The 128,311-nt window shown below is 32.5% G+C and overlaps 11 protein-coding genes across 33 annotated transcripts; 4 read left to right on the top strand and 7 right to left on the bottom strand.

Moving 5' to 3' along the window:
* Positions 1–2,422: 2,422 nt before the first annotated feature.
* On the top strand, positions 2,423–18,705 carry LOC113515960 (dyslexia-associated protein KIAA0319). 2 transcript variants are annotated; one of them, XR_008253575.1, is made up of 15 exons: positions 2,423–2,863; positions 3,122–3,355; positions 3,645–4,183; positions 4,270–4,390; positions 4,486–4,715; positions 5,485–5,707; positions 6,181–6,338; positions 6,666–6,806; positions 8,133–8,373; positions 9,251–9,441; positions 9,897–10,187; positions 11,413–11,632; positions 12,404–12,568; positions 13,259–15,256; positions 16,157–18,705. XR_008253575.1 is itself a non-coding variant. In XM_026900270.3 (14 exons), the coding sequence occupies exons 1-14, from the start codon at positions 2,701–2,703 to the stop codon at positions 13,423–13,425; spliced, it is 3,084 nt and encodes a 1,027-aa protein (XP_026756071.2). In that variant the 5' UTR covers positions 2,423–2,700; the 3' UTR covers positions 13,426–18,705. The 2 variants fall into 2 exon arrangements, 1 of the variants encoding a protein (XP_026756071.2); XM_026900270.3 differs by having other exon boundaries at positions 13,259–18,705.
* Positions 18,706–19,322: 617 nt separating this feature from the next.
* On the bottom strand, positions 19,323–23,285 carry LOC113516088 (androgen-induced gene 1 protein-like). The gene is made up of 3 exons (XM_026900444.3): positions 23,130–23,285; positions 22,630–22,796; positions 19,323–22,173 (listed from the first exon to the last, which is right to left on the bottom strand). The coding sequence occupies exons 2-3, from the start codon at positions 22,771–22,773 to the stop codon at positions 21,616–21,618; spliced, it is 702 nt and encodes a 233-aa protein (XP_026756245.1). The 5' UTR covers positions 22,774–22,796; positions 23,130–23,285; the 3' UTR covers positions 19,323–21,615.
* A 932-nt stretch (positions 23,286–24,217) lies between these two features.
* On the bottom strand, positions 24,218–35,677 carry LOC113516079 (dynein regulatory complex protein 1). 2 transcript variants are annotated; one of them, XM_052900947.1, is made up of 16 exons: positions 34,720–35,677; positions 34,444–34,633; positions 32,039–32,226; positions 31,439–31,674; positions 31,135–31,341; positions 30,866–31,033; positions 30,323–30,701; positions 30,057–30,154; positions 29,841–29,966; positions 28,910–29,090; positions 28,614–28,698; positions 27,977–28,056; positions 27,137–27,274; positions 26,065–26,167; positions 24,893–25,056; positions 24,218–24,612 (listed from the first exon to the last, which is right to left on the bottom strand). In XM_052900947.1, the coding sequence occupies exons 2-16, from the start codon at positions 34,584–34,586 to the stop codon at positions 24,422–24,424; spliced, it is 2,487 nt and encodes an 828-aa protein (XP_052756907.1). In that variant the 5' UTR covers positions 34,587–34,633; positions 34,720–35,677; the 3' UTR covers positions 24,218–24,421. The 2 variants fall into 2 exon arrangements, with proteins under 2 accessions (XP_052756907.1, XP_026756235.3); XM_026900434.3 differs by having other exon boundaries at positions 34,444–35,677.
* Positions 35,678–35,812: 135 nt separating this feature from the next.
* On the bottom strand, positions 35,813–38,789 carry LOC113515970 (60S ribosomal protein L11). Its single transcript, XM_026900280.3, has 5 exons — positions 38,640–38,789; positions 38,247–38,399; positions 37,622–37,771; positions 36,737–36,884; positions 35,813–35,965 (listed from the first exon to the last, which is right to left on the bottom strand). The coding sequence occupies exons 1-5, from the start codon at positions 38,643–38,645 to the stop codon at positions 35,838–35,840; spliced, it is 585 nt and encodes a 194-aa protein (XP_026756081.1). The 5' UTR covers positions 38,646–38,789; the 3' UTR covers positions 35,813–35,837.
* Positions 38,790–47,992: 9,203 nt separating this feature from the next.
* LOC113516237 (zinc finger protein ZFP2-like) lies at positions 47,993–69,839 on the top strand. Of its 18 annotated transcripts, none has more exons than XM_031908855.2 (22): positions 47,993–48,187; positions 51,397–51,571; positions 52,148–52,355; positions 53,380–53,445; positions 53,657–53,746; positions 54,002–54,085; positions 55,708–55,852; positions 57,431–57,541; positions 57,705–57,815; positions 58,032–58,142; positions 58,279–58,389; positions 58,899–58,982; positions 59,582–59,752; positions 60,049–60,219; positions 60,368–60,538; positions 60,821–60,991; positions 62,649–62,718; positions 63,688–63,849; positions 64,608–64,742; positions 64,930–65,042; positions 65,124–65,206; positions 65,425–69,839. In XM_031908855.2, the coding sequence occupies exons 2-21, from the start codon at positions 51,537–51,539 to the stop codon at positions 65,192–65,194; spliced, it is 2,391 nt and encodes a 796-aa protein (XP_031764715.1). In that variant the 5' UTR covers positions 47,993–48,187; positions 51,397–51,536; the 3' UTR covers positions 65,195–65,206; positions 65,425–69,839. The 18 variants fall into 18 exon arrangements, with proteins under 18 accessions (XP_031764715.1, XP_031764719.1, XP_026756418.1 ...); XM_026900617.3 differs by having other exon boundaries at positions 47,998–48,187; positions 59,669–59,752; XM_031908857.2 differs by lacking the exon at positions 47,993–48,187 and adding an exon at positions 48,390–48,630.
* Positions 69,840–70,221: 382 nt separating this feature from the next.
* LOC113515998 (actin-related protein 5) lies at positions 70,222–77,732 on the bottom strand. Its single transcript, XM_026900325.3, has 12 exons — positions 77,512–77,732; positions 76,812–76,977; positions 76,132–76,298; positions 75,864–76,055; positions 75,050–75,280; positions 74,628–74,749; positions 74,234–74,314; positions 73,699–73,863; positions 72,975–73,138; positions 72,389–72,526; positions 71,649–71,803; positions 70,222–71,050 (listed from the first exon to the last, which is right to left on the bottom strand). The coding sequence occupies exons 1-12, from the start codon at positions 77,615–77,617 to the stop codon at positions 70,746–70,748; spliced, it is 1,992 nt and encodes a 663-aa protein (XP_026756126.1). The 5' UTR covers positions 77,618–77,732; the 3' UTR covers positions 70,222–70,745.
* Positions 77,733–79,124: 1,392 nt separating this feature from the next.
* On the bottom strand, positions 79,125–87,155 carry LOC113516280 (V-type proton ATPase subunit H). Of its 2 annotated transcripts, XM_026900676.3 has the most exons (11): positions 86,959–87,155; positions 86,792–86,873; positions 86,515–86,695; positions 85,611–85,826; positions 84,464–84,664; positions 83,330–83,464; positions 82,752–82,937; positions 81,970–82,157; positions 80,642–80,830; positions 80,248–80,361; positions 79,125–79,846 (listed from the first exon to the last, which is right to left on the bottom strand). In XM_026900676.3, the coding sequence occupies exons 1-11, from the start codon at positions 87,020–87,022 to the stop codon at positions 79,771–79,773; spliced, it is 1,632 nt and encodes a 543-aa protein (XP_026756477.1). In that variant the 5' UTR covers positions 87,023–87,155; the 3' UTR covers positions 79,125–79,770. The 2 variants fall into 2 exon arrangements, with proteins under 2 accessions (XP_026756477.1, XP_026756478.1); XM_026900677.3 differs by lacking the exon at positions 84,464–84,664 and having other exon boundaries at positions 86,959–87,151.
* A 297-nt stretch (positions 87,156–87,452) lies between these two features.
* Positions 87,453–89,664, top strand: LOC113516281 (tRNA-splicing endonuclease subunit Sen2). Of its 3 annotated transcripts, none has more exons than XM_031908995.2 (4): positions 87,453–87,652; positions 87,872–88,757; positions 88,844–88,977; positions 89,481–89,664. In XM_031908995.2, the coding sequence occupies exons 2-4, from the start codon at positions 87,950–87,952 to the stop codon at positions 89,610–89,612; spliced, it is 1,074 nt and encodes a 357-aa protein (XP_031764855.2). In that variant the 5' UTR covers positions 87,453–87,652; positions 87,872–87,949; the 3' UTR covers positions 89,613–89,664. The 3 variants fall into 3 exon arrangements, with proteins under 3 accessions (XP_031764855.2, XP_052756999.1, XP_026756479.2); XM_026900678.3 differs by having other exon boundaries at positions 87,454–87,799; XM_052901039.1 differs by having other exon boundaries at positions 87,453–88,757.
* On the bottom strand, positions 89,587–90,225 carry LOC113516282 (COX assembly mitochondrial protein homolog). The gene is made up of 2 exons (XM_026900679.3): positions 90,022–90,225; positions 89,587–89,949 (listed from the first exon to the last, which is right to left on the bottom strand). The coding sequence occupies exons 1-2, from the start codon at positions 90,077–90,079 to the stop codon at positions 89,651–89,653; spliced, it is 357 nt and encodes a 118-aa protein (XP_026756480.1). The 5' UTR covers positions 90,080–90,225; the 3' UTR covers positions 89,587–89,650.
* A 519-nt stretch (positions 90,226–90,744) lies between these two features.
* LOC113516034 (26S proteasome non-ATPase regulatory subunit 14) lies at positions 90,745–94,687 on the top strand. The gene is made up of 4 exons (XM_026900375.3): positions 90,745–90,894; positions 91,008–91,209; positions 93,309–93,465; positions 93,950–94,687. The coding sequence occupies exons 2-4, from the start codon at positions 91,032–91,034 to the stop codon at positions 94,548–94,550; spliced, it is 936 nt and encodes a 311-aa protein (XP_026756176.1). The 5' UTR covers positions 90,745–90,894; positions 91,008–91,031; the 3' UTR covers positions 94,551–94,687.
* LOC113516207 (uncharacterized) lies at positions 94,455–109,254 on the bottom strand. The gene is made up of 19 exons (XM_031908996.2): positions 109,059–109,254; positions 108,332–108,444; positions 106,585–106,824; positions 106,247–106,409; positions 105,544–105,682; positions 105,257–105,469; positions 104,899–105,100; positions 104,073–104,247; positions 102,036–102,221; positions 101,332–101,491; positions 99,546–99,666; positions 99,072–99,203; positions 98,607–98,767; positions 98,413–98,516; positions 97,721–97,843; positions 97,404–97,568; positions 96,574–96,650; positions 95,490–95,573; positions 94,455–94,892 (listed from the first exon to the last, which is right to left on the bottom strand). The coding sequence occupies exons 1-19, from the start codon at positions 109,252–109,254 to the stop codon at positions 94,704–94,706; spliced, it is 2,943 nt and encodes a 980-aa protein (XP_031764856.2). The 3' UTR covers positions 94,455–94,703.
* Positions 109,255–128,311: the final 19,057 nt, after the last annotated feature.

The following is a 128,311-nucleotide window of genomic DNA, read 5'->3' as shown; positions in this document are numbered from 1 at the left end:
AGGACTAAAGTGTTATGTCTCTGTTGTTCGGATTGATACCTGCTGCTGATTTTCACCATCGTACTACCCGCCATAAACTAAAATTTCATCCCAACTATCTGGATAAGTGGCGGTCCTCCACCGTGCGTTTTTCAAGGCACTTTCTCCCACGCACAATCACTCTTTGGAATCAACTTCCAGCAGCAGTATTTCCGAACCGATACGACAACATAACCTTCAAGAAAAGAGCATATTCCTTTTTAAAAGGCCGGCAGCACACCTGCAATGCCGTAGGTGTTGTGGGTAACCATGGGCGGCGGTAGTCACTTACCATCAGGTGAGCCGCATGCTCGTTTGCCCCCTGTGTTGTAAAAAAAAATCCTGTAATTTCATTGCCATCTCCTGCCCTTAAAACTAAAACACAGCCATGCGAACACAACTGCTTTACGGCAGAAACGTAAACGGGACAGAGATACCCAAGCAGATGATTTTTGTACAAAGTTTCCCTCTGGTAGATTAGTTCGATCTCCACACTGTCGCCCCTGGAAATTATCAAGATTAATTCCTGACAAAGTCATCACAATTCATTTTATCCTTATAATTTAGGTAGGTTTGCATTTAAATACGTTATATTCAAATATATTCTGTAAGATGTGGACATATTAATGGTCAACAAATATTTTTTTCAAACCTATTTAGGATTACAGTTATGAGGATATGTAATATATTATACATATTACTCTTTACGCGCAAATTTTTAGGTAATATTGTTATTATTATATCAGCAACTAACTGTCCACTACTGCATTTTTCTTATTGTTAGCATACTTATCGTAAGTTTAAATAAAAAATCCGATTCCAATAATTTGAAAAAAAAATTTGCATGTTTTTACCTACATAATAATTTATTGCATCATACATAAATAGTTTCATAATCAAGGTTCAATACATAATCAACATATTTAATTAGATAATTTTTTAATATTCATCATCATCATCATAAGTATTACTCGTAATATTATAATACGAATATCTATTGATAATAGTGCCCCTATTTTGACTGATTAATTTGAACAAAAAACGTTTATTGTGACTTAACTATATATAATTTAGCTTTTGATACCTTGGATTATATTACTGTAATATTCGTAGAGATCACAAATTTTTTGATAATAATGTATAGTTTATGTTACTCATCGATAATATAGCATTTTTTTTTTAATTCTCTAACCTATGTGAAAGAATTTAAAAAATCCGTTAAGTAGTTTTTAATTTATCCATTACAAACATACATAGAAATAAATCAAATCCTTCCTTTTTATATTATTAGATTAGATAATGATATCGCGGTATTGTCACAAACTGGCGAATACCGCTTTTTATTTTATATTTATTTGTACCTATACTGTGAAAATTTTCGTTAATATTCAGTTCAATAATTAATTTTCGAGCACTTTTGCTTGACAAAATCACTCTACACAATGAAGTGCTTTGCGTCTTCGCAATAATTATACGAATTATGACACCCCTGCACAAGAGATAAATTATGGTTTTATACTTCTGAACACTCGGTGAACCTTTGGTGAAGACCAACTAATATTTGATCACTTTTTTCTTTTTTTACTACACTCTCTAACTTAAATATAGTTTATATGTTGCCTATATATAAGTGATTAAATCATAGTAACCTTTATATTAATAGATCGTCAGAATTATTAATCTTCGTCATCATCATCATAACAGTTTTTAACTATCTACTGTTGAACATAAGCCTCCCTTCTGGGGGTTTTGCCAGTAGTCACGATTGGCAGCCGAATTGGCAACCGCAGTTTTTTTTTAATGAATGATAATGGAATAATAACTCCGCCTGCGCTATCGGTATACACTGGCGGGGCATTAATGAGAGATGATCGGTGAGAATGAAAAGGCATGTCAATTAGCCCATCGTGACGAATTTAACCATAAATTAGTCATAATGGTTTCCAGGGGGAACCGCATGGAGGTCGACCTGATATTGATAGCAATGGGGATTAACTTCCTATTTGATAACAGTTCGTTTCCCCCCGACAACCACAGTTAGGCTTAAAAGATATTTTAACAGGAATGCTGCAATCCATCCCTCGCCCTCCTTCAGTCGCCCTTTACGGCACCCACGGGACAGGAAGGGATAGTCTATTATATGCCGAGACCACACGATCACCATTAATAGATTAACCAAATATAAATTATATCCAGAAATAAATTATATCAAGAAAGTATATCCAGAAAACTCCGAGAGTAATATTCGATATGATGTAATCTTAAAGTCTATTGATTTTGAGGTTCTACAACACTATTCTTTGCAGTAGGGACGCTCAAGCCTGTTGAAACTGTCATTTGACAAACTCTCAATGTCTTTAGTTGACAATTAATGTCAATTGTCAGTGTCAGTCTGTTGTCATTATTTCATTACTGCTTACTTATTATTCGTTGTGCTATTGAATAAATTCGATTACTTCTGTTGTGATTGTTATCTGTTTCAATATGGAACAAATATAATACATATTTTTATCGTAAATAATGTAAAATATTCACCGAAGTTAACATCAACACCCACGTAAAAGTTAGACTAATGCACCAGGTTTTTGCAGACTGATAACAGTAACGGAACTGGCTGAACTCTATGTGCCATCCGCTCTAATTAATAATTTCGTCGAACATTTTTAATTTATTAATTCTAATATGACTAATTACAGTTGGAATCATTTTTGTTTTATAATATTATTATGTGTTATGAATGTAACAATATCTTTATCACAATACAACAAGCCATGGAGTGATAAGTATGAAAACAATAAGTGTCCCAAATTATATCCAAAGAATTTTGTAAATTATGGTCCAGTTGGTAAGTAGTATATATTATAGGTATTAGAAATCAATTGAAAATATTGTTTTTTATTTTATTGAAAACATTTCTTAGTGATATTAATTCTATATTTTAATGTTTTTCATACCTAATTAATCACTTTAAGATAAGCCTACTTATTTATGCTTTTATTTCGAATATAATCAATTATCATTATATTATAATCATACTGTAAACATATTTATTAAATGCACATTATATTAAGATTTTTTTGTGATATTATCATATTTTCCTTAGGAAACCTTACTGCTGGTAACTACACAGAGCAAGCAGGACTAAAAGGTCTACGACAATGTGTAATGGCATGTTGTCTCAGTGAGATATGCAATATTGTGTTCATTGTTGACTCAAGGTGTTTCCATTTGCAATGTGTTAGTGATGAGCTGTGCTTGCCTCTGCAAAGGACTCCGGGCAACCACAAGTGGGATGCACATATTTCAATGATACTAGTTAAGCCTGTTCTACCTAATGGTAATTATTATATGCTATACCTATATACTATGACATTGTTCACTTTAGTATGATATAAAGAGTCCTATATATTAATCTAGGATGTTGGAATATGATAGTCTATCTATGTACTAAAATTCTTTTAAATTAATTTTGGCTTTTAAAATATTATGATTAATGAACAAACATTCAAACATCTACACAAAAATGTCACACACAAGAAAATTTGTTTTTATTCAACTCACAACTTACAACAACACTCTTATTTGCATTATAGACATATTATTTAAAAATGTTTTTTGCTTCACAGAAAATTGGTCAGACATATTAGATCAATCTAGTTATACAGAAGTTAGCAACAATTTCTCACCAGAAGAGGAACCACTATATGCCCCTTATTCAAGTCGTCATAATGATTTATTATCAGAAGATGAAGACTCTAATTTTTTGTCACACTTCATCAACAACTTGCCAAATATGGAAGAGGGTGAAGGAAGGAATTTTGATAAATTTCGGGATGCCAGTGATAGTGATGTGTTAATGGACTCAACAAATTTTCTAGAAAATGTACCATGTGAAATGGGTGTTGGTGATTGTCCATTCAATTCAGAATGTATTCCACTTGGACTAAAAGGAGCTCATGGTATTTGTAAATGTCTACCGGGTACTGAGCTCGCACAAGGCACATGTGTTCCTATACGACCATATTCAAAGGGACCTACTATACCTATTGACTCAATTAAGAAAAATGATGAACTAATTACAGACTCTAAAAATGATAACATAAAAATAGACACTTCAACTCCGAAAATCGTTCAAAACTTAACTGTTTCTGTATCTGACAAAGAGGTAGTAATATATGTTATTTTGATGTAATAATATGCAATTACATTGTAACTTATGATATTTTTTTTCATAAATTAAAAATCTTATAGGTTCAACTGCCTGATAATGAAGTGACTTTAGCAGCTTACACAATACCGAATGAAAAAACAACTAATAGACATTACAATTATGTATGGACCTTAGTAGATCAATCCAAGGGTGGTTTTACAGGTAACTGACTTAATTATTTGTTACTTTACAACACTTAATCAAATATATACATCTCTAGAAAAGATATTTATAAATTTCAATCTATCTTTGTCTAGGAAATATGCACCAAGATGGTGCCACTGTGAAGCTTACTGATCTCACGGAAGGACAATACAGATTTAAAGTGACTGTAAATGGCACTGATTCATATGGCGAAGGTTATGCTACAGTAACAGTACTACCTAAAGTACGAAAAAATACCCCACCAATAGTAGTTATTACGCCACAATCACAAACAGTAAAACTACCAAATTCTGGTGCTGTATTAGATGGGAGTGCCAGTAAGGTGAATTATTTATTAATACTATAATTAGTCCATTATTGACTTATTAGCTTATATGTTTATATATATAGTATACATATATTTGTATGAGACTGTAATAAATGTTTACAATTCCGATCCTAATGTGGTAGTCAAAAGCATTTCCTACACTGTTCTCATTGTAGTGAATGTAATATATGGGATATCATAAACCAAATTACACCAAACAAAAGGTGTCCGACATAGCAACTTAATTGAAATACTATTACGCAGATAAATGATGTTGAGGTTTAGGAATAAAGATCCCTTAGGTCATTGGTTCACATCCGGCTCGAAGGACTAAATCTTTAGTAAATCTAAGGTTGTATAGAAACATATTAGGATTAAAATGGAAAAGTCTACCGACATGTTTATGTTTGGTTAATTTTTTAATACCTGCATTTATGACTTTGTTCTATAAAAAACTAATATAACATCTCCATTTAAAAGAAAAAATGCGAAATTTCTTTTTAGTTTCATTGTAAAGTTGAAAGCGAGTGTAAGGTGCTGTAATATAAAAAAAATACCAGAAATTTATACATTTAATTAATAAATTTGACAATTGATTGACCCTGTGATTATAAGATATATTATAAGATCCCTGTGATGAATTTGGCTGACACTAACAGCCAAATTCATCACAGGGATCTTATAAATAAGTCTTAATATTAAACTCTCAGGTAACGACGCTTTCTAGCGCTTAACTTGGGGCTCGAAAATTGCATATGAAATAATACATAATTTTTTTACACAGGATGATGTACAAATAATATCATGGCATTGGGAATTGACCTCTGGACCCATAGGATACCAACCACCGCTGGAGGATATTCCCACTTTAGTGCTTAAAGATCTTAAACAGCCTGGGAACTATACATTTAAATTGACAGTTGAGGACTCTGACCATGTTAAGAACTCAACCACAGCTAATATTACTGTACTGAACCATACAGACTATCCCCCTGAAGCCAACGCAGGTAGAAAATTTTGATCATTAAGATTATGATATTTGACATAGCTACGTACTCTATACTTAAGTATTTAAATAAAATATGTTTAATAATCAATTTTTATAGTAACAATAGTATATTGTTCATACAGGAGAAAGAGGAACCTTAGATCAATAAATCGTGACATTTTATGCCAGAGCCAAAAGCAATGGCTGCAGATTACATGAGTAGTTTCACCCAAATAATATATGCTTAAACCATATTGACTGGGAAATTACAACACAACTTGTTTACTTATATAATTGTTTCTAATAAAGTTTGTTACAAATAATGAAAGACTTAATTATTTTTTTTAAATCTAGGTGTTTTTATGAACTTAATTTGTAAATACACAGATTAAATCACAAGTGGAGTCTACATATGATTTAATACAGCTATGTATAACTATTTCTAAATCAAATTAGAAATTGACTCTTTTGTTTTATTTATGTGTATTTTAGGACAAGATGTAATAATATATTTGCCGAATAACAATCTCACATTGAATGGTAGCTTGTCCACGGATGACCATGAGATCACCTCATGGGAGTGGACTAAATCAGCCGAAGATGAAAACAAAGCTGTTGATATGCAAAACACACATTCACCTTACTTACAGGTAAAGCAATCCTAAGTAGTCATGTGTATGTATATAAAAATAAAAAAAAAGCCTCACTATTAGGATTTCGTTTAAAGAATAATGATATAAACAATATTCAAGTAGTGACAGAGTAAGAATGCACTAGATCACCATTCTTTTTTATCTCCAAGTTGTCATAAGAGGTGTCTAAGAAATTCAATCACAATACAGTTTACTACATATGAATATAATATTTGAAGTTTGATCAAGCCAAAGGCATATTTAAGTTTAATTTTCTAAATGAGAAGCATTGAAAATTATTTGCTTTTGATAGATTGAAAAGGCTCTTAATATTATTATTTTCAGTTGTCCAATCTATCTGAAGGCGTATATACATTTGTACTGAAAGTAACAGACTCATCAGGCCAATTTTCTACTGCTGAGGTGCACGTTTTCGTAAAACCACCAACAAATACTCCGCCAATTGCTGATGCTGGCCCTGATTCGGTGAGTGTTATCTTCTGTTACAGTCCATGATACGTAAGGATTATTAAGAATATATTAGGAGGTAATAACGTGTAATAATTAGTAGTAAAGTAATAGACGTATCACGGGTAACTAAGTAAAAAAATATTGGATACTATATTTTTATCTGCGACTACACACTACACATAGACCACGGGAATATAACGAACATACTGTGTTTGTCGTAAATTGACGGAATGTAACGTGATGTTAGATGCTAACCGTTGCTTATAGACAAGAATAACATTATTCACATTACAGAAGTGTAATTTACTAGACAGTATTTTTAGGTAATATTGTTATTAAAACTTTCAGAGCAGGTAGTAGTATATTATTATAATGCTGTACGTTATTTGACAAATAAATTTAACTTTTCTAGGAGATAGTAATTAAAATTAAAGATAACATGAAAATAACATTATTTCTGCATTACACCAGATAAATTATTCTTCTAACAAGGTTAATAAAAATAAACTTATCTAAACCTTATTTATCTTATTTATTCTAAATAAGTTACGATAACAATATGAATATTGGCTATCTAAATTCCACTAATGAATTTGGTGCGCGCAAATACATTGAAGCTGATAACTGTATCCTCACACATGTAGGGTGCCCATGGATGTATTATTATATTATCGTATTGATACTATAGTTTTTGTTTTTACTTTTATCAACTACTATATATGTAACAATGTGCAACAATATTTAATATCCCAATAAAATATATTTAAAGAATATATAATACATACATACACATTTGTCACGCCTGTTTCCCATTACGGTAGGCAGAAACTATAGGGCATATAAATAATGCAAATAATTTTTTTTATTATAATTTCAATATACATATGAGTTGTGATATTTGATGAAGTTAGGTAAATATGTAATTTAGAATAGTGGTCTTTATGCTTACTCCATATAGGATCTGAAATGAATATAGATTAAGAAGAATTATGTTACATAAATAACGACAAATATCTGTACGTACTGAAATACGGTTATTATTGTAATTAAAGTTTTTATCTACTTATTTATTTAGTTAGACATAAAATTAATTTGTAAATAAACTATATTTTCCCTGTTATTTTATACGCGTGAGTTTCAAAAGTAGGAAAACCAATTACATAGACCACTTCTAGATAGCATATTAAAATAAAACACACCAGATTGTAATACCAAAAAAAAAAATTATTTTGTCATCTGTTGATCTAATTAAGACCCCATATCTTAAATATCTCCCATGCGCAGGCATCGTCTAGTTATTTTTAAATTAGATACTATTTGACTAGTTTTCTATAATTACAGTTCATATCTCTGCCTCAAACATGGATAACATTGAACGGTTCCGGTTCGCACGACGACCACCAGATCGTAGCGTACACGTGGCGTTACGTGTCGGGCCCCACTAACTCGACCATAATCAACTTCAATGAGTCCTTAGCTAACGCCACTGGCCTCACCAAGGGTCAGTACGTGTTCTCACTGACCGTTCTGGACGACAACGGAAACTCTGCTACTGACAACGTCTCAGTCACTGTTACTCAAAGTGAGTTTGCTATTTACGTACATTATATCATGAAAATTATAGTTTTATTAGTCTAGTCGTTCTCTTTAATATAATCTTCGCCGTGTGGCCCCAGCATAGAATGGGCCACCCCTTCCTTTCCCGTGGGTGTCGTAAGAGGCGGCTAAGGGAAATTCCTTTTTAAAAGGCCGGCAGCACACCTGCAATGCCGTAGGTGTTGTGGGTGACCATGGGCGGCGGTAGTCACTTACCATCAGGTTAGCCGCATGCTCGTTTGCCCCCTGTGTTGTAAAAAAAAAGGAAGGGCGAGGGATGAACAGCGTCTCGAATTACTTTTCAATCGACTTCAAAATGAAAAAGGTTCTCAATTAGGTTTCTTTTGTGTTTGTTACCTCATAACTTCTTCAATACTAAATTAATTAGAAAAATTTTTTGTTTCTTTGAAAGAACATACTTACAGATTAGTCCTATAGAAAATGTATTCAAATCGGTTCAATAGTAAAATTCTAAATAATACTAAACTGAATTTGATAAAATTTCTACGGAACCGACCTGTAAATATATCCTTTCTAAGTTTATATTGGTTTTATTGGATGGGGTTAGGTAACAAACAAAAAATTACAATCAAATTCAAAACCTTTTTTTTTTAAGTCGGTTTAAAAAATACTTTTCGTTATTAATTTAAATCATAATAGAAAATACTATGATGGTGGTTTAAATTTTATATTTTTTCATTATGACAGTAAGGCATGAGACTAATTCCACTTTTTTTTGTGACACTCCAACTGAGATGTTTATATATATAGGCCCAATTCATCGTCCACCTACGTCTTAATTTGCCATTAGACGTTTTGGGGAAGCTATATGTATTATATATATTATTAATATATTGTAATAGATAAAAACAGCCCGCCGAAAGCAGACGCAGGTGGAGACCAAGTATTAAACCTACCTATCCCTGTCCTTATCCTCAACGGATCGAGGTCATCCGATGACTTTCGGATCGTCACGTGGAAATGGTCACGATCCAGCTCTGGCTTGGCCGCTGGGACAGTCATACTTAAATCGGACACGCAACCTGTACTAATGGTAAGTGCAGTTTTTTTAATTTATACTTTTTTAAACAAAATTTAATATATTTTTCAATACCTATATTTAAATAATATTTAACGACTTTTAATTTCTAGTAAAAAAAAAATTAATCGATTCACAATTGGCAGAGAAATCGGTGGACATACGTAAAAAAATATACAGTCGAACATAGAACGTCGTCCTTTTTTGAAGTCGGTAAAATGATAAATCCTTGTTAATTTACTAATAGAGTATATACTCTATAATATTATAGGAACCTATATTGTTACTAATGGCCTATATTACTCTTATTCAAGTCAATTATTATTTTTATATAAATTGTCTAGTTTCATGAAAGTAAAGCTTAAGAGCTCTAATCATAATCCTAAAAAAATCCAGTTAAACAGGACCCGTTCTGTTTTATGTAAATAAATTGTAAATTTATCCATTATATGTCCATTGTATATTTTCAGCTGACAAACATAGAACCTGGAAGATATGTATTTGAGCTCACAGTAACAGATGATCAAGGCGAGTCTGACCGGGACACTGTGAGCGTGCAAGTCAAACCCGACCCTTTGGAAACGAGTTTGCTAGAAATGACTCTAAATATCCCTGTCTCCACATTTACACAAAGCCAGCTGGACTCCCTTGTACAGAAAATGACTTTATTATTGAAGGACGACATAAAAGTCAATATTACCGCTGTTAGAGGACAAGTTGATTCTGGAAATACACAACTCATCTTTTTCTTGTCTAAAGAGGTAAAAATGAATAACAATTTCCGCCAAAATATATTTCTAGATTTTTATACTTCATTACTTATGGCGACATGGGTGATTTATTTTACACTGTTTCATCTTCTAATAGTTACGAGTTTGAGACCCATACATACAAACATTTGGATTCAGCGAGCTGACCCTTTACAAGGCATGCATTTGTCCCATCATGACGTACTCTACCGTCATCTTCACTTACTCTATCGCCTGGTGATTCAGAATATTTATTATATCGGCATTTCGTGGTTCGTTCGCAACGTGGTTTTCCACCGCGACCTCAAAATTTCCACGTGCAGTTCATGAAGGAAGCGTCTCGACGCTACTCGTTGCAGCCGAATCTCACCTGAATAAGTTGATCATTAAAACGATAAATTACACCACCAAGGTGAATGTCTTTCTCCGACGACGTCGTCTGTGGCACGTGCTTTAGGCACAGGGTCTACCCTGACGATCCAGTTGCCTTGCCAACCGCGACGAATTCGACGATAAATTAGTCACGATAGTTTCCAGGGGGAACCGGGTAGAGGTGAACCTGATAAAGTATATTGATAGCAATATGGACCAACCCACCATTACTAACAATCCTTTCCCCCCACCATTTTTCATCAGGTGGGCTGTCAGCTTGTTTGCCGTTCTAAGGTGTATATAAAATAGTACATTACTGCAGCGGCCAGCTACTGAGGCATTGATAGACGAACGTATAAATGTGAGCCAAGGCGTAGCCGAGGCATCCATACGTGAATCCATCAATGCCTAGTTGTAGCCAAGGCTTGTATAGTACTTTTCTCAAACAATTCGCGGAAATAAAATCACAATTTTACTTTTTAAGTTAAAAGACGAAATACGACCAATAATAATATTTCACGCGTTATAATGTTCCTTTGTTTTTTTTTTCAATCAACAGCTTTCTACTTGTAAGCCAGTTCGAAATTTAAATAAAACCTTTTATTAGTTACCTCCTTGGTAGTCATGTTTCTAAATAAAAAGTCATAAAATTTTTAAATTACGGGACAGATATGAGTTTACATAGTAATTTATCTGGCCGCATAACACGACAGATATGGATTTTCATACAACTTTTGCCGGCCGCTGCCCGCATGTACATGGCCAGTACGGCGATTTTGATTTATCTCTAAGAAGATAGTCAAAATAATGGTGACATTTCCAAGCATGTGTGAGAAAATACAAATGAGGCGCGTGTGCGCGGCAGGGCGCGGCGGTGGCGGGGCGGGCGGCGCTGGCGGCGGCGCGCGCGGCGGGCGCGGCGGCGGGCGGCGGCGCGGCGCGCGCGGCCGTGCGCGCGCTCGGCTGCCTGAGCGCGTGCTCGGGCCGCGGCGTGTGCGACCGCGCCACGCGCACCTGCCGCTGCGACGCCTTCTGGATGCAGAGCCTGCTCACGCAGTTCGACCCGGACGCCATGCCCGACTGCGGTCAGTGCGAGGCATCCTCCATACATATCATATATATATATATATATATATATATATATATATATATATATATATATATATATATATATATATATATATATATATATAATAGATAAATTTACGTATTATATGATAAAAGTGAATGTTCCATAATTTTTTTCGTATCGACTTCATCATCATTTCAGCCATTATCCGTCCACTACTGGACACAGGCCTTCCACATAGATTGCCATTAGGAACGGTCCTAAGCCACTTGCATCTACTGACTTCGTACAATGCATTTGAGGTGACTCCATATTGTAAGGTGGTTGTCCTACACTTCGGGCGGTTGTCCGTACGGTGTTACCACTCAAGAAACTTCTCCATTGGTTGTCGGTTCTTCGAGCTACGTGATCAGCCTATTGCCACTTCAGCTTCTTCGCTTGTTTAGCTTTCTTTTAGCATATATATATATATATATATAGCTTATCTTTTAGCATAATTAATATAATTTTCTAGGAAGGTCTGACTTTTTAGAAGAGATACATATTTTTAGGCATGTTTTTCTACATAGCTCAAAGCTCCGCACTGTTAAAATCTGAAGTGGACCCAGCCCACTCACCTTCCCCCACCCTTAAACACACTTATCTGGGCGAGGAGGATAAAATGTATTTGGAATTGTCATGTAATCGACCAAATCGCGTGGAGGTCGACTTGATAGGTCATTGCTAGCAATGGAGCTGTCAGATCCCATTACTAAGTTCGTACTGAGTACTTTCCCCGTGTGCGCAGACTGGTCGGTGGTGTACGCGAGCCTGGGGCTGGTGGCGGCGCTGGCGGCGGCGGGCGGCTGCTGCTGGGGCTGCGCGCGCGCAGTGCGGCGGCTGTGTGCGCCGCGGAGGCGCGCGCGCGCCAAGTACCGCCTGCTGCCGCTCGCCGCGCACGACGACGCGCCCTGTCAGTACACCTTTTTGTTAATAATTCCTTAAAAATGTTTAACTTTTAAATACCATTATGATTATCTTCATATCAACCGTAGAGGAAGGGTTTTGCCAGTAGCTTCCGCGCTTTGCAGATGGGTTGGCAACCGCAAATAGGTTTTGGTATTTTTTTTAAGAGAAACGTTGCTGCCCATCCCTCGACCAGTAAGTTTCCTTAGTCGCCTCTTATACTCACGTGAAAGGAAAGTGTGGCCTATTCTATGCTGGGACCACATGGCAAAAGTACTCATTACTTACTTTTTTATACAGCACATCTTTAATAAGCTATTTTATACTACTCCTATGTATACTACAAGGCTAGTTCGTTAGTACTGCCTAAATAATGATAAACAAGTATTATTAATTAATTTTTGAGATTTTTCAGTAAATATAAAAATATAATAATAATCTTTAAAGATTTAGTGACATACATCTTTTGTTTTTTATCGATTGATAGTAAGAAAAATTATATAAATTAGGCATAGCTTAACTTTGAGTCAATTTATCGATCAGAACAGGCGGGAAGTATGTTGACATTTTACTAATAAACCTACAGTTTCCATATTTCCCCATTGGCACGTGATCCTTTGTTTACATTAGTTAAAATACCTATAAACGACCAAGTTGTGTTTAATAGTTCTAACTAATAAAACTTTTATCTTTCTAGTCACGGGCAAAGACGTATCAGAAACTGAAACGGATTCGGACGTTCTGTTTGAATCCAAAGGTCAAACCACATCTTTCCTATCGCGATCAATGAACGGCGACGCGCCTCAAGGGAACGGATGGAAGAAAAACGGACACTATAAAGGGAACCGTAAAATTAAAACGTAGCTATCCAACGTTGCTGCCTCCGTAACAACATAGTATTGATCAGTACTTAAGTGTTCTTAATAACGATACTGAAGGACTAGTATTTAACTGAAAGCTACAAAGACAAACGAAATTAATTAAATATTAAATTTAAAAATTCCGGTCTGGCGAATTCTTGGTTGGTAAGTATACAAGAACATATCTTTGTTATATAGTTTCTATACATCGAACACATTTCTCAAACTGTACACATTATATTGCTTTATATAAGTATTATATACTATGAAACATGCTATAAACAATGAAATTTTATTTGAAGCGTAGGAAACCAATAAATAAATAAATAGATAAATCATACAATATATTATTTATATTTATAATAAGTTTACTACTGTAATCTTTTGGAGGAAACAATAAAGAGTATCTATCTATCTATTATGGTTACTTATATCTCGCTTGCATAATAAATTAAAAATTTTATTTACAAGACTTATATTTTGTCGTAATCGAGTATAAAAATATTATTTTAAGACATTACTTAATCTAGTAAACATGTGATAGGTAAAATTAATATAATTTTATTGATTTTATTATTTGACGTCCCAGTATTATTATAAAAATGACAAGCATAATATATTAAGAAGTGAAATGATCATGTTGATAAAACCTATAAAATTGTAATGGAAAGAGGAGCCTAGTGTAATTATGCACAACAAGATTACCGAATACTTCTAGTAAAACAATGTTCAGTAATTGATATGAACAGCCATAGTACAGGTAATAATTAAAAACATAGGTATATAAATAAAAAAAAATAAAAAACACGACATTTGATAGAAAAGCGAAAGCTCCAGTGAACTATGTCTCTAAGACGATTTTATCTCAGGAATCTAGGAAGTAAATATTTTTATCTAGTCCATTGATTATTGATATGTATTGTAGTGTAAAACATATTTCTATAAAATTAATGATAGTGACGAAATTGTCATTAAGACCATACTCATTGTGTAGTTTCAGTGTTAAAGTTCATACCGAAGCTTACTATAGTATGTCAACTTCTGAATTGTCTGTCAATTTTCGAAGGCAATTTTTATTATGCACAAAGTTTTCTTTTAGCGAACTAAAATACTTATTATATATCAAGATTCCTACAAATTTATGACTCGAAATTTGATACAAAAATAATATATTAACAATTTCAAAGCAAAATATAAACGCTGATGCAAAACTTTTAGTACTAAGTTTATATGCAAATTATTCTATGGTCAGTATATTAGTTTGCTACCAAAGCTTTTTTTTTAATAAATCAATCAGAAATATTAAAACTTGCCACATTTCAATAAGTTTTGGTATGAACCCTTTTAACTCTAAAAATTATTAACTTCAAATGTATTGTTTACCTGGCTCTTTTGATGTAATTAATATATTGAATTTTAATTTATATAATACAGCTTTGAACATTTTATTCTAAGTAATGTTCACTGGGAAATCTTTATCCGCATTCTGTTGCGTGATTACAATTCGTATAAATCCTATACAAATTAAAGCATAAGCCACGGATATAAGGCTTAATTTGATTAAGTTCCGTTTAGATCTCAATTCTTACATGCAGCAGAATATAGACAGTATTCGTAAAAAAAAATTATAAATGGATAGTAAATTGCAAAATGATTATCTTTTTAATCATTAAATTTTGGAAGCATTTTTTATTTTCTGTTTAAGTATGCAAGTGCATAACAATATATTTTAATAATTCTGAATAAAATAAATTTTAAGGTACCATTCTTTCAAATACGTACATAATGGTACTCTATAACGTACTTTACGTACTTATGTTTTGGGGGAATACGAGGTTTGTCCGGAAAGTACGTATAAAAGTTTTTTAAAAATTTTATTTTACAATTATTCAGGTAAATCAATTTTATCCCCTTCAAAGTACTCCCCCTGTGACATAATGCACTTGTGCCAACGCCGTTTCCACTGTGAGAAGGCTCCTTGAAAGTCCTCTGGTTGTAGGTTTCTCAGCTGCCCCGTCGTAGCTTTTTTTATCTCATTTATGTCCCCCAAATGCCGCCCCCGAAGTACCAATTTGGTTTTTGGGAACAAGAAGAAGTCACACGGGGCCAAATCCGGCGAATAGGGGGGGTGTTCGGTCACCGTAATGGAATTTTTACTCAAAAACTCACGGAACGATCTTGGCGCAAATTTTTTTCATTTGAAGTTCGTTTCTTAGAATTTCGTGGACCACGGTTTTGCCCAAATTAAGCTCTTCAGCCACCTGTCTGACCGTTAAACGACGGTCCCCATTAACACAAGTTCGAATTCTTTCCACGTTTTCGTCGGAATGTGAAGTGGAAGGACGTCCTGAACGTGGGTCATCTTGAACGCTTTCTCGGCCCTCTCTGAATCTTTTTAGCCACTTGTGGACGGTTGGTTCCTTCACAGCATCATCCCCATAAACTGTTCTGAGATCGGCAAAAATTTCACGGCCATTCTTGCCGAGTTTCGAGAGAAACTTGATTACGACGCGCTGCTCTTCAACGGAAGCGGGCTCCATGCCGACGGGGTTTCGTTAAGAGGTAACTTCACAGATGGCGTGACAAGCCAGTTCGCACCGCACGGCGGTCAGACCAGAACTGAAGCATTGTTAGGGACATAAGGAAGGGGTCCTGCGCTTACCTGGCCTCCCCACTCCTCTTTCTCGCATTCCAGAACACTTTTATACGAACTTTCCGGACAGACCTCGTACAAGTAACGCATTCCAGTACTTAGTGCATAATATTATATACTTAATTGTTAACTTCATTATTGTGTTATATTATGTATATAACCAGACATAATAATAAGATTGACGTTTAATTAAGACTCTGTGGCTATGATTGTATTTTGTATATTTATAGTTGATAAAATAGAAGAACTTAGAAAATAATGGGATACAGACAAGGCAGTGATGAGTGAGGCAAAAAAAAAATTAAAAACATGTTAAATTAGACCTCTAGAAAGTAGCTAATGGAACCGTCGCTATCTGCCAGTTAAATAAAAGAATTGTAATATGTAAATAACAATACCCAAATTTCAAGCGATTTGCCTTTCGCTTTAAATATCTCAAAAAACACTAGTCTCGTGGTTTCGTTTTATATAAAGTATTGAATATAATTATATATATTTTTTTTTTATATTAATGACAGAAATGGAAAACGATGATGTGATAGGTGAAAATGTTGATCGAAATGGTTAGAAGACTATTTGTAAAAAAAACATAGAGAATTAGATTATTATATGCCAATTAGTAGGAACCCTACCGACAAATGTTGTCGTTCGTAGACAGTTTTCGATAACCATACAAACATGACTACAAATATAACGTCTACGGCAGCAGTATATCTTATTAAAACATGCACATGTCTCATGCACTAATGTAATTTCAAATAGTATAGTTAGAACCATTTTATAGACTGTTGATGTGACAATGTCTCTTTATAATGAAATTAACACTCACACTATTTAAAACTGTATAATCGGGTTAATTTTAGCATTTTTATTGCTCAGGTTATTATCTCGGATATTAGCTATAAAACTTGATAAGATATTTATTTTTGTTGACAGGAGGGTGAATAAAATTTTTTAGAAATACTAAATTAGAGACAGATCAATATTGTATAATTGGAGTTAATTGTGCAGAAATGAACTATCTTTTATATACATCTCATAAGAGATGACTGTTTTCTGCATTACTAGCTCTAATTATTGTTTTGTCTCCTATAAAGTAGCAATTATTAAAATACCTGAATTAGTTGCACCAACAGCAAAAGAAGAAAGTTCTCAATTCGGTTGTATTGTTTTATGTTTGTTACCTCATAACTCCATCAGATACAAACTTATTTAGAAAATTCTTTTTTATCTGAGAAAATATACTTGTAGATTGATCCATAGAAATTTTATCAAAATCATTAGTTTAGTTTTTGTAATAACTGATTTAACCATAATTGAAGTCTGTACTTTTTGTGGAACACAATTGTAATAATTATATTCCAATTTGTAATAAGATATTGCAATTCTTGGCATGAAGATCTAAGTTTTCAGAAATAGTAAGACATATACGAGGCCATAAGCAGTTTAATAGAATCGTATCATTAAAAATTGTTACAATTTATATCAATTGAGTGTCAGCTCATTCACAATGATTAGTAGAATAAATATCAAATAATAAAAATCTATACGGTACCCGAACAGTGAATGCAATACGCCCATGTATTTTATTATTTTACGTTAAGAACAAGCATATTATTTGAATAGACATTCGCCTGGCGTTGTCTACTGCCATAAAAGTGTGATCACAACATTTGAAGTGTGTCTATAATATGAGTTGTATCAAGATGTATAATTTATATTGAAAACTTCACCTCTTATAATTTAAAATTATGATTTGCATACAAACTTGTTGACGAAAATGTGAACGCGATCGTAATGTAATTTTTTATACAATTGGCACTAGGCACTCGGTAGGCATCAATCATTGCTGTAAGTTTTATTTGCAGTGCCTCAATCTCTTAAAGTGGTCGGTCTTTGTTGTACTCAGATAAGGGGTGATTCACTACAAAAAATAAACAGTTTGTAACAGCCGAAAATTGCACGACATTTGCTATTAATTCCCATAATTTTAACGTTTTGTTAATGTAAAACGTTTAGATAATCCAAAAGCAATTAGCAATCGTACGTTGATACTGTCTTTGTTTAGATTTGCAAACTAATATCTCTATTATGAATTAGTTGTTTTACGTCATTATTTTTTTTTCCTATTTAACCTATCTAGAGATTAGGACGTAATCCTACTACATATTATATTTTCTTTTTTCCAAAATTATTTGGTTCGCGATTGGGAGATGAGTATTTAGCTTAGCGGCTTAGTTGACTTAAGCTGCGCTACATAATATTTTTATTTGTAAATTTATAAACTTTCGCGAAGTGCTCATGCAATTTGCTGTTATAAGGAATCACCTCAGGTAGATAATGATCGGGTTAATGCAATGTAAAGCGTAATATATTTTAATGGTAAAATTAGTCTAGTCATAATAGTGATTTTAATTGTGGCTAGTAGATATATTTTAAAATTGTACCCTATCTACTTATATTTTTTTATTATGATTTTTATATACTTAAAGTATCTACTTATGTTTAAATTTAATTAATGCTATATCTACGCTTTTATTGTTCCTTATTACATTTTATGTTATATAGGATAAAATAAAGTGCAAAATACAATACATTCGACAAAATAAACAAACTGCTTCGAATGAAACATGTATTTATTTTTATTACAAAATTGTTTATATTCCTAGTCCTAAGTATTGAATATTTTCAGATGATTTACGTACTGTTTTTTTTTTCTGTTGAATAACAAAGGTAATTTATTTTTTCTTATAGGCAGTATTTATTTATTCTTTAATGCCATATGGCATTCTGTACCAGCTAGTATTTTTTTATAGATGACAATGAAATGGTAACCCCGCCTGCGTTGTCACGATGGGCTAATTGACCTGTCTTTTCATCCTCACTTATCATCACTCACTGGTGCCCCGCCAGTGTATACCGATAACGCAGGTGAGGTTACTATTTCATCATCACCCATTTGGTTTTCTTTTTAGTCAACCTGTCCACCCCGTATACTCTCAAGAGATTCTTTACGAAACTTCATTTACATTCTGGGATGAGCATCAAATAATTCTGGGATGTGCACAGCCCACTCAGCCCGCTCTTAGATACACATAAGCTTTTAGATATATAATATGTAGAAATTCCAACAGAAAAGTGACAGAATTTTCTTAAAAAGTATAGAGATCCTCAGATCTTTCGATCAGGATTAAAATAACCATTTTTATAAGAAGGTAGATGAAATGTTAATGAATAAAAATCAAACAGATAAGCAACATATTTAATAATTTGGTTTTTCATAAGGTACGAAAGACTACGCTATATAAAATTACACCTATATGAAATTAAAACCATAAATATTTATCTACACCTTAACACTATCAATTTACGTATTTATTATTACAACACAAGGCCGACAGAAGCCACGTCCCACAACATGGATTGTTCGTGGCTGAGTATATACATTATTATAAAAGGATATAAACTTAAGATATAGATTTAAATAAATGCCGCAATTATACATACTAAATTTTTGGTTCGAAAACATACTAAATTTCGATTACATAAGATGTATTCAAAAAAGATTTTGAGAAAATTAAAATGGTATTTTTAAAACGATTAACTATTATTAGTTTTTTTTTTTTTTAAGTTTAAAGCAAGTATTATAGCTCAGTAGATACGCAATTAACTTTTATATGAGGGGGACTTGCGGCATGTACCTATATGAATGTTTGTGTATATGATTAAGCAAAACCAAATGGAATGTATAAAAAATTATAATAAATACATGGTATCATTTGGAATAAATTAAAATGCACACAATTTTTATCATTAAGTACAAATTACAATTATAGCTAATAAAAATTATATAAGTAGGTAATTAGATACATAATTATCATAAAATCACAACCTACTCCCTAATTTCTACTCAATATTTCTCATTAATGTCCGAAACGCAGAAACGCTTTCTTCTTGATAAAATAGTCATGTTAACATATATTATTATACTTTTTTTATTTTGTTGAAAGTCCAATGTTAAAAAACTGTGTTTAACAAATACCGAATCTTACGGCAGTATATTAGTTCTAAAATATTCAATTAATAATACCTATATTCGACATTTTTTTTTATTTATATAGGCTTTTAATAACTCTCAATTCTAAGTTCCTAATTCCTTTACTGAGAATTTAAAGATATTTTTTTATTTCATTGGAATAGACATAAAAATTATTTAAATAAGTATGTTAATATAAATTTATTAACATTAAATAAAGAAGTCAATTATAACATCTGATGTACACATTTTCAATTCAGATTCTAAATTAATTTCATTCATAATTAGCATAGATATCCAGATATTTTGTTGTATTTAGATATTTATGATAACAAGTTTATTAGTCTGTTTCAACTGAACTTAAAGAAAATGTAAACCAACTTCAGTGTTAGTAAATGGTTAAAAAAATACCTAAATTCACCTATTGACAATCCTGTAGTGTTTATATAAAATACTAAGACATGTTTACAGAGAAGAATTTTTAGGTAAAAAATACTTGTGTGGATTATAGCCTCAAAAACTAGGTACATGTCATTATAAGTTATTTTTAATACCTATTATTCTAAACATAAGCAAAATATTGATATTACGACGTCAAAGTATGTAACAAAAATAAAAACAAAACACTATATTTTCTTGTGGCAGTCGAATTTAATTCGTAATATTATGGGATAATTAATAAATATATGTCATACAAACATTAAATATGGTTATCTAGTCAAAGAGTTCATTTTACGTTTAGGCTACTTTAGGTATATTACTTCTTAAAATGCAGGCTGCTTCTGATAAACATACGTACAGTTATCAGATTTACCATAATGTTAGGTTCATACCTACCAGATTATTAATTTTATTAAAATCTGTTCAGAAGAGCGTTCTTAACGAAGTACGACAACGTCAAAAATATTGAAAATTCTTTAATTGCTTTTGAAAATTGACAAATGCGACGTTGCCACAGTTCGTTAAGCTAAAATACGCTCTTAATTCTAAATTATACTTTTTTGGGTTCTATTGCTTATTTGTTCTTTTCTAATTTTCATGGTAATTTTTGTTTATCATTCCGACACTTACGCTAGTATAAATATATTACTACCTGAAACTAGTATAAACCATACGACTTGACACTGGCCAAGATAAACTGTTTATCTATGTATTAGACATATTATTTTCAAGTTTAAGTATAATTTAATTGTATTGTACATAAGGCAAATTATATAATCAGCTAGCCATCAAAATGTGTATATATTATTAATGAATTATTTGATTTTGAATACAATATCAATAAATTCATGAACATAATGTAGCATCTATAAAAATCTAAAGCGAAATCGGGTAGAATGTTATCAGATATCATTCAAGGCTCATAATTATTGCTATACCTATTCTTACCTTTTATCAACTATATTATCCTTCATTTTAAACTTCACCTGGTAGCCCTACAATTACGAAACAATTCTACTAGCTATTTGGTACATAAATATTTATAAAACAATATTCTATAATAATTATTTAGCTTTCTTTTTTCCAGATTTAACAGTTTGCTCTACTTCCTTAGACCATACAATTCTATTTAATTTCTCACCTACAAAATAGAGACTAGAAACAAAGCCAAGACTGACCAAATAAAATACAATTCTAATTGGCCAGTTTAATACAGCCAATATGGGGTAGACCCACTTATCAGTTTTGAAATAAATTACATGAAGCCATATGAAATAAGCAATTAAAAAAGTAGATAATATAGTCATGGCAGTTTTCCTTGTTGGATACATTCTGAAAGATGTGACAAGCTCGATTAAAATAAAGACAACAATATTAGTATGCATTACATGGTTCAACCATTTTGGAAAGTATGGATCTAAACTTCTAGGCAAAATTAATTCTCTGTCCACTGCATATATACCCCAGAATGATATTCCAACATACATGGCTACAGGGAAAGCAAGGGCACAAAACAGGATATCCTTTATTCGGCGAATCAGTGGTTTCTCAGATGCTGTTGTGTCATTGTTACCAAACAGGTCATTGAGTAAAGCTATTGTAAAATAAACAGTCTGCACTATCTGTAACAAAGTATATAGTTTTAATAGACAAAAGAAACAAGTAAAAAATATTAAATTGTTATAGAATTATCAAAGATTCAATAATAGAATTGAAAAAAATTTCTTTTTTTAAGAAAATAAATACACAACTGTAACCTGACTGTAAAACATAACATAATGAATGTAGTAACATTTTACATGCTCATACTTTATCAATATTATTTAGTTTCTGTATATTTAAATAGGATTGCCCAAAAATATTTAAATTGCTTAAAGGTTTTATAATAATATCATAGATAACAAGTTAAAATGTGCTCAAGTGTATGATATAATAAATATATAAAAAAATTTTTTGCAATACTATAGCAACAATTATAAAGGTCTTTAAAATTGCCTCACATGTTAATATCTAATCCAATAATAAGTAAACAATATTTCTATTAGTTTACATGTATAAAAATAAAAAAGTAATCTCACCGCATCTAAATATGTCAAATATTTTAATTTTCCACCAAATGGTGGTGCAGAAGTACCAGGTATATTAACATATACAGCATCATAATAACATCCATAACAAAACTGTATAGCTCCAAACAGATGGAAAAGAGTTTTTAATAACATACTGAATAATTTGGTTGAAGATTCTGCAACATAAAAAAAGTGTTGGAGTACATCTAGAATCCACAAATATGTAATAAAAGGAACTTAGACATAAAATAAACAAGAGAAAGCTTCCCTTAATCCCCAGTTAGATTGACCTGTATTGTTGGGTTACTTAACTCAATAGTTCACATATACTTAACTCTATAGTTCGTAATGTGAATTAATGTATAAAAAGAAAATTAATTTTACTTAGCCCTAAGTGTGGTTTGCGCTTAAGCGAAAGGATCTTTGGACATTAAAAATACGCTAAAATCACGCCGGAGTTTTAATTGGTAGATTATACAAAAAAATCACTAACTACATCATTTACTTACTTGACAGTTAAATTATTTGTATCTATTTTTATTTCAAAAAGTTATCAAAGAGATTTTTTTCATAAATAGTATAAAAAAATTGCCTTTTACGATAATTAACAATAAATGGCTATTAATGTTTCACTTTTCTATCATACGTCAAATATACATTTCATTGATCATTGGTCAAATAATTGACATTGGCATTATTAGTTGATTACGTCAATCACCTGTTTCCGTCATGCAAATGTCAGTTGAATAGTAACAAATGTCTTCGTTTCCGAATTCTTACAAATTTTATGATGAATTTGATGAATGACGAACGTTCTTAATATAGGCTCTTACATGTAGCGTCGGTGAGCCGTAAGGACTCCTAACACATATTGAGTATTAGCCTTTTTATTGAGTTAGAATTACAAAAGTTAACAATCGAAAACAATTTCTTGTAATGTTCATGTATGTTACTTAATAAATTATTTTTCTCTTTCCTTCTTTAGTAGAAAAATTTCCACGATAACCTTTCCAACAGCCACACTAATTATCTGCTGAAAAATTCTCTATTAAAAGTTTTATTAACTCTGAAAAACTCTACTGGAAGAGTAGATAATCTTATAATTAATGTGACTTTTTATGTCAAGTAAAGAATCTTTGAACTTAATAAAACTTTTTCAGTTTACAAAAAAAATAAAAATAAAAATTCATACTACTTATTATGAAATTTTCGCACTTTTTTTTTAACGAATTTTTTTCCATAAAGGTAGCCCGCATAATAAGAGTCAAGATTCTTATTTCATGAATTTTTAACGTTACAAGTGTTTGTTAACTTTGCCAAGTAACATGTTGCCTAGGAGAAAGAGAATATCAATAAGAAGTCTAAAGGCCCCATTGCTAGCATTACATCAGGTCGACCTCTACGCTAGTACCCCTGGAAACCACCGTGATTAATTTTTGTAGAGTTCGTCACGATAACGACAGCTTAGGCGGAGTTATAATTTTATTTTCACCAATAAAAAAAACATGTTGCCTATATGGTTACGTGTGGTTTATTAAGCAATCTTGCCTTATATGAACTATACGTAGCCATATAGACGTTGCAAGTACCTACCCTCAATTCGCTTATATGAGAATTAATTAGTTTTAATTATTTCATAACAAGTCTCTTTGTTTATCCAATAAATTTAATAACTATTGTCATGTAAAGAACACAAAAGAATTCTATCAAAAGAATACAATACAAAAGAATATGAAATTTTATTGTTTAGAAACGTTTAGCTGCTAGTCCCTACTAAATAAAAAACACTGAAAACACAGCTTTAGATTGGGGGTAGTTTTGCGTAGTGCTCAGGCGCATTGTCTGGGTGTGATGCAATAAATGCTGGCGGCGCGGGTCGAACGTAACGCGGCGGTGCTGACGGCAGATCGGGCAACGCGCCACGTACGAGCCGTCTCAGCGCCGCATTCCGACTTCGCAGCATCATCACTTCCTCATGAAGTCGTTCGCGTTCTAGGAATAGAGAAAAAATATCGCATGGCTATAAAGGTCTATGCAGATTGACAGGCTTTTGTGTTATCGGATAAAATTCCCTTTCTGATACCCTGTATTTACATACTTGGATAACACGCATTGACGTATGTAGGGGTGGGGGGCGTGCCCGTGCAAATTTAGTATAGTATTTTAGTAATTTTATTCTAACAGATTAAACAGATTTGAAGTACCAAAGAATCACACAGACGAAATTATGAAATAATGCTAGTTTTTTGGTATTTAATAATGGTTGACTAACCTTGTAAAATAGGTAAATAATTATTTAGGCCCGTGAGAAGTCCATCCCAGAAATGATCTTTTTCAAAAGGGAATACGTTCTTCCATTGCGCCCAATACTGCGTAATCTCCTCAGTTGTTAGTTTTCTTGACGGCGTACTAAAGTTTGGTGGCTTTACGCTATCCCTAAAAGCAATAAGTACATAACTTTACATAGATTATATAATACTATACTATTATCTTTATGCTGTGTGGTCCCGGCATAAAAAGGGTCACCCCTTCCTTTCTCGTGTCATAAGAGGCGACTAATGGAACTTAATGGTAGTCACCAAAGCCTAACTGCGGTTGCCAGGGGGGAAGGGATTGTTAGTAATACGAGCTATCAGTTCCATTGTTAGCAATATACCCTGTCAGGTCGACCTCCACGCGGTTCCCCCTGGAAACCATCGTGGCTAATTCTAATTGAATTCGTCAGGATGGGCTAACTGGCCTGTTTTCATTCTCATTGATCACCCTTTACTGCTCCGCCAGCGTATCCCGTTAGCGCAGGCGGGGTTACCATTCCATTTTCACCCATCAAAAAAAAACCAGCAAATCGCGGTTGCCAACCTGCCTGCCAAGCGTGGCAACTACTGAAAATACCCCTTTTATGAAGGAGGGCTATGTTCAACAGTGGACAACTAACAGCTGATGCATTAATAATAAAAAAGATATATTATCTTTAGATTAAAGTGCTTACTTATATGAAATGGTATTCCAAACAATACACATTAAAAGTAGCCACCATGACTCATGTGAAGATTTACGTTACAGCTATCTTTACATCGATGATTATATGAAAATCTGAGGTTCTGAAACTGTTTCTAGAGGAGAATTTGTTATTGAAAACCTAATGAGAATTCATCTAGTTGAATACCAATTGGACGTACACAGGAATGCGGTCTTTTTTGTATAGAGTATGGAATAGTAACCCCGCCTGCGCTATCAGTATACACTGGCGGGGCAGCAGTATTAAATGATAGGTGAGGGTGAAAGCAGATCAGAAGATCCATCGTGACGACTTTAACAAGAATTAATCACGACAATTTCCAGGGAAACCGCGTGAAGGTCGACCTGATACGGTATAACGTGAATGCCGTTGTAGTGCACAACTCACACAAGTCACTCATTTCCAATTCCATTTATATTACTTACAAAATATCGTAAAGCTTCTTCTTCTCGGGTGGTACAAAAACAGAAATAAATTCACCCAGAGCTGTCAGCACTTGCATAGGTTCGATTTCAAGATAATGCCCAACTAAAAAGGAAAATAAATTATTGGAATAAAAAAAAAATCGTCAGTGAAATTATGTTATCAAAAATCTAAAGGATATTGCTGACTGCCGAATAACGAGATAAAATTAGGTTTAAATAAACTAAAATTTTATTATTTAACTGAATAAGTCTAGCTTCTAAATTAAACGCCTTTCAAATACATTACTAAAACAGTCCGCAGACATCAGCCTATGTTTGTTAAATAGGTAATCATACCAAATTAACAAACACTGCACAATCACTTCGTAATCGATTACATAAAAAAAATATGTCTGTATGATGGGTCATACCCATCATATAGAGATGTAGTCTTGTATTTGTTGACTTGTTGTGATGATAATAAGACTCGAAATGATAATATTTCCGTAAGAATGACTTGAATGTGGCAGGGGCCAAATCTACCAGCATAATACGAAATATCGTACAATAGTCTGTAATAACTAATATAATATTATCTTTATTAATTTAGTATACAGCAGCACGTATCATCACAACTTGAAACGCTAAAGTACTTATGTCAGGAATTGAAGTAGATACCTCCTCATCTCAATCCAAATATCAAATCCGTTTGAAAACCACCAAAATATAATATTAAGTATTGCATTTTCGTTTTTCTATAATAATATTGTAAATAGATTTGACATTTTGTATGTTTGTAACGTATAAACTCAAAAAATACACAACCCATTTTAAAAATTCTTTCGCCTATATAAAAGCTACATTATCAATGAGTAACATAGGCTATATATTATTTGCATAAAAAATAAAAGTCCCTACTAAAATTACAGTAATGTAATCCAAAGTAACAAAAATTTGCATATAAAATAAGAATAATAAACATAATATTATTTCATATTGCTAAAATAAAATACTAATTTATCTTTCTATATATTTACTCGTGCGAAGCTGGAGCGGATTGCTAGTAATGTATATAGAGGAAATAATTGCTGACCAGGGCAAAGAAAAGGATTTGTCGTCCTTGTCGTGGCTACGGTCGGTTGCGAGGAAACCGTGACGCCTCGGGCACCCGCGCGTCGTGACGATGTAGGACCCGCAGAATCAGAGCCTCCACCGGTCACAGATACAGTAGCTAGAAACAAATAGGCACTTAGGCTAGATGACAAATTGTTGCAGTTAATAAGTATACGAAAGTAAAAGATATGAAAACGTAAAGTTAATTATTTAGTAAGATCACACAAAAAAGAAAATTCTGAATAGAATGTGTTGCAAATGCATTTACATTATTAACCTTAGAATTTAATTATTAAACTTAGATTGTAGCAATATTTTTTTTTTGCCAGTTATGTTGAACATGGTGAAGTTTATTTTTCATTTTATTATTACATCTAAAATTTGAATTTTACAACTATTTTAATTTCATTGTTGGTAGATTTATAAAAAAACCCTAGTAGCTGTGCATAGGTATGACTCAGATGTAAATTCAGATAGAGTTCTGAGGTTCTTCTAGGTTAGCAAAAGCTAATTTTGATAAAGTAGTCTGAAGGCGTCCAAATTTCACTACGACCTTTTAAAATTGATAAATAAAATAGAATTCTCCTATTTCCAATTTTGTTCGATATGAATGACTGTTAAAAGTGAAAATCCACTACGAATTTCACGTATCGGATGTTCTCACGCGAAGTTTTTCTTTTAGGCGCTTATGCAAATATATGTTCATATAATTTGCATACTACAATACTACATGCTACAGAATGTTGCAAAGAAAAACGTGGGATGAAAATTGGCAGTTTAAAAAAGACCATATATTTATATCTTATTTATAAAAACCTACTTTGAGGGTCACCACATTTTTGTATGATTTCATCTGCTTCAGCCATCAGTAGTTGGTCAGCTGGGGATAATTCATGAGCCCTAGGTAAATAAATGCAAATTAGAATTAAGAATTTATAATGTAAACTAAAATACTTACAAGCTACACGAAATTTTATGATGAATTCCAGGCAAGTAAACTTAATATTGATTTCGTAATCAATATCATTTATATATAAACTACAAAGTTTATATACAATATATAAATAGTCTATAGACAGGCAGCTTACTTGCATACTGCGATACGTTAGGAATAGCCATAACAATAATGGTAGTTAAATTTATTGCGATTCAAGATATTGTGCAAGCATTCACGGGATGCTGTTACCAATTCTAAGGGGGACCATAAGTTAATTGTTATTATTATTACTAATATTTCAAAGTTGAAAGTGGAAGTTTGTTTGTTTGTTACCTCACAGCGCCTTAATGGTTTAACCAATCTATTATTGCACTATATATGTGATGGAGAAGGACATAGGCTACTTTTTATCCTGATCAGTAAGCAAATCCCAGTTACGCGGAAGAAGAAGTCACGGGTAAAAGTTAGTAATATATGTAAAAAGGCCAATAATATTAGTAGTAAGTACTAATGCTCTTACTTAAATCCAACATGGGCAGAGCGAGAGGTGCTTGCAGAAACGCTTCTAGCTATACTTGCACGCCCTCGCAATGACGGCCTGTCGACTAGCAGACAAAATACGAGTATTGATTATAAACAGTATTATTTTTTTATTATATCAGCTGTTAACTGCCCACTGTTGAACATAGGCCTCCTCCACAAGAGGAGGTTTGGCATTAGTTGCCACACTTGGTAAGTGGGTTGTTATATTAATTATAAACATAATTACTATTAGGTAAATAGTTATAAAATTTATAAAAAAAAAAACGTGATTACCCCTCATTCCTTTAGCACTAATACTGGCATGTTGTGAAGAGTCTTCGTTTGTCAATATAGTAGTTGATGGTTCCATCATTTCGGATGCTGCATCCATACCAACACAAATAGGACAAAACGCATAATTTAAGAATGTCTTGCATAGTAGTTCAATGTCCTCTTCAGCTTGAATTTCAAGGGCCTTAAAAGAATATAACGCGTTAAAAAATCGGCCAGTATAACCCAACAACTTGATGGTAACTTATGTACAAGAGTGTATTATATACAGCTATAGATAATATAGCATAGGGGTGCTCTGTAGACTTCAGAGAAAGCCGCGTACGAAGTTGTCAAGCTAAAAGGATTATTAAAATTATAAATAGGGTAGTTGAGAAAACAATTCGCCTTATTAGTCTAAGTCAGTGTTTATCAAAGTATGGGTCGCGACCCCTGGGGGTCACAGAAGGTCGCGAAGCAGTGAAAAAAAAATCCGTAAAAACATAAATCAATCAATAATGCATAATGAAGTATCTATAACAGATATCGATTACATGTCTGTTTTAGACACTTTATTATGTACTATTTATTTTATTTTATCGATATCTAACCTTGAATATAAATACAACTATACGGATTTCATAATTGTCCTATAATAAAATTCATACACATTCGAAACCGTGGAGGGTAAGGGGTCGCAAGATATTTTTACATACTAAAGGGATCGTAAGATATGTTTACATAATAAGGGGGTCGCGTCATGAAAAAGATTGAAAAACACTGCTCTAAGTAAAAGTTAGCTAACTATTGTTTTGTGTGCCTATAACTACTTATTAACATAATATATGTATTGTGGTCGTAATGTAAAATTGCAGCTAATATAATATTTTAAATATTGCTCTTGTCGACCATCCCTGCCAAGTTGGAGTCTCAAATAAAACATCATTATATTTACCATAAAAATAGAGTCTAATGTGCATAGATTTCGGGATGTTAATTGATATTTTTCAATTAATTTTAATAGACGATCTTCAACTAAAAATCCCGTATTGTCTGCTACTAGTTGCAATATATGTCGAACCTAAAATTGAAAGGAAGTATAATCACAATTATATTATATAGATCAGTAAATATGAAGCTCTTTCATTCATTGTAATTTTGATTCGCTTACAAGTTTATCCTTTTCTTCTTGCGCAATCTTATTATTAGGATCTACGGGCTCTTTTGGCATTATCGAACTTTGCACATTTTTGTCTAAATCTTCATGTTCTGGAAATTACATAATGCAGTTCAAATACTTTTATATAAATGGGATCACGCATATATAAAGGGAACAGCGAGGGGACTAGTAGCTTCATTGCTAGCAATATTATATGTCATAGTTTTAATGTCTGTAACACTAAAACTTTATCTGTTTGACTTAAATATAATATTTACCATATTTAGATAAAGGACTTTTTGGAGGTGGCGCTGATGGCTGCGGCGGTGGTTCAGACAAGACGTGGGCATGCAACGCCACTTCTGCCTGTCGTAGTTCCCGTAAGAGCTGGGAACACCTCGCGGCAGACATACGCCACACCTGACTGAACTTGTAGTGATTCACATGAGAGAAATGCTCAGATTTCTTTTCCAAATCCTCCATTGTTTGCATAAGTTTAACAATTTCAGCGTCAGCTTTGATTTCCTCGATGGCACCATCCTCGGCTGCCTTTCGTATTTTCGACCGCAGATTGTTAGCTATATCTGACATTTTGTTTAGTTTCCGTTTCTGTTGTGATCTTACGAAGACATTTTCTTCTTCACGTTTTTTTAACACCTGAAATAATATTGGCGGTTTAATAATTACCCTTGTGTCTACGTTTTCAGATGTTGGTATATTTTTACAATCCATTCGCTTTTGCAACTGCTGAATAATATATACTATAAAATCTGAATCATTGAATAATTACATATCGAAAATATTATAATATTTATATTTACCTGATAATTGTAGCCGATTTTCTCCGTATTTATAATACATGTAGCTTTTAGTTTCTCCAGTTCTTTTTGTAGTTCTTGAATCAATGATTCGAGTTCAATTTTAGCCTCACGATATTTTTCGTGGTGGTCCCACATAATAGCTTCTATCTCTGCTTTATGTTCTTCCAACTATAGATAAAATTATTTATTTTGTATAATTATTATTTTAATTGTATTGTAGAATGTAAATTATTATGAATACTTTAGTATTCTGAGTTAAAATTGAATACCTGTCCGAACTTATATTCCATATGAGCAATTTCTTCTCTATCACGCTGTTTATAGAGTGCTTCCCATCGTTTGTTATTGTGATCAACCATGGCATCCCGTTCTATATTGATAGCGAGTTCAATCAGACTTAGCTGCTTTTCGTAAGCTCTTTGCATAATAGTCACTTGCTTTTCGATTCTATCCGATAATTCTTTTATGTCTTTATCCTAAAAATAAAAAAATAAATGAAACAACACATCTCTTTTCATGCTATCTATTCTATATGCCACGGGAATATAATTTAAAATTATATATATAACAAACTTGTTTATCTAAATCTTCGTAATAAGCTTCATCCATTCGCTTGAGATCGCTCTTTAGCTCGTCAATAAGGCTATTCTTTTGTGCTAACAAGTCGTCGCACTTTTGTTTCTGGGCCTTAATTTCCATATCAATGTCTAAAGGGTCTTTTATTGTCAACATCACATCCCAGTTGGACGTTATTGCTTCATATTGCAATTGTGCATCAGCAGCTTCCTCTTCTATTTTTTTTACAGAACCTGAATTATAAACAGGTTATAAATACATAAAAAAATCCTTAAAAAATATGGGACTAGATGACGGTGTCATGGCGGGAACATATATAATTATTAGTCCATTTTTTTTTTTTCTATATCACAAAGGTGACAAGTATACAGCCCGTCTGATGGTAAACGATTACTGTAGGTTATGAACGCCTGCAAGACTAGGAGTGTCACTTGCGCATTGCCAACGCAGAAGAAATATTAATATACTTTTTTTTGAAGAATCTCATACTCATAAGGTTAGGTAGTTTTTATCCCGAGTAATCAATATAATTTCAGTCACGTGGATGAAGACGTGGATAAAAGCTAGTTTCACAATAAATAATGGGTGATAACGAACGATTCATTTTTTCCGAAAAGAGTGTCCGTCGGATGACTTCCCGCTCATCAGTTGTAACTTTAACATTGGTGACTTTGGCAGCGCCATCTAGTGCTAAACGTTGAAGTTCTTCAGCTGCAAGTGCCGTCGCCTGTTCGATAGGGCCTGGTTCTTCTTCACCGCTAGTCTCATCGGTCTGCTGTTCCGCTCTACAGTCATGGAAAATGTAAGCCTATCAATAATTTACGCATACGATTATAATTACTACCTAAAGAATAGAGAAAATCGGCGGCGGCGACCATCGTGATTGTTGCTTGAATTGGGCACGAAGAGCCAATTAACCTGCTGTCATTCTCACCTATCATCCTTCACTGATGCCCAGCCAGCGTATGCCAATACCGCAAGCGGGGTTACCATTCCATTCTCATTCCTTAATACTCCGCCTGCGCAGAAGGATTGTTAGTAATGGGGACGTTAATCTCCATTACTAGCAATATACCTTATCAGGTCGACTTCCACGCGGTTACCCCTGGAAACCATCCTAATTAATTATTGTCAATTTCGTTGCGATAGTCCTGCCTTTTCATTCTCATCTATCATCCTTCATTGGTGCCCCGTCAACGCATATCGTTAGCCCAGACGGGATTACTGTTTCATTATCATCATTAAAAAAAACTGGAACCCCGCACAAAGTATACTGATAGCGCAGGCAATTTTTTTTATGAATACACCTAAAATTCGTCGATAATGTCATCATTCGTCGACCTGATAGAGATATTGCTAGTATTGGGACTGCTAGGCCTCATTACTAACAAAACCCTTCCCCTCCAGTCGGTTACCACTAAGGAATGATAGATGAACAAGAAAGCAAGTCAATTGGCTCTCCGTGACGAATTTTTAATAATTAATCATGATGGTATCCAGAGGGAACCGCGTGAAGGTCGACCTGACGGGGTACATTACTAACAATGGGGCCGCTAGTCCCAATGAATAACGATCCCTACTCCCTCTATAATGTATTTGAGTCTGAAGATAAAATTGAAACACAATATCGAGTCACTATTGTTGCCACTTGCCACTAATATAAAGAGGAAAGATTTGTATTTTTGTGTGTATGTATGTTTGTAATAAATAAACTCAAAAACTACTTTGACGATTTCAAAAATTCTTTCACCATTAGAAAGCTACATTCGCCCTGAGTAACATAGGTTATATTTATTGCTAGAAAAGATTAGGGATCCTTACTAAAACTTTAGTAACGTAACTCAAGGTTTTAAAAAAAATGCTATAAAATATCTTTCGTCGCGTGCGCTACGGAAACTATTCGTGATAAAAAAAAAGTATGTTCTACAATATTGAAAATAATAAAAATAACTACAAAAAAGTTCGCCATACTATATGTCCAACTATTATCGTTATCTCACAATAACCACTTTTTACATTTTAAAAGTTGATAGCAATACCGACCAAAATTACACCATGTTATTCATACTTCTGTTTAAATCCTTATCCAAATAAATCATATTGTTTTTAAAACTGTTTCAATTTATGTAGATTACTTTTTAAATTGTTCAGATAGGCTAATCTATTCAATACATATTACGAATTTAATAAGTCATAAAAATAGAAAAAATAATGCTGTCGCGTTGTACATATTATTCAAACCTATTTATTAATTCTTACCCAAATAAATTATTTTGTATTCAAAATTGTTTCAATACCTGCAATAATAATAATAGATTACTTTTTAATTTTTCATATCGTAGGTATATTCTATTCGTTAAATAACATTGGGGTTGATTCTGAGGTGCAGAGGAGCCATTTTTTTTTACATACATAACTATATGTTCGTGAGTATTTAGTAGTGCAGTGATTAGTAGTGAATACGAATATTTATTAACTAACGACCAAAGAATAGAGTAACTGTTAGGCACTTCAATTCTTTGCCATTTTTTTAACTTTCAACTCATCAGAGACTAAAAAACATTTCTGTATATGTGTCATTTCTCATATGACTTGACCGTTACTTATAAGTATACAGTACGTAATACTGTAAATGCGTATTGAGCAACATATGTAAAATAATTAATAAATTTTTCATGCTCTTTAACATTCAGATAAGAATAGTCTAAAAAATCTAGCCGAGATCTCTAGACTAAAAGTAACTAAGGTGTTTTTTATACTATTTAGAATGAAAAACAAGCTGACGTCCCTCTTGCTGAAAAGTGGTAATGGTAATCATTATGAAGAGGGGTATTATAAATAAAAAAAATTACTGGTAAATACTCCAGCCTAGACTAAAAGTCCATAATTGGTAATATTACCGCGAAAATAATTCATCACCGGATAAATCCTAATTTAATACGACTATTTAGATTCTGTTTTGAAGTGCTCGTCTATGTGAAAATGAGCTTTTAAATGTATACCTTTTCAAAGCTTCCTGTCTTTTTTTGATACGTAAAGCTCTACCAGCTTTACGCTCTTCAGGGTCTTGGGATGTAACCTGTGGTTCCTTTGGAGCCAGTACATCTTCCTCGTCATCTTCATAACTCCCAAACTTGCCAGCCATTCTAATATGTTGCAGAAACTTATCTCTTTGGTTTAATACTAACAACGCTAAAAGAAATTTGGTTACCATGTAACAAATATTATATCCTGTGGATATGATGACTAAACAAATTGTTGTTATAGAAACCAAATACCAGTTGTTATTATGTATCTAATGTTATAATTGTAAATAGATAGCTAGAAATAATTAGCATTGTAGATAGCATAAACAACCTAGTTCCCCTAGAAAAAGTAGGTGCTTTTTATCTGAATATTTTTATTTTTCATTTAATAAATAACAACTACCACAGTGAAAAAGAACACCATAGATATTATACTTATCTATTCATCTACCACTTGTAATCCATAGAGAAGAGGAAAGGAAAAAGTTCGTAATGGACAAGTTAGTCCCATTGCTTACAATAAATCGTTAGGTAGATTTTTACACCGATCCCCCAGAAAGTATCGTGGTTAATGTATAGTGGATTCTCTAAGTTGGGCTAATTGACAAGAGTTATTTCATAGTTTTGTTTCGCTGATGCCATATTTATATACCATTATTATTAGGCTTGGAATAAGTACGTTATACTAGGTGGAAAAGATAATGAAAGTCTAAAAGCTCCATTACTAAAAATATAGCCTATCAGGTCGACCTACATGGCTCCTCCTGGAAAGCAGCGTGGTAAATTCTTGTGGAATTCGCTGCGATTGACCAATGATCAATTGGTTAATTGCTTTATTTCTTTCACCCATCATCATTCATGCCAGTTTACCGATAAGGCAAGCGGTGTTACAATTTCATTTTCGCCTATTAAAAACATAAATTATACAGTATGATTGTAGAAGAGTGTACTACTGTATATTGGAGGGAAAGGGATTACTAATAAGTCTAACTGCCCCATTACTAGCAATATACCCTCAAGTTGACCTCCAGGCAATCTCAGCGTAGTAGAATTCTTGAATTCGTCATGATAGGTCAACTGACCTGCTTCCATCCACATCTATCATTCCTTACTGGTACCCTGTCTTCATATAGCGATATATTTTTTTTTATCAGATTCATGAACATAAATTAGCCTTTCAATCGCAAACTTTAATTTATATATATCAAATTAGGCACGGGGTTGTAAGCATCCAGGTCGGTCCAGGATTAGTCTCCCGCTTCTTTAATAAATGTTTAACACAGTTATATCATAATATTATAATAAATAAATACGATAATAGGAAAAATGTAATAAAAGGCAGATACATTTATGTATGTTTTTTACTTAATTTACTTTTTGCTGTTAAGAATGATACCATCGTACTTCTGTTGGAACCACTTCATGGCATCCTCTTTTGTCAAGCGATGAGCGAACCCAACCTTGCCAGTCTTACGTCTTCTGTGAGCAACATTGAACCCTGCAAAAAGACAATCACATAAATACATATTTCATAGTCTTTATACTTCAATAAAAAGACATCAACTAAACACCATATATGCATATTAAAGCACAGGTCAGGCAGCTATTTAAGATATATTAACAGTTATGAATTTCACATATTAAATTTTGTTTAATTAATGTACCTTAATCTTATTAAGAGATAAATGACGAGTTTTACTCTCTAAAAGCTAAGTTTCAATTTAGCACATGATTTACAGAGAGAAGATAGATGTATATTCTCCCTTGAACAAATGTGCAGATACATGCAAATAATACATGGTGTAGTTTCTAGTACTCATAATACAAACTCTGCTTAGCATGGATCTAGCTGATGCTGTGTAATGTGCCCATAAACTCAAGAGGTATATTTTATTTGAATACTAAAAAGTATGTGGTGACTTCACAAGGGACTTCATCTACTTATATTAAAAAACCTACAGATAAATACAGACAGAAATAAGCAGTCAGTAAAATATATTAAATCCTATTGAATTTAAATGTAAAAGGTAAGGATAGATGGACAGATGTTTGTTACTGTTTCATGCAAAAAAAAAAACAACTGAATGGATTTAAATGAAGATTAGTACACATTATCATATCCTTAATTAGCATAGGATATGTATTGATTCACATGGGGAAAGCGACTTAAAATAGCTAGTCAGTAATATATATAGCTCAAGATATCACCCTATTAAGGTAGTATATATACTAAATGCATTAAAAATCAACTAAGAAATAATATAATTACCAGGTCGCCCAAGAACAACATAGAAATCCAAACCGTAGATACCAATGGAGGGATCATACTTGATGCCAAGATCAATGTGTTCTTGAATACCAAATCCAAAGTTTCCAGTGGCTGAGAAGTTGTCACGTCTCAATTCATATTCTCTGACCTGGAAATGAAAACATAATAATTGTAATTAAAATTAATTTCTAGCTTCATCATTTTTATAACACATGTCAAGCTCCTGGGGTTGGTAACCACAGTAGGGCTTTTGTGATTTCTATCTTATTTTACTATCTATAGTAACTTTTATTTTTTATATTTAATTGTGAAATCTTATAGCAACTATCATTTTATGCCAACTTTTAAGATGTTTATAAACCTTTCAATATGCTTAATCTACATTCAGAAATACTATCAGTAGGTCTTCTAGGAAGATTTTTTTTTCATTTTACATACATACATGCCTGTTATCTAATGGAGTAGGCATAAAGATGGAATATCAAATGCTTCCTTTTTCAAGTCTCTGTTATTTATTTATTATATACAAAATATTACAGGTTTTTTCACACAAACCATAAAGAATTATTTGTATACATTCTTAATGGTCAGTAAAATATTTTAAACAAATTTAGCACAACAAAAATAAAGATAATGAAATAAAAAGGTTACCAAATTCAATGAAGCTAGTAATAATCACTTTCATTAGTTATACAACAGCAATTTGTAATACAATTGAGTAAAAATTTGCAGATGTTTGTTCTTCAATTAAACTGAAATTGCTGATTTAGATGAATTTGTGTTTATTTGAACAGAGAAACCACACATTAATTTGAAATACTACAAGATACTTATATGTTTAGCTCACAACTATAACAATATACCTTTTAAATAATTGAAACCCACCTTCAAACCTCTTTCAAGGATTTCCTCTGCTTTAGCGCCACGGACAGTACAGTGGACAGCAATTTTTTCATTACGACGAATACCAAAGGAACGCACAGTATAGCGAGCCTTTGAGAACACAGGTTGCTGACCAGTAAGCTGTTCCAACACCTGAAATTACAAATAACTTAATAACAATTTAAATAACAATTACTTTTTGTTATCAGAATCAAAGGTCAGTCTGATCCTCTTATTCAGAAAAAAAAAACTTATTTTCATCAACCTATTTTAGCTAGCTATTGAAATGTTTTGTCTCTTTCTTTTGAATTAAATTACAAATTTGAATGAAAGTAACAAAACAGTGTAATAGGTAAAATATATTTGTAGAAGACTAATTTTTATGAATGTCTACACATATTCATAATGATTGTAATAATATTTGTTATATTAATATTAGACTTGCACATTTTCCTTTGTTATTTCTTCGAGTATTCTAAATAGTAAAAAATTAGTATTTAGAAGTTGCAAATGAGAAATATTTTGCTCTTGCATGAATTTACAAAGAAACACAACAATGTGAGTCTTGAACATTTCATGCTTCAAAATCGAGTAAAATAGTTTATCAAACTTCAAATAATAAATGTACCTTAGCAGCACGAGTAAGCCTATCACCAGATTCTCCTACACAGATGTTCAGACACAGTTTCCTGATATGAAGATTTCTCATAACATTTTTCGATTTGTCTTTAGGTACCTTCTTCTCCTTTTTTTCTTTTTTCGCCGCAGCTGGTGGTGCTCGCTGAAATATAAATTTTTAATTCAAATTTTCTTTTTACCATAGAATTTAGTTTAAAGTGCTCAAAGTAGGTTATGTTATGCCGAAACTATTTAGAGGAATTGCACTTAACAACGGAAATATGACTGAGAACATAATCTCAAGATAATAGTGAAACACTTTTATAAAACTGAAATATCAAAATTAAGTGATGGACACAGATGTAATCGGATAAACATATTTATGTATTATAAAAACACCCACCGCCATGTTCACAACTTTTAGAAAGAAAAATTATAGAAATACACAGCATAGACAATTAAATAGCATGTCAACTTGTAAAATGTCAATGTCAAACACTATTCTTAATCTATCCCTCCAATTTCAAGCATTTATAATAAAGCGCAAGTACTCAATCTATGGACACAACACAACCTAATCCTACATTTGAATGGGTTGAACTAGCATCTATTAGTATAAAATGTATATATAGAAGAAGCAGTTGCGTTTTGCATTTGCTCTTAAACTAAAATGTCATGTCCGATGGGGAAAGACGCCAAAAGACCGCTTTATAAATTCTTCCGCGGGTTTGGAGCGCCATATACACTCGCCTTGTTTAAAGACAATCTCAATAACAGTTACTGTAACAGTTAACACAAATTTAAAAGTGTATATAATTTAATAGGTTCCCCAGATACAGGCTCGACCCTTTTGGGGGCATAGTTAAGTAATTCTTTAAATTACTTTTTTTAAATAAAGTTGAATATATTGAAAACTAAAGTTGAAAATCTACGACTAATAATATTAAAGCACTTCGAAAATAAAAAAAACTAGCTTTTGTCTGGGTCTTTGCTCGCGTGCGGCTTTTTTTTATTCAACTTAGAATGGAAACAAGCTGACGGCCCACCTGATGGAAAATAGTAACCCTTGCCTATAGACATGAGCAGTACCATGGACATAACAGAGTATAATGTTTCGCCCATGACACCCCCTATACGTTACCATTCTAAGGAGTCAGATTTAATATATGATATTTTATTCTATTTATTCAATGTGGTATTTGATTCCTAAAAAAAAAAAACACTTTATTTCTTATAAAAAGACTAAATTTAAGACTTCTCTTATTTAACTTAAAATTAACAAATATATGTAGAAATTTTTGTCTATACCAAATCATCCCCTATTTTATTTTCTTAGGGACAGAATTTCCAATATTTGCTAATAAACATTTTATTCTAACCTAAGGTTATAACTTCACAAAGAACAGAATTTCTATACATTTTATCCCCAAAGGGATGAAATGGTGGATGAAAATTTATCCACCATTTCATCCCTTTGGGGATAAAATGTCTAAAAACACTGAAAATTATTTTATTTACTTTTAATCAGAACTCTAGAACTAGTTTCATGTTTCCTGGGGGTCTACCATGAAATGAAATTCTGAATTTTTCGGGGTTAATTTCGTGTTTTTGTTCGTACCTAAATCGAGCCAGTAAATGGAGCTTAGCCTTTCATTTATCATAAATCCTATCTTAATAGTCCAGAGGAACGATAATTTAATATTTTTAATAATTTTAAACGGCATGTATTTTGTAATTTTAACATCAAATTTCTATTTCGTTCGTCCCCGAAATTTTGGAAAATATTTCATGGTAGACCCTCTGGTTCTAGCTAATAACGCAGTCTCCATACAAATTTTCAACGCATGTTAACCATGCGGTACTTAATTCAACCTCTATGGGGGTAGAATTTCCAAAATTCCTTTCTTATTTTTCACATGCACTATATAAAGAACCTATCTGCAAAATTACGAGATTCAACGGCAGTGTGTTGATATATGGATTAATCGATTAATTAGCATCCTTTTTAATATATATAAATAGATTTGTAACTTTGTCGTATACAATAAATACTGCACGAACACTGCGAACAATTGCCAAATGTTAGAAAAATTGTGTTATGTAGTACAATTATCTCATGTACATGACAAAAGATAGTATTAAGTAGTATGATAGCATATTAATAAATTAAATATACTTTTTGGGAACAAATAATACTATTTGCGATTTTGTGAAAAAAAAAAAAACAAAACTTAGTTTCTAAATTGACCAGCAGAGGCAGCACCATCGTTCATACTAATAGAATTTTCTCGATCAAATTACACGTAAGTTAAACTGGTAGTTATTAAGTATATTAAAATACAAATAGTATTGGTCATGTCATATAATGTTCGACCAGATTGTATTCTTAACCTATGAATATATCATAGGTAAAGAATAGACCCTGTCTTTTTTCTACGGTTGTATTGAATTTTCTTACGTATAATAAACATAAAAGTTTGTGGGAACTGAGGATGTTTGGATAGATGTTTATTAATTTTTCATGTAAAAACTACTGAACAGATTTAAATGAAATTCGGTATACGTTTAAGTTATATCCTAATTTAAGTGAGATATTTCATGAATTGTATAACAATTCACCCTGACTTTGTACGGTTTTTTTAAATAAAATAGATCTTATAAATTCTTTAATAAAGTTGCTTTTTGTACTTGAAAAAGTTAATAAAATAGAACATTCATGATAATAATGATGATGATTTTTTGAGATTGTCCACTACAAACTATAAATCATAATATTTCTCTGTACAATATTAATTTAGATACACGCGGGCAAAGCTAAAGGATATAATTAGTATTTTAATGTTATCTCGACATCTTTCGCTTGTCGTATAACATATAGTAATATTTTCATTCCGAAATAATCTTTATGATAAATAGAGTCCGTGTTATTTATTATGAAGATATTTAGGAAAAAAATAAGATTACGAATTGTTCAAAGGAAAAATAGACAGAATTTTATTTAGATACACAATGACATCTATAGTAAGTATAACTAACCAGTAACAGAAAGGTAACCATAGTTTCATCTACATAGGTTGATATGCTACAAAGTCTAACATCTTCTCTTGAAGCTCATGGTTCCTTTCTCAGGATCTAGTATCTGTAAATTATGTATATACATTAATCTGTTGGCATAGCATCACCAATCTTGGTTTATAGAGTGCCTTGGTGAACATGTCCGCAACTTGAAGTTCAGTATCTATCTTTGCAATCTTCATGTTCCCATCAGCTATGCCTTCTCGAATAAAGAAATGTCTTAGCTTAATATGTTTCGTTCTGTTGTGGAACTCATATGGTGGATTTAATGCAAGTTTGATGGCTGATTCGTTATCTAAGTACAGAATAGGAATACTCGTTGGTTGTTCTATACCTTCAATAAAACGTTTAAGCCATATTATTTCTCTAGCGGCTTCGCTAGCGGCTACAATTTCGGCTTCAGTGCTTGAAATCGCTACTGATGTCTGTAGTTGACTTCGCCATGATATTAGACCTCCATAAATACATACTAGGCCTGAAGTCGATCTTCCAGAGTCAGGATCACCACCATGATCAGCATCGCTGTAACAGATCAGTTCTTTCTTTGTATCTTTCCTGTAGGTAATGCCGTAATCCCTTGTACCATTCAAATAGCGAAATATTCGTTTCACTTTTGTAATATCTGTTTTTGTAGGAGTTTCTAAGTGTCTAGAGGCAACCCCAACTGCATAGGCAATATCGGGTCTTGTTCCTACCATAAGGTATGCGAGAGCTCCAACTGCTTCTCTGTAAGGAAATGCATTGTCTTCAGCATCTTCTCTCAATTCAGAATCTTTAACTATTGGTGTAGCGGCAGCTTTGCTATTCTGCATACCAAATCTTGTAAGTACTTTCTTAGTATAGGCACCTTGATGTATTTTTATATAGTTTTCATGTTTTTCTATCTCAAGTCCCAGAAAGTAATAGAAATTTTTATTACTTTGGCCCTTAATTTTAAAGCGTTTCTGCAGCGTTTCGAGAAACTCATTAATCAGTACCTGTGATGTACCAGCTATCATGCCATCGTCAACATAAAGGGCTAGTAGTAGCTTACCTTCCCCCCTCTTCATGGAGAAGAAACAAGGATCTTCTCCAGCTACAAACCCTTGTTCTAGAAGAAAGTCTTTAATGCAATTGTTCCAGCACAATGGTGCTTGTTTCAGTCCATATAAACTGCGTTTTAACTTGCATACATTGTTAGTTCCATCATCATATCCTTCAGGTTGCTTAACATATATCTCTTCTTTCAAGCTTCCATAAAGAAATGCGGTAGAGACGTCAAATTGAGTAAGAATCATATTGTCGCGAGCAGCAATACTCAATAGTAATCTAATTGTACTCATTTTTGCTACGGGACTAAACGTCTTCTCGTAATCAACGCCTTTCTTTTGAGAGTAACCAACAGCAACGAGTCTGGCTTTATACTTGTCAGTAGACCCATCAGAGTTCCTTTTAATCTTAAATACCCATTTACTGGATATAGCTTTGCGTCCATTGGGTAATGACACTAAGTCTCATGTTTCATTTTCTTTCAGGGAGTTGATTTCATCATCCATAGCCTTACGCCATTTTTCTTTATCAACAGACTTCATCGCATCTTTGAATGTCTTTGGTTCTTCTTCATGGTTATAAACATTTTCAACACAGTGTAAGACAAATTCGTCAAATCTATGTGGAGGTTTTAATTTAGAGCGATCCCTTAAAGTGATTTTATCTATATCTACATCTTTCTCTTGAGGTTCTTCATTAAGAATTTCTTCTTGAGATAAAGTATCTTCTCTTATTAAATTGTCCTCTGATACGTTTTCTTGATTTGTGTCAATCTGTGGTAAATTATCTATGTTTGAAGAAGTAACCTTATCTTCACATTCAGTAGTATCAAAATGTTCATAGTTATTAATTGGAACAATCGCTATGTTTGATTCGTTCGGTTCTCGATCTGCAAAATCGGGACAGACTTGAAGTGGGATCAATATTGATCTAGAGACCTTTTCTTCAGATCTAGGAGATCTATTGTCCTCGACAGGATTAAGTGTCTTTTCGTCAAAAATTACATCTCTCGAGTTAATAATTGAAAGAGTTTTATGTTCCCAAATGCGATATCCTTCATCATCATTGTAACCAATAAGAATACCCTTTTTTGCTTTCTTGTCCAACTTTTTGCGTGATACTTTCGGTACATGAGCATAGCAACTGCTTCCTATTATTCTTAAATGTCCAAGTCTTGGCTTTTTACCATACCATAACTCATATGGAGTTTTATCTGTATTGGTAGGACCAGTACGGTTAAGTACATAAACAACTGTTCTTGTTATTTCAGCCCATAAGCCTTCAGGTAGTTCCCTTCCAGGAGTATGCATAACAGCTCTGACAGCTTCAACAACAGTTCTATTCTCACGTTCAGTTGAGTTTTGCTGTGGTGTATGCGGCATAGTGAATCTATGCACGATGCCCTCCTTTTGTAGAATTTTCTTTATATTATCATTTACGAATTCGCCTCCATTATCGGTGAAAAATTCTTTGATAACATGTCCTGTGGTTTTTACTTGAGCTATAAATTGTACCAATTTATCTTGGACTTCACTTTTCAATCTCATTAAGAATAGATAGCGATATTTTGTAAAATCGTCTTTTAATAGTAGAAAATAACGATATTTGGAAACGGAGTAGACAAACGGACCACATACGTCACCATATATGCGTTCCCCAGGTTTTGACATCCCGTCTCTCGTTCCAAATTTCAAACGATGAGCTTTTCCATATATACATCCTTCGCAAACTGTCTTATCATTAGGATTTGATATTTTGATACCTAATTCCCGTTCTACGAGTTTTCTCACATGAGATTTATTTTGATGTACAAACCTCTCATGGTAGAGCTGTAGCATGTTTATAGCATCCACTGAATTGACATTTATCTTGATCGGATTTGATGGTTTGTTACATAATCTCAGCTTATAAAGACCTCCATGTTTTTCTCTATCTCCGAGAAGAGCAGGTTCTCCATCTACAATCAATTGACAGCTGTTTGTTTTAGATACAAACGTACTGTCAGTTAACCAATCTTGAGCAGCTAAGACAGAGAAAAGGTTTTTTGAAATTTCTGGAACAAGCCATACGTCATTTAATGTTATGAGTTGTTTTCGACCATACATATCTGCTTCAACTATTACTGATCCTTTGCCAGTAGCAGGAATTGTTTGTCCACTTGCTGTTGTCACTGTATGTGACTTGCTATCAAATGATTTAAAAACCTCAAATAAATCTGATCGATTTGTGACATGACTAGTTGCGCCATTATCAACATACCATTGATTACTATCACTATTTCCTATAGCGTTCACCTCAACAATCGACATTAGCATCATGTTGGCTTTGCATTTATTGTTGTTAGAGGTATTACCTTGTTTTAATGTTGATGGTTTTTCCATTGATGTTAACGGACGTCCATCTGCTATCCATTTACGACAATCTTGTATATAGTGATTGTTTAGACCACAATAATTGCATTTCTTCGACTTATCTTTGACAGCTGACTTCTTTCGAAATTTAGACTTGCCTTTACTTCCGGTAAGCATGAGAGCATCTTCTACTTGACCGTGAGTCCCCTGAGACTGTAGTGCTCGTTCGAAAGAACACAGGTGGGCAGTCAATTTCTCTATACTTCGATCTTTTTTTGCTAGCAGCTTCCAACTTGAAATGAACTGGAAATATTCATCAGGACAGCTTTCTAGAGTCTTGCCCATAAGAAAGATTTCTGGTAGTTCTTTGACTCCTTCTTTCTTCATTTCTAATGATAAATCTCTCCATATATTTCGTAGTTTAGATAAATGCGTACCAATATTGTCAGCAGGATCCTTTACGAATTTGAAGAAGGTCATAATCAAATCAAAGGCTCGATCTTCTGTATCTCCTTCATAAATTCGGTGAAGTTCCAACCAAGCTTCTCTTGCTGTTTCGAAGCGCATCACCTTCATGATGTTTTCTTGTGTCAAGTTAGTCGTTATAATAAGAAATGCTGTACTATCTTCCTTGGCATACTTTTCAAGCTCAGCAGTCGTAGCTCTTTCTTTGTCTACGAAGTCTTTTTCGACGACATGTAGGAGACCATGACCTTTTAGAGCTAGTCTTATTTGAAATTTCCATGTGACCCAGTTGTGTTCATTTAGTGGTAAGACTTGAAACTTTGTAGTTCCGTCCATGGCGATAACTCTAGTTTAATCTTTTTCACACTTATGAAGAACCCGGTGTCTAATCTTCAAAATAAAATATTTGTGATCGACGGTTAAGTGCGATTCACTCAGTACACGTAACGTTCTGCTACCACTTTATGATAAATAGAGTCCGTGTTATTTATTATGAAGATATTTAGGAAAAAAATAAGATTACGAATTGTTCAAAGGAAAAATAGACAGAATTTTATTTAGATACACAATGACATCTATAGTAAGTATAACTAACCAGTAACAGAAAGGTAACCATAGTTTCATCTACATAGGTTGATATGCTACAAAGTCTAACAATAATTATATATCTACTTAGCTTCATTACTTAGGCATTAAGTCTCGATTATTAATTATACAATTAAATTATACTTCTTGACAATATAATGGAATTGTTTGTACATGAGAAATATTTTATGAGGAGTCTTAATAACAATAGATGCCAAAATAATTTTCATAGGTACATGTTCTATTTTACACATCCTATAAATATCCCAAACTTAATCCTTTTCAAATTCGCGTGAGATAGGTGTATTATTATCATTTCCCCGTTGTGGTTTTGTTAAAATATCCTAGAATCGGGGTGAATGCCACTAAAGTATAAAAAAAAAAAAAAAACAATAAATGCCAAAACGGCATGATGCAAAAACTATAGCATCAACTTGTGTTTACATTTGTGTTCCTGAAGTTCTAACTTAAAATGTGGTAGGTATATATTTTATCCTAAGGTCTTACCTTGATATGCCATCTAGCAGAGGTCTATTAAATTTTTTCTACTTTGAATTCCACGCGTACGAAGTGGCAAGCAAAAAGTTAACCATAAAACGGGAATCGACCCTGTGACCATCGGAAGGTGAGGCAATATATTTAAACCGCTATACTACCAAGGCCATTGTAAATTCGTAACATTCGCAAATGTCCGCACTTTATTTCGCTCCATATCGCCACCTAGCGGATTCATCGAGATAAAAACAAACTATTCTATTTCTCAAGTATACAGACTGCGGAGATTCTAAAGTATTATTCTCTAAATTTATCTCAGTAAATAATATTTATTTGATAGATTCGTGAAAGTACTGTTTTATAGATTATTACAAATTAAACTTATAACAATAATATAAGTCTATTATAAAGTTAGTTTGTATTAAATTCTTAGAATAAAAATTTCGTTCTTATATCAACTTGAAATTTGAAGCCGGTATATAGCTTAGTGTAAGTGCTTACTATTAGATAGGGATCGACTCTGAAGAGGTATTCTTTCTCTTCATCGGTCCCAAAAGTTTTTTTAAATAGTGTAACAAAACCAATACTTTTCCGGTTGTTAAGAATAAAATTTAACGTACTTAATTGAAACCTAATATTTTATTATAATTTAAATTTTAATTTGACATAACAGTGAAAATTTTTTTCCAAGTGTATTTTCCTAGAAACTGGAGGGAAAGGGATTGTTAGTATTGGAGTGTAATGGCCTCATTGCTAGCAATACACCCTATCAGGTCGACCTCCACGCTGTTCCCCCTGGAAACCATTGTGATTAAGTCTTACTGAATTCATCACAATGGGCTGACTCGTTTTCATCCTTACCTATCATCCCTTACTGGTGCTCCGCCAGTGTATGTCAATGGCGCGGGCGGCATACCATTCCATTTCCACCCATACAAAAAAATACCTAGGAACTAAATTTCTAATACATTTAAGTCAAAAATATTATAAATTTAGTATTAGTAGTAAATTAAAATTATAGGTTAAGAGATAGGTTTAGAGAAATGATGCCTCAGTATCAGCCCTAGTAACTATAATTTTGTTCCAACTATGTATTGAAATTGTAATTTTCAGTTTGAATTTGTAGAAAATACCGCTTCAAAATTGAACCTATTATCTACATATCTCGGTCTCGGCGATCAAAATCGGTCCAACGTTTTCGTAGAAGGTTTGGATAAGAGGGTCGTTAGATACTAATTACATTAAATGTTGAACTACCTTCATAACTACAATACTTAGTAAGCTAATTCTGTATTATAGGTAGGTATGCTAAGCTGTGTTATCCATTTAAATCAGAGTTTCGGTCCTGCCTAATTCCAAAAAAAAAAATTAACAAAATTAATAAATGGGCGAGCTCGTAGACATTAAACTTGGTGTATCCAAAAACTGCACAAGATTTCATTGTAGCATTTGTGACATTTATACAAATTCAGAGAGCCAATTAAATCAACATCTAGATGGTATTAAACATCAACAAAGGAAGAATATTTTTCGTACGAATACTTTAAAATTGAATAAACAAAGTGATATTGCGGATTATGAGTATGACGTCAAAGTATATCTTCCAGCATTCGCTGTTATTTCGCTAACAATATTTGTTCTTTTTTATATTATTACAATTCTGTTCAACTATTGATATAGGTATTCGGTTCTAATTAACTACCGGTTTAAATCAATTTAACGATGCCTTAAATTTCGCGCCATTATTTTAATTGGCGGAGAAGTCGTTCCCAAGCGTTCACGGCTTCTATGCGCACGAACGAACGCGCAGAACAATGAGGTAGCAGCCATTTTATGTCGGTGTCTAAGAAAAACATAATTCGAATGGCCAATCTTAACGAAATTGTGTAATTAGTGCTATAATTTATGTGTTACTGCACACGCTACCAGAATTAGCTGTTCCGTTATTTATGTGAGTAGAAACTTAAGTTTTGATATATATATCTACCGATAGAATAACATAAAGCTCAATGAAACAAGATCTAAGCAAAAAAGGTTTAATATTAATTTTTTATCTCATTACATACATACATAAAGAAGGACCGCCAAATTTTCACTATACGTTCATGTTTAATTTGTTAATTATGTTTTTGTTTACAGAGTTTATATAAACGATATTGTCGTAAACGCATTCTATTATTTAGCTTTACGATATGACATAACTTTCACTAAAATTACTAAACTAAATCATAAAAACTCGAATTGTTTACATTGGACTAGTAGTGGTCACTAAATTACTTGTCGCATAACAACCGGCGTCGCGCAGCCTCGGCCTGAAAGTTGGGGACAAAATTCAATAACGAATTGGCCATTTTATTGATGGCCGGGGGGAGGCTGGGTGGAGACAGTCGGTCGGTGAGCTTCCGCCATTTAATATTTTCTTAGGGATTTTAATCGTTTCTAAATTCCTGTTTACATATTCGTTTATGTACCTATCTACCACTGTTATGTTGTTATACATGTACAAACTATTACAAATATACTAAACGTAGATAAGGGTGCTTATGTTTCTATCTATACATAGATACCTACTACTTTGCATGTTTGTGTGTCTATATCTTTAGGACAATACAATGCATACGTCTATATAAGAACATTGATACCTACTGTGTTCAGTCAATGGCCTATGGGCTGCAATATAAATAAAACATAAATGAATGCAAATAATGCAAATGCTATGTTAAATAGTTATTTCTACTTACATTCATATTGCAATATTCTGTCTTATTAACCTTGAAAAACAGTTTTCAGAACTGAGGTATAATGTTTATTGATTAAAAATTATAAAAACACACTAGTTAGGTAGATATTTTAATTTCATATTAATTTATTATGCATGAAATATTAAAATATAAACATTGATTAAGACTTTCTTTTCTCTGCTTACTTATGAAAATTATAAATTTTCTTTTTTATTATCTGTACTGACTATCTGTGAAATACATGTTAGAAGGTGTTTGCTAAATATTTTTTCTTTCTGGATATACCTAAATATAAATAGGTACATGTAGGAATTATGAATTACAATCATTTGCTATTTCTATGTATATTATAATTATTGGTTAATTATATTTATTGCTGTTTAAGAAGGTTCAATTCCTATATAATAATAAAATACCAACTTATGTATAATAATATGTCCAAATAAATAAATTCCTATGTAAATACTAATTAAATATGCAGTATTTAAGAATATTTTGCCAACAACTTAAAATACATAATATTAAATATATTTATGTATGTAATTTGAATAAGTGCATAACTACACCAAATACTGATTAAATAGTATTCTTACATTGCCACCTGTATGTTACATTTTTTTTTTCATTTTTTTGATACTATCAATTTTATTAATGTGAAATTGATGTCTATTTTATTAATGAGAAAATGTTGTGTGCATCTTTTATTGGTGTAAATGTAAGATGCAGGTCATATATATCAACTAAAATTAATGGTCTGCATTTACACTGTTGATGTGCCTTTCAAAATAGATAAATAACTAAATACATACTTCAAGAAATATTAACATTACTTTTCATTTACATGTATTATATATAAGATGAGAAGAGTTATTTACATTTTTTCATCTACAATCACTATATGTAGGGAGGTATGTACATAATATGTATTATCTTTTTAAAAATAATACAGTTTTTATGAATTGATTAAAAAATATACACTGGCTCTATAGTATCTGATTCAAATAATTTTATGTAAATAATTATATTAAGAAGATGATGCACATAATATCCTTTATTCACAAAAACATTATTTACAATCATAATTTTAACTACTGACTTTGAATTAGGTGGTCCTTTGACTTTTTAAATTCTCTACATAACAAAATTTTGTAACTTTAATGTAATTTTTTTTTTATGAAGACAGTAAACTAAGCAATAATATAATAATAAAAAATAAATAAATCTTTATTTCACTCATTCTTACAATATAGTGTGAAGTCCCTAACTCCTGAGGTAGGTATGAAAAAACTTGTGTCTCAGGAGTTAGTGCCCTCTTCTATATGTTGTTGTATTATATTATTAGTGAAACAATATGAAATAGAGTAATAATAAATATGAAAACAAAAATTACAAGGGAGCCCATAGTTTTAGGGAAACAATAATTTATGGGTTCAGTGAAATTGTGTGTGACGAAAATGTGTTTGGGTATGTGTATGTGTATGTATGATATGTGAATAGGAAATGTAAAAGTGTATGTATATGTGAGAGAAGATGGATGAGTAGGAGTGTATGTATGTAAATTTAATAATGAGTAGTACTACGCCTATGATGTAGTGTTATAAAGCTACTTGAAGTTACTAATTTACAAAAGTATCACTTCAATAGTAATTCCACCCAATCATAGTCTGAATTTAGAAGCCATTTAGATTTCGAGATTGTTTTTAGCCTTATAATGTAATAGAGAATGAATATTAATTTCTTTGTTAAATTTGTTATATAAAATTATGCACATAGAATTTTGTTGCCTTCTTGCAAAACTTGTATAAATATATAAATAAACTTGACAAAAAACTTCTTCTTTATTATTATCTTATTCTTTTTACACATTTTATTGTACTAATTTTTATTCACATCTTCAACACAACAAAGATAAAAAATAGTGTATGTTGGTTTAGTTATAGTAACTGTATAATCACAATTATTTCTTAGTTCAGAGGTTCTGAAAGTGTTTACTACTGTATGAAAAATAAATGGAGTCGCCTCGAATTTCTCTTGTTTATTTTCTGGATTCTTATTTTCATAATAATTCAAATTGTGTTCATACAAAAACTATTTTTACTATTATTTCGTTATTGTACAAATATTAAATTTATTAGTTTGGTCTAGGTTGTAACAAATATGCTATGAAAAAGAAGTTATGAAAAAGAATCAGACTTTATATAGAGATCATTCAGAATCCTTCATTTTAGAATATTTTCCAAATTCACATGACGGATTCAAACCTACTTTCGAGCCTAATTTTTACTTAAAACAACATACTTATTACGTTTTTAAGAGAATTTATAGTTATTAATAGTTTTTTATCACTTTAGTCCATAATACTAATATTCTATTAATACAATTGTTCATATCTTTTTAATTGTATTTTTTTATGATGCAGGTGGCCAGAACTGAAAATGGGGGTGCATCAAACAGTCCGCCATTAGTTTCCCAGCACACTGGGGCGTGGGCGTCGGGGGTGTGGCGCGGGGCGTGGGGGTCCCCGTGCCGCCCCCCGGCGACCTACTCGCCACTATATCCATGTTTGAACAACAAATCAAAGCTGAACCTATGAGGTAATGTAACAGATATTAAATTAAAAAATATATGAAATAAATTTATTTTTGCTAAAAAAATTTCATGAAATAAAAAAGAGCATTTAATATGTTTGTTGGTTTTCATATTATAATGTCATACAGACATAATTACGTCACTTGTCAGATTCTAGGGGCATACCCATTGATTTAAACATAACCATACCATACATAAAATTAGCCATGCCCCTTGTGTCGTTATACCAGCCAACTAAGTTCTAGAGACACAACACAAAACATATGTATATATACTTACTAAGTAGTAGGATCCTAACAAAACAAGGGGTATGCCTTTGTATCACAAGAATTTAGAAAACTGTTATTTTGACTATATAGAAAAAAGATTAAATTGATTTTATTATGGTTTTAAAGTTTTTTTTATATATTTTAAATGCTAATAATAATAATTAAATAGTATAATTTTTTTGATAATAATATAATCATTATCCTGAATCACAACATATTGGTTTTACAATTACTTTATGAAGAATCTGTTTACTATATTTCGTAAGTAAAATATTTATATTTTTTTAATTATTAAAAAATTCTGTATTGCAGTTTCTACACATCTCATCAACATGTTCACTCCGGGCCCCCAACAATAGTCCGATCAGATTCCAACCATGCTATCATCAATATGAATCAACATCACCCCATACACCAAGAAGATTCTAAAGACAGCCTGATAGTACAACATCAAGTACAACACCAGCAAGAACTTATGGAACAACATCAACAACAAGAAATGCAGCAACAAGATGATGATGTAAGATATTCTGTTTAATTTATAAATACTAATTTTTTTCATACCACTGAGGTAGTATACAAGCGCATTGCCCACTCTGAAGAAACCTCTTTATCCCCCTTCTGAAGAACCCCATGCTGTAGTCTCTTGTAATCTTTCCTAAGACTTAAGGGTTTGACACTGCTCGTTAGCCTGAGATTGTCGATAGTGGTTGTCTAAAAATGGACTTAGATAATTTAGTGAAAGTTGTAAATGAGATATAGTCAACAATAAACTTAATATTAATCAATTTTACTGATATGATTCTGTCCTCTGTCATGATACAGTGAAGTTCTAAACTTTGCATTATTTCAATACTGCTGTAGTTTACTGTAATATTGTCAATCATAAACAATCTAAACATTAGAATACAATGAAGAGTGCCATCAAATGTAAATTTTAGTGATAAGCAGTGCTTAAATTTAACTATTCTTAAAGGGTTGTATAACACTCTAATGTTTATATTTTCGTATATTCTATGCTGTTAATTGATAATGATGTAGGTATAAAATACTATAAGTGAAAACTTGGAAGTTGGAAATGAAATAGTATAAATGATGTAATTATTGTACTTCGCCATCTTAACATATAAAATTGCCATGTCACGATGTTCGTTAATCTCTAGTCTACAAAATCGCTCAATTAATTTGAATAAAATTTTAGAAATTTGTATTGATTGTTTCAACTTGATACGAAAAATAGACCACATAAGCCCGTCGCTTATTTGGTCTATTTTCTGAAAGTAGGGGGTAAAACATTGTTTGATTGTTTGAGTACTTGTAATATATTTTTAATACATGTACCTTCTTGTGTTTCTATTACGAAATTGCATCCTATTATTTATCATTCAACAATCAGTATAATACAATTGCTCATTTCCAATATACATATCCGATAAATATATTGTCATATATCCGCTTCATGGTCTCATGGTCACTGGTGCATTAGAATGAAGCACAAGGCTATACAAAAATAGACTAATAAATATACATATATTTGTTTATAGTTAAGCTTCAAAGGAATGGAGGATGAAGGTGTAGAAATGGATATGGATGGGCGACAATGTTCTCAGGTTAAATTTTTTTTTATTATTTTGTTAATGAATTACCAATTTTTTTGAATAATTTTTATTGAATCACAATAAATTTCTAATATTTAGCCAATTCTGAATTAATAAAAAAAATACAAATATAATAAAAATTGATTGATGAATAATAATTTAATACACAACATGTTTTATTTCATTTCACCATGTAAATACTAACAAATTTTATTGTGCCCAGGGTATGGGGGTAGATATGGGTTCAGTTCAAACTAAAATGGAGGTTGCAAATGGCCAAGGAGCACCGCGATCAAAGCCTCAAGCCTGTAAGGTAGGTTTTTCTAATGTTTCTTATTTTAAAGTTAGAAATGTAATAATGTTCTATGACCATGTATTTTGGTGATATCCATCATTTTGCATTAAGATGACTATTTACATAATATGTATTCTTTATTTGTGACTCATTTCTCTGTCAAATTCTATTTAAATCTGTTCAATGATTGTAATAAATGGGACAGTTGCTTAATCATTTAAATAATCTTTAATAATAAGTAGCTACCAAATTACATTTATAAAATATTTGCAGGTTTGTGGAAAAGTACTATCATCAGCATCATCTTATTATGTCCACATGAAACTGCATTCTGGCAATAAACCATTTCAATGTACTGTAAGTATTGAAGATTATCTAATTTGTTTTCAAATTGTTGATTTTTCATGACCTAATTGCTCATTAGACAAAACAAATCCATCAATAAAGACTTTACTGCGATAGAACGAGACAGCGACTTTGTCTTACTCTTTTTCATGCCTACGCTTATGAAAACGTATTCACCGATAGACTTGTCTTCCATTTGTCTAGGAGGGCTTATTTGTTTGTTGTTTTTTTTTCGAATCTGATGCGAAGATAGGTTACATATTTATTTCTTAGTTCTGAGTTAGTAAAAAGACATGAGATGTGCCATGAGCAGCGATTTATACTGTGATGTAATTTTGTTTATATGTTTGAAGGGTTGAAATCCATCCTTTAAAGGACGAGATCTGATATATGAGCTCCTAAAAGGGTAGGAAAATTGGAAAAATGTATTGTCGTCGCCTTCTCTCCAAACTTGTTATCTATAACTGTAAAGGAGATGTTGAGTTTTCCACTCGGTCATTTTTATTAATCTAAAAAACTGCGTCGACTTAGAAGTTTGATTTTGTAACAACTTCAAAGGACTCATCTCAAGTCTGCATTTAAGTATTTGATATTAATTTCAGCTTAATATCTCAACGCGTTCCTTAGAAAAAGGGTCTTTACAGAAGGAAATACCGATAGAAGGCCAACAAAGTAATCTTAAGAGGGTTCCCTTTTTCCTTTTGAGTTACGAACCCTAAAAACTAAGAAAAATACGAGTATTCTCAGCAAAAAAATATAATAAAATCGTAGCTGGTCGCTGTCTGTACATGGAAGATATATGAGAAAAACTATTATTACCCCCCCCCCCCCCCCGCGCTTTATGAACGCAAAAGAACCCAAAACAATGATTTTTAGAATTTTTGTCTGCTTGTCTGTACGTTTGTGCACATTAATCTCAGAAACGGCTTAACCGATCATTATTGAGACTGCTAAAGAATTATAAAAATAAAATTATTATTAAGCGCTGTAACAACTATCCGCTCTAAATGTACTCAGTATTTATTGGAGACAGTTTATTTCAGTTCATTACACAGCATAGACATCAGTTTTAATAATAATCCGTCATTTTTATTGCCATAGTTATGACGCTGAATACATTATTTACCATTGTTATATATTTATTTTTAATTTTCCTATCAACATGGAATTTCCCTGCAATCAGGAAATGTGTTTGATTGTTTAGTTTAACAATTTTCATGTTATTACTTCAACAAATTGATCAAAATGACGCTGATTAGTTGGTGCAATGCCATGAAAATTACTGAATAACTTCATTCTCCATTTTTTCAATAATAACTGGATGTTAACCTCGCCTTCTGTATTTCAATATATATATATCTATATGTCTCTGTCAAGTCCTCCGCCCGACGCGACACCTAGAAACGATAATAATGGGGTCATTGGGCTCGTTAAATCGCATGCCCTTCCTTTTCACCACATTTTGATTTTGTATTGGAATTGTAAAGTGAATTTTGGGTTTATTTTATGCCGATAAATAAAGCAAAGTTGTAAGAAAACTTGGTTTTAATTTTATTATCTGGCACCAGTCTTTGGACAATTTAGAAATATCTTGTTCTATTATATTTATATAAACAGCAAACATGTTTGTTAAGGTTTGTGATGCAGCGTTCTGCCGCAAGCCATATTTAGAAGTACACATGCGTACACACACGGGGGAGAGACCGTTCCAGTGCGATTTATGTCTTAAGCGATTCACACAAAAATCCAGCCTTAATACGCACAAGCGCGTTCACACAGGTGAGTGTCTATTATTAATTAAATGAGCAGAGATATCTTTGCTAATTCTATTTTGGTACATGCAGAAAGGAACTGATAGTGTAAATTAATAAAATCGCTTATTATTTGTACTCAATTCCATTCTGCATGCCCCAATTTAAAGTTTAATGTGTGATTGCTATATTTGTTTTTTAAATTAAATTTAAAGTTATTTCTTTTTAGAATTTGTTATTTTGGTGTATAAATATAAAGGATTGGAGGATTGCACCAGATAAGAGGTGCATTTTTAATGTAATTTCCATATCTCCTTCAAGCACTACAAGCAAAAAGATAAGAATATATGGGGTTAGAGGAATATTATTATAGCCTGTCTATACAACGTAGTTATATAATTTTTGTATTTATTTCACCAAAATTAGTATATATTATTTAAATGTTTATTACTTATAACAATATTACAATCGAATTTGAGTTACATTGATAGTTCTAAAGTACTGACTTGATTGAAATTTTAGTTGGATTTATTTAATAGTCAAGTATGAATAATAATGGATTTATAGATATATTTGGAATATTAAATCCAACTATATGGAAGTTACATTAATGATATATGAACTAACTATTAAATACGTTAGTAGATAAACAAATATCAAACTGGGTTAAAGAACCTAGTACCATGAGGGGATTGTAAAAAAATATTGGTGCATGAGAATATTGGATATTACATTTTCAATCTAATACTAACCTCCTCCTGTTTCCACAAAACCAAAATATGTAAAGATTTATTTTTTATTACTTTACTTTTTACAGTGTGGTAAAATATTACATATTTTGCTTATATCCTATTTTGACGCCCTGATATTTCAAGTATTTATACATTTGCATATTACGTGTGTTATATATTGCCATCGTGTTTATTTATAATTTTATTTTGATTTTGATACGTATGCAAATATCTATTTCATATTGGAAATGCTTTTTTTTTTTAATTTATACCCGGAACAAAAATATGTTGAGCATGTTAATGTTTTTTTTTTTTTTTTGTAAGGTAGGGAATTCGAACCTAGAGTGTTCAAATTTTATTAAATATAATCCCATACATACTTATTTTTATTTTTCTGTCAGTATACCTTTAAATTGTTAGGTGCCCTCAATTGTAATGCTGTGTATATTAGTAAGTAATATTTATTCAGAATACCTACAAATTGTCAATATTCAGGCATGTAAAACGCGGCCTCTGGACGGAGCTTCTTATAATCTTATATACATGTACAATGACATTTACTTATCTTTGTAAATAAACAGTTACCTATGACACTGGTGCGACACACAGTTCGCTCATCGAATTACTCGACAATACATATGCTTAACTTCAAAATGTGAATAGTTTTTGAGTTGTGTCGAATACGACATCGATTCATAATAAATCAGGGCGTAAGGAAGGCTTTTTGATGTGAGGTAAACAGGGGGAGGTAAAGAACGTACAATGGATACCAATTGTATTGTTTCTGCACATGGCGTCCATTGTAAGTTCTCATGTAGGCTTTGATCCGAAGATGAACAATGGCGTGAGTTGTTAGAATGTGGCCTGGGTTCTAGATGAGCACATGCGCGCGTTGATGGTGAAGGAGCGGCCCTACAAGTGTGAACTCTGTCAGATGCGGTTCACGCAGAGCTCCAGCCTCAACAGACACAAGAAAATACACACGGGTGGGTTTTGTTTGGGTACCCTTACTCATGTACCGCTCTGTGCCGATACTACGTCAGCACTTGTTAGATTTGTCAATCACTAGGCTCATAGAGCCTTCTCGAACTTTCCCACTGTAGTAAATATAGTAAGCCTTATTTTGATTTGTGCGATGGTTTCGTTCAGAGGAACACAAACGCGCGCTGCTGGCCAAGGAACGGCCCTACCAATGCAACATCTGCTTTGTGAGATTCACCCAGAAATCGAGTTTGGGCCGGCACGGAAAAATACATACCGGTGGGTCACTACCTCTACCTCCTGCCGACTTGTGCGTGACGTTTACCCTTGAGGCAGAACGGTACTAACGATTACTGAATGATAACGACTACATAGCCTACCTCCCCCTGAATGCGTGTGAATGAGTGTGAATAATTTAACCCGTTAGGTTTTAATGAAATGCATATTGTTTGAGAGGGTGCAAAGTTGCTATATCGAAACTCGTATAACTTATAGAGGAGCACAGACGAGCCCTGTTAGAGAAAGTGCGGCCGTACCAGTGCCACATCTGTTTTATGCGCTTCACTCAGAAGTCCAGCCTGGGCCGACATGGGAAAATACACACTGGTAGGCATTTTGCCCTAAAATCCTTTAGTAGACAATGAATTTATAATTTTAGAGCTCAACGTTATTAGGCACTATCGTCAATGACAGTGCATGAAGCAGAATCGTTATTGTAGCTGAATTTTGTTGGTATTTCTAGAGGAGCACATCCAATCGCTGATCAACAAAGTGCGCCCCTATCAATGCGACATCTGTGACAAGCGGTTCACTCAGAAGTCCAGCCTTGGCACCCATAAACGTATACATACTGGTGGGTCCCTTGATATTTCATTTTTTATTTTCGATTCGGTCTCTGAGCCACAATTCAACTTTTGTTACTGCTTCTAAAGCTTACATTGTTTGCTGTTGTGGCTTTGATACCTATGTTTTGTGAATAGTTTTAAGGGCTCCCAACTTCTAAAAACCGTGTTGTTAGACTTGAAGTGCGGTTGGCGATTCGGAAGTGTTGATCCTGCTTTTTTTCTTTTTTGTTTTTGGTTTTTTACATAAACATCAAAAAGTACGTGTGGATTTTTCACTAGGTGTACACGCTCAAAAACTATTCACAAACAGTATAAGTAAAGCATGTGTACGTTGTGAGGATTTCGTTAAGTAGGAGAGAGTACCTATGTCTGATGGACAAATAACGTGTTGAAATTCCCTCATGGTAGTGCACCGTAAAAGCGATTGGTATGCGTTGATGCGTCAAGTAGTATTATTTGTCCATCGTGGTTTTGTTTTGTTTCTCTGTCCCCCCGTGTCCGTGTGTTGGCGGCGCAGGGGAGCGGCCGTTCCAGTGCACCGTCTGCCTCAAGTCCTTCACGCAGAAGTGCGCGCTCAATTTGCACGAAAAAATACATACGGGTTAGTAGCCCACATATATTATATTGCGCAGTATTCTTTTCGGTACGATTAGTGACAACTTACGGCTGGCCACTCAGACTCATATCTCATATAGCGTCATGCTTCGTTCCTATTTTTCCGTTGCCCGCCTAACCCGTTGTTTTTACACTCCCTCTATATTCAGCAGCTTCCATCTCGTTGCTTTCGACTAACATCTCAAATCTTTAACTCATCTTAATGCGCGCTTTTACGTACTTCTGCATTCACACGAATATTTTCCCGCCTATCATGTTATTAATACGCCAGTTATGAATTCCTCTCATTAGCAACACAATACATTTCAGTGATTTTAGTATATCATTTTTTGTATTTCATCATTTCTTCATGAATATTAATTCTTTCACAAAAGCGGTAATGCAATCGCCGCAGTGACGCATTATTGGCGCCTCAGTATCGACGCAAGGTGCTATCAAAATTGGGTTTGCTAAATTGGGTGGAAACCGTCGCTACGGTCGTCCGTAAGTGGGGTGAGATTGGCAGGGGGCGGGCGACGAAAGGCAACGTTGCCAGCATGCGTCGGCGACGTGCGTTACTCGCTTTTGTGTGTGCACTGGGCGCAGTGCAAGGGCGTCCTTTCACGTGCGGGCAATGCCCGGCGGCGTTCGCCCGCCGCCCCTACCTGGACATTCACATGCGCACGCATACAGGCGAGCGGCCCTATCAGTGCGACGCGTGTCTGAAGCGCTTCACGCAGAAGTCCAGCCTCAATATACATAAGAGGACACACACAGGTGGGTGACAGCCGCGGGCCGGACTGGCCCTCCGCCCGCTCCCAGCCTCTCTCCACTCACACTCTGCCTCTCCTCCAAATCTCTTATTATTTTTTTTTTTTTTTTACGTCTTTTGATGTTTATTTACGATCAGACTGGTCGATATTGGATTCTGTTACCGCACTAAACAAACGATAAAGATTTGGAGCGGAGTTAGCGGCGAGCGGCGACCAGTCCGCGCCGCGATCTCCGTAGTGCGAGGGCGTCTAGCGTCCTTGCCTGCTCGCCGCTGCTATAATATATGTATTGGGCACCAGTCCAGGGCAGACCGTTCCAGTGCCTGTCGTGCCCCGCCGCCTTCACCTGCAAGCAATACCTGGAGATACACACGCGCACCCACACCGGCGAGCGTCCCTATCAATGTGACATCTGCCTGAAGCGCTTCACACAGAAATCCAGTCTCAACATACACAAGCGGACGCACTCAGGTACGTGACGCTGGGGTCGGTCGGCGTCCGCCGCTCGACGTTAGGGACTAGGGACGTATGAACGATATGTGGGCTACTAGTGAGGATGCGTGCACGCGGGGAGGTGGGCCAGTGCCCGCTTCTCGTTAACGTTTTCCCTCGTCCACAGTGCAGGGGCGGCCGTTCCAGTGCTTGCAGTGCCCGGCTGCCTTCACCTGCAAGCAGTACCTCGAGATACACAACCGCACCCACACCGGCGAGCGGCCTTACCAGTGTGACGTATGCCTCAAGAGATTCGCGCAAAAATCTACACTCAATATACACAAACGAACGCACACAGGTCAGTCGCATTCACGAGCTGCACTTTTATTTTTTTACTTCAATTGAACCAATTCATAATCATGAGCTAATAATCATTGAACTATATTCACCTATTTATATCCATTTCAATGTCAGTACATCGAGTAGTAGTACCTTTAACATGTTTTGCATTAGTTGTCGGTGCCACATGACAGGACTCACGTAAAGCCGTAGCCGTGTGTCTTTTGTGTGTGGGTATTAAGTAAGGTGTGTCTGTGTGAGAGTACGGGACAAGGAATTAATGTTGCATTACAACGGTTAGTGCAAGGGCGGCCGTATCAGTGCATGGAGTGCCCGGCGGCGTTCACTTGCAAGCCTTACCTGGAGATACACATGCGCACGCACACAGGCGAGCGGCCGTTCGAGTGCGATGTCTGTTACAAACGCTTCACGCAGAAGTCGACACTCAATATTCACAAGCGAATACATACCGGTACGACGCCACTAAAGCGCGTTCTATAAACAAATTTCATAAGCACTTTGAGCTTGCCTGCTAACATGCTATTTTTTACAATATGAGCTACAGCTAATATTTACACCGAAAAGCATTTGTTAATGTCATAAGTTATTTTCTTTTTATGTATATAAATAAACCTTTTAATCAAGGAGAATACAAATGCTCTTCGGGTTTTTGCCGACGGTATCATTCACACATTCACTTAATTTTGACTTGGATCTCACATTGATATTATTATTATTGGTATTAATATACGAGGTTTGTCCGGAAAGTACGTATAAAAGTTTTTTAAAAATTTTATTTTACAATTATTCAGGTAAATCAATTTTATCCCCTTCAAAGTACTCCCCCTGTGACATAATGCACTTGTGCCAACGCCGTTTCCACTGTGAGAAGGCTCCTTGAAAGTCCTCTGGTTGTAGGTTTCTCAGCTGCCCCGTCGTAGCTTTTTTTATCTCGTTTATGTCCCCCAAATGCCGCCCCCGAAGTACCAATTTGGTTTTTGGGAACAAGAAGAAGTCACACGGGGCCAAATCCGGCGAATAGGGGGGTGTTCGGTCACCGTAATGGAATTTTTACTCAAAAACTCACGGAACGATCTTGGCGCAAATTTTTTTCATTTGAAGTTCGTTTCTTAGAATTTCGTGGACCACGGTTTTGCCCAAATTAAGCTCTTCAGCCACCTGTCTGACCGTTAAACGACGGTCCCCATTAACACAAGTTCGAATTCTTTCCACGTTTTCGTCGGAATGTGAAGTGGAAGGACGTCCTGAACGTGGGTCATCTTGAACGCTTTCTCGGCCCTCTCTGAATCTTTTTAGCCACTTGTGGACGGTTGGTTCCTTCACAGCATCATCCCCATAAACTGTTCTGAGATCGGCAAAAATTTCACGGCCATTCTTGCCGAGTTTCGAGAGAAACTTGATTACGACGCGCTGCTCTTCAACGGAAGCGGGCTCCATGCCGACGGGGTTTCGTTAAGAGGTAACTTCACAGATGGTGTGACAAGCCAGTTCGCACCGCACGGCGGTCAGACCAGAACTGAAGCATTGTTAGGGACATAAGGAAGGGGTCCTGCGCTTACCTGGCCTCCCCACTCCTCTTTCTCGCATTCCAGAACACTTTTATACGAACTTTCCGGACAGACCTCGTATAGGTACACCTTTTGTAATTTTATTTTGTATACAAAAAGAATCGACGAGCATGTGTGAATATACTTACCATGGTTGGAAGATATGCAAAGTTAAGAAGACGGCAAATTGTGATAACAGGTATTATATTAATTATTCTGAACTTAATGATGTGGCACCGACAACTGTATCCTATAATTTATTCTCATCATCCGCTGCATCATCACTTAAGTTTCAGTACTGTATTATTATATTCATTATTGTTATAATTTCTTGGCTTACATTCATTAATTTCAGACTGCATCATACCGTCTAATTGCATCTTGCCGTCTTTCTAACATCATCGTTTGCCTTCCCCTCTTGCTTTTCATTACATCTTTTTTTCTAGTTAAACTTTTTATGCTTTACCATAATAATATACATATTCACAAGCTTTTTGTAGTTGTATACAAGTATTTAGCATGCATATTTCGTTCTCTAATATTCTTTTATTTCATTTACAGGTGAACGTCCATACGCTTGTGATATTTGTCAAAAACGATTCGCCGTAAAGAGTTATGTAACTGCTCATAGGTGAGTAATTTATACATTAAATTTTTATTAAAATATGTATTGACATCAGTAAATGTTTATGCTGAAAAAAAAATTATCACAAGTAATTATATAACATAAACACAATGTGAATTTGGCACAAAAAATTTACAATAAAAACCCCTGATATGTTGCGGATATTCCTGGGATTAATTTAATACTAATAATTTATTGTTTTAGCTGATATTTAATATCACTTAACGTTGTCCACTTTTTTATGGCCAAAAATATACTGTTTTAAGTTTCTGTACCTCCAAAAAACAGAATCTTTATAGGGTCATTTCGTCGTCAGTCTGTCCGTTTGTCTGTCAAGACCCTTTTTCTTAGGAACTCGTAGAGGTATAAAGTTAAAATTAATATCATGCACTCAGATCTGTAATCTTTTAGAGCAGTGAAAAAATCAAGCTATTAAATTGACACAAACAAAAGATTGGCTGTTTATGTTTATTTCGCATATTTTGACATTTGCAAAAAGAATCAATCCCTTCAGAGTACTTCCCGTTAACCTAGAATAATGAAAAAGTATAGTAGTTTAAAAAAAATTAATATGATTGTTTTGTATGGATCCCTTGTTGCGCGAGTCCGACTTGCATTTGATCGGCTTTTTTTGATATACAGAGGGCCTACCATAAAATGTTTTGCGAAATTTCGGATCCGAACGAAACAAAAATTTGATGCTAAAATTACATGATACGTACCATTTAAAAATATTAAAAATGCTAAAATATCGTTCTTTTGAACTTTTATGGTAGGATTTATGACAAACGAAATGTTAAGCTCCATTTACAGGGTCGATTACGTATGAACAAAAACACGAAATTGAGTCCGAAAATTCGGAATTTCATTTTATGGTAGATCCCTTGTTCAGTGGACAGCATTTTTTAATGTAAAATGTTTCTTGTATGTAATATAATAATAATTTATTTTTTATTGTCCCGTGTTTATCAATAGATGGTCTCACGTGGCGGATAAGCCGCTGAATTGCGACCGGTGCTCAATGACGTTCACCTCAAAGTCGCAGTTTGCGCTGCACATCCGTACCCATTCTGCTGGTTCCTGTTATGAATGCAGTGTCTGCGGCCGGACATTTGTCAGGGACAGCTATCTAATAAGGTGTGTTCATATTCTATCAGTATAAATAAATATGGCAACAACAGCTATAAGATGCTGTTTTTATTATATATTTAGAACTCTTAAGACCTGACCTGTATAAGTACTCCATAAGAAGTATGGCGTATAAATCTTATTAATATAAAAAATAGGTAAGTTTGTAATGATGGATGGATGTTTGTTATTTTTTAACATAAAAACGACTGAACGGATTTTAATGAAATTTGGTACAAAGGTAGATTATATATTAGCACATAGGACACTTTATGCAATAAGTGCGTGCGTGTGCATAAAGCGAGTGAAACCGCGGGATACACCTAGTATTTTTTTTACACAACTTAGAATGGTAAATAAGCTGACAACCCATTTGATAGAAAGTAGAGGAATATGCTTTAATACTGTTTACACCTCATGTTTTTACAACTATAATTCGAATTTGAATGGTCACTGGTTCTGGTGATTTCAGTTTCGTGAACATTTGAGATATTTTTTCTTTATGCCTGTATCACAGCCATTTAGAATATTACAATATACCTTTATTTTCAAACCTCGTATCTCATACTGCTGTATGTTTTCAATCATGGCTTATAGATATCGCAGCACTAAAAGGTTACTCATTATTCAGTTATGGTACATGTAAATTTCTAAGTAACAACAAATTTCTAAATGCTATATTATTTTCATCAGATATTTGAAAGTTTATATCACAAAGGATAATGTATTTATTTACTAATTTGCCTATTTTATCGTTTTACACACAGACATCACAACCGCGTGCACCGTGAGAACCACAGTAACGTGTCGGCGAATAGTATTGGGACGATTAACAGTGTGGCCACCAATACGAACAACTCGAATAACAGCAACTTCGAAACGCCGGGCGTTTGTGACTTAAGGTTTGTCAATAATAAACTAACTATAAACAACCACTTTATATATTAAAAGTTTATCTTATATACAAGGGTCATAATTATCTGCCCACTATCTGCACCTCTTACATGCAAATTTGTTCATACTACATTCTTTCTTTCTATTGATTGTCTTCAAAATCCATTTATTTACCACATGATTTTTTTTTTACAGTTTTGTACCACAGATGGTGAATCGTTATATGACCTCTCAAGGTACACAGGTGTCAATGCAAGACACTCAAAGCAAAATGTCAGCAATGTCGCCCCAGTCTATCGCTTCAATATGTAAGTTGAAATTTGAGTGATAATGGTATTGATAATATAAAATTATGCACAATTATATTAATAACAGATAATTGTTTATAGCATCGCCCCCTCCCCCTCACACTCCTACACCACAGCCCCAGATGTCAGGACAAATGCATCTTGCGGACTGATCGCCAATATAGGTTGGTATTACATATTTATTTTTCGATGTATTATAACATCTTAAGTTCAATCTTTACAACACTATATTAAAACCATGGCCGTAACTATATCGACACATGAAACCAACTGTTCGTACGCTCACTAAAAAGTCCTTATTGTTTTTTTGATCGTATAATAGATATCACATGTTTTTAATGTTTTTTATTTATTTTTTTATTTTTAAAACTTTTGTTTTCAGCTCTCGGTTGACTAGCGAGCAGCCAGAGTGCAATATTTAAAGTTTGGCAGCCATCAACAAGAGCAGCTATTTACAAGTTATTAATGAAATAATATACAAAAGAAAAAGGAGACCGTTGGCTCCTTACTATGAATGGTCAGCATGGACTAATGCACAGATTATATTTTATTTGGAATTATTTATTTATATCTACTGTTGAGTTAGTCGGGCGTGACACGAGCGGCGAGCGTCGTACGCCGTGCGTCGAACGCGAGCGATAGATGGAGGCAGCCGTATGTATGCAGGGAAATGAAGGATGAGCATCGAGTTGGTTTCGTTCCGCTTGTGGAATCCCTCGGTAACATCAGGTGGACATCACAATAGAGAGGAGGATGTAGTGAGTAGTCAAGTAGCGGTACCGCCTATGATATGCATTGTGATTTTTACCCACAACTGTGATTTATCTATACCATCACATAATTATATTAATTGACGTGGTGGCGTTCATAAATCAATACTTAAACTCTCATCATTTTAGATTGTAGGCCTAAAATTTTTGATCTCATATTCTAATTTGCTTAGTGATAACTTTGGAATCGTGAATGGTAAATCTCCAACTATGAAATTCTAAATTGAATGTTCATAACTCGCTTGTCATACACATTCTCATTAGTGGTAGTGTAATGTAACAATATCTTATTGCGATGCTTTAACTTAGAATGTGTCAGTGTATAATTATGGAGTTCAGTAATTTTATAGAACTGTTACCAATGAGAGGTAAAGTATTTTGATCGCTGAGAAATTTTAAAGGACTCTAACCTCAAGATTAATCCATAAGAATGCTTTAAATATTCAGGTTCATATAAAATAAATAATAATAAATAAGTACAAATAAACCCATAATTTGCAGAGTCCTGAGAGGCAATATCGAAAGCTTCACAAAATTAATAATCTTTAATATGATGTTTATTGGAGAAATCCAGAGAAGTGCCTGTTGCAACATAAAATTGGCAATATTTTTTAATCGTATTGCGTTCAGAATAAAATTATGTTCAGTGTTCAATGTGTGTGGCCAACGGCCGGCCGCAGGCAATAAGTGAGGACTGCGCGAGCGTTCGATTATAGTCCGCGCGGTCGCACACAGCGTATCATTTGTGAAGCTTCTTACTAAAACTTTGTGTGCCTTCTAGCGGATAGCGACATTAGGCAATATCAATCATAACACCATTGAAATCTTCATTATTTTTTCTAATTTCCGATATAATTGTTCATGTTAGTGTACTCTCATGTAAAACATCGTATAATACAGTATATAATGATTACCATTTCAGATATTGCAGTTTGCGTTCTAAACTTATTTTTGTGGAATGCAAACTGTTATCTCTTTTTACTGTTTTCGAATAATAGTAATTATGAATAGTGATATAGTGCAGTAGTCTTCCAATACCTGAGACAGAGTTGTATGTGCACTGTGGAGTGCAGCTAATGTGTCCGCTGCGGGGGTTCCTTATGGTTTGCCATTATTGATATCAAAGATAGATTGGTGCCATTTCTATGTAATGATGTGGTAGAGTAAGTTTAATTAAGTCTGCAGGTCAGGGTAGCTTGGAAATAAAATATTGTAAGGGAAACGTCTTCGCATTATATGTTACGATTGATATCGTATGATTACTGACATTTTAGGTTTCAGTTCTATTATATTTTTATTCGCGTATGAGTCTTTACAAATCGTACATTATTTTATTTCCATATTGTGTGTGTCCATGTGCTGGGTCAGGAATTGTAAATATTGGTAGGGTTTATTTATTCAAGTATATATATCAAAAAGAGAATACAATTCAATATTATATAGGAATGTTTATTATGTTTTGTAGAATGGTCTCGCTCTACAATTTAATAATAAAGATATCGAACTGAGAAAGAACATAATTGGAATAAATGTTAGAGTATTTAGTACAGAACTATACTTTGGGTACTATGTACTATAAAAAAAATCTAAATTTCCTTGTAGATGTACATACGTATACATATAATAATATATACATATGAATGTTGTTTGATAGTCCTCAATATTTTTTTATATTTTGATAGTTCTGTATTTGAAAGAAACACGAAAAAATAGGCCAATGTCTCATTTATCATTTTAAATTAATAAATAAAAATATGTACACGATATTTTAAGATAAATAATATGACGGATGCATTTAGTTGCCCAGAGAAGTTAGAAGTTAATATCTTTACGCGTTTTTTTCAAATTCTTAAATTTTAGTAAGTTTCTTACCAAGCCATTGATAACAGTATTATTTAGACAAACTAGAACTTGGGTTTAACAAGTAGTATAAATCTTTCAGCTACCATTATGAAAAAATTATCACCATAAAATTTTTAAAACCATAGTTTATCAATAGTTTGTAACAACATTGGTAAGCACCACTTTACAGGTGCTTTCAGTGCTGATACCATGTATTATCCATAGATATTATGAATGAAAATAGAAACACCAACATAGTGAACTAGGTACATATATAAAATATATGATTATATATCACCACTAAACTTCTCGATGGTACGACAAGGATGATTGTTTCTTTATTGATCTAGATTAGTAATATATTTTTGTTATTATATGTTCACTGTCTTTATTATTGTTTATCCTTATTTAGTTACTTATTCTATCGTTACTCCATCCTTGTCGAGTATAACGAGAAGCTAGAGGTGCAAATTTTACTGTTTAACGAAATATATTCAGATATTTATCATCATTTAGCCTAGTTCAGGTTCCATGACTTTCGTAATGTACTGATGACTAATACAAATATATTTCTTAAACAGTTTGAATATATTATAACAATGAAGAATCACAAGTTGTAAATGTGTCCACTAATGCGAGTTTTTTTAAACTGTATACTACTACGAATAATTAGTGGACTTGTAATTTGTGCGTCTTCGCTGTCCCAACTATTTTACATACCGATGTTAGTTAACTATATTTAGAATGTAATACTGAGCCATTTCAATTTACGTAATCAAAAAAAAAATGGTAAAAAATTGTATTTTCCCATTGTCTACTTATTTTTCAACTGTAGAAAAGACTGAATTACTTTATACGAAAGGAATTCACAACGTTACAACAAGAATACTCAAAAGAATTATTGGCATTTTAAGGTTTTGTTAATTAGGTATGTTGTTTTACATCGTAGCGGTTGTGGTGACGGACCAACCATGTTTTGTATGCAGTCTTCTAAATTTTGTTAAAGAAATCATACATATCCTTACCGGTGAATGTAAATGTATACTACTCCCGCGTGGTGGCCGCGGTGGGCCAAGGTGAGCGGAGGACGACTGCTAGTCTACGGGGCGCGGAGTGTGCGCCGCCGACAGTTACACTAGATCGTTCGATCTTGATAGTTTTATGAGCAAATAACAGTGAGCCTTGTGTAATCATAATGTCTAAGGTACATAAATATTTAGTTATATTGTATCGTTAGATTTACGCGAACTTCCGCTTTGCCAACATTATTGCGTTGCTTACATTATAATCATACGAGAGTACAGCCTAAGGATTTTAACTTTTTTTATATACTGAGAGCTATTTCTAAGTCACTGATTTTATACGATTTGTATTAAGCTAACCAAATTATATTACTGGCTATGAGCCAAATAATTAACCAAATTTTGGAGTTATTTACATCCTTTTATGTAATTACTAATTTTTTATTAAAAATCAATAAGCAAAAATCATGGCATGATGATATTTGATACGGTCATTTAGTTATAGCTCTTCAGAGTTTTAATGACCAATATTTTAAATACAACTGTTTTTCTTTTATTGTTAAAATTTTTAGGCTAGTTTATATTTTAAATAAGTTAGATTTGTTAATTGTGGTGTATTAAATTGCACGTGAGTATAACTCTTACAGCCTCCTTTACTAAATAAGTAATGTTTAGTTGTTTTTATAGTCTGAAATGATTGTGATAAAAATATTATTATTATTGGTTTGTTTATCTTATAATAAAAAATCTTATTATTGTTTATTGTTGATATTTTTGAGTATACAACTTGAGCAGAGAGTGGTATGGTTAGGTAGAGATAGAGGCTGTAAGAGTGTTTATGTAGTCAGCATTATGTATATGCTTTAATGTGATTTTTTAAATGTACTCTTAATTATAGTATCATCAATCAATATAATTAGCGAACTAACAAAACGTTTCTAATTTTTTTTTTTCAATTTATAGTGATTTATATTGAGATCAAAATAAATACAGAGTTTATTTAATTTTATGGAATATTTACATTGTAAAATTATTCTTTAGTGCTCATTTGCAGAGCCCTAATAAAAAAAAAGAAACTATGTGAATGCAAATAACAAGTCACGATTCTTTTAGAAGTCGCCATGTAGTGGAGAAAAATAAACGTGCCATGATATTTGTGGCTATTTCTTTTGTTTAATTACCAATCCCGTAATTCTAGTTATTTATAAAAAGATAGGTATTAAAGCACACTGTTTTTATTATTTAATTTTTTTACTGTTTTTATTACAAATTTTAACCATCTATGCTTATTTGTGTGTTAAACGTGACTATTTCCCGCCGCTTGCTAGCAATGGAACTAGTAGCCCGCATAACTAACAATCTCTTCCCTCGCATCTTTGATTTACGATTAGTTAAAAAAAATGTGGCTTTTATGTTGTTTATGTACGGTATGACGAATAGGTAATATTAGAGGGAAGGGATTATTAGAAGAGTGCTTGTGGCGGCCTTTTTCTATAAATATACTGTAGTCCTATACTATTGGACTTTTAAATAAAAACAATAGTGGACTGTAAACTATTATAATTTATATAAATTCATATAAAAAAAAATTGTGTTCGGTAACGAGATGAGAAATGCGAAGCCACCATCATGAAGTCGATGGCGTCTGCTCGTCTCGCATGTTTACATCCACCCGCGACTCCATGGCGCAAGTCAGTGTCTAAACAATACTCTGTCAGGTTGACCTCCACGCGGTTTTTCTCGATTACTATTGTGATTAATTTTGGATACATTCGTCACTTTGGCGAATTGAGCCGGTTTAACTCTCACTTCTTATCTTTCATTGGTACTCCGCCAGCGTATACCGATAGGGTGAGCAGTAACGTTTCATTATCAATATCATTCATACAAAAAAGCAACTTCTTAACCTTGCTAGCTTTAGAATTCATGAAACAGCTCGGTCCATTATATTTTTGTTCAGTCAAAATATGCAAATTCAACCTTTAATAATAAGTTGTTAAATGTATACTGCCTTGGAATGGATAAAAATATTTAGTTACATATGTGCGTATATTGAATAATTGGTAAGGTTAGGAATCAACTACTATTTCCTCTTTGACAACATTAGCGTCGCCAGCCGGTGCTAAAGTGGTGTCCACAATAGGCGCAGGGCTCTTATAGTAAATATTACTAGCATAGTGCTCTTTTAAATATTCACCGCCCATCTCGTAATATTCTTCTTTGGATACACACCAATTTTCAAATTCATTACTGCCTGCGAAATCTCTGGCGCCATACCAGGCGTCAAGACTAGGGTTTGCGGCCGTTACTACCTTGTGTGTTGATTGGAAAGGTCTCATTTCGAGGAGTTCTCTCTCTAGTCTTTCTTTGAGACCTAAAATATAAAATTATTTACTACTTGTTGTTGCGATTTTATCTATGTAGGTTGTATTCTTTTGATCTTATTTCTAAATTTCTTGTTCTTTCCATAGGAATTCTTAGAGAAACACTTTTTTTATATAGATATTAATTGTAAATAGACACTTTATCCTGTGCTTTATAGCATCGTGTGCGACAGATAACTAAAACTATACTTACGGATTTAATAAAACATTGTGAGAAAGTATTATTTATGAGCAGATAGTGTTTGACTTAAAAAAAATTAATATATTTTTTTCCATAATAAAAATGTCAACGTGAATTAACATCAGTTGTCACTACGCGTAGATTATAATCTGCACGTTTATTTAAGATGGTGGTATATCGCATATTTGCTATACTGATGTGTTATACGAGCATACTAACAACTATGTTATAATAAATTGAGTGTAAACATAAGCTATATAAGTATGCATATAGGACTTCTTAACACCTTCCATTCATAGAATAGCGAAAATGAAAATATATCCATTCATGTTTTCAATTATAAATGACATTTGTTGTAGGTATATTTTTAAATAAAATATTGACTTGTAAAAGGCGGTTTAAAATACCTGGAAATTGTGAGCAGCCTCCTGTGAGAAACACATTATTAGCTAACAATAGTTGATCTTCAGGACTGAAGTGTTTAAATACATACTCCATTGTTTCTGCTAAACCCGCTTCCAAGTTGCCCATCATCGACGGTTGAAACATTAATTCTGGAGCTCTAAAACAAAATGATCAGTTTATGCCGCAACTAATACAAAAACGAATAACTACAGCGACAAATAATAGTGTATTCAACCAACCAAATTATACACTCATTTCTAATCAATGAAGTTTGATGAAACATGTTTAAATATTTTTAACATATAAACATCTAGTAAAAACAGTGCCAGTAGTGTATTACAATAATTAGTTGATTTTTAATTTTAATTACTAATACTCATAAATGTTTTATTGTTAAAAGTTTTGTAAGCATACATTATGTTTTAATATAATAACTACTGGTTTAACTTACGTGTAATTAGATTGGAAAATCTCGACTAGTTTCGGAATCAATTCGTGATCTGTGACGATACCGCAAGTGCCTACAATTTGTGCTTAGCGGGCCGTCATGCAGTCAGGCTCGATCTAATTATACGTAAGTTAAAGCGGTAGTTATTACATTAAAATACTCATAAATTATCATTAGTCTGCGATGATAATCGGGCACATAAAGATTCGTACTTAAAGACTCGACAATTCGACGTTTTATCAGAAGTCTATTGTCAGTAGTGCTAAGGTTACTTGATAGGTATGTTTTAATTACCTGAAAGGCTCAATTGCCAAGTGTAATTGGTGGTGCTGGTGAGAGGATTGTTGCGGTTCATATTCGCGAAGCGCTTCTTCCAATTCCATCAAACGCTCTCCATCAGCTTCGGAATCAGAATCTGCTTCTCTACTTATACTGTCAACATATTAAAACTTTTAGGAAATATGTTTATTAAATTGGCGGATGAAGCTAACTATGCAAATAAACCAGGGCTCGCTATCTTTTTTTTTTTTTTTAATGGATAATAATGAAATGGTAACCCCGCCTGCGTTATCGGTATATACTGGTAAGGTACCAGTGAGAGATGATAAGTGAAGATGAAGCAGGTCAGTTAGTCCATCGGGACAAATTTACTAATGAATCAATCACGATGGTTTTCAGGGGCGAACAGCGAGGTCGACTTGATAGTGTATATTGCTAGTAACAGGGTTGCTAATACCCATTACTAACAATCCCTTTTCACCTCAGGGCTTGCTTTCAGTGTAATATGAAATTAGGGACAGTCCTGAGCCACTGATTGGAAGTGGGTCAGTACTGTTTCTTTGGCAGGTCAGCGCGACGTGTTGTGAACATTTGGACGCACCTCTTATACGCGTCCCAGTCGGAGTCTTGTGCGCCGAAGTCGTCGCCGGCGGCGGCGAGGCGCGAGATGACCCGCATGCGTTCGGCGGCGGCGGGTGTGCGGCGCCGTAGCATGGCCGCCCTGCGAGCTCGCCGCGCCGACCGTGCCGCCATTAGTGCCCTATACTGTAAATACGATCGATGGCACTGTATTATATTTTTTAACTACCGATCCGTTCCGGCTTCGCATTGGTAGATGGAATGAAAAATAAATTAGCATTTTATATTACTTCATTTATTTAACGATATAAAAATAACGATTTCGGGTTTGCTTAACAAAGTAGCCCAAATAAATGAATTATTTTTATTTGAATGTTGATTTAATCGAGCAGATTTTTAGCTAGTGGGGATGATTCTGAGGCGTTATTTCCCTAAACCTATCTCTTAGTTTAATATTTTAATTTCACAAAATTACTATTTTATGGACCATCAAGAAGTGAAATTATAATAACTAACTGAAATCTGTTAGAAAATTAGTTCATATTCATTCGAAATATTTACTGTAAGAAGTACTTACAGTAAAGATTGCGCTATGATTTCAAATAGAAATTTGTATTTTAGAGATGGGTTTACTAAAAGGGCACCTCAGAATCGACCTCAATATTCGTTTAGCTTAATATACCGTTATTTTCAATTTAGATAGGTTACTTTAATATTCAGGATAAGCTCTATAAACAATTATTTACCTTGGCCCGTGTGTCGTTTAGCCATGTCTGAAATGCCTCAGGATCAGTGGGTGGCTGTATTCGTCCGGTACTAGGTCTCGCGTCTAAATTCTCTTCAGCGTTAGCAGCGGCAGCGATGCGCTGTTTATTCTTTTCTATCCTCAAATTCACATTCGATATTTGGCGCTAAAATATTTAAATTATTAAAATTTTATTTTGCCAGTATTTGCACGGCACACCTTTTGACGCGACATACGGATGAACATTTTCTCTATTCAATAAGGAAAATCTTGTAAGACAAATAGATACAGATTACAATTCCATTAATATTGTAGAAATTAATAGATCCTATGAGTAAATTATACCTTATAAAAAGCACACTATAAATAACTTGGTCACATACACAAATTGTGGCCTATAATTTGTAATGAGAAAGTTTATTGTTCTGACTATATACATGTTATACATTGGTTTTACATTTACTCAATCATTACAACTAAAGGCCATGGTCAAAATTGCATAATTGATGTTCTGTATAAATAATTTAAATACTTACTTGAAGATCTTCATAACTTTTAATGTCAAAACCCTTAATTGCTTCATTAAATTCATCAGTGTCACCATCCTCTATCATATCCTTGAAGAAAAAAGAAATTCATTTAAAAGATTACAGGTTAGGTATGTAGGTATTATATTTATGTATCTATGTAATATTTATATTTCATTTGCTGGTTATTTGTAGCTTATATATGAGTACCCTACGTCGTTCACACAGCACCCATGCACTTTAACTGAACTACATGTTTTTTTGCTGTATTTGGTTGGCTGGAAGAGATCTCTTTCAGAGATAAATGTAAGTGTAAATTACATACACTGTCTTATCTATGTAATTTACAAAAGCAATAAAGATCATATAAATTTGTAAAAATTTAATATGTAACAATACAAACCTGTATGGCCATTAACTGATTAAGCATTTCTTCATCCTCTGCAAGTCTTTCCTCTCGTTTTCTTGCATTTATTTCCAGTAATCTCCGAGCCATTTCTTTTTTGCGTTCTTTTTGTTGCTCAGCTTTAAAGAAAAAGATATTATTAAATTATGCTGTCACATAAAATCTTGTGATTCACCATAAACCTTGGAGTTAAGCAAAAATATAAACATTTTTTTTTTAATTGATGGAATTGCAACCCTGCCTGTGCTATCATTATAAGCTGGCAGAGTATCAGTGAGAGAATGAAAGCAGGACCAACAATTGAACAAAAATTAACTATGATGGCTTCCAGAAGAAAAAATAGCAAGCTAGATGTATTGTTAACATTGGAGATGATAGATCCCATTACTAACAATTCCTTAGATGAAAATATTTATTACCTGTCAACCCAGTAGAACTTGCCGACTGTATAAATGGTAATTGTATTCTCTTTACATTAGCTTCATAATAATCGGGGTTAGCCCATTTCCTTATCTCCTCTTGATAGTCGAGAGCTATTGAAGAATGTTCTTGTAAAATTTCTTCTATCCGAGACATTGTGATAGCATTTACATGAACTGGATATTTCAGTTGAAGCAATTTGTGCAAGTAACAGATCATTTCACTGCCACCTAAACATACATAAGATAAAAAAAAATATTGACAATTTTCGTGGTAGATGAGAACTTGTCTATGAACATGACCCATTTGAAGTATACAAATTTAATAATTATCTCTATTTATTTAACTAAATAGCAATATTATAATCTAAATAATTTATTCAGGATAAAACTGAAATTATTAGCAGTATCTAGTATTAATATTATCTTCTCATGGTATAGAATATATTAGGACAGAAACTATGAATCAAAAACAAAAAAAAATATTATAATAATCTTCTAACCTCTCATACCAAGCAAAGAGATGCACCACATTAGTATTAGGGGACTTAAGTTTTATTGTCATTTTTCAACACATGTTTCTTTGGTAAAAAAAAAGTTCTGTTTCACTGGTAGCTACTTCCTTTAAAGGATGCTAACAATTTCGATTTCACCTGTATAATAGGGGATCTTAAGAATAAAATATAATATATATATATATATATATATATATATATATATATATATATATATATATATATATATATATAATATATAAATATATATATATAATATATAATAGAGGTTCAATATACAATACAATATAGTGCTGTACCCAAATTGATTCTTCTGGCATGTTCCACAATGACTTTCCCTCGAATAACTGGTATGATGTGTATAGTGTGGTATCCACAGTTGACAATGAGTGCTGTGTCACCAATGTCATTCTTGTACATACTGAACAGTGAGTCAACACCGTAACTGACTGCTGGAATGCCATATCCTTCAAAAAGTAGTTCAGACATCACTGTAATGGAGATGGCTTTTCATCAGTAAGTTATAGAAGATTTTTAAATTAAGTTAAATTTTTATTTCATACTTACATTGTCTGCAATAATTAGGTGTTACAAATGCCTCAGTCATTACAATAGGATGTGGCACATTGCCTTCACTGTTTATGCCTAAATGTGAGAAGATGTAATCAAATACTTGCTCTTGTGCCTCAAAGTGTGTCACTACATTTTTATCAAACTGAGTTTTTAGTTGAAATCTGAAATTGATAATTATTCACAATTATAGTTTAAGAGATTTAATTTTCTTTTACAGTCAAAACAATTCATTATTCTCAATTAACATAAGAATAATGAATTGCAATTAAATCAAAATTAATAACTTAGATGTTTTATTGAAATAGGTGTTATCCTGCTGAAGTTCATATCACTGATAGCAGAATTAGAACTTAGATGTAACTATTGTAATGGAACTAAATATAAATCAACTTTACTAAAGTGTCATGAAAAAAATCAAATGTGGATTTTATTATTTATACTTGTACTTTAAATTCTTTCCGATCTATACAGTTACATAAATAGGAACAATTTCATTGTTTTATTATAGTATTGAAGATAAAAATTTTGTGGTGAAAGTCATCACAAAAGTTTTAGTATCAAATTTAATACTAATAATGTATATTAACAATAATATTTCAGCCAAAATATTTTACAGGAGGAGAAGACATTGTAATGTATGAACCTCTTATGCTATCACTGGCTTCATATCTTACCTTACAGCTTCAATGTTAATAATGTCATTCCCTATTTGGATAGGTGGTGTTACTGGGGGTTCAGCATCCTTTTTACACCTGTCTTTTCTTGGTCTAGCTATCAAATTCTTGAATATCAATTGTGGATCATCATATATTGACCAACCAACTCTGCACTGGTAAGAGCCTAAGTTTAAAAAAGTTTAATAGATTAAATAGACCAGTGTTCAATGTCAAACAAAAGGGAAATGAGGATTATATATGTTTATATTATTATTATTGATTGATTATTAAGTGATGGATAATTAATAATGGTGGCTAAAATGATGATAGTTTTATAAGCAATAATATTTAATATACTTCATATAATTATCGTGTGTTGATATAATACATGTGGAAGGAATGCCAGATGAAAGTGGACAAAACAGATTTACAATATGAATGTATATATATGTATACTAGGGGAGATCTAGACTAATATATTATGATTAGATAGACTATATTCTTTGTGAAGATAAGTCACTGAAATCGGTGTGCATGCATGAGACGAGCTATAAAAACGCAGGAAGCAAGAGATATCTTTAGCACTCAGTTCTGTCTATCCCACAAGAGAATTGATATAATACAAATAAAGTATAATAGTAATAGAGAGAGAATTGAAATTGTAAGGTAACAATATAAAAATATCAATAATAAAGAATTTTGAAAATAGTACACAAACCATTATCTATAACCAAAGGAACGTGACCAAACTGCAATGTAGTGTTATACTCATGAACAATGTCAGGAACAGTTTTATAATCTTTAAGTACTAAAACATCTTCCATTGTTATGTATAATCTTTAATTTTATATAAATTGATAGATAAATTTTAAAAAAGTATGAATTTACTAAACAAAACAATTCTTAAGAACCGGTCTGTCAAAAGTCAAAAAGCAAGATAAAATGACATTGACAATGCTATCACAGATCATAAAAGGTTAGATAGACTGATTGATTGACAAAATTAGTCCGCATTTATATAATAAACTTAATAAAATTCTAAATATATATCCTTTAAATAGATAAGAATATAAGGACAGAGTTGTAGACTGGTTGAAAGAAAACAATTACGATGAGACGGAAAATTTATTAAAAAATGAAATGTAATAAAAATACAACTACAACTAAATAGGGGGAAAGGGATTGTTAGCAATGGAATTTGACAGCCCAATTGCTAGCAATATACTTTATTAGGTCGACCTCCACGTGGTTCCCCTGGAAACCATCGTGAACAATTCTTGTTGAATTCGTCACGATGGGCTAACTGACCTGCTTCATCTTCACCTATCATCCTTCACTGGTGCCCCGCCGATGTATACCGATAGTGCGGGTGGGGTTACCATTTTATTATCACCCACTAATAACTACTACTAAATACTACTATTATACTACTATACTACCAGTATTTGTAAAGAGTTTCGTATACTACAAATAAATACATAAAATAATATTGTACAATTAAATTCAAGATGAACTTTTAAATTATTTAAATAATATTACAGTAAACATACAAATAATTTTACACTCTCTCCCACACACATACATTCAAATTACACTCTACACACAGGGAGCACATTTTTTCACAATATTTTTAATTATTCCCAATAGTTATATATATATGAATTAACTTTATATAAAATCAACATTCTATATGTAGCACTAAAAATTTACCTGAACTAATATTATACTATGTAATGAGGGTTGAGCGCTGTTGTCTGAGATACAGGTTTTATAACCTAGTTCAGACACAGATGTTTAAACTGATTCAAATGTACAAATGAATTTGTATCTACTTTTATTGTAATTTCTAGTGCTGAGTTTGTTACAATCATGATTATGCAATAAAGTTATTATTATTATTGTAGTCGAATTATTTGAAAATAATCCAAATACTCATAGGCTATGAGTCATAGAATACTCATATAATTAGTAGACGTATTAGTAAAGTCGGACATTTCTATTACTTAGATTACGTGATAATAGCAACAGACAAAAACAGATGTTCTTAATTTGTAATTACTGATTGCTTGCTGAAAAGCTTTTACGTAACATTTCGTAATACATGGAAAAACTGAAAACTGACAACCATTACTGGGAAACTAAACGCAAAATGCCCAATTAAGGCCCTTCCTTTTGGAAATTTATGTAGTTTTTTTTAATTAGTTTAGTATCCGTAGGCGACTAATATTAAATTGAAAAACTATTTTTTTGACCAATGAATTTTTCTAATAATATGGAAATCAAAATAGAGACCAATATGGAGTTTAGGAATTAGGGAAAATCAAAGTTAGATTTATAATCATATTAACTTTATTCACAATACTGATGTAATCAGTTTATTCAGAAATCATTGCAGCTAAACTACTACTTTAGTAGGTGTTACATACCTATAGATTATTTTAATAAACTTAATAATTATTAAGCTTGGAACAACAAAAAATCTTGGAGGAATGTGGTTAATAACACTGAATATTTGTGTTAGAATTGATTTCGAAATATATTTATATTTTTAGACTTTATAAAGTTGATTAACATAAATAGATTTTTAAATATTTTTATTTACAATATTAATGGCGTATTTTGATATAAAGTAATCCAATAAGTTTCTAACATTTTTACCTGTTAAAATAACACTATAGTTCAGGTATGATACCAATTAAAAATGCGAAACAAATAATAAATACTGTCAATTGAATAAGAGCAGATAAATGTATAGTTATAACTATTTTATTCATAAATCTATTTCGTGATAATATAGGATCCATGATAACATCGACTAAATGGCAACTCACTATGTACACACGCATGTAATTTTAAGCATATGATAAACATTTTAATTATAAATATTTTCGTAACAGCAAGAGCCTATTGTATCCTATGCAACAATAACAACATATTACATATTCCATTCATATATGTATAGTAATATTTTAATTAATTAAGCCTTAGCTCCGACGACAGTACCAGCCTGTTTGTCAATTTGCTCCTTTTCAAGTTGTTTGCCGAGGTATTCCCTGAAAAATAAAATTTTGCAAACAATTTGATTAATTTATATTAATGCTGTTTGTTGATTGACTTGGAAATTTTTTTACTTATCCCGTGGTATAAACATAAGTAGGTTATTATTTATTTCTGATAAATATATAGGGTAACTCAGCCAGTGTGTTTCTAGTATAAAAAGTATACTTAGTCTTCGCAAATGGTAAACATAAAGCTTTATGGGTGGCAGAATATTATTTTTTATTGAAATGAGAGATGGCCGAAAATACGACAGTAAAAGCATTCAAATAAAAAATAATCTTTAAAATCAGTTCACAGTACTTTTTTTTTATGTCATATACACAGAAAAAATACAATTTAAGTGACCTCTTATATTAAAATAAAATAAAAAAATAAAAGTAAAAAAAATACATACCAGTTGTGGACCATAAGTTTCTGGACGGCTAGGAGTGCCTCGTATCGCACATTGGGGTCGTCATGGCTCAAGAGATGCATTACACGCTGCTTGCCACCCAGTTGTTCAATGATGCTACAATATACAGTTTATATTAGTACCCAGATTATGATTTATTAGGTATAATAATAGTTTAAATAATATTTTGATAATACAATGTACAGCTATTATAATTTTCCTATCTTGTTATTTTTATTAGAGGTGGCGTTAATTCCTCTCTCCCCTTTATAATCTATAACACTCTCAGGATATCAGCTATTAATTTTGTTTTTATTATAAAAATTATCAATCTACATTGATAAATCAATCAGATAAATAAAATAATACAACAAAGAATAGATAAATGTATACATACTGTTTTCCACGTGGATAATGTCGCACATACTCTCCAACGTCGTAGCAAGCAACGGCGAGCACCACAGGATCGCGGCTCTTCTCAAGTAAATGGACCAGTGTGCGGAGCAACTCCTGTCCGCGCTCGTTAAGCCTCGCTGCGTTCTCGCGCCAAAACTTAGCCGATTTATGCACTGGCGACCATTCCAGGCTGAAAAAAAATATAAATAATTTTTTAGGGTGATTAAGTTGTACTGTCACAAAAAAGTAAAAACATAGTATCAAGTTTCAAGATTGCTGATGTTATACAATTTAGAAGGAATTCATTCTTTAAATGTAAAAGTTTAATAAAAACGGTATATTTTACATAATTTAAAAGTAATAGGTCAATATAAATGGCGCCATATCTATATCCAGCTACTGCAATTGGTTAGTTAATTACTTTTCTAAAAACGACGATATAATCTTGCAGTTGTGACTAATAAATTACGAAATATTTAAATCGTAATAGTCGTAGAATACTGACGGATCTTTATATGTAATATTTGTTAGATCCGTCAGTATTCTACGACTATGACGAAATGTGTTCTATTTCGTAAAATATTATTCAAATATCAAAAAAGGGATATTAATATTATTAAAAATAATTAAAAATTGAGGTTACTTTTAGAGATAAGTTTACCTTTAATCACATTATTTCTAATTGTTATTATTATTGTATACCTGAGTAAAAAATACTAAAGAAAGCATATATAAGAAGTAACTTTCATTAACTGATGATAATGATGAAAGGCATGTGACACAACCTATACATACTGGGGGGAAAGGGATTGTTAATAATGGAGACTGAGAATCCCACTGCTAGCAATATACTTATACAATATTGCGACCAACCAGGTTGACCTCCTCGTGGTTCTCCCTGGAAACTATCATGGTTAATTCCTGATGAATTCATCATGATGGGCTAACTGGCCTGTTTTCATTCTCATCTATCACCCTTCACTGGTGCTCTGCCAGTGTATCCCATTAGTGCAAGCGGTGTTACCATACCATTTTCACCCATCAAAAAAAAACCTATACATACTACAGGTACAGGGGGGAAAGGGATTGTTAGTAATGGGGTCTAATAGCCCCATTGCTAGCAATATACCCTCACAGGTCGACCTCCATACGGTTACCTCTGGAAACTATCATGTTTAATTCTTGATGAATTCACCATGGTGGGCCAACTGACCTGCATTCATTCTCACCTATCATCTTCCATTGGTGCCTTGTCGGTGTATACCAATAGCGCAGGCGGGGTTACCGTTTTATTTTCACCCATTAAAAATAAAGCCTACACATACTAACCGTCCACTCTTAACTTCGGTAGCATACTGATCGAAGGAGCTCAAGTCCTGTACAGAGGCCTGCAAACGTTCATTTAGGAACTCTACGTCATTCATAATGTCCTCGTCGTCGGAGCGCTTCTGTTCAAGTATGGACAGTTGCTTCAAGACTTTGCACTGAACCATGGCGATGCAGTGCTCTTTCGCCACCTGATAACGTATAAAATTAAATAAAACGAATTAATCATACTATAGTATGATTAATTCGTTAATTGTATATATATGTATATATAATATATTATATATATATATGTATATATAATATATTATATATACATATATATACAAGACAATATTCAAAGTCCTTACACACAAATTAATTATAGCTGTAAAAATCATGAATTGCTACTTGCAAAAACAATAAAATTAGAAATAATGAAAAAGAATTTATATTACGGATTCCAATCCTCAAACTAATATATTTAAATTTAGTGTACTAGTTTCAACTCATATATTGCTGCCATTTTACTTTTGAGTTTTTACAAATATGATGAATGAAAATAATATTATAAACTATCAGTATCAGTGTCCGCAGTTTCGTCCACGTGTGCTCATTCATAAATAGAGAGGACTGAAAAAGCTAACTCTCTTGACTGACTGATCAATCAACATATCATTTTAAATAACATTATGTAAACGAAAATACAAAGGTAAAACTCAATAGTTAAATATACCATTGAACATTGTTTCTAATTATGCTTTTTTATTACTATATTACGAATATCTTATTTACTTATTAATTACCTGTTGATCTTCAGGCTTCTCAATCAAGTTCCTAAAAACAGCAAGTACAATACGGGTGACCTTCTCCTTAACAGAGTCGCTCAGAATATCAGCCAGTATGGGGATGGCATTGAACTTGTTCATCTTCTCCGCAAGTAGTGGGTTGAAAGTCAACACCCACAAACAAAACACTAGTTGATATTGCACCTGAAGTAAATATTAACCTTCTGTTAGTTTAAACTAAAAGATGAAATGACGACAAAGGATAAAAAGGGGGTATTAAATGAAATTCATCTTAATCAGACATCATAGAATTTATATACACATTAACCATATATGTGATATATTATATATATGTTTATAACTTGTAAGGGTGTATTGATGAATTAATGAATATAAAAGAAAGTGGTTTGTTAAATTATTGTTCTGAGAATTTAGCATTTCAATGTTAATAAAAATTGTTTTATAATAATACCTAACCTTGTTTAGAAATAAAATATTTTTTATTTAAATTATAATAGAAATTTTTTATTGTCGATTTTTTATAATAACACAAAATTTACGAATTACAAAAAAAAAATATTATACAGATCACTTACTTGGAAGTTGACTCTGGAAGCAAGAATCGAAAGAAGAGTGGAAATTCCGTCAACGGAAAGGAATGCGAAGCGATACTCGTCGATACGCAGCATCATTTGCAGACAACGAGCCACAGACTGGATGTAGTCATTGTTCTGTAGAACATAAATTAGAATATTATTATTAGTTAATTGGTACTGTGGTACTAAAAGTAATATTGTAACTAATCTTGTATAATTTGAATCTCCTGAACCCATTAATTTCTTGCAATATTTGTAATACAGAGGCATCTTATACTATATTTGTATATATATGGTCAGCGCTTAATTAGCCTATAGTCTCCTTTATTATTTTATTCATATTAAGGCCATGCTATAGTGAACTCAGCTATGAATCTTTTTACCATTTCAGTGCAGAATACTGTCATAATGAAATACAATTCGTTAAATTATTTCCTTTAACTTTGGGCTTTTTATAACATAATAATTACTTTACATTTGAAAATAAATGTAACAGTCAGATTCTTTTACTCAGATTTTTATAAGTTCCTATCTCTCATTTTTAGTATCTACCTAATGGGATTCTAATAATTGTAATGACATAACTAATTCTAAAACTAAATGTAAAAACAATAACAATTATTAATCCTAACACAGTTTACCCTAATTGAAAAGGATTACTTTTAATTTAAAATATGCAGATACTTATAATGAGCTCATTATGACAAAATATGATTACCCTAATTTTGTGACATGTCACATAACACATAATTTTACAAAAGATAAATAGTTTATATCTGATTTCCAAGAAATAAATAACATACAAAATTTAAACATTAATTATATAACACAAGTTTAAGCTTTACTTAAAACATATACTAATATAATAACAATAAATTTAAGATATACATTTCTACAACAATAGGCATTTTATATTTTAGAAAGCAAATAATTTTAGGCCTCCACGAATTTTATAAAGCGTGACGTTTTCAATGTTTATACGATTATTATTTAGTAAAATTAAGCGTGGTTATTGTAATTAATCAGAAAATCATTGTAACATGCGTTAGTTACATTGTCTATATTTTTCATGTTAGTCATTCAGTGTTACTACCTTCATTAGCATCAGTCTTGTGACATCTACACAGAGAGTACCTTATACAGGCTTGGTGGTAATTCCTCCGGTTTCAGTTCATCAAAAGCACTGTAAAGGCTCGAGTATTTCTCCTGAGCGGCATCAGGTTTCTTTTCTTCCTTCTCCTTGTGATGTTTGTGTGGCTTATCAGAGAAATTCTGTTTCTCATGTTCCAACATAACCTGCTCAGCATGCTCTAAGTCGGCAGACATTTTCTCCGCCTTGCCAGAAAACAAACCTCTCAATGACAATATATTCACGCTATCAATGTCCCAATGATGCGTGATGATTGCGTATGATGCTTACAACATTGTGTTACGTATCAGTGGTTTAGACACATAATGGATTGTGTTATTCAGCTGATACATAATTTATTGAGTCCAATAAGCTTAACGCCATTATTTCAGTTTTATACTTATGTTCATAATGATAATTTGTTTCTGACAGTTGATTTATTTCTGAATGCTATGCACATTCTTATATTACATATAACTCATTATAACTGTAAAGTGATCTAACAGAAGAAATATTTTAATTGTCCATTGAAATATTAAGACTAGTTAACATTACCTTAAACAGGGTAAATTTTAAGTTTGCTATATATAACTGAAATAGGAAAGTTATTGTTCAAATATACATGTAAGTGTATATAAATATCCTATAAGAAAACTGGCAAGAGGATATCAATGTTATATTTAGAGAACTGTTATGTGCGCGAGTATTGGATATAATAAATAAAAAATAAACCCAGATAAGTATTATTTTGTTTTTGATTCAAGAAGCATAGATAGTTGTTGGAAATAAGTTGCTTTCTTTCCAGTGTATAAAAATACATTTCAACCAAAATTAAAATCTATAAATGACTGTGTTAGTTATTAGCATTATTAAAAATAACATTACTGTAACCATGCAAATTTGCTCATACAATATGTATAGTTAATATGAAAATACATTTCTGATCATATACCATATATGACAAGTGAATGTTTTTTTAAGTTAGAACAATTAGCAAAGCATTGCTTATGTATTTGTTCTTATTAAACTAAAATTATAAAAAAATATCAACATGCCTTGAAATACAAATTCTGGCATCCATGCACAACTTAACTTCAAAAAAAGAAAATCTATTAAAATCAAAGATGAGATATGAGATAAAATTAGACTTACATTCATTTTAAGTTGGTCCTTGAGCCAGGAAAGGTAGAAATGTAGGTCACTCTTTTCCATAAGCTGAGGATGCCAGCATGCCAGCTTGGCGATGATGCGGGCAGTCATGTGCTGCACAAACTCATCCTGGCGATTTAGCAGGTTCAGAAATGGTTGCCAGATGTTACCCGATGAGTGTCTTGTTTCACGGAAAATTTTAACTCTGGACTTGTCTTCCTGAAAATAATAACAATTTAAACACATTATTTCAGACATCATATTTGTAGTATTCTACAATTAATAATATAATAGGTAAGAAATGTAATTTTAGCTGAAACCTCCTACAAACATCATAACTGATAATGAATCTTCTTAATTTCTTTTAATGAAGATCTTAGTAATATTGTGGTTTAATACTTTACTTCACAATCTGATGATTAGAAGTTTGTAATTTAGCAGTAGTAATAAACATATATTATTGATTTATAAATGCCAACATAAAGATATTGATAGAAATAAATTAAAAGTGTAACAAACAAGGTTTTTTTACATAAAAAATTATAATAATAATAGAGATTTTTGTAGTTGTTTTGATTTATTAATATATAATTTAATATTAACCCTTTCCACTCCAAGCCTTTTTTCTTTTTATTCCACCAGCTCCACACTAAAATTGGGTTTTTTAACTTTTAGGGGTTTTTTCATATTTTATAAATAAAATTGATTTTTTCTTATATGATAAACTTTATTTATGAGTAATTACAGGATACAATAACTCTAATCTTTATAATCACTTTTGGTATGGTACAAAATTAATGTTGAGTGTCACTCGACTGGAAGAGTGGAAAGGGCTAATATATAGCTATTCATTTATGTTACAAGTATAAAAGTAACACTTATAGAATATATAAATAGTAACACTTACAGAGAGAATATCATCAATCAAAACAAGGATGTACTGGATTGTATGATCCTTGCTGATATGGGTGAGAAGGTTCAGAAACACATCAGCACAACCCTCAGGGTTTTTATCTGGCAAGTCTTTCTGACCTCGCTGGTCTAGGTTGACGATGAAGTCATGGTCACGTTGCGTGATCATTTGGGACCTGTTCAATAGAAGAATTGTATATCAAACAGTTTAACCATTGTCTTTCAGCTGGAAACAACAGTACTAAATAAATCTATAAAATATCAATACTTACTGGAGGTAAGACTGCCAGTTTATTTGAGATTGGCGGATTTCACTCGCTCTGATTTGCAAAACGCTGGTGGCAGCTATCATATCTAAAATTACAATATATAATCGAGTAATAATGAGATGATAGAAAACTAAAAATGTATTTTATATGCACAGTAACAAAATACTTACCGATTTTATCGTCACCAAGCGTAGGAATAAGTTTGCTAACATTTTCATCACTAATGTTAGCCATTTTGGCCACAAATTTTAATTACACTTGTATAATCGACTAGTATATTCTAAGGAGAAATTATTTAGGAAAATCGAAAATTAGGCAAAGAAAACCTCAGCTGAGAGGTCTTGTGACTATGTGTAATGAATTTAGCAGTACTTCAAATTATTAGTTATAATCTTACCTTCTCTTATGAATACACTTTTTGCTACAACAAAAAGAGATAGTGATATTATTTAGTATATTGTCAACATTGTAACGATGGTCAATTTAACCAACATTAAAATTATTCTTTGTCACTTTCCTTCGTTCAGAAATATGTTAAAACTATAGTTAAAGTATCGGAATACGGAAATAATCACTTGAGAATGTACTATGTCCATTATATTGGGTAGTTTATATATAAAAGTACTCTGTGATTGTAATATACCTTAAAAATTTGACAATTAGCTGACATTCGCATTCGATTGATTTTGAAAGTAGAAATTTAAATTATTTTGTGATGCTGATCTGAGTTAATTTTATTTTTAAGTGTTTATGTTAAACTAAACTTTTTTTTATTGATAAATAAATAGAGTTCGGTACATTGAGCATAATTTTAAACAAGGCAAATAACTGGTTATAATGCTGCGTAGCTGTTTGTTTTTAAATGTTGCGTTGACACGTTCCATAATTTTGAATATTGTTAAGTGAAACGAAATACAAATATTGATGTATAAAAATGGATAAACATTAAAATATTTACCATTGGATGTTTCTTCGATTCCCTGTTTTATTTCTTCCATGTTTTTCAAAAATGTAATTTACAGATTTATGTATGCTTTACAATTTGTTTTTTTATAATATTTCATTGTTACTTTTTTGTTACAGATCCATTTGCGCTCTTTAATCAAATTAGTGACGTGACGTTTCAGTAAATAAATTTGGAAATCTGCCAATTTCTTTGTCATGACTACAATGCAAACAGGAAAGCCAGATGATTGTCAAAATAATGACTCTAGTAACTTGTTTCCGATGACAATAGATTCATTGCGATTTCCTTTAGACAGCACTATGCGTATTATATTTACAGGTTATTTTAATGGAATTGGTGTAGAAGTTCGGTCTGTTCATGAAATGGCTTTGTTGTATCAGATGGGTTGCTTTGGTAAAGGTTCATTTTCTCGCTCAAAACCCAAGAGACATCAGAGCAATGATAGTCCTCAAATAATGCGTAAAAGACAGTTTCTTAAGAGGAATTATTGGTATAAGAAATTTAATACTAGATCAGAGACAACAGACTCTGATTTGTTTTTCAAAGAGATAGATGAACTTTCTGCTAAAATAGTTAGTGACTGTGAAAATAAAAATGTTATAGATTTAGTATCAAGTGATGAAGATGATAATAACATTACTGACTTTGTAAGTCCCCAATTGGATAATTACAATGCTAGTGAAAAGCAAGATATGGTTGTAGTTGTAGCCAATAGTGATTCTGAAGAGGAAGACTATTTTGCTAACTTGAAACCTCAGTGTTGTCTCAATAAAACTAAACTCGAAGAGAAATTGATGTTAACACTACAGGAGGCTTTTTTCTTACTCTATGGTTTAGGATGCTTACAAGTAGTTCATGCTGATAAGGTCCTGAATATTGAACAGTGTTTAGAATTATTCACTGAAACTGATAAACATTTTGTGACTAAATATGTTGTTTATCATTATTTTCGATCTAAAGGGTATGTGGTAAAGTCAGGAATAAAATTTGGTGGTGATTATTGTAAGTATTATAGATATTATAAATAACTAGGTAGATTTTATTTAAAGAAAGTTAATTTTATTTACTTATTTAATTATCATTTGCAGTGCTATATAAGGATGGTCCTGGAGTTGCACATGCTGAATTTATAGTAATTATTAGAAATATTGTAGAAAAAAATAGTGAATTCAATTGGGTTTCAGTTTTAGGACACAACAGAATGGCAGTTACTACATTAAAGGTAGTAATAATAATTTTTATGACATGTTAAATACCTAAGCAGTTGGTTAGACAGTTCTTTGTGGCAGTTTACAGCCATGGCTATGGATAATTAATGTTTTTTTTTTATTTACATATGCCAACTTAATCATACTTTAATTTTACAGTACTTGTAGTTGTCAATATTAAGGTGTTATCATTTACAGAACATTTATTTTATTGGGCCATGTATTATTGAATAGTATGTGGTCTTACCTAATATAATAATAGTGTATTTATTATGATATATTTGTATTATGTCATGTTTCTTATGTTTAGCATACTTTGTAAACAATGTAGGCACATCTATTTTAAAGTTGGTAATTTAAAACTGATAAATAATCTATAGCAATAGTTTCTATAAAGTATATAGTTTTTTAATATTGTTATTGTGTTACAGATTGTTAATATGTCAAGTATGTACATAATATTATAATCATGTATAAATTTTCTATTTATTCAGTAAATAAATTTTGTTATTTTCAGAAAGTAATTATTGCAGAAGTTGTGCAACCAAACAGTGAAATAAAAATACCTGAAGGTTTATGTAATTACAGTGTGAGAGAGTTGCTATTAACAAGAAATATTCCAGTAACATTAAACGATGATTTTAATTAAACATTTTATAACAACAAATAACTACAATATATTATATTCTATGCTCTCTTAATTGATTTCTTAATTCCACTTCTCCTGTACTCACTTCTTTCCTTCAAATACTCTTCAGTGCATAGTTTTTTAAATTCTTCATTATTGTACCAATTAGTTAGGCATTCTTTAAGTGCTGAATTTTCTTTGCGGCATTTAACTACCATAAAAATTGAGGAATCTTTACAACATCTCTCAAATTCTTTAACTTCACTTACACATTTTTCACTTTTAGCTTTTTCACGCATAAGTTTTGGTATCATCACCTCTATTTCTACTTTTCGTAAGGTTCTATCTTCCGGGTCACCTAAAATAGTATTACATGTGACTATTAAATGTATTAAAATATAAGAAAAAAATTATGTAGATAATTAGGTACCTAGACCACAAGGACCTTCTGATAATTTTGCCGGTAAAACAGACTTTTCAGATGTCATTGTTGTCTTTCAACAATTATTGGAGAAATCCCTTTATTTATTATATCACAGATTATTTGAAGCGATATATGCGAAGATTTTTGATAGGCAACAATTTTTGAATTTCATTGTAATGACAGCTGAAATGACAGTGATGTAGAGCCACACATAACTTTTTTATATAGGTTAAAAATAGTAGGTTCTACCTATTTCCTATTTCTTTTTTCCTTTTTCTATAAGAACGAACGCAATCAAAACGTAACAACGGCCACAAATTGTACATTTTTTAATACAGTTTAATACCTTCACGGTTCGCTGTGATGTGAGGGTCCAAATATAAATAAAATTTGATATTACTTTTTATCCGTTTGTGTGATTTCAAATTTGTGTTTGATTAAACTATTACTGATAATTAACCTTATTTGTAGGGAGCCTTCTTTGTTATCCAGTCTAATAATGTATTAGATATTAGTATAGTAATAAGGCTCCCCAGTCCAGAATTTATAAATACTCTAATTGCTTTAATAATAATTGCTTGAAAATTTTTATTTAGTCACATTATTGCTAAAAAGAATAAATAAAATTTTTGAAATGAAGACGGGTGTTCTCCAACAATATATTATTATATATATATACATAGTTTATATTATACAATTATCAATGAACGCATCCAAGGAGCAAATAATGACTGAACGTGTTCGTAATGAGCTTGCATTTTCGACGTAAGCTGTCATTTTATTTACCGTTCCCCCACCAGCTTTACAACCATTGGGACATATTTCGATATTCACGATTTCTCTGCAATTAATTAAATTTTTATATGACTTTTGTTATTTGTGAGTGGTCTTTATTTATAAGTAACGATAAATAAAATAAGGCATTTAATTTTCTTTTCATAACGTGTATATTTTTCATTCACAGTTGGTTTTATAGTTTTGCTTTGTTTTAGTTCGTAGAAGCTAGTTTGTAGATTATGGATCGTCTTCTGCGACTGGGTGGCGGCATGACGGGATTGTCGCAAGCCCCACCGCCTACTGATGCGCCTGTAGTGGATACTGCGGAACAAGTTTACATCTCATCCTTGGCTCTTCTAAAAATGTTAAAACACGGCCGTGCCGGAGTACCTATGGAAGTTATGGGTCTAATGCTAGGTAAAGATTAAGATTATTATGATACTATTGCTGAACAGTATACTATTACAATAAGAATAAATAATCTAGGTATAAGTGATACTATGTGCTTTTTTTTGTAAGTGTACTGATTTTAACAAAATGTGGGATACACTTACTTCCCCTCAGTTAAATGGGGTTGTCATAAATTTTAATTGAAAAAGTTTCATAAGTAAATACATAAATGTAGAGGGGGTAGTCCTATTTAGGCCCCTCTCCATGCAGTTCCTCTTAGAAACCATTACAGTCAATTTTCATGGAATTCTTCATGATGGGTTAAATGATCTGCTTTCATCCTCGCCTATCATTTTTCACTGGTGCTCCACCAGCATATACCAATAGTATTTTTTTTAATACAACTTAGAATGGCAAACAAGCTGACGGACCACCTGATGGAAAGTGGTAACCGTCACCGATAAACATGAGCAGTACCATGGACATAACAGAGTATACTGTTGCCATTCCTGAGGACTCAAGTGTTATTCCTCTGCACCCTGTAAATTCACTCCATATCCCACCCTTCAAACCGAAACAGCCATGCAAACACAGGTACTTCACAGTAGAAACACGAATGGGACAGAGGTACCCTAGCAATGGACTTTTGTATAAAGTCTTCCTCTGGTTACCATTCCATTCTTATCTATTAAAAAAAGCAACTAACCAGTAGAAGTAACAACAATACATATATGTTTTATTATATTTTTAGATATAGTATATTTTGTCATATACTTTAAATTTTATCTGTTCATGCCTGATATCATGACTACCTGAAGGGGGGGGGGGAGCTGGCCATATATCTTGTCAAGTTGACCTCCACATGGTTCCCCTGGAAACCATTGTGCTGAATTCCGGGTGTATTCATCATGACTGATGGGCTAACTGACCTCCCTTTTCATTCTCATCAATAATCCTTTACTGGTGTCCCCCCAGCATATACCGTTAGGGCATGCGAGGTTACCTTTCTATTATCATCTATTAGCTGTACCTACGTTGAATCAAAGACTATCAAAACATTTATTACATCTGGATAGGAAAAACCTCAAAATAATGATAGGGACAATAAGGGGCCATTGTCCATTAAACAAACATTTATACACAATAGGAGCCACAGACAGCCCTCTATGTCGAAGTTGTTTCAACACCGAAGAAACAGTTGCTCACATAATCCTGGAATGTGAGGCTGTGGCCCATCAACGTTTAGAAATTCTCGGAATGGTAAGGTCGCTCCGTGAGACCTGTGAAGATCCCAGGAAGCTTCTGCGCTTTTGGGTGGAGCTAGGTTGGCTGTACTAGCCACGATTCATGCGCACAATGGCCCCAATGAGAGGCTAAGCGCCGAAAATAGAGTCTTTTTCACATTCACATTATCGAATTGGCTATAGTGTCACTTCTACATATTTTTATGCTATTACCAGTGTTGAGTTAAATTTTCATGAAGTATTTTATATAGGTATATTTGAATGGAAATTCACACATTTTACTACTAGTATTCTAGGTTTGAAATACACAATTGGTACAAAAATAGTATAGTATTTAGTATGAAATGTCTGCAATAAAGAAGCAGACATGTAGGTACTATTTACCTATGTACTATAAGAGCTTGTACATAGTGTTAAATCCTAGTTGTGTATTTAAAATATATGTAAATAATGTGAAAGTTTTAAATTAACTAGTATTCTATGCATCTACAAAGAATCACAAGTTACTGTTCTCTTATATCTTGTGGTCTAGTGTATCAAATATGAGTTACAAATTAGTATAAAAGGGCTTAAATTCTCATTATCCGAGTCAAAATTTTTAAAACTTGTATATATTGTATGCTATATGAAATTATTAATGTATTTAATAAATTATTTTACCTGATATATATCAAAAGTTGCATATCATTGTGTATTTATTGTGTGGTCTAATTGAATAAATGTATTGGTTTATTTTTATTTATTTATTATACTATATAGTAAATACTTGTGGTTGGTTTGCTGATCCTTTTTTATCAAAGAGAGTCATCCCTATCCTTTAATATTTCATATTACTAAGTAAAAATTGTAGACAATAAATTTATGCAATTGTAATTTTTCCAGGTGAATTTGTTGATGATTACACAGTACGTGTGATTGATGTATTTGCTATGCCACAAACTGGTACAGGGGTTTCAGTAGAGGCTGTTGACCCTGTCTTTCAAGCTAAGATGTTGGATATGCTTAAACAAACTGGTAGGCCTGAAATGGTGGTGGGCTGGTAAGTATTTGTTTTTATTAAATTTAAATAGAAAATATTGAAATAATAATCTTTAGTTAAAATTATAGCAGGAATTAAGTAAGAGAATAAAGTTATATTTTTAATTATACAAGACACAGGTAGTCAAATAGCTTTGAATTTAGAATAGAGTATATAGATTGCAGCTTAGAGGTGATCAATTGTATAGGGGTTGCAGATTCTAAAGTGAATATCTAACCTATCCTATTTAATTTGAATTCTGTTGCCTATACCAGGGCAGGGGAGATGGATAGAATATGCTCAATAGTCCTGTTTGCTGCATGCCTCTATTCACTTTTTTGTTTTCATGTACTTTTATAATTATAGGAACTCTTGGTCTCTTTCAAAAAGTTCTGTTTTATTTTTTTCATAATAGTTCATATAGTTTTTTCTAGTAGTTGCATAATTTTACTGTATCTGTTCTTATGTACATTTCATTGCACCCAATTTTTTTTTTATTTTACAGGTATCATTCACATCCAGGATTTGGATGCTGGCTATCAGGTGTTGATATTAATACTCAGCAGTCATTTGAGGCTTTATCAGAACGAGCTGTAGCTGTTGTTGTTGATCCCATTCAATCAGTTAAGGGTAAAGTTGTCATTGATGCATTCCGTCTTATCAATCCAAACATGATGGTCCTTGGGCAGGAGCCAAGGCAGACAACATCCAACTTGGGTCATCTCCAGAAACCTTCAGTGCAAGCTCTTATCCATGGTCTAAACCGTCATTACTACTCAATCAGCATTAATTACAGAAAGAATGAATTAGAGCAGAAAATGTTGTTAAACCTGCACAAAAAATCATGGATGGATGGTCTCACATTATCAGATTATAAAGAACATTGTTCTATTAATGAGACAACCGTCACAGACATGTTGGAACTTGCTAAAAACTATAATAAGGCTTTGGAAGATGAGGAAAAAATGACACCTGAACAACTAGCCATTAAGAATGTGGGCAAACAAGATCCCAAGAGGCATTTAGAAGAGAAAGTAGACATATTGATGTCAAACAACATAGTCCAATCTCTAGGAGCGATGCTTGACACAATGGTATTTAAATGATTGTGCAATACATTTTATATTTTATAAAACCAAGACAGAGGAATAAAGTCTCTCAGCTCTGTAGTCATCCATTTATTGTAAGATACTAATTTACTTAGGCGTATCTATTGCTGAATAAAACTAATTCACATTTTTAATATTATTTGTTTATTTTCAATAAAAAAGTCTCTGTGGAGCTATTTGTTTACTAATGCTCGCCAATTTTTTTTTAATCGATTTGTAGTAATTCATATTTGCAAAATCTATGTCGAACATTGTTTTAAACTGTGGTTGTGAATTCACTATGTTGTGTATGATTTTTTTTGCTTTATGGAATGATTCGTTGGGGTCATCCATCATAATCTGTAAAATAAAGTAATTATTATCACAATTTCTAAAACAAAGTTAATTTTATTGTTTCACAAATTTAACATTATTATGGAAAGTGGCTTTGACATTGAGTTACAATAAGTAACAGTGTTATACTGATATGCCGCGTCAGCAATGCTTTAATGAGGCTGATCAACATATGAACATTTACTAGTTACGCACGCCTATGTATTAGGTTACTTATAATTAGCTCTTAGTATTTTCTTAAGTAGTGTAAAAAAAAAAATTGGGGCACTATTAGTACATAATAGGTTTAGTGAGAATGTAATCTATGAGACTAGAGTGAATGATGGATGCGCTAGTAGCCTATTATCCTAAACCTGATTATTCGGATTGTTTACAATAACACGGCACGCCCATCTAAAATCCAAAGAATTAAAGATGTGTGAGTGAAAATATTTACAAGTTTTTGACCAAGGAATAATAATATTTCTCTGAGTGGACCTCTACTGAAGATGTTTCCTCATAGATGCAAAAACAAAGCACCACATTTACACATGGTCACATACATTGAAGTAAAAACTAGGAGGGACGTGCCATGTTAAAATGATTTGATCCTTTGAAACTTACTGTATCCCAGAAGAGACCAGGGCATATTTGGTGTATTTCTTCATAATCGTCCTTAATCGTAGCTGCCGTGGATTCAGTTTGTTCCTACACAAAAAATACTTTTTTATGTCTTCATCGCATAACTACAGTTCAATTCTTCCAACGGTTGATTAAGAGAGTGTGCTATGCAGTTAGTCCGCCTTTCGTATCAAACAATATTTTGTAATGTGGTCAATAATGAATAAATAAAATATGGTATTATATAAACTGTATCTACACATTTTTTAAGACGCACGTTGACAATATAGAATATAATGTATTAATTGCTACAACAAGTATACATTACGTGCACGCTTGTAATGCTAGCTGTATCTGCTGTATATATGTAGCTCGTAGTTGTAAGGCTAGGAGATGTCGTCTATTTGTGAACCAAATTTTATCCGTTCAACCGTTTAAGTATGATTGGGTAACCTTTAAAAAGGATCCGAAAGATCAAACCAATCAATAAGTAAATAACTTTAAAATAGTTAAAATAGTTTTTGTTTGGGAATTACGGTGTTATAGACGGCAAAGGATTGAATCTCATAATACCGCTGTTTTTGCGTCGGTGGTTAATTAAATACGTGAGCCGCCTTCTCTATTACGGAATGGAATTGTAATAACACGGAAGTAAAAGAAAGGTTTCTAAAATATTCTTTTCATGCGCTGATATTGAAATCTTTTTATAGATATGTATATTCCTTTAGTTGCCTTTTTAGTTATAGCCTGTAACGGAAATATGCATAATAAAAACTTTAATCTCAGAGATAGTATTTGTGAAACTGAATAATTTTTTCAACGAACGTACTCGATCTTTTTGGTCACTTAAATTGATAATCTACGTGACTGTTCGATTTATATGAATGTTTCATGACCGATTTGATAATTTTAAACTTTCAATTTTAGTTTTTTTTTTAATAAGTTCAAATTATTAAAAACAATTGCCTTCAACTTATTAATTTTTAATAGTGAAATACATAACTGTTGATAATTGTAATGATTATTTTAGTCCAATTCTTCATAAGAAGCTACCTATAAACTAATTCAGAGAGAAATCGTTAGTTACCTTTTTATAGTAATCAAATTCTTTGAGAATAGCCTCAGGATCATCAATATTTGTATCGTGATGAGGTGTGGTATTCGCTGGAATAAAATGAGACCATTTAAGTCTCAATAATTATGGTAATAAAATAATTTTACTAGAGGAAGACGGTACAGAAATTGTCTGCATACGTAGCATTGTTTAGACATAGGAAGTATAACGTATTAGTTTTACTCGTATTTCTACTACCAAGTAGTGCTTATATGTTTGGGTTTCAGTTTGAGGTTCGGTTTAACCTAACCTTTGTCCTAAGGAATAACTTATAATCTTATGTACAATATCACGCCCGTTAGGTACAGTGTATTTATGTTTTTAGATGATGATTAATACTTTTTATCAGGTGGCCAGTCAACATGTTTGACATTTCAATTTGTGTTTCAAGGCAATTTTTAAATAAAACTTAATGATACACGAAAACTGCCAATTAGTCAATCCTTACGGAACAGCAGAGAGGATTGAATATCAAAATGCTTCTGTTTACATACCTAATGGTACAAACCTATCAAATATTTCTTTTTTAATAGATGATAATGGTTTGTAACTGCCTGCGCTAATGGTATATGCTGGCGGGGCACCAGTGAGTGAGGATAGATGAGGACGAAAAAGCAGGTCAGTTAGCCCATCGTAATGAAATCACTTGGAACTGAACTCGATGGTTTCTAGGAGGAACCGCGAGAAGGTAGACTGTATGTCTTGTTAGAAATGGGGCTTCTAATTTCTATACTAACAATTCCTTCTTCAATAAAATATCAATTAGAGAACCTTTTTTTAATAGTTTGAAAAAAAGATTTTACATGTATTGTAATTGGCGCTACTAGCTTGCATAAGTCCAGTCTCAGTCAGAAAAGCTAGGCAAAGATCTAAATCATCAAGGGAACCTCCAGAACCCCTCTGTGATTGTCCGCGAATCGGCCACGGTATCTTAGTACTGATAGAGTTTAACGCTTTTGATTTATCAACTGCGAAACAATTGTACAGTGTTATAACAACTATTGATAACATTGTGTTAACTAAATAAAGTCTAAATATAGGAATATCGTTTCTGATAATACAAGTAATACAGTTGGAAAAATTTTCATAAAAATGGTACACGACTACTATCAGTGCATACCTCTCTTTTCAGGTTCAATGAGCATTCCTAATGGGTCCACTTGTTCTTGCACTTCATTGTTATCTTGAGATATGAAGGTAACAGATTTTGAGGACTTGGAGCTATCTGGGACTGCTGAAAGGCCTAGAATAAAAATAAAATATATTAGGATGCTGCCTACATAATTTATTAATTTTATTAATATTTAAATAGGTACTAATATAATTATAATCTTGTTATAATTGTAAATGTGCAAGTTTGTGAGAATGGAGAGGTGTTACTAAAACTATTGAACGGATTTGAATGAAATTTTGTACACGGATAGGCAATATCCTAACTTAGAACATAGCATATTGTATACTGATTCATTTAGGCAAAGCCATGGGATACAGTTAGTAACTTGAAAGATAAAAATCCCGTGAAACGATGTTCGTTCAGGCTAATTTCGGAAACCGTTCAATAGATTTTATTAATGAAATTTTTAAATGTGTACCTATCGTTTATTCTAACTTGAGACTAGTTTTTCTATTCAGTTCAGGTAGCAGGGAGCAAAACATTCTTTTCCGGGTTAGTTAGTAGGTATCTCTAAGTATATATGTATGTTTATAAAAGAATAGTAAATACAGATGAATCAAGAGTTCTGTCTGTTCCGTAAAGGATTTGCTGTTGGGATAACTAGATAATGTTAGGTATTCTAAATGTGAATAATTAGCCTTTCCACGTCGATGGTGTATATTTGCTGAAGTCGACGCTTTTCGGTCGGGAGAAGCTTGCATGTTTCTCTTGCTTAGTACAGGACTGACGAGGTTCGTTCGCCCTGAAAAGTTACTCATCGCGTTCAACACTCCCGTGAAAATATATGCACCTTAAATATTTATGAACTTTTATGTTATGAACTAAAAACTACTTTTTATGTTGATTGCGCTCTCGGTAAGAGTTTTGTCCGTTCACATAGCTGTTATACTCGTCGGCTCCCTGCGATTCTTTGTAAAGGGAGTATAAACTTGGGTCCATTTGGCCATTTTTTTCGTGTACACGATTACACGCTTCTTCAAGGGACGTAGTGCTCTAAAATCATAAATTAATATTAAAATTGCAAAATATAAATTAAAAGGTTTTACAAATGTATTAAATTCTATTTGATTACTTATTATCTAAAATGCGATGGTATGCTTAAAAAAGTTTTTAAAAAATATTATATTTTGCAATGGTCTCCCGCGTTATTGCTCTTCTAATATTTATTTGCGTGTATATTTGTTGCAACAGTAAATTATAAAAATATGTTAGATGTATTATTTTTAATACGGTATAAGAATGGTTATTACTATATCAAAAGTAGATAAGGTGTGAAAGAAAATATCTTCTAACATACAGAATCTACAAGCGTAACTAGATTTACTCCTCGAGCGTAATCTCGGACAGCCTGACGAGCTTCGCTGTCCATCATAAGAGAGCACTCTGATTCGATGACAAATTCGCTTTGTTCTTTCTCCTCTGGCAATGACTATGTACAAAAAGAATAAAATTTAAATAAATTTTTTGTTGTCTATATGTATAGACATATATATATATATATATATATGTATAATGGGAATTTACTATCAACATTTCACTTCACACTAAAATACCCGCACTCACTGCGATGTGAAGCATCATAAGCAGCATAAAGGATGAAGTCGAAACAATTGTCGGAAACGATAAGCATAGTAAGTTCATAAAATTCCCATTTTACATATAAATAGACATCTTTAAAAAAATAATACAAATAAAAAAATAAAAAATAAACTATATTTTTATTATATCAATAATTTTAGCAATTTATAAAAAAAAGTAAATAATAACTTACCAAAAGTATTTCGTTAAGGATCCCAGTAATTATAAAACGACCAGACAACAGTACTTGCAATGTTGATGTTTCCAATGGAGTTACTAAAGACATGCGTTGTTCGTAAGCTTCGTTACGAAATCTGGACAATAAAGAGAACACTGTTTTTTGTGTCTAAGTAGGTATCTACTTAATTGTATCAGTTGATACTCGTATTTAAGAATTGTATATTTGTAATACAACAGTAGACAGATGTTCTACCCTAACATTAACCTGTTGTCTGGTTCTGAAACCAGAATACTCTGTATTGTGAGGAATCAGATATGGAACATTTGGAACACAACATAGAACACTGTGCTACGAAGAATCAAAATCACCTTAACCCGAAGGATAAGCAAGCTAAACTGATAATGCGCATTGTCATAAAGCTTGAAGAATCGACGACCAATGGAGAGAAAAGGTTCTTGAATGGAGACCCCGTATAGGCAAACGCAGTGTAAGACGACCCATCACTAGATGGAACATCCATCTCAAATGCATTGTAGGGAATTAGTGGTTCCATGTGATTCAGGATTGTTACTTATTGCAGTGGGAGCGGCATATATTCAGCAGTGGATAGTTACCGGCTGATATGAATAAATGAGTAGAATACTAAGACCCGAGATAATTTAGAAAAGTTCATTTTATAAATAGCACAATCGAGAATCGATTCTGGGACCATGTGTACACAAAATAACGTATTCAACACTGTATAGATTGCCGTAATGTCAATAATATTATTAATCTATTTATTCTGCAACATGTACTTGTTTATATAGAGACTAGCAGTTTGTTGTGGTTTCGCCCACACAAACCCGTTTCCGTTGGAAATTTCCACAGGTGAACAAATAATTATATAGCCTGTGTTATCCACGATCGACATATTTGAAATCCTTAAAATTTTTTGAATCGACTAGTTTTTTGCCCGGTACTTCGTACATGTCGATTGCAGAAGTAGAAAAGCCAATGAAATAGACCACTTCTAGATGGCGTGGCAAACTTTCAGAAATACAACTGTGAAAATCGCATCCAACTTAGTGCAGTAGTTTTTGCGTGATACCAGAAATAACATACAGATAGATAGAGAGATAATTTTTTTAATTATCGTCTCCGCATTTATTGGTTTTATCATAATGATGATGATGATACAGATATTAACTGTCCTCTGCTGAACATAAGCCTTCTCCCTGGGGGGTTGTTCCAGTAGTTGCTTGATTTTCGTAGCTCGTTGATATTTTAAGAGGGACTTAAGATATATATAGTCCTCTGGCTCTGGATAAGCCATTCTCAGTAGATTCGTAGGCATTCTTGCCGACAAATCACTTTTGCACATCAGATGTTTCATGGATTCCTATTCCTCACTGCACAATTTGTACAGTGTGTTCGAAGATATACCCATATTGTATAGTATATGTCTTACGGGTATATGCCCAGTTATGATACCCATTATGGATTGTTAGCAATAAAGTTTGACAGCCTCATTGCTAGTAATATTAGGTCGACCTCCATGTGGTTCCCCCTGGAAACCATCGTGAACAATTCTTGTTGAATTCGTCACGATGCGCTAATAGACCTGCTTCATCCTCATCTATCATCCTTCACTAGTGCCCCGCCGGTGTAAACCGATAGTGCGGATGGGGTTTACCATTCCATTATCACCCATTAAAAAAAAGACACCCATTATGAGTCTTGCCTGTTGTTTGCTACCAGAGATGAGTTTACTCCATCCCTCAGTCTTGTCGTTTAAGAACTTAAGATTAGTTCTTACGTCTTTCTTTCATGTTGTCTCCTTGTTAAGGCGATTTTGTCTTTACATGTAGCTAGAAGCAGGTAAGGTCTTCGACCTCGTAATCTTAGCATTAATGCTCCCAGCAAATCCATCGTTGCGATTTTCACTTTAGCATTATTTGTAAAAGCTTGTTCACGACCTTTAAAATTAAAATTACCATTCAGTGAGATAAAATACCGATTTCCGTATAATTTATTGTGGTGATGTTTTTGTGTGATAATTTTTTTTCATTAATTTTAGGCAATCAGTACTGCTGTTTAAGCAGGTAAAATATGAGCCGGACAATGATATTTAGGAAAAATATATTAGAACTTAAGAAATTGTGATACTCATGAGAGTAGTTCAGGACCTTTTTCATCCAGATTTTTAATTTGATTATTAATTTGATTAAGTTACTGTTTGTTAAGTTCACTTGAAGAATTTCATTAACGTACTTACTCCATGTAAGTACGTTAATGAAGTTCTCTAAAAAGAAAGTTTTCGAGTATATAAGATATTATTAAAAGACCACATTATCTATTTTAATTATAAATATGCAATGCTTGTTGCTTAAAATTTTTCGTCATTTTTCACCTCATCTTTGGGAAAACTGTTTAGTTTCACAGGTAAAACAGAAATGTTCCTACGTACAGAACAGAGTAATACTTAGTTGTATAGGATTATAATAATTTAATATTTATTACTTAGCCCATATGATTCGCCAGCCACTTCACTGTATGTGAGAAATTCTCCATTTAGTAGCATGTCATCAAACTTGGAACGTGACACTTCTTTGTAATGACCCGGAAAATGAAAAGGTGCTGTTGTATGTTGGTACGCCATTTCTATATTAGCACTGCATTGTTTTGCTAAGCGGCGGGCTAGTTTCCCTTTGAACAAATATAAATATTATATATTTTATCAAATCACTTTTTATATTTGTTTACGTTATATAAAATATAAACTTTTAAAAGCATGTTGTATCAATATCTATTGATTGGATTTTTATTTAAATTTATTCATTGTAAATAGTAATCGCTTTGTCGTTCCGGGAACGAATGGGTTTTTTTTCGTTAATCCTTTTTCGTGGGTGTCGTAAGAGACGGTTAAGGGAATTAATAGTCGAGGAATGAGCAGCCGCGTCCCTTTTAAAATATCATCAAAGCCTTACTGCTATTGCCAATCCGCTTGCCAAACACGGTAACTACTAGCGAAATCTCTCAATTAGCGATGCGCGAATTTACTGATACGACTACTAACTATTCGATTGAGCAATTCATTTGAATTCTTGGAATGATTTTCAAATCATTCGACTACTAATTTCAATCATTACATGCTTTTACTAAGCTAAAATCATTCATCAGTAGTTGTTCATGCACGGGGCTGTATGAACGTAGCCGAATCAAGAATGCAGTCGAACGTTGGAAGAATGAGATTGTTTGCAATTATTTTTGGTCGTTTATCCAGATGATTCATATATATATGTATATATCACCATATATTAAGGATAATGGATACAGGGAAAGGACTTTGTCTACATTACCAGTGGTTCTTTTGGTTCGTTTGGTAATTCGATCTAGAATTACTAATTAGTAAAACTCGAATTTATCATTCTAATACTAAAATTAGTATATTACTAATTTAGTAGTTAAATTATAAAATTAGTAATTACTAATCATTCGAATAAAAAATCATTCGGATTCGCGCACCGCCAGGAGGTAGCCTATGTTAGATAGTCAGATAGTTAACGACTGATATGTAAATGAAAAACAAGTTAAGGGCCCATCTAATAAAAGTAATCAACTTTTTCTATTAATATGAAAAACAATGGACATTAGAATATGTTTGTTGCCACACATTATATTTCTTATCCATTGCCTGAGGAGGTGTTATGCCTGTAATATGAGATAAGTATAACATTATCTAGTTGACCCTTCGGACCGAAACTCAATAACGGACATATTGCAGTTTTATGGATAAAATTATGACTAGCAGAGTATATGTTATGAATAATGAGCTTCATATTCTCGTAATAGTAGAATATTCTAGAAAAAAATAAAACGAATAGTTAACAGAAGAATGATTTTATTCTTAAAATTACTTTTAAGATTTATCTTATTTCAATTTTGGTTTACAATAATTATTGAACGCTAGTTGCGTTTAGTTTTTAAATATTATCATTATAATCAGCATTACTCGATAGACACGTAGGATTTTCAAGTTTAGTTTTGTTTAGGAATTGTTTTTTACTACATGGTGTTTATGGTGTGATAAGTGAGATGAATAAATCAAGATAACAATGAAAGGCACAAATATGCCGTTCCTAAATAATGGGAAAAGGGTTAAATGATGATGAGGTATCAAGTTGTTGTTACCTGATTACTATTAGTTGGTTATCAACCATTACTAATATGAAATTTTATATTACTGCTAGCTTTTTACCTATGACTTCATCCACGTGACCGGGATACGTTTACTGACCGGGATAAAAATTAGCCATTAATCTTTTCCATCCCATTAAGTAAAGCCATTAAGGCGTTATAAAGTAATAAACAAATTTACTTTGATATAAATAATATTAGCAAGGATGGTGGCAAACGAACACACGGCCCATCTGATGCTCAACGAGGTTACCGAAATAATTAAATTTTAATTAATTTTATTATTTCCGTAAAGGTAAAGGACCCCTCAACGAGTAAAGGTGAAAACGTTTTCACAATGAAATAAAATAATGTAATAACCTTTGCCAACAGCTTCGTATCCTACAAGCACGACAATAGGAACTTCTCGCGTGTCTGCCGGTGGAATGTGCGGAGATACAAGTGCTCGAGACAGTTGCTCCACGTAGAGTACACGTAATAAACGTCGAGTCGCGAAGGTGTTGACATCTGGCGTCATATCCATTTTAAGTGTTCGCTGTAAGGGGAATGCGAATTTCGGATAATCTATAAAGAAATTTGTGTTGTAGATACCTACGGTGCAAAAGGAATATATGATCATGTCTACGTACGACAAATATTATATTCGGGAGTAGGTATTAATAAAATTGTTGTAAATATGGTGTAATAACAAGTAATTATGTAGATACGAGTATACTGACACTTTATTATATACAGCGATATTCATGATCTTTTTAAAATTTGTTTAGCTAATAAAATAATTGGATCCGGCAAGGTGCAAAAAGATTGCGTAATTATTGCTTATCACTGTCTTTATCTATTCTTTCGGCGGAAAACTATACTGAATTTACATTAAACACTATAGAATTTAAACTGTAAGTTCATACTTAATTACTTTAGTTTATATTTACTTATTTTACTTGTAGGTATAAGTATAAAAGTGTTTTTTTTTGTTACTCCACGACGTCTAGACTGCTCTAATGATCAAGAAATTTGGCATATATTATTATTTGAGATGGAGTAGCTGTCTAAGTAGTTTTTATTGCAGTTATGCAAACCAAGGCACAGGCAAAATTAGTTTGTAACTAAATACAAGTCTGTGTAGAGAATGTAGGTAGTATCTATCAGATATAAGTAATGAGAATCACGTTAGACAATAAATACCCACCTGTTCTATTGGATTTAATTCTTCAGCGTCTAAACTAAGCAAGACAGGAAACGTGTTAATGACAACTTCTTTATAGCCAGGTGTTGAGCATATGGGGTTGGCCCGTAGATCAAGGACTATTAGACGTCTCATCTGACGCATGTACACAGCAAGCTCTAAGAGTACACTCAAACGGTTGTTTCGTGCATGCAGTTCTCGAAGTCTAAACAATGAGCAAATTCGATTATTTAAATAAAATTTACCTATCTTACACATTATTCAAGAGAAAATAGAATTTGTGATATCACGATATACGACGAAATTTTATTTATATTTTACAATAATTTACAAGTGCATAGAATATAATATAATACTTTACCTATTGCAACCTGAGAACATTTTTAATGACGTGAGATTATTCTCATTAAGATTGAGATATTCAAGATGTAGGAGGCTCCACAGTCCTTTTTGAGGATCAATTTCGCAACTCGAAATATTATTATAAGACACGTCAAGCCATAGTAAACGTAGATTGCTCAAGTTTTCTAATCGTTGTATATGGTTAAAGGAAAGATCTAAACGACGAAGGTATCTACAAGTAAACGTATAATGTAAATATAATGCGTATAAGTTTCTGCATTGTACGGATTCAAAATGATGATTTACCGTAAATTCTCAAGTCCGCTTATGAATTTAATATTGTTGTGTGATAAGTCAAGGATTGTGATTGACCAAAACTCACTTAAGTCTTTAATTTTCTTCACAGAATTGAATTTGTAATGCACTTCCGTCAAAAACCATTGTGCTGAAAAATGAAAATAACTGAATTACTTCCTATAATTTCGTGAGTTCGTTCACACTCACGACTAACATATTACAGATCCTTTTTTAAATATAGTAAGAAATGTAGGTAAATATTTTATATGATAAAAGATTGTTTATTCCTGCAGTATTCACTACATGTATTTTTTTATATTTTACCACAATTTTACGTATTTGACTTGTATAAATGATTATCTTATTTTCGTTATTACTTAACCAATTTATTCATACATATCCTGCTTTTGTTTGATGAAATTGTAATACAGATAGGATGCATAATTAAATTAATTTAATATATTTAAAGTAATACTAGCGAATCGAATGCGCTTTGCAGGTCTAGATAGAATGTTCGAAAATAATATGTATCTTATAGCCTATGTCATTCGTTTATAATGTAGCTTTTTACAGGTGAAAAATTTTTTTAAAATCGGTTGAGTACTTTTTTAGTTTATCTATTACAAATAAATAATAAAATCTTTCTTTTTTTATAATATTAGTATAGTGTATATATTATAGATATTATATTATTGAGTAATAAATAATATACGAGTATCATATTCCAAGACGGTGTTCAGTCTGTTAAAAGCCACGGACAGGAACTGCAGATAGGGAAGGTATGACAGTACAGATAATTCTGTCAATAAATTGGAAGAGACATCCAGGTAAACAAGATATTTGTAATGCTGCAAAACGTCAATGTTCATCAGGTGCTGTAAATAAAACATTTTACACACTTAGGTATAGATATTAACTGAGCCTTACTAAAATACCATTATTTAGAGAAAATGCGAACTACATGGTTATGTAGATAAAAAAATAAGTGAAGTATGAAATAGAACATTTTTAACCACTACAACGGAGTAATTTGTAAAAAACTTTCCCGACCTTGGCTGACAGGTCCAGTTTGACATAAACGAAGTCGCCTAAGATCGGCGTTCGAGTTAGATAAGTGAGACAGGCAGTGACCATGTCTCTAGTCAGCACTCCACCGATTAATTCTGGCACATCCTCAATATTGCGTATACGCACAATTGGCGAATACACATCGGTGTATAACTCTGGGAATATGTAAAAGCAACCCCATAGCTGGTCCTCGTTCATTAAAGATGTCACGTTAACAGGAAACTGGAAAATAAGAAAATTTAAAGGGATTTTCATCAAAAGAGATTTGAGGAAAAGAAAGGCAATTAGAAAAAAGCGTTTTCCAAAGCCGGAAAATTTAAGGTGTTATCTACATGGGAACTTTGCTGGTTTTGAGGTATTTTCGTATTTGTCAATCAGCGAATTCGTATGTGAAATCAAAGCAATTACACGAAGGTTTGTAACAATATTTGGTAAAACATACCTCTTGGGAAATAAAAGTAAGGATGTGACGAAATTTAACCCTACTCAAATGTGACGTACATCAAATATCATGGGTCGATACGATCTGATTCAAACGTTACTATTGGTCCTTCATCATTTCAAAAGATGTTAACGGGCCCTTTAAAGTAAGTACCTGCCCCGCATATAATATGACCGGATGCTTGTTGACGAAAATATTTCATAATAAACTTTGTATTCATGAATATTTCATGTAAAGTTAGAACAACTTTTGTTTCACTTTACTAAGTTATAAAGAATTTAATAACGTAGACTAACAACAGAGAAATAGGTTTATAATTATAATACAGTTTAGTAAACTGTAATGCAAAAAAAAAACTGCTACTACGTACCTAAGTACGTACAAATTTTTATACATAAATATAAAAAATTATTATCATAGGGACCCATGTATGCTATTATAAAAAAATGTCATACTTTGCTGGAAGGACTAAATTTTTGTAGCTATGTTGATCGTGACACTTAATAATTTGAATTAATATAAAATATATGAATTCGTCGTAGGTGTCGTAAGAGGCGACTAAGGGAGGGCGAGCGATGGGCAGCAGCGTCCGTCTTAGAATATCTCTAAAAGCCTAACTGTGGTTACCAACACGTTTGCCAAGCGTGGCTACTATTGGTAAAACTATATATATTGAAGATATATATATATATATATATATATATATATATATATATATATATATATATATATATATATATATATATATATATATATATATAATATATAGAATATGTTAAGCAGTGGACAGTTAACGGCTGAAATAATAATAATATGAATTCCAAAGAAAGTCCATATAAGAATTCTGTCTTTGTAGTATTTTTTTTTATTCTGTATATCTAATATGTGTAAAATAAAATTATTTACATTTATTTATTCACAATATAATATTTAGTCACATCGATTTTATTTATGTTGATATGATAATAAATACGTGTGTTATCTGAAGTACATATTTTTATTTTCCAAAGATATCATTTATTTAATAATTGACGCTGCACTGTATTTTCAAAGTCACAGCTTCACTTCACATTCTACAATGTGCACACTTTTTCCCGCGTTAATACTAACTACATACGCACGCATCGTCGTATGCACAGACGTAACTTGTTTCTGTAATTGTAACAATCACGGTTTTTGTAAGAAGTGTCCGAGGTGTATGTGTGTGTGTGTGTGTGCGTGTGTATAAGTACAGTTTTTATATGTAATGTTTTAAATGTAATGTTATAAAGTTAAGGCTTGTCTCACTTGTTCGGAAAATAAATCTTCTTCGCTCTTGTTCCGAAATTCCGTTGGTACAAAGTAATGGATTGAATATTTTTTTCCAGGTATTCCGATGCTACGTCGTCGTATACTTTCACCTAAAAAAATATCGCTAGTTATTGTCACTTTGTTCTCAAAGGATTCTTAGAAATCTAGAATAAGGCGTTTTCCATTAATAACTGCCAATTATTTGGTCTTGGTGCACATGAAGTCGTAAAGATTTCCTATAGTATGAGAAACTAGGTTATTATATGACATACTTTACTATCAAATAAACATTTGCCTCGTTGTATGTATTAGGAAGATCCGAAATGAACGAATAGTCATTCAGCTATATTGATTACTCCAATCAAATAGATGGCTCACATTGGGATCATAAAGAAGACGTCGGGATGGCATTTTCTCCGAGCTATCACCACAAAGATTGACATTCAGAAATACGTACCCTAGTGAAGGATATAAGTTGAAGTATAGATAAAGAAGATATAGAGCTAGATATTTTAATAATATTATGTGATATTATGTATTCTTATAAATGTGATATGGAACGCATTGTAAATAATAAAGTAGTATAAAATTTACTTTAAAATAGTAGATATAATATAATAAACATACAGAAAGCAATATGTGTATTACATTATGGTATATATATATATATATATATATATATATATATATATATATATATACCATACGAGATACGATTATTTACCAGATGTTATGATGTCAAGTGGTTCTAAAGACATGTAGTTAATTCTGGAAATGTCAGCCCATGTGCGTAAAAGGCTACCAACACGAAGCGTGTTCGTTATTCCAAATTCTATATTTTTTGAAGCTTTTTCTTGGATTTCAGTATTATTGTCAGTATTTTCAGTCAATGTCTCTTTCGTATAAAAAGCTGTTTTCATTTTTATACTTGTTTTTATTATTAATATTATTCTTTACTTTAATAACAATTACAACAAATTGAAATGTGTCAGATTAGTTTTTTTTTTATTTTTCTTTTATTTGTGTCATCGATGTGTGTTACGATATGTGTGTAACATTAAAAAAAAAGTAGAAAAAATAGTTAAGTTGTAATATTACACAGATGTGTAACAACCAGAATAAACAGTATATCAGTTATATATTATATCGAAAATTTGAAATTAACAGTATGTAGGACGTGTGTATGTTTTAAGTAAAAATTGTAATATATTAATGTCTGTTCTGTAAAATGGCAATAGCTAGTCAAAGAATGTCACTATCTCATTAGGGATTATAGTTGTAAGAATATTTATTTTAAATTTAACAGTAATATACAGTATTACTGACACTAATGACAGGCATAGAATTACCTATTTGCTTGTTTAATAAGATTCTTTTGCTATACTCTGTAAAGTTAATTTTCAAATAGTTTAATTTTATATACAAAAAACCCAACCAAGTTATTGTTGTTTAGGCATGGGTAATATCTGTAGTGCTCCGATATCTATATATTGGATTTCTCTAAACATTGATGGCAAAAAAAAGGTTTTCCCTCATTACGATATCGCCTATACCAGTCGGATCACATCAGCATTTAACTGTCTACTGTTGAACATATACCATAGCCTTTCCCTTGGCAGGTGGATTGGCAACCACCGGCTTTGGAGATGTTTTAAGTGGGATGCTGCTCTGCCCATCCCGAATCCTCCCTTAATCGCCTTTTATGACACTGATCTTACGATTGGAACCATATAGCAATACCAGTTGGATAACTGTAGTAAATAAAATCGTGTGCTTCACCTCGATATTTGACTTATGCTTTTAAGTCGCATATATTGATAAATTTAAGTTATAATACATATGCTATAATTGCACATACATTCATTTCATCTAATCACCACACTCATACATTTGTCTGCAACTTACAAATATTAAGCTTCACGCCACATACACATATATCCTACTTTTCTTTTTTTTTTTCCTAAATGCAATTAGCTCATAGATACATGGCTTAGTTCACATATATGTATAAGGGCAGTAAATTTATTATTTCAAATTAATATTGTTGTTATTAATATCTTTTATTATAGTTATCTATATTTTAAATAATATTTATCATTTATAGTTTAACCTTAATTTGTATATTTTCTGTATTTCCTTAAATTAATATAAGAAGTTTAATTATGTAAAGTACAGTGGGCTGACCTTCATACACACACAGGACTTCCTAGCATGGAGGCCAGAGACACTTACTGTGAATTAATATGTAATGTATATGTATCTTGTAATTGCATCTGTATATTTTTGTTAAATAAATTATTACTATATATTTCATAACCGAACATAGTTTTAAACGTAAGCATATATCTTGACCACAAACTATACATAATTGCGTTCTACAATCTATCTGTTGGTGATAATAAATGTACTCGTAACTAAGAGTGCTTCAGTCTTTATTAATACAATGGATATCTATATGTAATGCGAGGATTGGGGTAGATTAAAATATAATCACATGTTTTCTCGTTATGCCGTGTTATAGTAAAGAGAATATGTAGAGACAACGTGGTAATTATTTGCTGAGTAATTGTAGTACGAAAACCAAGCAATTAATTGGAGGAGGATTGAATGTCATTGACAATCAGTGTCTCTGACTCTCAATCCTTTTATTAGGACCTTTAATAAATAGTTGTATAGATTTATAAATCTACAGAGAATTATTTATACATGTAAAATAGAACTTATGATGTAAGTACTATACTTAATTTATGATTAGATAGGTCATAATCACTAGATGTAAGTAGTGCAGGATGTTCAGCACTGTTCAACAGTGGACGATGGATGAGTTGTACATAAAGACTATGTAGAAATCATATAATGATATAAATGTGAGTTTGTTTGCCTGTTTGTTATATATAATATCTTCATGGTGTAACGAATCACTATGAAATTTGGTATACATGTACTATATAGGATGGAAAAGGATATGGGCTACTTGTTATTCCGGCCAATAACCATATCCCGGTTACACGGGATATGGTTACTGGCCGGACAAATTGTGGACAAAAGCTTGTATTATATAAAAATAAAATACATTAAAAATAGTATAGTGCTATGCACTCCAACAGTATTAATTTGAATATTACAAGTAGATGACATAGTTTCTAATATTTTTGAGAGTTTTGTTTAGTAAATAAGTAGTTATTTGCTGTAGAGACTATGGGCCCATAAGGCTCAGATGCATTTCTATCGGAGGAGTGCACCAATTATCGAGGTTACTGGTGACCCAAGAACTGGTAGTTATGTTGCGTAAAAGATAAGTTTAACGATCCAAAGAGGTTATGCAACTAGTATCTTGGGTGCGCTGCCTCGTTTTGGTGCGTTAGGAGTTTATAATTAATTGTAAATGTTTATATTATAAAATTGTTTGTTTAATTACTAGTAAATTATGTATTTAATAAACAGTAAGTACTTAGTAGTAAATTTAAAAAAAAGAAGCATGCTTAATTAAGGAATTAATAGTAAAATTGTGTATACTCTATTAATTATTGTTTATTGACTGTTATTGATATAATTTTAATTTATATGTAAATATAATGTTTATTTATATATGGTTTATTTATGCCAGGTAGATAACTCGAGAGCTCCGGACAGGGTCAAAACTTCTCTTTGAGAAAAAATGTAACGTGAACCCGACTCTCAGGCAGCCAGGGTTCCTCACGCTGCTAAAGCGCGGGATAACGAACTCTGTCCTTTGTTTTGATATGCCTTTGCCTTAAAAACAAACATTTGTTATTTTCTGAATGATCACGTCTGTGGTCTCTTTTGTGTTTTTGCTTATGCTGAGGATTGTGGAGAATTTAACACAAAGACACAAAGGATTCCTTTATCTTACTATATATGTACTCTGTCGAGATCATTATGCACATAAACTATGAACATGTATAGTGATACATTGTAGGTACGTATACTATGAATTGCTTTTTATTCGAGCATTTAAGTAAAATTGTTTTAATAATATTTATATATATATTAGGCATTACTATAAAAAAAAAATAGAATTTACTAGCCCATCAATAAAACAGTTCAATAGCTAAAATGGGTTTATAAGAGATTTGACGTTTTTATGAATAAGAGTTTAAGTCTATTCTTAGATATCAATTAAAGTTAAAGTAAACAGTAACGATAATCATTGTTAATCATTACGCACTGTTTATCTTGTTGTTGTTTTTTTAATGTTTTTTAAATATATTGTTGTATCGTTTTTATTTAACTTTTAATAATATAATTTCCCCATATATTGAGTAATAAATGTAGGTTTTGGTAACAGCGTAAAATTGTATCAAGACGCTCTATTTATTTACTGTAAGTGCGAATTTATGAGAATTTATCTGCACGTTAATGTTTCTTGAACGAATTATCTGGGACACTTGTCTGCTCTGTGTTCTTTGGATAGTTCGATTGAAACTTCTTTATAACCGTAGGGATTTGTTTCCTGAACTACTGTTTGTTACCTGTTACTTTATTGTTCGACAAGTTTCTTATTTTGGTCAGAGAAAGTTTAAAAAGGTCAGGTGTTATATTTAAAGTAACCTTTCTAGTTTAGTGTTATGTTTATGTAGGTCTCACGGGGAAGGGCCGATTTCACTAGTGAGACTATAGATAGCAAGTTGACACTTTCTTTTCAGAGTATTCGTAGCTTTCATTTGACTTTAGTTACTCGCATTAATGTGGTTACTCGATATGATATGAAGGACGTATAAAAACAAAATAAGTATACTTTTTACCCTCATTGTCTATACTAGTATTATAAAGAGGAAAGGTTTGATTTCGTATGTTTGTTTGTGTGTAAAGGGTAAATTAAAAAACTATTCAACCGATTTTTAAATTCTTTACCTTTAAAAAGCTATATACATTATGAACGAGTAACATAGGTTATATTAAAAAAAATGAAATTCCTGTGGGAATTACATTAACGAAATCTAACGTATAAAAAAGTTTACCTACTAACCTAATATATTTTATTATATTGCTGAAGTGGCAAATAACCACACAGCCCACCCAATGACAAGCAGTTACCGTAGCCTATGAACGCCTGCAATACCAGGGGTATTACGCGCACAATGTCGATTCTACAGAAACCTCTTTATTTCTTTTTTGAAGAACTTCATGCTGCAGTCTCTTGGAAAAACCTTGACAGGAAGCTCATTCCATAACATGAGCGTTCGTGGGAGGAAACATCTCTGAAACTGCATTTTATGCAACCATCTAGACCCTGAGGTATCGAGATGAATTTCCTATCGATGGCGAGCTGTTTGGTGGTTTTTTTATGGTTTGCGGTACAGTACTTAAGGCATCCCGTCCTCGCTATTGGATACGGGTAACGGAATGTCTATACAAGAGGGTACATGGTAGGCGCAGTTTAGACGCAATATTTGAGGAGCATTAGGAAGGTACTACGGCCGGATACTGCAAGAAAAGAGTGTGTTCGGTCCCCGAACTGGCGACTCCTGCTGTCTACCAGTCCCTAATTCGATTGGTGGTGGAAAGTGGTCGTAGGCATCATATTGATCATCATCAGTTCGTTGTACAAGCGGTAAAATACGCAGAGTGAGGCAAAATCTCTTCTAAGACTTACGTGTTCGATATCGATCGTAAAACTGGTATATATAAAATAGTAATTTACCTTTCTATCCATCTGTGTTAAGCTGGGGTGAAGTAATTCACTAATAAAATTGTTAATCATACTTATTATTTTCAACATGTACCTAATTATTTGTAAACGCTCTACAAAGTATATCTTTACACATAATGAAGGCATGGTGAAGACACAGAATTAGAGAGGTAGTATTTTTTTATTATCTATGTTTGTATTTTGTATTTGTAAAACACACATATGTTCTACTAGTAATGTGCATAGTAAATTGTATATGTTGGTGTGTAATGGAAGGAATAGGACTACCAATAGTGTTTGTAATTTAATTTGGGTATTTTCGTTACGATCATAAAACAACAATTATATATTGTATGTGCATGTACTACGGTATGATCTTGTTTACATTTATGTACTTGTCTAATATTAATATGTCTTAGTAAACTTGTCTCATAATTAGAACATGAATATCCTAAACAATAGTGTACTCACGAGTCTAATGGGTTTAGCAAACTAGGTTATACCAGGAACATCGTACACTTATAATTTCAATATATCTACTCGAATATATGTACAAGTACTATTGTTGATATCTTATTCATAATTACTTTCGAAGGATATACCTTAGTAATTGAATTTCTGTTACTTGTTCATAGATAGTTGTTTCCGTGTTCCCTAAAACGAAAATCTTTATATTCCGAAAGGAGCATGTTCCTTCAATTCGCCGTATGACACGCATTGAATTCGAAAAGTTCCCCGAAAAATATTTTATGCAAAAACTTCCAATAACAAAGTATCATTATTCAAAGTAACACGCAGCAGAAATCTGAAAGAAAAAGTGTTTGTTTGGAAAGAGACTGACAGAAAAAGTGGCGAGAGTCATCCATCAGATCGGGAAAGTGGTACAAATGTCGTTTCAATCTGTTCATTGTTCCAGTAGGGATTGATTCCTTTTGTTGCAGAAATAAAATTACTAAGTATTTCCGTGAATCAATAAAAATGTTATCATTATTATGGAGGTGGGTTTTGATCTTGCGGTAGCGACTGGATAAAACATGTAAAAGATATAAAATTTAAAATAATATATTTTATATTATACCAGTTTGTTGCCCGCTACTTTGTATGCGTGGATTTCAGAAGTGGTTAATAGACTATTTTAAATAACGTATTACGATACCACATGTTTAGATACCACATATTTACCACAGATTTTAAGTTAGAACTTCTGGAACACAATTGTTAAATCCAATTTTGTGCAAGTGGATAGAGTCTGTCTGATTGTTCCGGATCACAAAAAGACTGTTGTCTGTCTAGACAAACAGACATTAATTCTAAAAACTATTACCCTTATTAAGGTGCCTCATATTAATTTTCCTTAAATATATATTTTCCATGTACGAACATCGTTTAGTTATAATTTTATTAGATAAGTAAAATATCAGAGTAAAATATCAAAATACCAGGGTTCTGATTTTCAACCAAGGTATTATAATAGGCTACATATTGTATTTTAATGTCTACAATATTTTTTATTTTTATTAGATAATTTTCGAGGAGCCTGTTTCGGTAATTTCGCAAACTTATTTAAGTGTGGTAAGTTACTAGACATTTACAGTCAGATTACGTTACCAATGGCTACCAGTTACATATTAAAGGGTCACTTAATTAGGTAAGGGATGCAGTTAAATCTTGAAACTGCCCAAAGGCCCATTTGAAGTTGACGGTTCCGGTTAGCAGTTCCCATAAATGGATGGCCACCTGAGCATGACTTTTAAGGATTACCTAATTCATTGGCGAGTAAAGTCGCCAGCCGAATGAAGAGTGTATTTAGCTAGATAACGGCATAATACGGAACTATTGAGTAGTTATATGTAATCAGTTTCGATCTGCTCCGATTTTAATTGGGTAGAGTATTGTAATTTTCGTAAATATCTCTAAGTTTTTTTATTAAAGCAATATAGCATATACTACTCGCTAATGATAGAATTTCTACAGAGAAAAGAAAATTAAACATTGATTGAGTAGTTTGTAAGTTTATCCATTATAAATAAACACAAAAAATTAAATCTTTCCTCTTTGTAATACTCTTAGCGTAGAATTTTTTTTTTTGATGGGTAAAATGGAATGGTAACCCCGCCTGCGCTGATGGGATACGCTGACGGGGCACCAGTGAAGGGTGATCGATGAGAATGAAAACGGGCCAGTTAGCCCATCATGATGAATTAATCAGGAATTAACCATGATAGTTTCCAGGGGAACCACGAGGAGGTCGACCTGGTTGGATATATTGCTAGGAATGGGATTTTTAGTCTCCATTACTAACATCCTTTCCCCCAGATTTCGGATATTGCGATAACTTATTTTATTAAAGTACTAAAATATTATATTTTTCTAGAAATTGTACACTACATTTGGAATTCTATTGATTTGATTAAGCATTTTCGGTTAAACTCGAATTAAACACTATAGCAAAAAGTCTGACCAATATCAATATATCGGTTAGACTCATTTACGAATATTAATACCAAAAGAAGATAATTTTGTTATAATGCATAGTATTTTGTGACATTACATATTAGGATCATCAAAGTACTTTGCATTCGAGAGACATTTTGACTGCAGAGATAATTTCTTTATCTTGGTCTCCTGAGGTTCGTTGTGACAAGCTTGTTGAATGAGAGATAATCCTCGGCGTAAATTTTAGTCTGATCATTATGAAATCCCTTAAGTTGCGTATGTTGTAGCCAGATTTTAGAATTGATTATTTCATCCATTCGTACACACCCACGCATGTAATGGACGCGTGTTACGGAAGTACAATTTACACAAAAGAAAATTTCGTACGCGGACAAAATACCTTCCCATCCTCTGCGTAGGCCTTTATAGTTATTTGAGAACTACGTAATATATATCTGTATAGTATATATAATATTATACAAGCTTTTAAGTTTTACGATAGGATTTATCCTCGAATTAGCAATAAGTTTGTGGTTTTACTCAATAGGATAGGGACTTTGTGTCTTTAGTGAAACAGGTGGGTCTGTTCTAAAGCATTGAATAAGGGGTAGTATTGTGAACGAAAAGGGATGTAAGTGAACTTTATATTTGTATAGTATTATCCTTTATGCTTTAGTTAATTTATGACTACTGTTACGAATACTTTATTATTGAAAATATTATGTTAATTATATATTATCAATATAATATTTTGTATCCATTTACACATACCGCCGTTTGTTCCCGGTATAGAATTGGCCACACCTTCCTTTCCCACGAGATTCGTAAAAAGCGACTAAGGGAACTTATTGGTTAAAGGATGGGCAGCAACGTCCCTCTTAAAATGTCACCAAAGCCTGATTGTGGTTGCTAATCCGCCTGCCAAGCATGGTACAACCCCACCGGTAAAACCCCACAATAAGGGGGACCTATGTTCAACAGTGGACCTTTAACGGCTAGTATGATGATGTTGATCTGTCTATACATATTTATATTTATTTTTTCGAGTGATTTCACAATTTTTCACTAGGAATCAATATAGTAGAATTTTGTTTCCAATCTAAGTTAAAAGTGCAGTGCTTTTTAGAACGGTATGGTATTCGAACATAAATTTTGTTTCTGTAAATTAATGTAATTCATAAACAGGTAACGAGCCTGATTATTTGTTATTAACATTAGTGAATTTTAGATTTAGATAGAACTCTGTTGTCGTCAGTTGACTTTTTAACTAATATTTTAATTAGTACCAGTAATACAGTATAGAGTTAATTTTTTTTAAAGGAATTGCAATAATAACATAAATTTTCTAATCATTCAACATGGTTACTCATAATTTTTGTCACCTTGTTAATATTTTATTTCAAAATGTCTTTATGTTGGTATTTAGTGTTCATTAATCAAACCTTACTATGACAGTAAGTATTGTCCGGTACGAATTTTGGTTGATGCAATATTCATGGTGCGTTCACAATAACTGTTCTAAGTGATTAATGGCCTTATTGGGAAAACCTGTTGAAAACCCCTACGTTCCTTTAACTATTTCTTCCGGAAGATTTCTTTTAAGTTGTATATAAATTATGTGAGAGGAGTTTCTGAATAAGTAACTCTTCTTTAATATTTTTGTCTATTTTTAACGTAAACAATAGGGTCAAAAAATTTGTAGAAGATGCAAATAATATATTGTATCATGTCTACAACCGATTTTTAAGCTGACATATGAAAATAAATGTCATATAATTAATAATAAATGAAAGTTAATGATAATATAATAAAAATAAATTGATAAATAGATCATTTGTGTAATAAGTCACCACATTAAAAGTTTAATTAAGTTTTCACTTCAAATAATGTTAGGTCATTGATGTCGAATCACTTTAAGAGATGATCTCTATCTAGATGTTATTGGTTCACAAGATTGTAGAAGTTCTGGACCAATAACATCTGAAAAGAGATTATCAAAAAAGAAAGAAGAAGAAAGGGCTAAATGTATGAAACATTTTGCCCTTCATGCATATTGTACAAGAATAATAAATGGCGGCGTCACAATATTCACCAAAGCGTGAATAAAAGACCAGTTGACAGCTCAAATGCACATAAAAACTTTGCTAAGCTATAAAATGACATCTATTTATTTTCCAGTACACGTCTCGCTTAAAAAATTTGAGAGCTTTTTATAAGTAAAAATTATTTGTTGAAATACTTATGATTTTCACATTAGAAATTGGGGTTTGACTCTAGTAAAATATTTTCTTCTGTGTTAATTATACATGTAGTAGTGTATGTAATTTTATATATAGGTACATAACTGTTGAATTCTTTTTGCTTTTTTATATTTTAATAGCTCCGGCTTCGTACGAGTGTTGTAAGAAGAAAATGAGATCAAATTATCTCTTACACTTATTTATATGATTTTTTTTAATCCGTTACTCTTTTCTATTGATTTTCCTAAAATTTTGTTTTATATGAACATTTATACATACAATGTACGCATATAAGAGAAAGAATTAATTGTTCATCATTCAGTGGTGCATTGATATACATTCGACTTGTATTGTTTTCTTTTATTCTCTATGTTGTATAAATGAGATGAAATATGCCCATATCCCTTTCTTTTTTTTAAAGTATAGTTACATAGTTTTGTAGATACTATGCGTAGTTAGCGAACTATAAATGGGAGGCACCTAATAAATTCTTGTTATGAAAGCCTAATTAAGAGAACTCTGTGACTATTTATAATGTAGTTACCATTTTGGGAGATTCACAGTATTCCATACCATCCATTTTCCGTACATGATGTACTTTAGATACAGGTTTTAATGTATGTAATATTAAGTTGGAGCTTATTGTTTTGTATATACAAGTAGTAAAAAGAGAGGATGACCCACATCCTGTATTTAATTGAGCTGAAATTTTGTATGCGTAAGTTAGAAATAATAATAATATTATGATTTGCAGGAAGGTCTGTAGTCAAGACCGGAATGGGTAGAGAGTAATACAGAATTCCCGTATTCATAACAGATTACAAAAAGAAAACAAGACAATAGATCCGATAAAATTAATAGTTATTTATGCAACTTAGAAAGGCAAACAAGTTGACGTCCCACCTGATGGAAAGTGGTAACCGTCGCCTGTAGACATGAACATAACAGAATAGGTATAATGTTTCACCTATGATTTTCGTCCATGTGTTGCCATTCCTAAGGACTCAGGTTTTATTCCTCTGTACCCTGTAAATTCACTGCCATATCACATCTTTTAAACCGAAACACAGCCATGCAAACACAATTGCTTCACGGTAGAAATACGAATGACACAGAGGTGCCCAAGCAAATGATTTTTGTACAAAGTCTCTTTGGTTATGCGTATTTCTTAGCTTATTGTTGTAACACTATAAGAGAGTTTGTATGATAAAGAATAGATCTAACTTTCTAGTACAATTTTATTATTATTTCTAGAATTAACATCAGTTATTTCGTTATTCAACGGATATTAATTACACTTTAAGTAAACTCTCGCTATTACTTATAGCTCTTGAGTTTGGCTTAGGTCTTTCGCTATTATGTTACCCAGTCAATTTGAATAAAACCTTCATAATTGGCAGGCAACTGATTAATCATTTATTATTAACCTTTTATCATTATCAATTATTAGTTATTGTTACTATATTTATAAGTACTTAAGCTAACATAGGTATTCTCTGTAGTTATGAAGATATAAGTTTTTAACCAGGTAATGTGTTCCCTTGACCTAGTTTATTATATAAGCTTGATTTTAGATAAAATGAAAACGGTATCTTCGTTACTTGCCTTAATAAAAAGTGTTTGTACTGCAACTAATACTTTCTATCGAAAACAAAAATTGAAGTTGATAATCGACAAAACATATGTACCTATAAATTGAAATGTACCTACACGGTTTAATACTTCAAATTCATATTATTTTTAGTAGTTTGTAAGAATGGATTGATTGATGTTTATTACTTTTCATGTAAAAACTACTAGATTACTAATGACTAGTAGATTTTGATGAGAATTTACAATGTTATAGTACAGCTTATACTTTACAGTAATGTATAGACTACAATAGATATTTAAATAATGTATTTACTCGTACAATGCACATTTATAGAATTATAACCTTTATCAATTTTGTTATATAAAGTAGACAAACGTTTGTCTTTTACAGTAAGTACGTAATTTGGTTAAATAGTTTAAATGTTACAACGATGACAATATCTATAGTGGAACGTGTTTGAGTAAGCTACATAGTGCATCGTGCCAAATTAATCCTTATATCACACAAAAACTATTGCATGTACTTCAGAATACCATATAGGCTATAATAGACAAAGATATCGCGTAAATTGGTAGATTTAACAGAGTATCTTATGGAAGAATTTAGCACATAATGTGTTAAAGAACAAGGAAGTACCAGAGGGAGACTTTGTACAAAAGTCGAATGCTTGGGTACTTCTGTCCCATTCGTGTTTCTACCGTGAAGCAAATGTGTTTGCATGGTTGTGTTTCGGTTTGAAGGGTGGGATATGGCGTGAATTTACAGGGTACAGAGGAATAACACCTGAGTCCTCAGGAATGGCAACGCATGGGGGGTATCGTGGGCGAAACAGTATGTGTGTGTACTGTTATGTCCATGATACTGCTCATGTCTATAGGCGACGGTTACCACTTTCCATCAGGTGGGCCGTCAGCTTATTTGCCATTCTAAGTCATATAAAAAAAAGTAATTAGTAGGCTGTTTATAATTGAATTCTATGCAAACGATGTTATCGGCAAAGGATAGTGTATTAATATTCCAGTAATTGTACCTCTAAATATATGAAAATATTATATTAGGCCTCTCAGTTAATTTGATAATGCCGCATGCCAGTCTTCTTTAATATTGGAATGGTACCTTACCTGCATTAACGGTATACACTGGCGGGGTACCAGGAAGGAATGATAAGTGAGGATGAAAAGGCAGTTAGCTAAGTACAACGATAAATTTGTCACGATGGTTTCTAGGGGGAACCGCGTGGAGGTCGATCTGTTAGTGTATATTGCTAGTATTGCGTCTGTTAGGTCTTATTACTAACAATCCCTTTTTCCCCTTTGTAAACAGAGCTTTATTTTCCTTTTTCTTTACAATAACTAATTTGAAATACATATAATGCTTATATGGTTATTATACAGAATAAGTACCTACAATATTCTGAGAGCTGTTTACCGTCCTCGTAGCCGTAGTTATAAACGTATACGAATAGTGAACTGAGGTGAATAATAAGATGAAAATATTTGGATGTTTATCCGAGTGTCTAGTGTGACGTCAAAAATGTTTTTTTTATGCAACTTAGAATGACAAACAAGCTAATGGCCCACCTGATGGAAAGTGGTAATCCTCGCCTATAGATATGAGCAGTAACATGGACATAACATCTATTTAAAACTTAATTTCCCCCCTTTAGCAGATTGTTTCGGAAGCTCAGATTTCCATACAAACTTATCGAGTAAACATGATAACGATTGTAATGTAAATCTTTATGCAATTTGTACATTCTGACATTTCAATTGATTTTTCAAATTCAAAAGGATGAAATCATGATGAATTTTTCAATTCAAATTCAAATTCAAATTCAAATTCAAAAATCATTTATTCATGTAGGACATTTTAGCCGCTTATGAACGTCAAATTTTTACATTATAATTTTATTTTTTTCCCTACCGTCCAGTTCGGTATATAGATCCAATTGAGAAGAACTGGCAAGAAACTCAATTGAATTACTTTTTTTTTTAAAGCCAGTTTATTTACAATGTATATTTATATAGGTGTCTATGTCTAACATTAAATGAAAATTCAGTGCATGAACAACTATTGCCATGCACACTCGTCATTCAAGTAATCGTTTAGTGAGTAATAGGCTTTGCTCAGTAAATATGATTTAACAGATGTTTTGAATTTATTTAAGGGTAATTCCAACATATCCTTTGGTATCTTATTGTAAATTTTTATACCTATTCCCATAAAAGACCTATTAACTTTTTCTAAACGATACTTGGGGACAGCAAGTTTGTCTTTAAATCTAGTATTAATATTATGAATATTGCTGTTTTTTGGAAATAAGTCAAGATTTTTATGAACATATAGGATATTTGAATATATAAATTGAGAAGCAACGGTGAGAATATTTGCCTCTTTGAATTTCTCTCTTAATGAGTCACGACTCTTCATACAGTAGATCGCTCGAACGGCACGTTTTTGTAATATGAATATATTCTTAATATCTGCCGCTTTTCCCCATAGTAATATTCCATAAGAGAGTAAACTATGAAAATAACTAAAATAGACTAATCTAGCAGTATCAGTATCAGTGTACTGTCTAACCTTACGCACGGCAAAAGCTGCTGAACTTAGTTTCGCTGCAAGGCTTTGAATTTGTGCACCCCATTGTGTTTTATTATCTAGTGTGATTCCTAGAAAGACAGTAGATTCTATAAATTCGAGAGATTCGTCATTTAATTTAATATTGCAATTAGTATTAAAACTTTTAGACAGAGAGAAATTAACACATTTTGTTTTTTTAGCGTTTAACATAAGATTGTTAGTTGTAAACCAGTGCAGGAGACGCCGCAAAGCACTATTTACATCGTCATAATTATTAGTCATTCTATTAACTTTAAAAATCAATGAAGTATCATCTGCAAATAATACTATGCCGCATCTATCCTGCATGGCATATGGGAGATCATTAATGTAAACTAGGAATAAAAATGGACCGAGAATAGATCCTTGAGGTACACCCATTTGCACAAGTGACCCGTCAGACGTAGCGTTGCTAATCTTCACTTTCTGTATTCTATCAGATAGATAAGATTTTATTAAATTTAAAGCATTGTCTTTGACGCCATAAAAAGCAAGTTTTTTTAGCAATGTATTATGATCAACGCAATCAAAAGCCTTAGAAAGGTCACAAAAAACACCTATCACATCCATTTTAGTTTCCCATGCAGCAAATACGTGTCTAAGCAACTCTGCACCTGCGTCTGTAGTTGAACGACCTTTGGAAAAACCGAATTGACTATTATGGATTAAATTATTTAAATTGAAATAACTGACAAGTTGCATAAGGATTATTTTTTCAAAAATTTTACTGAGTGCTGGGAGTATGGATATAGGTCTATAATTTATTGGGTCACTCCTATCTCCAGATTTAAAAAGCGGTATGATTTTACTAATTTTCATTATGTTAGGAAATTTACCTTCATCTATACATTTATTGAAAATAAAAGCAAGAGAGGGCGCAATAATTTCCATTATACTATCCAGTATTTTAACAGATATACCCCATAGATCCTCTGTTTTTTTATTATTAAGCTGTTTGAATATTTTCATTATTTCTACTGATGATGTATGTCTAAAGTTAAATACAGCTGATGACTTGCTAACATTGTCTGTTAGTAAAGTTTCAGCAGCAGACGGGGAAGATTTTAGAGCCTGTGTCGTAATTAATGGAATATTAGTAAAATAAGATTCGAATGTATGCGCGACCTCTGTGTCGGAATTTACCAATTTGTTATTAATATTTAAAGCTATTTTGCTATTTTGAAAATTAACTTTTCCAGTTTCGCTATTTATTACTTTCCAAGTGGCTTTTATTTTATCTTTAGATTTAGTTATTATTTTACCTAAATAGAGAGACTTAGCTGTATGACAAACCTTTTTAAATATTTTCGAATAAGATTTTACATGTTCATGAAATAAGGGATCGGATATATAGCTTCGTTTTTCGTAAAGTTCGTAAAGATTAGCCCTAGACTTATAAATACCAAACGTGGCCCAGTCACAAAACTTTGATTTTACACTAGTTGAAAATGTTTTTGTTTTAAATTCACTGCTAGCTTCATGTTCAATTAAATTAAAAATATGTTCACATACAATGTCCGGGTCATATTGAGGTACTATGACACTAGATATTTTATGTTCAATTTTATTTTTAAAACGTGCCAAATTCTTTTGTGTTATTTGTCTGCATGTAATTGTTTGAGTCCCTTTGGATCCCTTAGTTTCAATTATAACTTTTTGTCCGTAATGATCAGATCCAAGACAGTCGAAATTCATTTTCACCTTTACTTCACAATTACAAAAAACATTATCTATACAAGTGGCAGAATTTCCTGCGACCCTAGTGGGTTCTAAAAAAAGATTGTGCAAATTAAATGATTTAAATAAGTTAATCAATCTTAAGCTTATTGAGCATTCCGATAATAAATCAACATTAAAATCGCCACATATAAATAATGTTTTATTCCTCCGTGCGACTCGTCTCAATGCTTCCTCCATAGCCAGTTCAAAAGAATCAAAACAAGCCGATGGCGGACGATAAACGCAAATTATTATACAAGTAACTAATTCTACGCAAGATAGTTCAATTGTTTGCTCAATAGAAATATTTACAATGTCTTGACGGTTTTTATATTCTACATCATTTTTTAAAATAATAATTGACCCGCCATGAATGGCATTGTTCCTAGCAAAAAAACTAGCTATATTATAATGTTCAAAAGGACAAATTATTTCATATTGTTTAAGCCAATGTTCTGTCAGACATAACACCCGTACATTGTTAGATTCTAAGAAAAGACTTAATTCTAATTCTTTGCTGGAGAAGCCACGAATATTTTGATGAATAATGACCATATCCTGTGGCTTAACCAATGTCGTAGATGTTAGTTTAAATTAACACATGTCACATTATTAGTATAATTACTAATATTACTAATTAAACCCGTTATACTACTTATAATGGGATCATAAATGTTATACGCTAGTAAACTAGCAATAGTCTTTTTTTGTTTTTTAGGAAGATAAAAATTACCTCCCGTCATATAATAATTTGTAACAAATTTGTTACTTTCAAAATAAAATATATCATTACAATGATATGTCATCGAATAAATTAAATTATTTATACTATAAATGAACTTATTCTGTTCATTAGTCAGGGATTGAGAGTAGGGAAATGCGCATAATAATATTTTACCTATACCAAGCTCCACTATATTATATAATGATTTTATTAAATTAACTATATCAGATTTACGCATATGCAAACAATTCCCTAACGCTATTACTAGGGTCGTGTGAATATCATTGATTTGAAAAGGATGATCAAAAATCTAATTTTTGTTATAAAAATATAGTTTATAAAGAAAGCAGAGCAAATTTATGACTTTATTGTAAAAGAATATGTAGTCACTATGAAGTCAATAAAAAAATTACACCAAGAAATATTTCTTAAATTTTTAAAAAATTACTAAAATAAATTAAATAACATATTTCTGTCTAAAATTTTCATGATTATGTTATTATATTAGTCTCTCTACTATATATATGTACTATATATATATATATATATATATATATATATATATATATATATATATATATATATATATATATGCATAAAACGGATATATAATAAAATCTAATATGAAAATCTAATATTTATTTATGTACTTATTTGGCATATTTTAAATAAGCTTATGGAATATATGAGTATGTTAGTCAAATAAAGCAATTTTTCATTCGCTCGCTTCAAAAAGCTGCAAAATAAGTTTATATGACAGTGCGCTTACATGACATGGAAAAACAAAGGATTTTATAACTTTTAGTGGTTACTTTATAGAGAGGCACAAAGCGCGTGCAGTGCGAGTGGATACTGTTTTATTCGTTTAATATTGTCGGAACAAATACAAGGGGAACATGTCAACATTCTTCCTTCAAACAGCACTAGCGAGTAGAATGTGGAGAGGCACGGACGCGGACAACGCCTTTTTAAATATAAATTGCTTGGGAATTGTGTTCAGCCTTCCGCATTCAGAAAAATGACCTGCCCAGCTTAGAGTGCGAGCTTAGAATCGTATAATGCATGAAATTACAATTCGTAAATTTAGGTAAATTCTCTTTATAAAGGAATGTGGTTACGTATTCCGGTATCTACTAGTCATTATGTTTCTTCAGTGTTCGTAATTCCGTAATAAATGTAGTGGAAAAATCGCAATCAGTCGGAAAAACCTTTTTATGGAATATTTTATTCCTTACAAGCTGTTTCTGGCAACTTCGCCCGCATGCATTAGTATAAAAAGTACCCTAAGTATTTAGTGAGAATATAGTCTACCAATGTGCTACATTTCATTAAAATTTGTTTAGCCGTTTAGGCGTGTAACAAACATTTTACAAACTTTCACATTTATTAGGGGGAAAAGGGGTTATTAGTAATGAGACTTCATTACTATTATATCATGAACATTACATGAAAACCATTGTTTTGTCAAATTCATCATGATGGAGCAACAGATCTGCATTTATCCTTGTATTACCATCTTTCACTGGTATCCCACCAGCGTATACAGCGATAGCGCAGATGGGGTTACCATTTAATTTTTACCAATTAAAAAATATCAATTATTAACCAGTACGTATCGTCTAATTTTAGTAGAAGCCTGTTTGATTAGAATAGTACCTACCTACTTCAGTAATACTGCTTACATGAAGATTAATAATGAATAGAGAAAGCAACTTGTGGACTATGTCGAGGAGTGGATGAATGTTTTTCATCATAATATTGATATATCCATCTACTATTTGCACTAATAATAAATTAATACCTTAAGTTTTTATATACAAAGATGTTCTTTCGTTTCTTCATACTTCAGAGAAAGCTATCGTCCGGCAAACCTCTGATATTTTTTATGTATACCTAATTTTTTTTTATAAAAATGTCATTGTTTTTCCTTGTTGTATTTTCATGTGACATCTTTCTTATCATTGTACTGTTAGCTGTGTTTTTATATAATAGTTTTTTTTTATTTTATATATATTAATATATATATATATATATATATATATATATATATATATATATATATATATATATATATATATATATATATATATATATATATATATATATAGTGTATATACTCGTTAATGTATAAAACTCTGTAAATAGTAACTGTTTATTAATCTTGGGTTCTTGTTACTATCTCTTTCCCAATTTTACTTAGTATGTTCTTTGTAAATTCTAAACAACTAAAATCCTTTTGAAGTTAGTTCTATAAAGACGGCCTAAGTCTTGCTGAGTTAGTTCTAGATACTAAGAATGCATCCTTTACAAGTTTAGTTCTTAGTAAAGTAGACCAGGAAAAACTAGGAAAATTCGTAAAGCAAAGGCTTAAAACGTTATACTAAGTATGTAAATAAAGGTCACTCTCATGAATCAAAGATATGACTGATGTTTATAGAACTGTAACAATGTTAGTTTTTTATCTGTAACTAGTATTTTATCCAAATTTGTATTTTACGAGTATATTGGTCCATCAAGGACCGGGATAAAGAGTAGTGTTTTCCTTTATTCATTCCAAATATTACATGTACAAAAATTTTTATAACGTCGGGTTTAACTGTTGAGGCGCCAAAAAGTAACAGACAAACAAATGAATGAACAAACAAACTTATTTTGGCATATCAATAGTGAGGATATTTAATACTATTACAATGTTGTTTGTACCTGTAGTTATTATTAATCAATGTACAGATAATGGCTTTTACTCTCGAAATGTGAAAATAACTTCTCACTGACTTTGAGAACATTTTTTCAAGATGCGTACATCTGCAAAGGAAAGGGAAAGAATTATAGCATCGTTTCGAATGTGAAATTGCGACCATGTGCTGTGTGAAACGAGTTCTTATGAAATTTATAACTGCTTTATCTTCTTAATAGATACGGTAAATAAACGGGTAGAAAAGTCCATTCGGATTGTTACTATTGAATTCCGCGCAAATGAATTTGCCGT

The sequence above is a fragment of the Galleria mellonella genome, unplaced genomic scaffold, assembly GCF_026898425.1.
Source record: "Galleria mellonella isolate WM207_F2 unplaced genomic scaffold, CSIRO_AGI_GalMel_v1 utg74, whole genome shotgun sequence".
In the NCBI taxonomy this organism is placed as follows: domain Eukaryota; kingdom Metazoa; phylum Arthropoda; class Insecta; order Lepidoptera; family Pyralidae; genus Galleria; species Galleria mellonella.
The sequence above is the reverse complement of the archived record's forward strand: the minus strand, read 5'-3'. Positions and strand labels throughout refer to the sequence as shown.

Excerpts from the sequence above, each read along its gene's own strand:
- LOC113515960 (XM_026900270.3), top strand. The coding sequence starts at position 2,701 with ATGACTAATTACAGTTGGAATCATTTTTGTTTTATAATATTATTATGT. Across the intron at positions 2,864-3,121 it reads TGTAAATTATGGTCCAGTTG|GAAACCTTACTGCTGGTAAC; the intron begins GTAAGTAGTATA and ends TATTTTCCTTAG. Across the intron at positions 4,184-4,269 it reads TTTCTGTATCTGACAAAGAG|GTTCAACTGCCTGATAATGA; the intron begins GTAGTAATATAT and ends AAAATCTTATAG.
- LOC113516088 (XM_026900444.3), bottom strand. The coding sequence starts at position 22,773 with ATGTTATTAAAAACTCTTTTCCATCTGTTTGGAGCTATACAGTTTTGT. Across the intron at positions 22,174-22,629 it reads ATTTGACATATTTAGATGCG|ATAGTGCAGACTGTTTATTT; the intron begins GTGAGATTACTT and ends ACTTTGTTACAG.
- LOC113516079 (XM_026900434.3), bottom strand. The coding sequence starts at position 34,655 with ATGGTAACCAAATTTCTTTTAGCGTTGTTAGTATTAAACCAAAGAGAT. Across the intron at positions 31,342-31,438 it reads ACGAAGATTTAGATAAACAA|GATAAAGACATAAAAGAATT; the intron begins GTTTGTTATATA and ends TTTTATTTTTAG. Across the intron at positions 30,155-30,322 it reads AAGTCCTTTATCTAAATATG|AACATGAAGATTTAGACAAA; the intron begins GTAAATATTATA and ends TGTAATTTCCAG.
- LOC113515970 (XM_026900280.3), bottom strand. Across the intron at positions 37,772-38,246 it reads GGCTTACTCGTGCTGCTAAG|GTGTTGGAACAGCTTACTGG; the intron begins GTACATTTATTA and ends TTGTAATTTCAG. Across the intron at positions 35,966-36,736 it reads TGTTGTTCTTGGGCGACCTG|GGTTCAATGTTGCTCACAGA; the intron begins GTAATTATATTA and ends GTCTTTTTGCAG.
- LOC113516237 (XM_031908855.2), top strand. The coding sequence starts at position 51,537 with ATGTTTGAACAACAAATCAAAGCTGAACCTATGAG. Across the intron at positions 60,539-60,820 it reads ACACAAACGAACGCACACAG|TGCAAGGGCGGCCGTATCAG; the intron begins GTCAGTCGCATT and ends TACAACGGTTAG. Across the intron at positions 62,719-63,687 it reads AGTTATGTAACTGCTCATAG|ATGGTCTCACGTGGCGGATA; the intron begins GTGAGTAATTTA and ends GTTTATCAATAG.
- LOC113515998 (XM_026900325.3), bottom strand. The coding sequence starts at position 77,617 with ATGGAAGATGTTTTAGTACTTAAAGATTATAAAACTGTTCCTGACATT. Across the intron at positions 73,139-73,698 it reads TAAACGACACACGGGCCAAG|TATAGGGCACTAATGGCGGC; the intron begins GTAAATAATTGT and ends TCGTATTTACAG. Across the intron at positions 71,051-71,648 it reads AGGCTGCTCACAATTTCCAG|GTCTCAAAGAAAGACTAGAG; the intron begins GTATTTTAAACC and ends TTTATATTTTAG.
- LOC113516280 (XM_026900676.3), bottom strand. The coding sequence starts at position 87,022 with ATGGCTAACATTAGTGATGAAAATGTTAGCAAACTTATTCCTACGCTT. Across the intron at positions 85,827-86,514 it reads TGATTGATGATATTCTCTCT|GAAGACAAGTCCAGAGTTAA; the intron begins GTAAGTGTTACT and ends TATTATTTTCAG. Across the intron at positions 82,938-83,329 it reads CTTCCAGAGTCAACTTCCAA|GTGCAATATCAACTAGTGTT; the intron begins GTAAGTGATCTG and ends TATTTACTTCAG.
- LOC113516281 (XM_031908995.2), top strand. The coding sequence starts at position 87,950 with ATGACTACAATGCAAACAGGAAAGCCAGATGATTGTCAAAATAATGAC. Across the intron at positions 88,758-88,843 it reads AAAATTTGGTGGTGATTATT|TGCTATATAAGGATGGTCCT; the intron begins GTAAGTATTATA and ends TATCATTTGCAG. Across the intron at positions 88,978-89,480 it reads TGGCAGTTACTACATTAAAG|AAAGTAATTATTGCAGAAGT; the intron begins GTAGTAATAATA and ends TGTTATTTTCAG.
- LOC113516282 (XM_026900679.3), bottom strand. The coding sequence starts at position 90,079 with ATGACATCTGAAAAGTCTGTTTTACCGGCAAAATTATCAGAAGGTCCT. Across the intron at positions 89,950-90,021 it reads AGAAGGTCCTTGTGGTCTAG|GTGACCCGGAAGATAGAACC; the intron begins GTACCTAATTAT and ends ATACTATTTTAG.
- LOC113516034 (XM_026900375.3), top strand. The coding sequence starts at position 91,032 with ATGGATCGTCTTCTGCGACTGGGTGGCGGCATGACGGGATTGTCGCAA. Across the intron at positions 91,210-93,308 it reads AGTTATGGGTCTAATGCTAG|GTGAATTTGTTGATGATTAC; the intron begins GTAAAGATTAAG and ends TAATTTTTCCAG. Across the intron at positions 93,466-93,949 it reads CCTGAAATGGTGGTGGGCTG|GTATCATTCACATCCAGGAT; the intron begins GTAAGTATTTGT and ends TTTATTTTACAG.
- LOC113516207 (XM_031908996.2), bottom strand. The coding sequence starts at position 109,254 with ATGAAAACAGCTTTTTATACGAAAGAGACATTGACTGAAAATACTGAC. Across the intron at positions 98,768-99,071 it reads TAGTTACGCTTGTAGATTCT|AGCACTACGTCCCTTGAAGA; the intron begins GTATGTTAGAAG and ends TTATGATTTTAG. Across the intron at positions 97,569-97,720 it reads CATTGAACCTGAAAAGAGAG|TTGATAAATCAAAAGCGTTA; the intron begins GTATGCACTGAT and ends ATTGTTTCGCAG.